Source organism: Vidua chalybeata, chromosome 12, assembly GCF_026979565.1.
Source record: "Vidua chalybeata isolate OUT-0048 chromosome 12, bVidCha1 merged haplotype, whole genome shotgun sequence".
Classification (NCBI taxonomy): Eukaryota; Metazoa; Chordata; class Aves; order Passeriformes; family Viduidae; genus Vidua; species Vidua chalybeata.
In genome coordinates, this window is record NC_071541.1 from 3,993,624 (window position 1) to 4,135,663 (window position 142,040).

Below are 142,040 nucleotides of genomic sequence, written 5' to 3' on the forward strand. Positions count from 1 at the left end.
AAACTTTAGGATGGGCTTTCTCTCCACTGGGCAATCTCTTGATTTCTGCCTACTCTATGAATGCCATGATGACTGCCTAAAATTAGCTGTGACTTCACAGCTTCCCTGTGCCCTTGCAAGACTAGCTTTGAACTTGAAAGCCTCCTACACAAAGTGCTTTGTGCTATCAACCTGGTCACAGCAGACGAGAAAAATGTGGCACTGAAGACCGTGGCCTTCCAATAAATAGATCCACAGTACAGCCATGCATGACTCGAGATCAAAGACAGAGTACAAGTGTTGAGGTCATTAAACATGAATAGAAATACAGAAATGCAACAGCTTGCATGAAAGGCTGAGCTTGACATTAAAGTGATGAAAGCTTGTGCAGTCAGCGATTGTTCACCCGTGATAATGCTCTTGCCATCAGTGGTTCTCTGCATTAGAAAGGTGAATAACTAATTATTCTTGGGATAAAGCATCGAGGTGTGGGGCAGTTAATGACTTATACCAAGTGAAAATAGGCTTGGAGATGTGTGGGAAAGTCAGAGTGTCACAGATGTCAAGCTGGAAAATCAGCTCCCAGTCACCAGTTTTACAACTGATGGATAAAGACTTGCCCCACACAAATCCTTCAGCAATGACCTGGCATCAGAGGTTACCAGCATGAAAGGAGGTTTGGGGTAAGATATCCTTAGGCACAGCCCCAACCCAGCACGACTCAGCACCAGCTTTTAGGAGACCATCTTCACGGATGGTCTTTCTCAGATGACTGCATTTTTTCAACATGTCATATATTTTTTAATATTCTGAAGCCTAAGAACATCATAGCATGGGAAATGCTTCCTGGTTCCTATCACAAGAGTTAATTATAGCCTGTGCAGTGTTTTGAGCAACTACAAAGGAAGCTGTGCAAAAAATGATGACTTTAGGAAACCTCTATTAGAAAACAGCCCCCCTGCCATGTTTCTAATAATTTTTTGATTAGCAGCATAACTCTCTAATAAGGTTTCTGGGGTATTCTGATACTGTGTGGAATGATCCAATCTGCAGCCTGAGCTAATGAAGTGATACTTAGCATTGCCTTCTGTCAATATGTGTCTGTTGCTCTCTCTGGAGCCACTTCCCTCAGGGCGGTTTTGTTGGCAATTCTGAGCAAGTGCAGGTGCCTCCAAAGAGCAAGGTGACTGTGCTTAACCATGTGGGTGAGTGGCAGAGGTCCAGCCACATCCTTTTCTGGGAAGAGAGGGAAAATGCCAGCTTTGGTCTCCTCTGAGCTCCGCACAGTGTGTCCCAGGGCAGTCCCACAGCATATGGTAGAGCAGCCTCCTGAAGATGTAGCTGCACCACATCCAGGTAGAGCCTCAGGAAAGAACTGTTGCTATCAGACTGAGCCAAATTCCTGCCCTTTTCCTCGAGGCTACTGGCTTCACACCATTTTGGGAGACAGTTTTGCCTCCTCTGTGCAGAGCTGGTATTGGAAAAGCAAATGATGACAGCTTGTGGGCTATGCACCCCCTGCTCATCCTCCACCTCTAGCAGGACCACTGGATGAGACCTTTACCCAACAACAAAATTTGGCTGAGGCCAAATGTTTCAGCTCCTTTCCTAGCAAACTCTTTCTAAATCTAACAGCAGGGCTACAAGCACCCCAGAGTACTGCAGGCACTGCGTGCTGTAAATCAGAGATCATCTTAGCTGCTAACTGCGATTTCAGACCAGTGCCATTTTTGAAGCTGGCCTGACATTTACATCTATTCTAAAAACCTCTGCTGACTTCAAGATTTTGACTGGAAACGCTTGTAAGGAATGTGTTAAATACCTGGGGAGTGAGTGAAGATGCCAGCAGCAATCAAGATTTTTCTGGAGCAGCTCTCAGCACAACTGCAATCCCTCACCACAGATATGCAGAAGCAGCATGCTGTGACCTCTGAGCCACACTGTGAAGAATCTCTGGGGGAGATGATATTGGTATTTCCTGTAGTACTCAGCACTTGTGGTGCCCAGAATATGGGAAACTATCATGCAGCTGCCTGGAGGGGTGGAGAGAAGACTGAATGTACATTCTGGTGAAGCACAGGTCGATGGAAGAGCTGGGAGAGCCCCGCTGCTGTGCAGCCCACCAAAGCTCCCCAGTACTTTGTGTTTTGCTCAGTGGGGATGGGGAGAGGGGTTCAAACCATCTGAGTTTTTGCAAGAGAGCCCAGGGTTTGTACAAGCAGCAATAGCTTCTCATGTGGGAGTCATTATTAACGCCCAGTTCTCACTGAGCCTCAGACCTTGGCACTTCTGAGTGAGACTGAAAGTGATCTGGTTATTGCAGGATGGAGGATTTACAGCCACACCTCACAGTCCATACAGCAGCAACCATCTCTCCCTGTGCTCATTCCATTCTCCCCACCATTATTTCTCTCTTTTTGTTTTTTTAATCCAGAGCAGGTTTTTATCCTCCCCGACACCCCTTCTCTGATCTTGGTCAAAGCATTTAATCTCTGTGACCCACTTTCCCCATACACAGACTAAAGGCTGCTATGTGAATGCTGTGCTTTGGAAGTGCTTTTTGGTTTTTTTTTTTTTTTTTTTTTTTTTTTTTTTTTTTTTTTTTTTTCTTTTGCAACTTTCTTATATTTTCTCAGATTTTAGAAGGAATATTTATCCTCTGGTGCTTCTCCAGCCCTTTCTGGTTTTCCATACTTTCTTGGTGCACTCTCAGCCAGCAAAGTAGCGTTTTTTGGTGTGCTGGCACTGAATACTCCTTAATTTTCTGCCATGTCCTTGATACTTAGTTTCAGTTCTTTTGGAATTAAGCCATATTGTACGACACCCATCTAAACCCTGAATTAAAGCAACTGGAGTTCTTTCTCTTTTGTACTACCACAGCCTGAATCATAATCTGACTGACATCACAAGTACCTAAAATATAAAATTAACTTCAAACAGCAGTGATTTTGCCCTCAGAGTATATCAGGAGTCCTGAGACAGCCCTGGAAGCTGTGTGCAAGCAAAAGGCATGGTATACAGATAATTTTTTTTTTTTTTTTTATATGCCTGTGCTGTAGCAAGGCTGGGTCTGGCTGCCACTGATGGGTGATAGCATAGCACCTGTTATCTTCACCAGACAAGAACCAACTCACCCATCTTGTGAGGCCATCACTGAGCCAGGGGATGCCTCTGCACAGAGGCTGGCATTCAATACAGCAGCACTGCTTGACAAGCCAAGCCTAAATAAAACCATCAGGTCACCCAAAGGTGAGTTTTCATCCCCCACATACACTACTGACTCTACAACTTGTGTTCGTTTTTTTTCTAGAAGTGAAAAGCTGGTTCTTGCAGCTTTTAAGGAGGTTTTAAAATAACTATTTTCCCATCTCTGTGGTTTAAATAGAATCATAACCGTACTACTTATAGCCTGGAAGAGAGAGAGGATGCCAAAATATCAGACATTTTTAATAGAGTAAAGAGAAAGAAAAGATTGGCTTGGTTACCAGCAGGGTTAGGAAAAAGATGGCAAGATCTGAGTTACAGATCACAGTCCTAGGCCTCTACTATCCAGGCAGCTTCTGAGAGAAATACGAGAAAAGTTCCAAAAGTTGGAACTCTGCAGAAAAGACCTAAAAGTAAATCAGGGGTATAAAGTATACTTGGAACACAATTCCCAGCAACAGCACCCATGCCTTGCCCCACAGCCTTTGTGAAAGAGCTCTACTCTATTACTCTCCAAGACTCACTAAGCTCTCATCTTATATTCCAGCCTGAAAATATAATTAGCACTGATAGCCAGCTGCTGCTGAGATCTGAAGTATGATAGCTTTCCTTCTGTACCCAGGTGCATTTCCAAAATGCTTTAGAAGCTTTAGAAATGGTCATTAAGTCTCTCTTTGTTTTGAAGACACCCCATCCATGGTCATATTTCTGAGCCCAGTTCTGGCAGCGTTGGTACTGCAACTGTACCAAAAAAACTCAAATTGCAACCTTCTCCTTATGCACTGCAGGAAATGCTGCCTTTCTGGTGTCCAAATCCCAGCTGGGGGTGGAAAACAAGACTTAAACCAAACCAGGAGCCCCACCTCATTTCATCCCTGCCTCAAGGTGAAGCTGCCACCTTTGCCCTCCTCTTCTGACCTGCCATGTCTCTTTTGTGCTCCCTTCACAGTCACAGGACAGCTATGTCTCAGTTGATGTCAACCAGTTTTGGACTACTCTCTACAGAACTACTCAGCAGATGCAGATTTCTTCATGTAAACTGAGCTTGTATCCCTGCCTTCTTGTGTGAGACCTGCTCCAGCACGTTCGTTAAATGTTACATGATCCATCAGAGAGGGGAAGCACCTCAGGGACAGCTCCTATGAGATAGCTGAGAAGTTGGGCCAGGATCCTGCCATCAGGTTACTGGTTGAAATACTTTCAGAGACGTTTTTGTAGAACAACAGAGCAGGTTAAAATGCCATGCTTAATAAATGTAAGCTTCCCGTTAAGAATATAGTTTATAAATGAGTATGGTATTGACCAAGCCACAGCGTTTAAGAACTGCTTTGCCAACTAAAATTAGCCATCCACAATTACACACTCTTTTCTATCATGAACAGAGGAGCAATTAGCTACGACATAAATTTGGTTTCAGCAGACACAAAGAATTGTGCTATTTAAACCTGTTGCCCATCATGAATTTAAGTCTTCTTAAAAATAGCTTTAGTCACTTTTATTGGTATAAACACCTAAATTGAGATCTAACAGCAAATAAGGATTGTGCTTGTCCATAATAACCTTAGCTGTGAAATCTACTCAGACACAAGACATACAACCTTCCACATACACAAGTTATTTGTCAGCAAAGCAGAATGCTGCCATTCTGAAACAATTACATACAGTAAAGGTTTTCAATATTTTATTAAAGAAAACAGTCAAAATGTACAAGTATTACCCAGGTTTGTAGATAACTTCCTATAAAGGCAGTAAAATATGAATTTCAATCTAGGTTTTAAAAACTGCTATAGTTGCTTATTTTTAAAGTTGGTATTTTAAAATCACATTTCACAAATAGTTCTGAAATATTACCAAATTAATAGTGCAACAAGAAAATTTGAAATTAGTTCTACACTGTTTGCATGTCAAGCAAAAGTTATAACTAACGGCTTCAAATACTCAAACCATTTGAGAATGAATGAACCCAACAGCTCCCACCAAAACTGACTTCTGACCACATTAGGAATGTCCTCTTCATGTTCTTCACTTAAAATCAAATAATAATAAAACAACACCTCTTGAGGTCATCAAAAATAACTTTAGTATAAAATTGTCTTGGCCCTTATCAAATATTACATGAGTAAAATTGTTAAGCCTTTATCAAAACAGACAGGAATAGGGAAACAAAAAAAAATGTCATGGCCTTAATCCATATCTGTTGGAATCATGTTTAGAAACGTTAGAAGCAAGACCAGAAACTCGGAGCCCTGTTTTGTTTTTAAAAACCACACAATCACAAAGAAAAAAACAGCTTCTTACTGCCTAAGGTTTGGGGGTGTTCTGCTCAAGTACCTGTTCCCATAGACAGCAACCTGTTATGTTCTGAAGAGAGCATACGCAAAATATAGAAAAATAAATAAAATAGCTTCTTACAGCCTAAGGTTTGGGTGCTGGGTGGTGGCTTAGTTTGTCCCCCACAGGTCACACTCTCTTGAGCTCATATGCAGAAACATGGAAATTTATATCCATCTTTCTTTTTTTAGAAAAAGCCCCCCTACATCCCAAAGCTCTTGAGATCGCAAAGGATGGTGCCCTGGGTGCTCTGGATGCTTTGGCAGCATGGGAAGTGGGCTCGGAGACAGACCCTGAGCTCCTTGTTGAAGATGAAGCAGAGGATCGGGTTGACCCCTGCCTGGGCAAACGTCATCCAGACGGAGGTGGTCAGGTACACCTGGGGGATGGAGCTGGCCTTAATGAAGACCCGCAGGTAGCAGGCCACAATGTAGGGGGACCAGAGCAGCAGGAAGAGCAAGGTGATCATGTAGAACATCTTGCAGAGCCTTTTCTCCATCTTAAACTCCTCCAGCACCAGCAGCCTCTTGATCTGGCTGTGCGTGGCCTGCCTTATGCCCACGAGGGTGGGCGGCGTGGGCCCCCTGCCAAAGCCAGCCGTCCAGTTCGCAGCCGCTTGGCCGGTGGCTCCCGGCCCGTGGAAGGTCCAGTTCTGGCTGATGGCCGGCACCAGCTGGGCCGGCTTCATCTTGCGGTGGCCGTGGATGAAGAAGAGCAGCTTGATGTAGACCAGGTGGGTGGCGGCGATGACGGCCGCCAGCATGAGCATGAAGCCCAGCGTGTCATTGGCCTTGACGTAGCGGTGCTCGAAGATGCACTGTTCCTCCTCCCGGATGAACTTGTAGGTGCCCACGTCAAAGACGGGGGGAAAGGCCATGGCCATGGAGAGGGTCCACACCATGCACACCACAGCCAGGCAGGTCCAGCCCGTCATGCGCTTGGCGTAGAAGCGGTGGTGGGCGATGGCCATGTAGCGTGTGACCCCCACGCAGAAGAGCAGGAAGGCGGCGTGGAAGCAGAAGAGCACGGCCAGGAAGGCCAGCACCTTGCAGCTGAGGGGCCCGTGGGGCCAGGCGGCCCCGCTGCGCACCGACAGCATGACGAAGGGGAAGCAGGCGAGCGAGCGGAGCCCGTCGGCCAGGCAGAGGTCCAGCAGCAGGTAGTAGGGCGCGCGGTGCAGGTGCCGGTCCTTGAGGATGAGCCAGGCGAAGAGCACGTTACCGGCCAGGCTGACGCAGAGGATCAGCCCCAGCGTGGCGAGCTTCAGCCCGGAGGCGCTCAGCAGGCCGCCGGCGCTGGGCAGGTGCGGGCTGCTGCTGCTCCCCAGCTCGCTGCTGTTCGCCATCGGGTCCTTCCTCCTCCTCCTCCTCCTCCTCCTCCTCCTCCTCCTCCGCGCGGGCAGGGCCGGGGGCTCAGGGCCGGGGGCTCAGCGCCGCGGCAGCGCGCCGGGGCCGAGGGCCGCGCCGCCCGGCGCCCCCATGCCCGCAGCCGCCGCCGCGCTGCCGCCGCCGCCCCGGCCGCCCCGGCGAGGCGGGGCGCTGCCGCCGCGCTCCCCGCGGGCCATGCGGCTCCCGCGCCCGCGCTAGCTCCGCGCCCGCCGCCGCCGCCGCCCCGGGGGCATCGGGGATGCGCTGGGGAGGGAGGGGGGGGGGCGCGGAGCGCAGCGGAGCCTCCCCTTACCGCCGGCAGCTGCTCCTCCGCGCCGGGCGAGGGGCCGGACGAGCCTGCGCACAGCGGCGGCGGCGGCTCTGCCCAGCTCCCGCCGAGGACAATGGGGTAAATCCCCCTCCCTCTCTCCCTCCTTTTTCCCTTCTCTCCTCCTCCTGCTGCTCCTCCGTCCCTCCGCCCACGCCTCCGCCCCCCGCGCAGCCCGGCCCCTGCGGAGCGCGGGGCTGGGCCAGGCGCGCAGCGGCGCGGAGCGGCGCGGAGGTCCCGCTGCCGCAGCGGGGATGGGAGCGGGGCTGGGCTGGGCTGGGCGGAGCCGCCCGCAGCCGGACCCCAGCCCCTGTCCTTCTCCCGGCGGGGGAGAGTGCTGGGATGGAGCTCAGGGGCAGCCGCGGGGTGCGGTGGGGTGCGGTGAGGCGTCCAGCTCCAGCGGCCGTGGCGGGGATCCCCTGCATCCCCTTCCGGAGGAGCAGGGGAGCGTGATGCCGTTCCCAGCTGATGGAGACAGTGTATCTGGGTGTAAGACAGGTGTGCACGTGTGTGTAATCCCATAGACATGCATACCGGCACCTACGGCATGTGCGTTGGTTCGGTATAGCCACACATTAGTGATACACCCGTGTCACCGTCACCAGTGTGCTTCTGCTAGATTTGGCCATACTAAATGGCCTTTTAACTTCCTGCTCGCAAGCAAGGCAAGTCCAGCAGCACCTGTTGCAGTGCAGCATCTGGGTGTGCTGTCCCTTGCTTGGCAGGGGGATTTGGAGGGGAAGGAGGCTTGCAGCAAGCTTACAGGGCAAATGTTTCTGTGTGAACATCAAGGAAAATGTGCCTCTGCAAGTCAGGAGCGTGACATTTGGGTTCCTAGTGGAACCTGTCATTTGAGGTCTGACTAGGGTTCTTAAGAAGATCAAACAGGATGCTCTCCATGTTTGTGTGTTGTTCAGAGACTTACCAACTCCCAGGCTTAGTTACACAGGACCCACGGAGGGCTGGGCAGGTTTTGTGAGCTGGATAAACCACATTTGACCCGACTGGCACAGAGCATCTGCTGATGCACCTGTGCTGCTGGTGCAGGTTTATAATGGGCAGTTTAATATAGGCCAGTGAGACGCAGATCCTTGTCCTCTCTCTCCCACTTTTCCATCCTTGTGTATGTAGGGCAAGGCCTCTCTGCGTGCCTTGTAAGGCACGCACCAACGCACGGCCCTGGGCTCACTGGAGATACTAATGCAATTATCGTACTATTACTGAGTTTCCTTCATGGCCTCTTGTGAAGGACACGTCTGAAATCCTTTTTGAGCATTCTATTAAAAGCCATCAGTAAATTCAGTGTTATTCCAGAAACTGTAGCAATTAAATCATCTGCATCAGCCCCAAAATCGAAGGTTGGTGGAGCGTCTTTCGAGCGGATCTTTCTGGCTGGTTTCAGAAAGTCTTTCTGCATTTAGCAGAGACCAGGCTCTGACCCTGATCATGCCACCAGATGTCCAGAGCAGCTCTGCTGAACTCCTGGCATTTTAACAGTGGTGAACCAAAGCCAGACTTTGGCACGAGGATGTGTCGAGGGCAATCTGTATCACACAGGACTTAATTTGCCCCTGGATCTGGTTTATGTCCGTTATTTATTGCAGTGTTAGGAGACCAAAGAAATCCTTAGAGGGGGAAAAAAATAGGTGGTAGAAAAGTGAGGCTGCTTTTTGCTTCCTACCAGTGCATCTGAGCTGTTTTCAGTTGTTAGGTTTCTCATTTGCACCGAAGTTTTACTGTGACAGAGAATTGCCCACGGGTTGTTCAGTGCTTTGTGCAATTTTCCAGGCGTTTCTCACATTCATGCAGTGACTCGAGCGCCGGGTTCGCGGTGTCCCCTCGGCAGCCCTGGCACCTCTGTCAGGAGCGGTGTCTTTGTGGAGGAGCCGGGGCACCGCTTGTGTCGCTGGCCCCCGGTGCAGCCCAGGAACACTCCGCCACGGCAGGCTGCCAGGAGCCAATGTGCTTTGCCAAGCATGAGGACGAGGATCGATTGTCCTCGGGGGCGTGTGGCTTTTCAGAGGAGCCGAGGAGCCCTTATGGCCCGTGGTAGCTCTGTGATCTCTGCCATCAAGTGAACAAAAGGGAATAACACACCTGCTTCCCTCCTCCGCTCCTGCGGGAAGGGTTTCTCCTCTCCCTGAACGCTCGCCAGCGCAGCTGAGCTGGCTCAGGAGCTGCCGTAATTCACTGCTATCTTGCCAGGCCAGCAGCAAATTGCTAGCTCATCTTTCTTCCACCTGTAGCGAGAAGAGAGCCGGCAGGGAATGGTGTTTCATCCATTTTCCCAGGACTGCTTCCCTGATGAGGCTGTTATATAGTGCTATAGGAGGTGCGAGCCTAGAATTTGGCTGGCTGAGAGATGTGACACTAAAGGGACAGCCAAAAGGAATGAAGAAAATAAAGGGCAGGCGGGGGGTTGACAGTCTTTATATGAGCAGGCTCCTCGCCTCCCAAAGGGGCTGACCTGGCATTAGACCCGCCAGGATAACTCTGCCTGTTAGTTACACCCTGCCAGGAGAAGAGCCCGCCCTGCCCCACCTGGGTCGCCCCATACAGGCAAGCCAACGCCAATTCAGGCTGCTTCATGTCTTGTTGCATCAGACCTATCAACTTCAAACAAGTTCCTCATCTAGACTCAGCCTCAGCTTGGACATTAGTGCCAGACTTACAGCATTTGACTAAAAAATAGAAATAGGGTATTTTGTAACCCCTTTGCAGTTGCAGAGGTACTCAAGGAGCTCTTTCCACGCGCAGGGACTGCAGTGCCTGTGGAAGTGTCAACCACTGAGAGTCAAAAGGAGCAGCAGGGACTGCCCCTGTATCCACAGGACAAAGCCTTCATCTTCGGTGCTGCTTGGCTCTGCCAGGTGTCCAGCCCCCTGCCCAGCAGGGACACCTCTGTGCATGGGTGTACCCCTGGACACTGAAACACAGAGCTCCTTCCTCCAGTGCCCTGGTGGGGGCTGGAAACACTGTGTGTCTATTGATTTGGGCATAGCCAGACAAAAGCCAGACCCATCACAGCAGTCGTGGGGAGCAGGTAATTCCCAGAGATTGTAATGAGAGTGTTAAGCTATTTTCCTTTCTCCCTTCAATCACTTTCACAAATCGACTTTAATGAAGAGCTATTCTCTGCTTACAAAATGGTGCTGCACAAGCTAGATGGATTCCCCTGACCTTTCAGTGCGCCTTACTTGAATTGGCTGCCTCTTCATGTTCTCCTCTCACTGCCTTGAATGGGAAAGACAGCTGAAATAGGGACTCTTACAGCAAATACTGTGGCATATTGCCTTCTTTCTATCAGTCACTGGTGTGCTTCCTGAATCCTTGCCTATTTATTATTAGTGGTTTTATTTGTGTTCCCGTGGCTGGGAGCTCTGCATAACATTTCTGGAAAGAGAAGTGTCCTGTACCTCTGTAACAGTGTAGTAGAAATCAGTGTTGTCCCTGGTGTGATGTAAAGGAAGAAGCAGGAAATGTCTGGACATGCCTGAAGGACAATCCCTGAGCTCCACCATGGCTGACACACCACAGAGAAGCAGGACAGGTGAGAGCAGTCAGCCAGAGCAATTTTGCTGTCACAGATAATTCAGGCAAGGGAAAGTTTTCAGGCTTTGCAATCAAGGAGATGGAAAGGTCAGTCTGGAGCAAAAAGGGATAACAGAGGCTTGAGCTGGATCTGGCAGAAAAAGATTAAAGGTCCTCCTTCCCATCTTCCTGTAATTCCCAGAAAGTTCTCTGGATGACACTCATTGTTTGTGTTATCTTTGCACCTAGTGGAGTGAGTCAGGGACCAGGGTGCTACACAAGCAAAACAAAAAGCTGTTCTTTTGCCAAGGAAACTTAAAATCGAACAGTGCAATGGGAGAGAGGGCTGATATGAGCCCTAGAGAAGGGGGAGAATGAGCAAACCACGAGGTTGCAGCCTAGGGAATGGCATTGGCATAAGGGTGGCTATCAGTCATCCCTGGAAGGGGAGGAGGGAGTGTCAGGAGCTAATGAGGCAGGTTTGTGGGTGTTTACAAGGATCATGATAATACTTTGTGGCAATGACAGAACAGAAGATGACACATTAAGGTAATGTTTGGGCACTGGGTAATGTGAAAGCAGCGTGAGAAGATTAAAATCTGCAACATTTACAGTACTACCCAAAATAACTGCTCTGCACAGGAGCCATGCTTGCCCTCTGTAACCAGGGCACAGGTATGGTACTTGCCAGTGACATGAAGACATTTAAACCAATGCTGGACAATTTCCACCCTGCCTCTTGCTTACAGAGGATCCAGATGTCAGGTTGGGGATGGGGCACTGGGCACTGCCATCAGGCTGGGAAGGGCAAGGGCCAGCAGAGCCCAGATCTGTGCTCAGCGAAACACTAATGAAGAATTTTGGATGTGGTTTTGTTCCCATAATTATTAGCACAGTAGTGCAAAATGTACAGATGACACCAGAGTGGATGGGACTGTTAATGTCACTGTTGAATCCTGATTTCCTGGATGGCAGTGGAGGATGTGCAGGCAAACAGTCACAGAGCTGCATCTGTGACAGAGGGGTATCTGACAGCTAGCGATCACATTTTTCAAGGGCTTATTCCTGGCTGTTTAATACTTCATATGCTCTCTTGGGGAGGGAGGAGGGAAGAACGGAGGAGTATATTTGGCACAGCAGGGAAGTGGACTCGGGTCTTTTCCATCCCTTAGTCCTGTGCTGTTGCAGGGGGAGAGAAAGCCTCCTTCCACAGCAGTACTAATCCTCCTCCACAGCAAGATGAACGTTTTGAACTTGAACAACTCCTCTCATTTTTCCCCCATGTGATTGTGAGTCAGGCTGAGCTTCTCTATTCTTCTCCATAATTGAGTAGGAGATTATTTTGACTGGAAATAACCAGACACAGGTATCATGGCTGTGAAAGCCTCCATGCATGCCACTTGCTAAAATTTCTGTAGCCTTCTGCAAAGTGACCTGGTCTTTAAAGGCTTTGCTCAATGGAGAGGGAAGAAAAGCAGAGAGGAAGAATAGCTCCTTCCTGCTCACTTCTATCACTGTCTCTGCTAAACTTAACCTGCTGAATTGTTGGTGACACACTATTCTTCAGAAGCAGCTCCTTTGTGGAAGACCTCCCCTGTGACACAGGGAATAGCTGCTGTGAGACAGGAAATATCCCTGACATGATGGCTTTCTACAGGAGCTCATAGCTGCTATCCAGTCCCATGGACATGCCGAGATAGTTACGAAAAGCCATTCCTTTAAAATCTCCCCAGGCACAGATTTGCCTGTCCTTCTCTTCCTCTATCCATAATTGTCTTCCATGAGATGCAGGCCAGCTGCTTGGATTGCATTCCCACCCCTCTGTCCCAGAGGCAGTGAGTGATGGAGAAGTGCAGGGTGAGCGAGAAGCAGATGCAATGTGAGGCTGTGTCAGGGCACGTGGCAGGGGACGCTGCCAGAAGCCAGCTCTGGCTCTTGGTGAGTACCAGGGAGGTGGGTGCAGCCTCATGGCAGGGCTGAGTTTTAGCTACACACACTCTACCAGCAAAGCCAGACACTAAGGAGCATTTCACAAGATCAGGCTTTCTCCAGTTTATACATAAGTGGGATTGCTCCAGGCTATTGAACCAGCCTGCTGCAGACTAGCCAAGCCCAGAAGTTTTATCTGTGCTGTAGCAAACTCAAGCCACTGCTGTTCTGCTTGTGCATCCAATGTCTCAGCTGCTTGCTGAAGAGCTAATGAGCTTTTGGGGATACATGGGTGCTATAAACTCCTTAGGCCAGAGATAAGCAGCTTATTGCCTTTAGGAGCACTGCCAGCCCTTGGCTCTGCTGCTGAAGTGCTTCTCAGGCCCAAGTTCTTCGTTAGCAGCAAGGGCTGTGAAGTCCTGAAATAAATGTGTTCCTGCTTCCATGTGTACATGTGCATGCTGCAGCCTCTCCACAGGGTGAGGTAAAACCAGGCAGTGGGACAAGCAGGCAACACCAGGCTTTACACACTGTTGTCACATCTCCCTGTGTGTGACAACAACCCTCACAAAGCACATTCCCTGCACTGAGGCTGTGCTGTCTCATCTGTACAGGATGAATCCACCACCCCCATCACAGTGAAATGGCCTTTGGCACCCAGCTGGAAATTAATCATGGACAGTGTGGGCAGCTTCAGAACAAAAGGTGGCTATGTTGGTCATGAGCCAAATTATTTCCATTGCTCTCCTCTCTTTGCTTTTGAATGGACCTACTGTGAATGTCTGTCTAGAAAATTCACTGGGTTAAAAAAAATGGAGGTAATACACAACTGAAAGTTTGCTTGCAAAGCCACTGTGAAGGCAGGTTTTTATTTTCTTCATATGAATTCAGCCCTTGCTGTTCTCCACTCATTGTGTGCGGTGTCTACCATCAAAAGCAATCCCATTGCAACTGGCCAACAGGCTGAGGTTGCTACTCCTACAAAATGCTAGAGAGAGCCTTCAAATCTGCTTGGCTAACCAAAGCATCTCCATCCGTATTGTGTATTTAACTTTTTTCCTCCCCTTTTACCCAGGTATAAAGTAGCCAAACAGCTCTCTTTCAAGGCATAACTAGGAGCAGAATTTGGTATACAACTCTCAAATTTTTATTTAGTTTCTCTCATTGGAGCAGTTTTGGAATTAATCCAGTCATCAGGCAGAGTTATATCAGGTGCTGGAAATACTTTCTGATACCATCTTTTAATTTGAGTAGATAAAATCTGAAATTGGATTTCTTTGCTGCTCCATTGTCCTTATTTGTTACCTTTCCTGTTGGTTTACACTGTGCACAGCTTAGATGGAGCCAGAAGTACTCCCTTATTTTGGCACTCTCTGCAAATGGATATCCTCTCCTTGCCTATGGCCCCTTCCCCCCACAGCTGGTGGAAACGAAAGGATGAGCAAAGTAAAACCTTTGGTGTGACTAAAACTGTGAGATTTAACTGTACCAGAGAGTCCATGAACACTGCTTGAATGCTAAATTCAGAGTTAAATGGGTGTTGTCTGTTGAGATAACACCCTTGCTGGGGTGTTGGAGTGGAGTGATGATCCGGCAGTGTTCCCGTGACACCGCGAGGTCAGCTCAAAGCTCTCCACACCGCTGCTGGAGCAGCACAGACAGTTCAGTGCCATGCCTGGAATTCAAATCCAGCCATCACCAGATTCATGCTCACAGGCTGAAAGTCACTAGCTGACCCTTCTGTATTTAAATCACTTTTTCAACAAAGGCGCTCTCTTGTCATTTCACCTTGAACTGGAGGAATAGCACATTAAAAGGTTTTGCAGTTTTAAGGTGTCGGTGGGTCTCAACCAACTTTTTGGGCTAAATAAAGCATGAAAAATATTTTTTTCACCAGACTATCCTATCAACTGGACTTTTAAGGCAGAATGATGAAAAGAAAAATATTCTTTTAATAGTGCTTTCTCTCTGGTAAAAGGTGTTGCTAACTTGTTGAAGCAGAGCTTGGAGTAACAGATGAAAACTGTCAGAAAAGCTGTGATGTACTTTGGATCTAAGTGAAAATTGTGACCAAAATCTGAGTCTGCCTAAACCCTGAGTTATATGCCAAAATGCCCAGGATTCCTTGGATCACCATTCAAGTTGATAAGGGTAAGAGCTTATTTCTTTGGGATTGAGTATATTCTTAGGTGTTCCGTTTGTGCAAAGGGCTTTTCTTTGGAAGGGCTGGGTCCTTTCATTTTTTATTTATTTGGCCTTTTGCCTTTGCATTTTATCTAACAAAATTCACTTCAGTGATGCAGAACTGATGAGAAAAAACCTCCCAGAGCTGTGTTAAACCTGAAATCTTCATACCTGAGAGAAGCAGGGCCTGGGCTTTTGGGAAGATCCAGCAGGATTCTACATTTTTTGAGATCTTGAAGAAGTTTTTTGGGGTTAAACAAAAACAAAGTTTAGGGAGAAAAAAGGACACTGGTTATATGCATAGCACAGAAGGCTTGTAGAAAGCTTCTGGGTGCCACTGGTATGCCAATTGATTTACCTTTGCAATAAGGACATGATGACTGGGAGGATCACGGAGAGCTGTACGAATTCTACCCGTGCAGTGTGTGAGCTCAGCCTGGAAAAAAACCTCATCTGCCAAGTTCTGTAGGGCCATTTCCAGCTTTTCTCCTCGAAGGAGAGGCTCTGCTACCAATGAATAAAGTGGGAATTTTGACACTGATTTCAAAGGAAGCTAAATTGAGCTCCATGAAAAGGGAGCGCTAGCACGCAATGCTGCTCTTAGTTTTTTCTTATTAATGTGACTAATTAAATGTTTGTATTTTTTAAGCACTAACAGTTTTTTTGATGGTCGTTTAGAGACTTTGAGAAAGTCAATAATTTTGATGAAATAGGACTGTAGACTCCAGAACAAAGTCCACATGGAATCCGTGATGTTGCTAGGATACAGCTATTAGTATTTTCAGTGGCTGGGTTATTTTTTGGTGTTGTTTTTTTCTTTTTTTTTTTTTTTTTTTTAATAGAATTGGCCTAACCTCTCTTACAAACAGTAGAAGAGCACGTGACGGCCTGATCCCATTTACATGATGCTCCCTCAATGTACCTTGATGAAGCCAAACTTGACCCTTTAATTTCAGCCACTTTTATGTGTGAAGAAGAAACACAAAGAGCAGTTTTGACCCAAATCTTGTTGGTTTTTTAAATGGATGTGCAGGATTCTCTCCCTGTGGGTGTTCCATTGCTGAAGTCAGTCTCCCTCTAGTGGTTTATTTCCAGAGGGGGCCTTCGCTTTGCTGGTTTGGACAGGTACCAAATGCTCTGGCGTGATGCAGGAAATGGAATGACCCTGCATAGGTCAGCGAGCTCGTATAAAAATACTATGTCTTGTAATTTTTATCTATTAGAATGTACTTATTTTTTATAATATCCATAGCAGTGGGGGGTTTCCATCCCAGACTCATTCTGCAGTCCAGGCTAACATGATTTGTGCAGTGTGTAGGATGTGACTCTTGCACATTGTTTCCTTCAGCTGTACACTGGGGAGCCTGTAAAAAAAAGATCAGTATTTAAGCTCATGTTCCACATCAAAGCCAGTGCCAGATGTGGTGCCAATAACATTATGACACAGAATAGCATTGAGGATGGTGCTGTTTTGGAATCCTCATGTTTGGGGAAGCAATATCTAAGTGAAACACTGCAGATATTTTACTGGAAAATCGGGGAAAGCAAGATGTTTGGAGTTTGTTTCCAACATGTAACTTTGAGACCTGTCAGGTTTCTTGCATTTATGCTCCTGACCTCACCTTTGATGGGCATCTCTTTAGCACCTCAGAGAGCCCCAGTGCTTTCCAAGTGTGGGGAACAGGGAAGGACAAAAGCAGAAGCCCAGTATCCAAAGCTAAGTAAGAAATTCCAGTCTCTTAATACCTGTTGCATGGATTGAATGCTGGGTTAAGCCAGTTCAGCTCCCCAAAGATGGCTAGGTAAAGAAATAAAGATGTAATCTAAAGCATGGTGAAGTCAATCTATGCCCTTATTTAACTGTAAAAGGTTTTGGATGAGGCTCAGCCTTCCTTCACAAGTGGTGGTAACCAGAGAGAGCTGTGATTCTGGAATGCATCAAGGATCCTGAAAAGACGGGTGTCTTTCCAACTTGTACACTACCTTGAGGTAGGTACTGCCTTCTTCATGCTTATATCTGGCAGAACTTCATCCTGTGATTTGCTTTTAATGTACCAAAAGAACTATTGGACCCATTTTTTCCTTTATTAACTGTAATTAGAAAGCCTGGAGAAATCTAGGATCACCTTCCCCAGAAGTTAGGAAGTTCCTGTTCCATTTTCACAGGAGGTGCCATCTCCTTCCCATGAAGCATTTTACAGAATGTTCAGTTATGTAACAACTTCAAGGGTAAGGTTTTACTTTTGTTTACCTTTTTGTTAATGCTCAGCTTCTGTTGGGCAATCAGGAATCTTGGTCCCTTGGGAGATGTTAAACCACCTTCCTTTGGATGCTACTCTATAAAGTCTGCACAGTGGTTTCCATGAGAGTGATTTTGGAGCCAATTCTGTATTTAATTTTTGTTTTCACTCCTCAGGATAAAGTTTCTACACAGTGTCCTGGCCAAAGCTGACTTGATTTTAGTTCATAACTTGAGCAAGAACGATTCCATTTAATTTTGGATATATTAAAAAAATGCATTTACTCCTAGGATGTGGACAAAGTTCCTGTACTTTTTAATGGCTTCACAGCTAAAAAAGCAGAGGTACAAATTTAGTGTGCACATGTCCTTTCTGAGATTTGCTCTGTCATCAGTCACCAAGAGTAAGTTAATAGGATTCCTGTGTTTACAAGGACACTTATGAGATGCCCACCACCACATGAACTGGCTTTACTTTTATAGATTTTAGATTTTCAAAATGCATCTGAAGGAACTTTTTTATTAAGGGAGGAAAGGATCTGGTTGAACTGCACTTCTTTTTGGACTAGTAATGTCCAAATGGTCATGTCAGTTATAGAAGCTGAGGAAAGGTTGCTCTGCTTGTTTGACTTGGGCAGGTTCGTGTATTTGAAGGAAGACTTCTCTGGGAGCTTGCAGGGACCAGCTGCTTGAGGAGCCTCCTCTGTGGAGCAGGTACTGTGTGGAAAACCTTCTGTCCCCAGCAGGACTGGACACAAGCCTGTCAGAAAACCAGGGGCAGTGAGCCAGGTTGTTGTTAAGAAAACAAAGTTATGCAATATCATTTAGTTCTGACATGTTCCCAATATGCAGCAAATGAAGAACTCACTAAATACAGTATATCTCTGGCCATATCATTTGAATAAAACTTGTTTCCATGACAACCTCTGCTTAACAGCTTGGCTGATATGAAATCATTCCTAGATGAGGGAGCTTTTGCCAAAAGCATTGGGATTCAACACTTTAATATTGTGTTTTAGGGTTTAAAAAACATTTATTTAAGCCTCTGGAAGCAAATATCAACTAAAATCCCTTCATCCTCACCTCTGCTTCGGCTTTCAGATGATCAGTTTATCTTCCTGGGAACCTCTCAGGAGCAGCTCCTGTGTTACTTAATATGCTTCTGAAGTCCCAGGCAGTGTTTCAAGAGCAAGTGATCGTGACACCAGCATTTGGTAGAGAAATTACATTTCATGGCTGTTGGTTCAGGCTGTGAGGCAGCAGCAGCAGCAGCTGGGCACAGCAGCCAAGGCTTGTGCTCCAGCCATCCTTCAAGTCCAGGATGGTTTATGTTCCAACCAGCTCTGTCCCAGAGTGAAAAAGAGGATCTTCAGCTGGACAGAGGTCTAGCTAAGGTTGCACACCATTCTTTTTCTTTTGTCAGCAGCACTGAACAAACCCAGGTGATCTCTTAGATGTTTTTTGAGGTGCAGTACCTGTCGCTTCAGACAGCTGTGGAAAACTTCCAGGGTGGAAATGCTCTGTGACTGCTCATATGGTGCTTGTTCCCTTCCTCCCTTCCAGGTGCTACACTATTAGAATATAGCTAAAATAAGCCTAATGCTTGCCTAATATTTCTTATGTATGCAGGCATTGCAGTTGCCACAGTGATGGTGCACAACTGTCAGCAGGGGAAAGGAAGGTCCTGATGGTTTTAAGAGGCATTCTGCCCCCTCAAAACACCATTGTATTGTAGCAGGGGGATTTCCTGCCCCAGCTGGGAGCAGGGACTACAGCAAAATCTACTGGAACAGGCAAATAATGTTTCAAGCACATGTAATGTACCCATTGCTGTCAAGATTTTGGGATCAGCAAGGATTATAAGGGTAGGGATTTAAATCTTAAATAAAACCACGGAAAGGGGTATGAAGTATTTATTGTTTCTTCTGGCTATAATGTGCCTTCTTCAGCTCTAATTTGCCCCCATGGGACAGTTTGGGCCTTTGTATGGCAAGAATGTGTCTGAAACTGGGTGCAGACAAGCAGTGCTAGGAGCACATACTAGGAGGCAGAGCAGTATTCCCCACTCCAGTTTGTTAGGGTTTTTTTCTCCCCAGTTGTTACCTGGGAAAATTTCAGCTGTTAGCCATTGGAAATGAGCTGAGCTAATCGACCAGCCGACTCCTGCTCTGCCCCACAGTCCTGCTTTGTAAGGCCTTAGCAGAACATTAGCAACTTACCTGGTGAGCCCTGCAAGGGGAAGGAAGATGTGGCTGGGAGGAGGTGTGAGGAATGGAGCCGTGAATCTCTTCTGTGGTGGTGAGCTTTAAGCAGCTCATCTCTGCACCATAACACGGTCTGCTTCTGGTAAAGCTGCTTGAGAAGGTACAAGAGCAGAGGAGGCATCACCAGGGTTTCCTTGAAAAGAAACCTTCCAAATATGTAGCAAACACCGATAAAATACATTTTTAATTCAAGTCCTATAAATACCTCTCTGAAAGCAGTAATAACTTCCTGGGATTTTTAATCTCTGAAATGATTTCGCTCAAGGTGTGCTGGCAGCATGAGGTAGCTGAGCAGAATCAGGATGCTGTGCTTGTGATCATTTTTCCTTCTGAGATTCATCTCAGGAGACTCTTTTTTTCCTCTATGTCACGACTTCTTAGAAGTCTCTATAGGCAAAGGATGCATTAATTTGGTGCATCCTGTGATTGCCCTTCCTCCACAACTAAATTAATTTACTGTTAGTTGAGATTCCCACAACGTTCCTTGTGCCACTGTGAAACCTGGTATTTACCGACGTAAATAAGGAATAAATGGAGGCTTTGCATGTCGCATTTGGAATAATGATACAGGCTGTGTCTCCTGGCTCTCACTCTGTCTCAGAGGTGCAGGGGGTTTATTTCTATAGTGTTCCTTGCAGCCCAGGTTGTTTATAACAGAATGATTTGTTTTCAGCATCAGCTGTAATGTTTTAATTGATGAGCAGCTCCCTCTTAATGGAATCTGGAGCTTTTCACTGAAGTGTGGGGTTCTATCAGAGGCAGGTGCTGGATTCAAAGTTAGTTTTTGTAATACAGTCTGGTGGGGTTGGCTGTATTTCCACAGTGATGCTACTGCATATCCAAAATTTATACTGTGTTGGCAACCTCAGCAGAGGACACCAAAAATGTGTTAGGGGTGGAGAGTGACACTGGCAGTCACAGAGGCAAGATGTGGCCCTTTTGGGTCATAAGAAATTAGCACTCTCCTCCTCTCCTCCTGTCTTCTCCAGCTCTTCTAAGAAAATCTGTGCCTAGATACAGCCATTTATTTGTAGGGCTTTTTTCAGGATTAACATTTTTGGTGGGCTCATCATTAAAATAGAGAAAAAACACTCAGAGTGGGCAAACCAATGAACTTTTAGATTCCAAGCTCTCCCAAATGGTCATTAGCTTGCCTTCTATTTAGAGATGAATAAATTAAATTGCAAGAGATGGTGCAACTGGTTTTGCAGATCTTATTTAATTTGGACTGGCAGTTTGCATTTTCCATCTGTACACATAATCATTAACTTTTTGTGTTTCTTCATTGTCACTGTGCAGACTGCTTTTTATGGGTAAACTCTGCCCTTTCTTACTGTTAGATTTTTATTTCTTTAAAGGAGTGTGTCTTTATTGATTTTTCTTTTAGGATGAAGTATATATAAAATTATTCATCCTACTAAATGTGCCTGCAAAGAAATCTATGTGATTCATGGTCTTTGATCCTGTTATCGTTTATGTGGGTGTTTAACTTTACTACTGTGCACAGTCCCAATGGGGAGAATCTTAATTTAAAAAGTACTATTCTAAAAATAATGTGAGGGGTTTTGCACATGCCCATGTTCGATTGTGAGGAACATCTCCCTGTAAAGCCAAAGGGCTGTAGAGAAGATGGGAAAGCAGAGAAATTATTATCCCCCAAGTCTGGAAAGGTTAATTGTTGCACTGCCTCCATCCGTGGTCAGTCTGCACAGTAGCCATCCCTTCATTGTGTGAATGGAGAAAATGTTTTGTCTTAAAACCTGGGTTTTTAGAAAGATTTAGTGTTTTGGTCAGCATTGCCAAGCCAAACTGAGCACAAGGGTTATTTTGTGCAGTAAGGCAGCCCCAGAGACACGCCGGGTCTGTGGTGTGACCTGTGGATGTGCAGAGAAGGGGCTGCCAGCAGCGTGTGTGAACGTGCAAGGGTTTTGTGTCCTAAAAGTGGGAGCTCTAGAGAGATTTAGTGTTTTGGTCAGCATTGCCAAGCCAAACTGAGTACGAAGGTTATTTTGCTCAAAGAGGCAGCCCCAGAGACTTGTCAGGTCTGCGGTGTGACCTGCGTACGTGCAGAGAAGGGGCTGCCAGCAGCGCCGCCGTGCAGGGGGGAGGCACCGGGTACCCCGTGTGCCCCTCGTGGCCGTGGGTTGTTGTAAAGGTCTCAGGAAGAAGATCAGCGATTCCCTCCAGCTGTGCCCCGCAGGAGAGGCAGTAACGGGATGGAGCGAGCGCCTGTGCCCCTTTGTGGAGCCACCCGTGCTCTCCAATGGTCCCTTGGCCCATCTCTGTCATCACCCTGCCCTTTCCCTGTCTGTCTGTCCTTCGCATCGCACCTCGTCCCCGTCTCTCTGTCCCTCCCCTGTGTCTCGTCCAAGCCCGAGTCCCGCTGCCCCCCTCCTCGCAGCGTCCCTTGTCCCCTCCCCGCGCCCCGTCCCGCCCCTCGCCCCCCCGCCCGCCCGCGGAGATGGCGCTCAGCCCCCCCGGGCGGGACGCGCCGGGGCTGCCGCTGCACTCGCCGTGGACCTTCTGGCTGGACAAGTGAGTGGAGCTGGGGAAGCCCCCCAAATCCGTCTAGGAAGGGATGCGCACCTCTGGGATTATCCAAAGACTGGATGCGGGAAGTTAATGCTGGGCTGCGAATGGGAAACGTGCTGGTGCGAGGGATTGTCCCGGTGCCTGTCCCCATCGAGGGGGTCGGGAGCGGTTCCGCGTGGTGAAACTGGTCTGGAAACGCTTTCGGTTCTGTAGTTCAGCGGACACACATTGGTCCAGGCACCGTCGGTGCAGGTTTGAGCTCTAAATTTTAGAGATGACGCTCGCCAGCCCCGGGAATAGAAGAGTAAAGGTCGCACTGTGCTGCTGTGTTTGTGCCCTGCTGCCCCAGATGGAGCCGGTCCCACCCACCGTGACATGCCGAATCTTACAACTCTTTTAATATCAGGTTTGTCTCCCGCAGGTGATCAGTTCTTAAAATCCGAAGAGATACGTTTTGAAGGATTAGCTAAATTTATTAATTACCTGCAGGTTCTTATTACATCTCATTTGCTTGAAGTTTGAGCAGCTAATGCCGTGGAAAGAGGCTTCCAAGGGAGCTCATCCCTGTGGTGCACACAGCGAGGCATAGGGAAGAAGTGCCAAAGTCAAAACTGAAAGTTTCTTACCAGCATTTGATGTTGTTTTCCTAGCATGTATTTTCTAGCATCTCGTTATTTAATCTACAGCTTCCTTTTCTCAATTTTTTGGGTGTATTTCTCCTCTCCCTCCACTCCAGAAGGCAAGTTTATCAGCTTTTCTGCCACTGAATATACTGCCCCATGCTATTGGTAAAATTCTCCTCTTTAGTTATTTTTCTGGTAACTTTCCAACTTGTGACAGAGAAATAACAAGGAACTGTTGAAAACAAGTCCAGTAAATCAAATCTAATAAATAAACCCAGCAATTATTTCTGATTATTCCTTTTGCAGTTGTGACGCAGTTATGGTCAGGTTCGGGATCTAAGTTGAATTTCTGCTTCTTTGTTTTTAAAAAGCATCATTTGAACTGATGTTTAATCAAATCACCAACCAGGTCTGTTTGTTTACATAAGCCATGTGGAGATAAGCAGGTCTATTTTTTATAATCAGGGTCAGCAGTTAAAATCCATTTTGAGTTCCTGAGTATTTTCATTTTTTTTTCTTAAGTCTTCCACAATGCTTTACACTCTTAAAATTAATTTATTCAATAGATTTTTTTCTTTTACTTTTTAGATCACAGGTAAATAAATTTAATTAGTACTGTTGTTTCTTAACTTAAAAATCCAAGAGTGTATATATAAGAAAAAAAAGTGGGACCATAAATACATAAAATTGTGTTTTGTTTACCAGTAACAGGGATAGAATAATGACAGGAAACAAGAATGACAGCAAACAAGACGTGTTTTCTACACTCAAAAATCATTTAAGGCATTAAAAAGCACACAAGAAATGGAACTGTGATCCTGATTTACTGTCTGTGGAAGTTCACATCTCTCTGCAGAGCCCCACAGAAGAGGCTGGGACATTTATTTGTACATCCACAGGGATTTGATGGAGTCTTGGGCTTGTATCAGCTGGACTTTCTGTAGAATATATCTGTGGGCACTTTTAAAACTGACTTCAGTAGTACCTAGCGTGGAGCAGTGCTGTTTCCTCAGGAGCTGGTATTGATTTTTGACTGCTGCTACATTTTACCCCGTACTTGCAGAAAAAAGCAGGAAGAAGTGATGCTTAAGGATAAATAGATGTTGAGATGAATACATAGTTATCTCTTTATATTAAATTACTGTGAGAGAGATCCATGACATACAATTTTAAGATCTCTAAAACATATCTTTTCATTAAGTCATGCTGTTAAAATAAATATCCATCAGCTAAGTGGTACTTTCTGTAGCAACTAGTGATGTGCTACCCTTGGGGTTCATGGCCTTGCTTTTATCGTAGCAGCACTGGATCCATCCCCTGCTTTAGAAGTAAATGCTTTTGTTTTATCTACATCAGCACTTGTTTCTGTGAATGCCTTGGCACAGGCTGAACATCTGGAGGCTGGCATCCTGTGGCCAGGTCCTGGTTCGTTGCCATCATCCCACGCATGTCACAGGGCATCTGCATTTCCCGTTAGTGCTAAGCCTTTCTTGGTATCCGTGTCTGAAATAGCAACCATCTGATAGTGCTCTCTGCTATCTCACCCTGTAAATGCCTTAGGAAAATGAGCATAATGAAAGCTTTGGGGGAATATTATTCACCAGTTTGACAAAAAGGATCCTGTCTGTGATCTTGAAATGCTTGCAGGTCAGCAGTTCCAAAAAATGGTGCAGAGAAGCTGGCAGGTGTTTTACTCTTAAGACAAATGAGATTTCCTTTTTAAAATATTCCTATGTCAAGTGCTAGAAGTTTGGAAAACATGAGTTTACATTTGCCCTTTATTTTGTCCATTCTACAGATTTCCAAGCTCGTACCCACATGTCTCATTGGTAGGATTCTTGCCTGCAGTGATGTGAGGGAGCAGGGGGAATTTCAGCAAGGCTTGCAGGGGCTTTTGGTGCCACCTTGGGAAGCTGATTCATGCTGGTAGCTCTTTACACTTGTGCTTATCTCAGGAAGACTCTGGTTCTACTTATAGTGGCTTCTGGCTCTGAAAGGAAAAGTTGCCTTCTTAGGTTTTCTACATTGTATAGTCTTTCAGTTATTTTTCAGAATGAAGTGTCAATATGCATCATTGATTATAACAAAATATGAACACTACCAATCTGGTCACTATATTGTGTAGCACATTCAACACCAGAATTGCACAAAAGGAACAGTCAAGTGACCTGACCATCAAAGACTGGGCTGTCGTGGATAACAAGCCACCTTATGCATCCCTTGAAACCATCCCTTAATGGGATTTGGGGCTGTTGATCTGGGTGTGATATTTGTATAAATACAAAGCTGGGAAGGTGGTTATACTTTTTGATGTACATGTGGACATGATGCAAATATCCTACTTAATAAACTTTGCAAATCCCAACTGTCACTGAGCCTGGGTATCACATAGTGTGGTTTAACCCCAGACAAAACCCAAGCACCACACAGATGCTCCCTCACTCCCCCACCAGCGGGATCGGGGAGAGAACTGGAAGGGTAGAAGCTGGAAAAGTCATAGGCTGAGATAATGACAGTTTAATAGGGAAAGCAAAAGCTGCACACGCAGGCAAAGCAGAACAAGGAATTAATGCACTGCTTCTCATGGGCAGGCAGGTGTTCAGCCACCTCCAGGAGAGCAGGGCTCCATCCCATGTGACTTGGGAAGACAAACACCATCACTCCAAACATCCCTCCTTCCTCCTCCTTCCCCCATTTTAACTGAGCACAATGTCAGAGGGTCTGGAATATCCCTTGGCTCAGCTGGGGTCAGCTGTCCTGGCTGTGTCTCCTCCCAGTTTCCCATCATTTTGCAGGATCATGGCCTGCTTGCCCTGTTTTCTCGCCTGACTTTGAACAATGCCCTTTAGATAATCTTAATTCTCTTGCAAGGATAGCTTAACTCTTCTGTATCTTTGTGAGGGGAAGTATGTGCCTATAAACATTGTCAAATAAGCAGTGTTATTTGTCTGCTCCAGGAAAGACAAAATATTCTTACATAAGGTATTGTCCTTATGTGCTGATTTTTCTCTCTGTATGTTGTAGATGAATTCTATATAAAGCTGAGTAGATACATTTTGATAACTGAACCATTTTAATAATGTGTTAATCTTCCTAACTGAACACAGCAGATACTTGAAACGAAACTTAATAATTTCCCTTCTTTCCGATAGCAAAATTTATTTATCTAGGATCATCTATTTCATCTATTACAGCTTATGAGTAGGTGGCTTACAATAAAAAATGATGGTTAATATTATAAGAATGTTCAATCCAGTAAGTGCATTTTGACAGGCTTTGATGGCTTGAAATCAGTCTTTGTATTCATAATGGATTACCAGATTTATTTAGTTGCCACAGCATGTTTTTGACTTTATGCTTTGTGAGTAAATATTTTGCTTATTTATACCAAAAGCAGTTGTGGCTAAGCACTTACAAGGGTATTTTCAAAACTGCTTGGCAGCTTTTAAAGCTTCCACTAAAGCTGTGATGAAATTCCCACTGGGAAACAAAGGCCAGTGTGAGCACATATGAAACAACTTCTATACTTAATTCTTTGCAGAATAACAGAAAAGCTACAGTTCAGCATCAGAAATTAACATAAGTGCAACCACCTGCAGGTTTATTCATGGATAAAACAATGGAATTTATCTTTGTATCCTTTGTTCTTTATTTGTGCTGGAATAATGAAGGAGTAGCAAAGAAAGCTGGCATTAGGATTCATTCTGTGGAGATTATTCCTCTTTCCACGTTCTTGTGTGATTCACCACGAGATGCTGTACAGTGGGTCTGGCCTGATTAGGCAACTCAGTCAGTCTTGATACTGCACTAAATTTTCTCCTATAAAGGTTCTGAAGATGCAATGGCATCACAGGGCTACTGAAACAGGCAGAAACAGGCAGACCAGGAGAACCACAGAAATGTTTTATGTGCAGACTCTCCATGGGAAACCCAGATGCATAATTGTAGGTGAAGTGGTGACAGAACTATTTCCACCCCCAGAGGATCTGTCAGTGCCAGGCTGGTGCCTGCTCCTTCCTGTTCCTGTGCTCATGGGGATTGGCAGGGCCTGTTGAGTTCTTGGAAATGAGTTGTTCACCATGGCAATAACTGACAGGTCAGTAGGGCATATTGGATTGATTGTGTTGTTGATGGCAGTATTATCTGAATGAGAAGAATCCTGTAATGGCTTCATTTCGAGGGTCAATATTTGCAGGGTCTTGTTTTGTAGTACATGTACTGAGGTTTTTAGTAAAGTACACAACTCACTACTCCTACCTTAAAGTGCAAGTTTTTGCTGGAGAATTACAGAAATAGGAATTTCTACAGATTCTTTCACTTGAAAATAATCTGTCATTTCTGCTAACTTAATTTAAACTTAACTTAAAATGCGTACTCAACTAAAAAGAAAATAAATCACAATTTCATGGGTTTCAAGGCACAGAACTCCTGAGTGGTAATCTGTGTGGATCTGCTGAGTTTCTGGGTGAAACAGAAACAATACAGCTCAGATTTGTCAGCAGTCTGGAATTTTGCAGGAAATTCAAGGCTTTTTACTTCTGTCTGTTTAAAATACTGTCCCTGCCTTATACTCATGCATTAAACCAAATTAGTGCAGGTGTAAATTCTGGAGCAAACGATCCTGAACTTTTAAATTGATGCATCATCATTTTCTCAATTATAGGATTTTAGTAGGATTTTGGTTTTGCTTGATTGTTTGTTTTTCAGATAAAAACATTTGGGTGTTCATGCTCATATCCATAAGTGACTTACACTTTCCAGAGTTGAATGAAAGGCTGAAATTACACTGTCATCTGGTGGGTCTGGAGCACTTACCAGGCAGGTTACTAGGAATAAATGGTCACTCACCATAACTTTTTAAATAGGTAATTTTCTGGTTGGTTGGTGCTTTCTGCCAGCTCATCACAGTTTCTCTGGAAAACATTATTTGCAACTATCAAAATGAACCATTTTATAACCTTGGAGTGGTATATTCTGTCTACCTGTCTTAGCTGCTCTTTTAAATGGCATTAAATTTGCTAAATGGCCACCTTGATGATCTAGGTAACCTTTGAAGGCTTTAGCTAGAGAATAGTTTTAATCTTTTATTTGAGTAGACCTTACTATTGAAGCAACTCAGTGGCAGTATCAGCACAAGACTATCAAGTGATGATAGTATCTGTTGTACAGCATATGTAATGCCAGATGCCTTGGTGACTGCTAAGCCTCCAGTGGCAGAAATAGTCCAGAAGAGAAGTAATTTCTTGGGCAGTGGGGTGAGGCAAAAAGAGGCAAAATTTATCTCAGGTTTTGCCTGTTTCTGTTCCATTCTACTTGGAACAAAGCATTAGTAGGGAGGTGCTAGTATGGTTAGCAAGAAAAGAACAAGGGGTAATTGATTGTGAATCCACTGCTCTCTACTGACAAATAAACCACTTGATAAGTTTTAAAGTCTGCTTGAACTTACTACCTTTTTTTTGTGTGGTTTCAAAAGCAATCTAACTGGCTCTGTTTCTGTAAAATACTCTGAATTTCTCTTTTTGCTCTTTAATGCTGAGTGTATAAAATGCCAAAACATACATGCGAAAAACCCCAGACCTCCAAACTTTACTATGATAATTCCTTTTATCACGTTGATGACAGATTTTTTTTTTGTTGCTGGTTTTAAGTTATCAGTTTTTTCATGGGAGCTCTCGTAGTTCATGAGCCACTGGACTTCAAGCTGTGCCATGGTGATTTCTTGTTGATTTTTTTGTTTGTTTCCTGCCAGTTCCACCATGGAAATGTGTTCTTAGTTTCGGTAATTAACAGGCAAGTAGTAAAGCAGATGTTAATTTGCCTGCTTTATACTGAAAAAGTTGGGAGGTATTTTTCTGCTGGTTTTGTATGTATTTTTAAAGCAGCTTATTTTAATAGAAGCCTTGAAAAAACCTTAGAGCTATTATTAGACTTTTGAAGATGTGATGCTGTTTCAGTAGTTTTGCATATTAAATTTCTTCCTTTACATGAATATCTAGGGTTTGCCCAGAGCTTCAATTATATCTGTAACAACTGAGAGCAGCTTCAGTGTTTCCCTGGACATATTTCATGCTGATCAGATGTATCAGGGAGGATGCTGAGATCTGGTTTGCTTTTATCCTTTCTTCAGCTGGTACCTGAGCAACAGCTGCGTTTTCTTCTGTTTCCTTAAACCCTTCTGTTTCCAGATTTAGTAATTTTACACATTTTTGTTTCCTCTTCTGAGACACAATGGGAGGTTGCTTTTGTCTTTGATCTTCATTTTTCTTTAGAAATCCTATTTCAGCTTCTGAAGGGAAAGAAAAATGTTTCTAGTTCTAAGAAATTGAATGTGCCTTAGCAATTTTGACCTCATTCCCCCAAAATTGTGCCTGGGAATTGTAAGGTGGGTGTTAGGATGTTAGTGTAGTGACAGGAACACAGGGATTTCTGGGGGAGTGGATGCACCAACCCATGTGTCATGCACTGAAGAGTCATGGAAAAGGTTATAAATAGAACCATTTAGGTTGGAAAAGACCTTTCAGATGATGGGATGCAGCTGGTGCTGTGTGTGCCTAAAGAATCAGAGAATATCCTGAGTTGGAAGGGACCCATGAGGATCATTGAGTCCAACTCCTGGCCCTGCACAGGACCATCCCCAAGGGGCTGTGCTTGAGAACATTGTCCAAGTGCTCCTGGAACTCTGGCAGCCACAGGACTGTGACCATTCCCTGGAGAGCCTGTCCAGTGCCTCACCACCCTCTGGAGGAAGAACCTTTTTCTGATATTCACCCTAAACCTCCCCTGGCACAGCTCCAGCCATTCCCCTGCGTCCTGTCAGTGGTCACCACAGAGGTCAGTGCCTGCCCCTTTGCTTCCCCTCCTGAGGAACTGCAACAAAATCTCCCTTCAGTCTCCTCCAGGCCGAACACACCAAGTGACCTCAACCACTCCTCTTATGGCTTCCCCTGAAGGCCCTTGAGGGAGGGAAGCAGCTCCAGGTGGGGGCTGGTGATGGCCAGCGTGAGGGTGAGCTACAGAAGCTGAACCACGCCTGGTGTACCAGGGTGTCTGGCAGCGAGACCAGCCCCAGGATGTCTTGGCTTACAGGGCGCGCTGGTGGGAAATGCGGCTTGAAGGCATCAGTCTCGGCAGTGGAAGTCACGGAGGTTCCCTGGGTGCGTTGGGCGCCACAGCCTGACCTGTGGGACTCGTGTTTCTCCTCAGCCCCGTGCGTGTCCCACCCTGCGGGGGTAGCGAGGCGCTGTGACCGCGGCTGAGGGCGGCGCGGGGCTGAGGGAAGGGGCGGCCGGGCCGGGCCCGCCTGCCCGCCGGCTGTGCGCCTGCGCCACCTAGCGGCGCGCTCTGAGGGCCCCGCGGCGCAAGGTGCGCGGGTGAGCTGCTTTTCGGAGCGCGAAGCACCGGCAGCGCCTTCAAATGCTAAAAACGGCGGCTGGGGTGTACTTTTCAATTCAAATGCATTCTTTTCAAATGCGTTTGAAAATAATTCCGGGGTGCGATCATGCGGTCCACTTCTGGTAGCCTGTGAACAGCAGGGCTTTGATGGTGTGAGGGCAGCACTGTGCTGCTTGGCTAAAACTCCTGATACTTCTGTTTAGTTTTACGAATTACCTGGCAAATATTAATTTATTCGCAAGTATAAAAGAACTTTAACTCCTATCTTGAAATGATTCGTGATAATTTGGAGTTGCATGCAAACGTTTCAACTTCACACTCATGAGATTTGCATTCCCTCTCCATCTCCCTTCTCTCCCTCCTTGATAAAATAAATATTTTAATTAATCAGTGCTTTGTCTTCAAGGTCACGTCCTGGTACAACAGCAGCTGAATGTGCATTAAATTTGAAGAAGATATATACAGTACAAACAGTGCAGGTAAGGCGCCTGGCTCTGCTACAGGAGCTGCCACATGTTATTAATGTCACTTCACACCTCAAGTTTCATTTTTCCTCCTAGGATGAGTCACACCTGTGGCTTTGCTTACCTGAGCTGTGAAACGTGAGTGTTATTGGTGTTGTGTGTTTGTGTTACTGAGTCAATGTTTGAATTTCATTTGTCTTTCTGGATGGGGAAAGGAGGAGGCAGATTGGATTGGGCATGTGGATTCTTAACCCTTCCTGAGTTCCTAGTACATTGAATATTTGATGTACTTTAAATATCTTTCCAGCCTTTTCTCCTTTTTCTAATGCAGAAATTAATTGCACAAAGACTAAAAATTGCAGCATGTGGAATTCTTTTTGGGTGGAGTTTCTCTCCTTGAGTATGTATGTAAAAACAAATTCTAGCAAAGTGAATTAAAGGACTCTTAAACTGTGTAATACTTGCAGCAGTGAGAAATTCTGCATGCCTTTGTCATCTGCCATTGCCTAGCAGTGGGTATCTCTTGCAAGTAAAATTGTATTTTTGTTAGCATGGAGTGTGTAGCACAGTGGTATTTGTCTCACCTTAATGCTAAGCTGACTATTTAACTAAATCGCTGAAATTTTAGGGTAATGCCAGACCCTTCTCTTTGAGAAGCACACCTGTAGCAATCTACTGAAGTTTTAAATAAGGCTTTCTCATGAAGGTCTGCACAACTTCGTACATGGCATGAGATTTCCAAACACAAAACCTTCCAAACCACATCCCTAGTTCAGGACAAAAAGAGCTCTCAAATGTTTACACAGCCAGTGTACCTCTGCTACTTCTGCAAGTAGCTTTAGGGTTTGGGCACACAAGCATTTAAGAGTAAGATCATAGTCAAAATGGGTATTTCATACCAGGTTTTTATATTTTAGTAGTCTTCAATTTCTTCTTGTGGCTGGGTAGAGGTAATGGCTGTTAGGCAGAGTTGCCAAGGGCCACAAAATTTTATCACATAATGTTGCAATCCTTGTTTCTAAAGTTGTACTAGTGATTAAGTATTAGATATTACTTAATGTATTAGATAATACTTACATATTATATCTAGATAATACTTAATGAGTTGCACTAATGATTAATATTGCATCACCACATGCTGGTGCAATTTAAGTCTCTAAAAATCCTTTCTATTCCCAGCTGTTGGATAAAGAGAGAAGAGATTGGAGTATTTTCAATCATCCCTCCCTGTTGCTCACTACTGCTTTTGGGTGCCTTTTTATCCACCCTAAACCTCCCTGACAGCTTCTGCTTTTACCAGCAGAAACATTGGGAAGTAATCCAATGGTTCCTGGTAACGAGAATCTTTGAATTTCTCCCCCACTCCTGTATTAACATCTGCATCTCAGGTTCTTTGCATCTGGTTGAAACCTTTCACTCAGGCAAACTAATTGGTTGCTGGTTAGACATTTAGTTCACCAGCATTATTGTTTGTGGTGTTTTTGTAACTCAGGATAAGCAAAATGACACTTAGGCTAGTCATAAGTGAAGCAAGGTGGATATTTAATATAAATATATCTTTTTAATATGCTATGGAAGATTTATGTACTGATTTGTTCTGACATAGCCAGTTTAACTCTGGTTTTGATGATTTTTTTTCCCCTCTGTATTCAAAAGGATAATCCACATTTGGACTGCTTCCCTTTTTTCCACCTTCATGTATGCAGGATTGGAATCTAAAAAAAAATAAAAGTAGAAATGATTCTGTAAGAAATTCCTTTCAGAGCATTTTATTATAACATAGAAGGTGCTCGTTCTCCAGGAGAAGGATGTGTGTAATTGGTTCAGAGGAAATTAGCAAGGAAATAAATCTGCATTAAACACTCTCTTGTGTTAATGCAACTATTATTTTTCCTTTTCAAGGATTTCTGGAGTGTCTACAACAACATTCCTCCCGTGACAAACTTGCCTCTGAGATGTAGCTACCATTTAATGAGGGGAGAAAGGCGCCCACTTTGGTACGTGTGCTGTCACCAGACATTTCTGGGAATAGGCAGTGGAATAACGTGAAGGAGTGAAAGGTGTGGGACAGGAGGGTCTTGTTTCTGTTGGCTGCAAACACCTGAACTCAAGAGACCAATGAAAGAAATACCCCGATGTTCTTGTTCAGTTTAAAAGTGACTTGTACCAAAGAGTCTTTATTAAAAACACAGACTGTAATTTCATTGTCCACCTCTGAATGTGAGTGTACAAAACTAGATTATGAAATAGAAGCTGAGAAATTAGAATATGACTGAATTTCAGTTTAGGAGTACACCGAATAAGTTACTTCTATTTGAAATTGTTTTAGCTTGCACATTATTTTCTTTCAACTGAAGCTGGTGAAATAATGATGCAAACAACTGATGGTCCTTCACTCCTTTTTCACGTGTGCAAAAGTGCAGGTGAAGTCCACACTTCATATGCCTGTACATGGCTGTGCACCTTGGATCAAAAGTAATTTAAGACTTTATGAGTTGATTAATTGCAGCAAATTCCTACTTGATTGTAGGATAGTAATGGAATAAAGTATAAATAATTGGTGTTTTCCTTTCAGAAGTCAAACTTTGCATCCCTTCTTCCTGCTGCAGTTCTGTTGCATCTCAGAGAACCTCAGCATTTTCTGAAGAGTTTTGATCTTTTTGGCATCATTTACGTAGATTGTGATTGCATTAGTGTTCTTTAACTTAATCATAGTTGTCTAACTTTGTGGTGACTTACTACAGAAGATTTCTGTCCTAATCTACTGGAAATGTAAATTTTCTAAAGTGAAATGCATCTGAAAGTCTGTCTTACTTTTCTGAAAATACTGTGACTCATCAGGATAGCTAAAGTGGGTATGAAAAAACATTGTTATCTGTATAAATCAACTGGGCCATCGTGTCCAGGCCTTCCTATCTTTGTAAGGATGAATGAGAGCATTTAGGGGTTTGATTTTTTAAAAATATTTTTAGTTTTCATTTGTTAAGCGACTACTAGAGGTGTAAAATGCAAAGATAATTTTTGAAAATTAAACACTTTTTTTTTAGCCTATCAAAGTAATTTTGCATTTTAGGAAAGGGATTGCAAGAGATTGATCTCATAATCAGTAATTTGCTAACTTTTCAATAATTACTGCCAAGAAGCTTTTCTCAGATTACCATTACAGTGTATTGGCCAATTTCAGCATTTTATATTTTTTTCTTTTAGAAAGAAAGAGAAATCCTGAAGTAAGAATTGAGGATGCAAATTTTTGAAGAAGTCCTCCCAAAGTTTCCCCCTCTTTTCCCCAGCATCTGTCAGGATTGGTGGGAGACCATTGATCCTGAGGAATCTCTATAGGTATCACACTGGGTACAGATATTCCAACAATGAATTTTTAGGTCATTCCTTTAATTTGGCCTTTACAGAGTTTTATCAGAAAACTAGAAGCCCTAATTTAAAGTCCTAGAAAAAGAATTGTGACAGAATAAACTTGAGAAGCTCACAGGTTAGTGCACTGTGCCTTTGTCATTACAAGGCAGTTTAATGCTTACATCTGCCCTGACCCGTGGCAGCTCCAGTCTTTTTTTAATAAGGGCAATTAATTTCTAGCTGTCACAAAACTGAAATGAAGTGTGCTCGTGTCCTTTTATTAAACGGAATAAACGGAAGAGTAAAAAGCTGCTTCTGTGAAAATATGCCAGAGGTTTTCCAAAATTAAAGGTTACCATAGTAAAATGTAAAATTGTTTTGTGGCTTGTTCCCATACAGTGTGCAGCCACTTCAAAGATGGTCTGTAGTCAGGGAAAATACAACACACAAAACTTAGGAAAAGGATTAGGTGTTGAGAGATACACTTCATATGAACAATGAAAGAATTATCTCTGATGTCAGAAGTCAGAGTCATGCTGCCTCTGGAGTTAGTAATTGCATTTCAGATGGGATTTTTCTGGGAAAATTAAACCACAAACATAGAGTTATCTAGATGTGGATTTGAATGTGTATTTTCACTGATCTATTTCCCATAACAGGGAAGAAGGAAGCAATGCCAAAGGAGGTATATGGAAAATGAAGGTCCCTAAAGAAAGTACGGTATGTAACACTGACTCTTTACTCAGACCTTGTTTAGTAAGGGAGTTTCTTTAAACTCTGTTTGATAAAGCTGTTGTAAAGGTTTTTACTTCTTACATCACCCAACACAACAACCAAATACTACTTTAACTTCCATAACCTTTTAAAGTCAAAGAGCAGAAGTTTATTTTTCAATAATTACATATCTCTTGCTTTAGATTACATTTGGCAATGAATTATAAAAAAAATGAAAGCTACAGTGTTTCAATTTAGAAACTTGGTAATTTATAATCACCTTTGTTCTTAAGACTGTTTGCTTATGGGCAAAGAAAAATAGAAAGGCCTTTTCCTGATAATCTATGTTAAATTATATTTTTTTTTTCATTTAAAATTGTGAAAGATGAAGTCTATTCTGGCATATTGAGCTCGAATGAAATAACTGTGTTTCTCTTTGCCTCTCTAATCAAATGCATGTGAATAACTTCTGTGAACTGTCACAGAAAGGAGATTTGACCTCTTCACACATGGTGTTTATGTGTGTAAGTGTGCTCTGGATCAGACCTTTAAACAGAAAAAGTGAAGTGTCAGAAAAATGTGACAGCCTTGCAGAAGGCATTAAATGCTGAAAGATGGTACTCAGAATTTCAGCCAAAAGTTAATTGATTTTTGCCTGTGGGCTTTTTCCTTGTATGTGAGCTGCAGCTTTCCTTCCCCACAGTCCCAAGTGGTCACAAAAGACTGAAATTGAAATTGTCTTTTTCCTCCTATAATCCAAGGTGTGAAGATTGTCAGAAGTGACAAGTGGTTTGGAGAGCCTGAATTACTGGGCAGTGAATTTAGGGACCCCAGAGGCCTTGTTTTTCAGAGGCTGAATGACAGCCCCTTTTTGACATGAAGATACTTTTGATCTCTCAAACTGTGCACCACATGGCCTCAGTCACTTCTGAAAGGTTTGCTTGAAGGTGAACTTCAGCCAGCTTTCAGTGCCTTGTAAATAGCATTTTCTGTTTCTTATTTTTTTTTTTTGGCTTCATTCTTCATCAAACGTGGGCACAGCATCTCCTTGGCTCAGATGAAACATCTTGTACAGACCCAACAATTAATTATGTAACACAGCATGCACTTACAAAAAATACTTATTTTTTTCTAGACAACCTCAGAAAGAGAAGACACGCAAAACTGAGCTAGCAAGCCTAACTTTCAATTTAAGAAATAATAATGTGAATGTAATATTTTTCTGCCTCCTTAGGCTGCAGTTTGGAAAGAGCTACTGCTAGCAACTATTGGAGAGCAGTTTACAGATTGTTGTGCAGCAGGTAATGATTGAGACATTTCTCCATCATTCTTTTCACCATATTTGCTTCTCTTCTAAGCGTGAGTGTTTTGATAAAAGTGGCTGTTACAGTGACAGTGAATATCCTGTTAAGAATTGTCTTTCACTGGCTATCATTCCATTAACAAGAATGGCCTTTCTCAGGTTTACAGAGCAGTTCAGAAATAACCTTTTAAATGGTCTCTCACACCCTTTATATACTGCTAGGGTTGTCTTGGGGTCACTTTAAGCAAATATATGATATTCTGCTGTCCACAGAGGTGGCTCTTGCCCTTGGCCTTGTGCTTCTGACACCACCTTTGTGTGTATTGTTAATGACCCTTTCCTTGGGATGCACAGAGCAGCTGTGCCATGGAGTTCACAGCTGGAGCAGCCACTGCTCCCAGCTGTGGCATGGCTCTCCACAAAGCTGCATCCTGAGAACTTCACACCAGAAAGGGCTTCTTCAGTGTAGCACTGAGTTACCAGCACTGGCAGCAGCAGCAGCCTGGCTGGGGCTTTATTAATTCATTAATTTTATTTTCTCTTTTTTCCTGTTGCTGCCTTGACAAAATGTAAAGGAAAAAGAGAGCAAAGTCTGGGAAAGTTGGTGTCTGATCTCCACCAGGTACTTTTCCTGGGGTTTTAGTTGTTTCACTCTCATCCTCCCATTTCTGCTTGTAGACATCACTGTGGGTAAGTTGTCTTTAGTAGTTCATATTGCTGACCTTTCTGGAGGGAGTCTTGTGATTCCATTCTAATCAAGTCTAAGAGTGCTAATAGCAAAGTTGAATAATCCTATGGCACTTCATAAAAAAAAAACATGAGGTAATATTTCCAATAACTTCTTTCTGGTAACTAGTTTGTCTGGTTTCAACATTGGTATTTTCCTCACTGGAGATTGCTCCTTTTTTCACATCTTTATTTTTTTTCCAGCTTTTGGGCACTGTTTCATAATACATAAGTAGCAAATTAGACATGTCTCACTTTTAAAGTATTCCTTGATGGTTCTTCCCCTTCTGTGCAGATGATGAAGTAATAGGGGTTAGTGTCAGTGTTCGTGACCGTGAAGATGTTGTGCAAGTCTGGAACATGAATTCCTCTTCAGCAAGTGAAGCAAAAGTTTTAGAAAAGATTCATAAACTTCTTCCACACACATCTTTTAAAGTGATCTTTTATAAATGTAAGTATTTTGTACTGTTCATTTCTATCTTCATTAGAAAAACAAGATTGTGATAGGGTATGTCTATGGAAATATCCTACCTCATTCATCATTAATCACTTAAGAACGTAGCATCTGACATTGCATTAAATTATGTCCCTTCAATGTAGAAGTTAGCTATCATTCAAAAGATATTTAAAATTTCATTGTACAGTCTGTTTTGTTTTGTGTTTAATGTGCCGATTCACAAAACAAATTAAACAAATCTCTTTGTAACTCTCAAGGCTACATACTGTCCAATTTAAGTATTAATTGAGAGGAACAATTTGCAATCAGGATTTTAAGGGATGTCATATTTTAGGCTCCCTATAAATATATTATCAAACAGTTTATTCTGAAAGATCCCTCGTTGGCACATTGTGTTCTCCCTTGACTGATTTATACATTTTTATCTTCTCTTTTTTTAATCTTTTCAACTCCTTGACAGAGTTTACATGTTCTTCTATTCCTTTTTTCCCCCTTCTTTCTTTCCTAGCCCACAGAGAGCATCGTGCTTTTGAAGGCTGATGTGGAAAGCATTGAATGCATTGTATGCCAAGATCATTTGTTGTTATTTGGTGTTTTGAGCTGGTCTGGACAAAGAGGAGGATGGTGGAAGCCCTGCAGAAGTGCTACATGGGGTTGGCCCTTTTGAGTTGCTGATATTTAACACTGGCCTATTGCTACTGAAAATGAAAAAAAAACCTGAACAGTTGCCTTGACCACTAAATACGTGATTAATTGCTTCATGTTGAGCTGGTGTTTTTAGTTCTTAGTTGTCTCTCTAAAAATATATTTTGGCTACTTGTTTGCTCACCCTGATTATATTTGTTTCCATTTCTTTGAGATAGTTGGCTTTTTCTTCTGTGCTGTACTTAGTGAAAAGCAAACATGCAGAGATGCTATTCTGCTTTTCCAAGATGTGCTGCACATACAGGAATCCTGGCTTGGGGAAATGTGTTTTCAATTGTCACTTTGAAACATTCCTATCGCGTTAAAATTTACTTACTGGTTTTGTCCCAAGAGAGAAAGGAATTGCACTGCATTTATTCTGATGTTCAGTGTAATCTAGTCTTGCACTGACAACAACACATACTGTAAATGTAAATAGAAAAAGGTACCTTAAATGAGCAATTAAAGAGAACACATTTATATTGGGACTAATCTTGTGTAGGATGATGTTAATGTCTTTTAATTGTATTGATTTCAGAAAAGCCCTTGTTCAGGTTAGAATCAGAAATTTCTCAGTAGGAAACCCTGAAAACTCAACACCTCTTATTTAAGGGTGATGGAGTATTTGTGGTTTTATATTGTATGCTCTCATATGCTATCTTTCTGTACATCCATGAAGAAGTGTCATGAGTAATTTCTAATGAATTGTACAAACTGGATCCATTCCTCCCACTTCCTTAAGTACATCAGGCCCATGTCTACACCCACTAGGACAGTGTCAGAATTGCTGCTGACTTCAGTGCAAAGGAAGAGATCCCATTGTCTGTAGTTCCAAGCCCTCAAAACTTCCTAAGTGTCCTTTTTAAAATAAACAAAAAATACAGAAAAAAAATTTGTGTTGCAGCTTGAATAGGAATATAAACAGTGCTAACCTTTAAATGTCTGTCTCTATTAACTCTTTGAGGTGTTTTAATACATTACCAAAGATTGATGTGGTTCCTCTTACAAGAAGGTGCAAGGTAGAGATGAACATACCCTCTGCTGAGCACTCCTTCATCCTTTAGAGGTTTTTGTCTGGTTGCTCTTTAAGTTGCACTGATTTCCACATCTTTAGTATATTAAGAGGCAGCCATAAAAATCAAATAAATTTAAAAATAAGTATCACACATTTGAGATTTTTTCTTTACAACTTTATCTTGTACTTACAACTTTAACCTGTATTTATGGATTAAAACTGTGTAGTTAATGAGCATTATTAATTAAACACATTTTCTAAAATCCAAGTGTCTTGCTTCTGTAATTGCTTTCTGGGATGAAATGTTACTGGTCCTGCTTCTTCAAACCTGTGTATTTTATATTAAAACTTACTCTTTTAAAAGCTGTTTTTTTCTTAGATTAATTTTTTTTTTCAGTGAAGAAGTGTAAAGTACCAGTGGATACTTGCAGGGATGTACCTGGACAGCCTCCAGGCCTGTGTGATGGAGGGGAAAAGTGACTTCAGAGAAGTGAGGGCTAGAACACAGTGAGGAGAAATGTTTTCAACTGCTTGATGAGCAAGATTTTTCACTTGAAATATTTCCCTGTCTTTGGAGGAAATGTAAGTGGAATACTAATGGAGAATTAATCATGCACCTCTCCCTCTGCTTCCTTTTACTTTTGGAAACAAGCCACAGCCTCTTCTTTCTTCCCCAGGTTTGTTTTCAGGATGGATGTTGATTCCGGTAGAGCTGGAGCTGCTGGCAGAAGGGGCTGATCTGGTGATGTCACTGGAGCTTTCCAGTTTAAGGTATTACTTTATTCATCCAACTGCAGGCAGATATTTTTATGTTGTTGCCTTGTATGCCTCTTTAAAATTAAAAACCTCTCTGCTTCAACATTGGGTAAAGACTTAGAGACATCATTCTAGCTGTAGGGTGGGGTAGCTACAGGCTGACTATCAAGGTCCATATTTAAAATTGTTGTAAATTTTTCATTCTTCTAAGTTACTAGTCTATAAAATCAGGGGTTCTATTTTTTTTTTTCCATATGCCTTAATTCTGATAGTTGTTGTTAGTATTACTTAGAATAAGGGTTGATGGATATCTTCTCAACTAAAATTCAGAGTCTCTTATGCCACAATCCAGGACTGGGCTTGATCAAACTGGGTAGTGCAAGTTCATAGGAACACGACAAATTGCATATTGGAATTTTGCAACCATTGATTTTAAGACTAAGTAGAATTTTTGAACTGTCCTTTCATTCCTACATCTGTAGGGATGTATTTATACCAAATCATGTTCAACAGTTAATTTTTATACTCTTTTAAATATTAATTATTTTCACCTGGAGATTTGTTTTATTGAATTTGATTAAATGAGCCCTCTAGTACTTCAAAATCTTCTAAATTGTTTAAATGGGTATCAGAGAAGTGCCTACAACTTCCTATCAAAATTAATTTCTGCTGGCATTTCAATGTAAAATTAAAACATTTTACTTTCATAGTGACAGACTGCAAAGAAACTCCAGACTGAATGAAATGAAAGAATGAAATGAAAGAAACCTCCTTGTCTCTTGGGGTGGGAACAAGCCCTGGCTGATCCCTTCCACACTGGAATGATGCCTTCGGGCACTATCCAGAAAGGCTGAACCTTCTTCTGTAACTGGAGCACTTGTCACTTTTATCCAGGCTGTTTTGTGGCTTTTGTGGAAACTTCATATCCTTGATACACCTGAGAAGGCAGGTGAGATGAGAGCTAAGAGGAGAGTTCTGGCTGTGTTTGTAGCACCTTGTAAAAGTGCTCACTGCATCCTGCTGGGGAAAGCTTGGGTGCTGCAGGGTGGTAGGTGGAGGGTGCTGTGGAGCTGAAGGGGCACTGCCAGCCTCTTGCATGGGCACAGGCGTGGAGGAAGGAAGGGGATGCAGCACAAGGGAGCACAGGGGAAGAGGAGATGCTGACCAGGCTGTGGTTGAAGCCACCTGAGCAACTGGAGCCAGGCAGGAGAGCCATGGATTGGTAGGAGGAATGAACAGTTTTTTACTTTTGAGTGTTAGACTTGTTCTGGTCTGCACCTTCCCAGGGCTGAAGACGGCCACTGGCAGCAGGTGGGGACCGAGCTCTGCTGCTCCCCTCACCTTTGTGGCCATCACTAACTGCTCTCCAGGCTGCAACACAATGGCTGCTGGAGGGATTAGTTGGGAATTTCACTTAACAGGGATGAAGGGATGTCTTCTGGGGCTGGCTAATTAACAGGATTTTACTCTAGTAATTAAATAGCAGTTTGTTGAACACAACTTATTTGATAATATCTTTGGAAAACATAACAATTAGCAGGCAAGGAACGGCAGCTTTGCCTCAAAAGCCTGTCCCCAACCAGTTGCTGACATGGTTTTAACCTTTCCTTCCCCAGCAGAGACAGTGTTGACTATTAATTTATTTGGATTTGCTGCTGTTGTTGGACAGCTTGTTCACCCTCTGCTGTCACAGCAGCTGGTTCCTCTAAGGCTTTATCTCAGCTGAAGGGGCTTGAGATGTGCCACATGTTGCTCTCTCTAGCACTTCCTTCGTAATGCCAGTGCTGGAAGACAGGAGTGTTTGCCGCCAGACAAAAGAATATTTTTATTTTTATATTCTTTCCATGGCAGATTAACCAGAAGGGATGAAAGCTAAGAGTTGTCTTAAAACATAAACCTGACAGAGGGAAATTATTGATCCCACACAGCTTACATAAACCCTCTCATCTGCACACACACATGGAAGGGGGAGGTGCCTTCAGCTGGAAATTTTTCCTGTCTTCATCTCTCTGTCTTGTAATGATTCTCTTAGGACAACGAGGATGAGGAAATTAGATTAGACAAACAGTGGGAGATTCCACGGTTTGCTATAAAAGCCACCTCCAATCTTTGCTACACTTTGACAGCTTTCAATTTCTTAATTTGACAAGGTAATGAACACTGGATTGTTTCTGAAACCGTATGTACCATGGCGCAGGGGAATGGGGGCTGTGCTCTGCACGGGGCCTACCCACCCCAGCAGCTTCCTCCCACCCAGGTTACAGAACCTCATCCCTGGGAGGGAGGTGGTGTGTGCAGAGCCAGGGCTGGGAGCTGTGGTGTTAGTGCAGGGCTCTGCAGGATGCTCCCGTGCCAGGAGACAAGTGGACCTGCCTCAGGAGCATGTGTCATCTCCAAGAAGCTGTGCAGCAGCTTTTGACCTCCCCGTGTTTTGCTTGGCTGGGCAGTACATCGTTTCCTTCCACTCTCCCCGAGGCTGTGCAGACAATGGAATGGGCTGGCTGAGCCAGCCAAGCTAAATACAGCAGGAGACATCCCGTGGGTACCTCCCAGGCACAGCATTCCTGGAGTGGGCGGGTGGGCATCCATGCACCTGCATGGCTCTTGAGTCCAGCCTGGTGCTCTGCTCCTAGTCAAGGGGCAGGAAAAAGGGCTTTAAATGTGGTGGAGAAACTACCAGCTGTAGGGAACAATGTCAGTGGGAAGTGCAGCTGTTTTGGAGCAGTCCTGGGGTGTTGCTGCACAGTGGTGAGGCCGGGAGCAGAGTTTCAGCTTTGGCTGCTCCCTCTCCAAACTGCCCATTGCAAGCCCAGTGCCTGTGATGTGCTCTGTCTCATGGAGGAACTGGGAGCGTATCCATCAGCACTGAGGCCCCCATAAATAAATAAGCACATGGGAGCAGGCTGGAAGTGAAGTAGGTATCATTCATCATATGAGGGGGCCTGGAGTATGTTCAGCTCATAATGTGTAACAGAGTTATGAACAGGCATGGGATGGATCCCCTTCTTTTTGGATCATGATTCTGTGTAATAAACATGCAAGACAATTTGTATAAAATAGTGAGGATTCTTTCCTAGAGAAGTCATTTAAAGCTATATTTGCACATAAGTGAACAGCTCAGAAGAATGTTTTGTAGTTACATTTCCATACAAGTGTGCAAAGAGAAAACAACCCAGTCAGCAAGTGATGGATGGTACATGTAATCCTGTGCCATGATGTGCCTTCCCTGGGTAAACATATTCCATGGCCTCCCACCAGGGAAGCACCCATTCTGACACCTCTGTCTCCCTACTGGAGCTATCACAGCCGTGGGGTGGATCATATTGTAAATCCCATCAAAGGTAGAAGGGATTTTTCCTGCATGTCTTTGCAGAGGGGTTTGGAGTAGGAAAATCCTTACCCAATTGCATTAGCGTTGCTGGCTCTTAGCAACCTTGCAAAATAATATTTGCCTGTGAAAGGACAGGGTGGCCTGCCAGGTTAACTGGGAAATGATCCTGCATTGTGGCACAAGCACAGTCTGGTCTGTGTAGAAAGCTTGATGGCTTTTTGTTTTTTTTTTTTTTTTTCACTTTGCAATAATTTCGGAGAGACTTTTTTGGCTTTTTTGTGTTCAGTATTTCCTAGGCAGCTTTTTAGTCACTCCCTACATCTACACCCTGCAGTAGCAGCAGCAGTGCCACTCTCCTGGCTTTGTGTCTCGGATCCCCCACGCTCTTGCTGTGACTATGTGGTGGGGGTCAGTGGGTGACTTTCCTGGAGTTTCTCCCAGCAGGATGCCTGACCACGAGAGCAGAGGTGGCCTCTCTACATGTTTTCAGAAGCAATCAGGGTAAAGTTTCTCCCTCTGGAGTCAAGCTAACTACAAAAGTGATGGGAGCATCTTCATTGCCCTCATCTCCATCCTTCCTGCTTCTTAAAAAAGAAGTTATCTCTGCTGATTGTTCTCTGTTCTTGTGCTTCCTTGGAAGGCTCTTTAGAAACTTAAGTTTTTAAGTAATTACCAGAAACTGTCATTTAATCTTTTCTGGTTTTTGGTTTTTTTTTTTGGTTTTGTTTTTTCTTTTTACGAGTTTATAAATTTAAGGCCTCAACAGCTCAACAAGAAGACACCTGCAAAGAGCTGAAAGCAAGTGGGTCTCCTTTGAGAGGCTGGCACTGGAGCTGCCATGAGATGGCACTGCGACATCAGGCATGGAACTGAGCAGCTCCATCCTGCCGGGGTGTGTGGGGAAGTACCTTCCTGCAGGGAGAAAAAATGCCAAAGAAGAGAAAGGACTTATGTAAGGATAATTCTGTTATTAGTCAGGAGGAGCTGTCATGGAGCCGTGTCTGGACTGGACTTTTCCTGCTTATACAAAGCACATAATGCTGTAGGAATTCATGTATAAACAGTGCAAATAAGAGGGGAGGGTGGTTAAATTATGAACAGAAGTAAGGAAATAGATTTTCTTTAACTGTTGCTGGCAAATTCAGAAAGTCTTTGATTTCTGGGGAACTTCTGAACACAATGGCATGCTAAAAATAGTCATGGTATGACTTTTTTCTGGACTTGTGTGTTTCTCCCTTTCTTTGAGCATACAAAAAGTTTAAAACAAGCTGTAGGAACAGGGAGAAGCTGTCATGGCTGGGCAGGTTTGCAGCTGGAGTGGGACTGGTTGTGCTGCTCTGGCGTTTCTCCTTAGGGATGGGATCTCTTCCCAGGGCTCTGAACTCCTGGTAGGACATAGGAAAAGCACTTCATGTTCATAGTGGGGCAAAGCAGCATGCTCCTTATGAAGGGCCAGGCAACACTGGTGGTGTCAGGTGACATCTCTGGCACCATAAATTAAACACTCTTGAAAAAATGTTTGCCAAACCTTTTTCTCAAAGCCGGGCTGAAAGCATGGGATGGAGCATGCTACAATTTCTAATTAGTTGTAATTAGAAATACTACACAATAGAGGGAGCCTCTATATGCTGTGAATGGCTTCTTCCCTCTCTTGAGCTAAATTGAATATCCACCTTTCCCTCTCTTCTCCTCACCTAGGAATGAGCTCTTTTGGTGCTCAGACAGGCCCTTGTCCAGGTCTGGCTCTTGGAAAGTGAACACAGCTCATCAAATGCATTTCTGCACTCAGAAAGTAAGAGTGGGCTGCATCTCCATGACTTCCCTCCAGTGCTGCCCAGGTCAGAAGCAATTCTGAAGAAAAGGGCAAAGCCCATCCAGGAGAGCGGGCTGGGGGTGGTGTTTCCTGTTTCCTGCTCCACGGCACAAGGAGGGATTGGCAACTGGAACCAGCAGTGGGATTTTTTCCTTGCTCTTGTGTTAAACCACCCCGGGGACCTGCATTTCCCTGCGATTCTGAGAGGAAAAGAGCTTTGGTAAGGAGTAGTCTGGCGTTTGGGCTAGCTTGTCAGCAAAGAAGCTCCTTCAGGGCTGTAACAGGTTGCAGAATTCCACCTGAGCTCAGAGATTTCACTGCTGCCACTGCTGATTGAGGTCTGCTTTTCCCAAGCACCATGATCTGTGTTAACCCTGCCCATTACATTAAAAAAAAAAAAAAAAAAAAAAAAAAAAAGCAGCCTTTTGTACTTGACCCACATTTCTCCAAGGTCCCTTTTTTCTTCCCTATTTTTATCCTCAATATCTGTATCTCAGTCCAGACAAGGAGCAGAGACAGGACATGTCTCCTTCCCGTGCCGCTATGAGCCCAGCAGGCAGCCACTCCTCCCGGCACTGCCGTACTTGGGGTTGGGCTTTTTTTCTCCAAAGGCACAAAACTTCGTTTTTAAGGGTGTTTTTTAAATGGGACTTTGGGAAATAATTACCCTTTATGCTACTTCAAAGAAGTCCCCAGCATGATTAGCTGTCCCCTCACAGGACTGTGCCTGTTAGGAAAATACTCTGGCTTAAGCATCCTGTGAGTAATACAGACTTTGAGTGATGGTACTTAGTACAAATGGGCCAACGATCACATGCCTGAGTCTCCTAAAACCATTCAGGAGATTTTTGCACCAATTGCAGACTATTCATCAAAATAAGATGCCAATAAGTAAGGCATTACAATGCTTTCAGAGGGGAGTGTGCAGAGTAAAGTAGGGGAATTCTGCCCCCAGATGGATATTCAATCTTATGACAAGGATTGTGTATTAAAAAAAGAGGGGAATGCCTTGGCTTCTGGCCATACTGTGATCCTAGGGATAATGCTTTATCTCCATTATCTTTCAGCTGCTTTCCTGCCTCTGCCACATGTGGACATTGAAACGACATTAACAGCCGACCCCAATAGTAAACCATTTCTGAGAGCATGTGTTTTGCTGCTTATATCCTGAGCTCTTGAGTTCAAGTTTCCCGGCTTTTTCTCCATGATTCCAAGGATGCAGCAGGTACCCCTCCTATTTTTACTACGTCTCCAAGTATTTTTAAGGGAAAGCTAAGCATCTTGGCTATGTGACCCTAGGACATGGTGTTTTAAGGAGCCAGTTCCCTGCAGTGAAGCCTGCAGGAGCTGGCAGCACCATGGTGACGAATCATGGGGTTGGGAGTCACCTGTGGGGAGCAATTACTGCAGGCAAGAGACCTCTGACTTCACAGTCAAGCTGTCTGCATGTACCTGGAAGCACTGATCCAGAAGTTGGCAAGGGGGTTTTTGGCTGCTGTGGTTATTCCATGGAGGAGCTTGTACTGCTGTGCAAAGGACAGGTGTTGAAGGGCCACCAAAAGGACAGGTCTGACATGGTGAGAGGGCCAGGCTGCCTTAGGTGGCAATGGCAGGGAGGTGTCATGCAGTCCATGGTCGCAGGGATGCCTGAGGGACACCAAAATCAAAGCCCACTAGGCTTTTGAATGGGAGGGCAGGACTGCAGGGAAGCTCTTCCCTGCCCCAGACCATTTCCATCCCTATCCGCCCTGTCCCTGCTGCCTCACCCATACCGGTGTGTATGGGTTTGTATTTAAATCATTATAAATGCAAATGATTCTTCTCAATTACAAAAGCCTGTTCGAACTGGCATCTTTGAAGGAAACTCTGAAAGAGCTCCTGGCACAGCTCTTCAAATATTTGGAAGCTTTGCTAAGTCTCCTGTAACAAAGACAGGCACAACCTCCTGCTCTTCTTCTCCATCCTTCCTGTGAAGCTGAGTGCTCTGCCAGCATGAATGTCACTGCTTGAATGGTGACTGTGTGACATGAGGGGCAGCAATGGATGGAGATGCCACCTGGGACAACAGCAAGACTGTGGTGGCTGCACTGCAGCCCATCTCCAGGTGCCCTGCTTACATGTTGCTGCTACAGACCAGCAACTTGGGGAACACCTTCCTTGCTTCAGTATCCAAGTCTCCCTCCTTATTTTCCTGCTTTGCCCTACTGCACTGGCCTGAGCTTTGTTTCCCTATTCTCTGCCACAGGCTCTCTCTGCACTGAAAATGCCCTGGGGCAGTGAGCTGTAGTCCAGCTGTCCCCCTTGTTGACACTGGCCAGGCACTCCTGATGAAAGGATGGGCATGAGCCATTTGGAGAGCCTGTCCCCTGGCCAACTGGAGCAGGTGGGAGTGAAATGAATGATTAAATAAACATGGTGGCCACTGCACACCCTCCAACAGTACTTCCAAAGTGCTGAAATGTCCTATTTCAGATTTGATATCTGCTATCAATTGAGATTGAAGGTATTGATCCAGGCTGATTGCTGGGGACAATCAGTAAGTGGAGGGGTAATTGACTGTCATGTCTCTCATTGATTGGGCACCACAGTTCACAGCAGCCAACATTATTTTCAAGTACATTGCAGCATCTCCTTTCATAAAGAAATACAGACTTTATGTAACAGTGATTTATATGTGCTGCCATTTAGAGGGAGGGTGAGGACCTTCTTAGCCAACATGTCCTTGCCTTAAACAAACTGAAGGGTGTCACCAGGAGAGTGCTGGAGCAGGAAAGCATGGATTTTGGTTTGCACATGTGTCACTGTGAGACAACACCCTGCTGTGGGACCATCCCACTCCTTGCAGCTTGGCTGCAGCAGATATTAACAGAGGGCATCTGAGACAGCAAAGGCACTGCACACGAGCCAGGAGAGTGTGACCTCCTCTCTAGGTTGTTTGAAATGTTAAAGCAACAAATATTTTATACCGTGTATTCTACCAGCGCTCATTAGCAACTGATATAGAAAAACTGTCCTGGGAGAAGAACAAATTGGGAAACATCCCAAGTTGCTGCAATCAAATCAACAAAAGGCTTGCATAAAATTTTTACATATAATCAGAAGGATGGAAAAATTACCTTATTCCCTGCTATGCACTTCAGATTAATATAGACAAACATTATTCAATCCTAATACTTATGATGACCATGAAACCTCTTTTTGTACTTACCAGGAGCAGGCAGATAAAATTGCTTTTCTCCTGGAGGAGAGACTGGGTTAGTAGTCTGCAAACAGTGTCTGCTGTTGGTTTTTAACAATCTGTACTACCTGACTTTACTGCCTCTCATCTTCAAGGCTCTTTTGGGTAGGAGCTGCTCCCTGTGAACAGAGGTCCAGTGAAATGAATGGGATCGAGTTGTTCAATGAATTCTTGTACCTAAATACCTTAATGAACTTGGCTTTGGAGTGGCTTCAGGGATGAAGGTCCCAGTTTTGACTCCACAAAACCCAGAACTGGTTACATTCCAGTTACAGCTAAAGCAAAGCAGGCTCCAGAGTTATTGTACATGCTGGTTTCCCACCTGAACATTGTTTACAGGCAGATTTGGAAGCTTTTTTTGTGTTTGTCTCAGATTTCCCAATGTCTGGCAGCCTGTTGGGAGCTGCCAGATGTCCAGAGACGCTGACCTCGCCTGCTAAGCATGCACAAGCTCTTTCACTGCAGGCTCAAAGCAAGCCCAGTGCCTCCAGCACCACGGGTTGGCCACGCATGTGGTGTCTGGCCCTTTGAAGAGTGTGGAGGAGGTCCAGGAGATGCCACGGATTCTGTCTACAGCCCATCCCAGCAGCACAGCCAGCTTCAGTCACTGTGATGCTTCCTGAAGTCCTTGTCCTAGTGGGCAGCACTATTTGTTCAAGTCATTTGAGATTCAGAAGCAATACAGTGGTGGGAAAACATGCAGGAAGAAGCCCGTGGACTTTGTGAATGTACATAAAGCATGAAGACAACTCTGACAGATCTGTGGCAGTGTGTAGCCGCTGTTCCTTCAGCACATGCTCTAAGCCCCAAAGTTGGCTTTTTCCTTACAAATGGGACTGAATGAGCTACCCTTGACTTTACCCAGACTTCTCATTAATTTTCTTCCCAGCTTTCAGGTGATCAAACCCCATTTCAGTGAGTTTTGGGCGCTTCTCACCCACCACAGTTGCTGACTCGAGCTGTTCCTCACCTTGGGTTTTGGTCTGTTAAACAGCTCCGCCCAACCTGCTTTTGGTTTACTTTGTCTTGACTTTTTGGTGCTGCTGGTGAACCGAAGCACCCATCTCTCGTGTCGAGGGCAGGGCTGACTGGGGAAGTCACTGAAGCCACTGAAATTTCACAGTGACAGGTGGCAGCCCTGCGGGCATCGCTCATGAGTCAGCCACACCGCAGGGCAGCGAGGGCGCCTGAAGAGGTTTCTCATCCCACCCAAGTTTCCTTTCCTGGGAAGCAGGGTGGCTGTGCTGGGGTGCGTGGGTTGTGTGAGCTCCCAGAAAGTCAAACCCAAACTGAGCTGACGGAATAGCTGTAGCCTCAAGCACCCCAGCAAAAACCTCCTGTGCTGGAGGCTTAAACTGCTGATTACACAGAGCTGGCTAGCCCTGGGTCACAGTCGAGGTGCTGGCTCAGACCATGGTTAAATGTGCAAGAGAAACAGAAAAAATGCTGTGCTAGATGGGGTCAATGCATCAGTCACTTCAGGGAGAGGTAAAACCTACAAACAGCAGCCATGTGTTGCTTACTCCCCCTCATTTTTTTCTGTTAATCCCAACATTCCTATACTGGTGGGTTTATGGAAGTGTAAGACTGGGATCCCCTCCGACCCCTCTTAAAATAACTTGTGTGAGAGCTCCACACATGCTTTTAGTGAGCAACTGCACTCTTTCCATTGCATCTGCTGAAGAGGGGATGATGGGAAGGAGGAGGAGGAAGGTTGTGTGAACCAGCAGTTAGTACTGAAGGACAAAAAAATGTACAAGTGTAGTGCCACAGCATTAATTTACGCAAAACAAGAAGCATTTCTCTTTATGGATATAAAGAGACTATAAGATATATATATATAGGATGTATTGCAGGAATATACAACAGGACAAGCAGGGCAAATGCATGCCACAGTGAAACAAGAGTTAAACAACATCAAATCATCCCTGTGATGGATCATTAAGGATGTGAAGTCTAAATGTGTGGTAAAATTACAGCATCGTGCAGATGCTCCTACACCAGCAACTTATTTTACATATTTCAAGGAACAGAGGTAATTCCTAGTAGCAATTGCACACAAAGACCAACCTATCCCACAGTGAATGCACATTTGGATTGTTGGACAAGGTGAATTTTGAGGGGTGGGGAGGGACTGAGTTGAGTAGATGCTGCCTTCAGCTGCAAATGGGACTTGTCTTCCTGCAACCTCCCCACTTCACACCAGCCATGGGTACAGCAGGGATGGATCAACAAGGAGTGAGAAGGGTTAAATAAACAACAGAGCCAGGACTAAATAGGTAAATGCTGAGGAATTCTCTTTTTTAACATGTATATATAGTGTAAAAAAATTTAAGGCAACATTCCTCCTGCTAATTAGTGTTTTCTCGGCACTGCGAAAACTACAGCTGTAGGAAGAATTCAGGAAAAGTAATCAGCAGCACAATTAAGCAATCTGCCATAATGACAGAACACAACTTTAGGGATAGAATAATCAGAAACATATATATTTCTCCTTCTTGATTTTCATTTCCCACCCAATGATTTGCCTTTGCAGGGTGTATATAAAGCAACGCTGATAGAAATGCCCATATTTCTCTGCTACAGCTTGTAGACCTTGCTGCAGCGAGGATGCCCATGTTAATTCCTGCCAATCACTTACAAGTAATGTTGTTCTTACTGTAATTTTTGAAAACCTTATGTTTGATCTGCTTTAATCCTAATTTTGCAACCCTGTCTCATATAAATGCCTTTTACTCCTTTAAGTTAGAGGGTCCAGCTCCTTTAAGTGGAATGTATCCAGACAAGAAATCCTGGAGCTGAGGTCCCTTTTTTCCCTGCCAGCCATCCCACCCAAGGAAGCAGAGCAGGGAGATGCTTCACACTGTGTTTGTGCAACCTCCAGCTCCTGCTCAGGAGAGGAAAAACGCCTACACCTGTGAGCAGACAGTGAGGGGAATGGGCCTGACCTGCTCCATCTGCACAAGCTGTTTTCCCAGAGCTGCCTCAGGCTATAGGAGCCCACAAGGAAGGTAAGCTCCCCTCCAAGGAGGTGGTTTGGAAGGGAGAAGGGAAATATGGCCCTTGAGAAGGGGGTCCCATGCGTTTCAGCTCTCTGCCAGTCATGGACCAAGGCTGGTTGGAATGAAGCCACAGGAGAGAGGGAAGCTCTTGTGTTGCTGTGGGGAGGTAGGTGTTCTCCTTGGGCTCTGCTCAGGGGGTTTACTGGCTGTGGGAGGGGGCTCTCATGAAAAACTGAGAGGGAAGCAGTTTTGGTGGAGTCAGGAGTGATCTGTGTGCTGTGGTAGGCCACAGTCATTACCGGTGGGACTCGGTGAGTTTTGTGGTGGTGTTTCCATTTGTTACTGGAGAAGGCCACCAGCCTTTCCCTGGGAGGTGGCAGTACTGCATGGTGTTGCAGGATCCTTCCAGGATGGTGGAGCAGGTGGGGTTGCTGCTGAAGATGTCTGGATGGAGCTCTCAACATGTGCTCTGTTCAGCTGGGGTGTATTGGTGCCCTGTTGTCCTCCCACAATCATGGATTTCCTCCTGCTCATTCCCAGATGGAGCTTTTGCTTATTATTCCCCTGTATGGAAAGAGTTGGCTGGTCCTGGAGATTCTTAGAAGTGGCTCAAGTTTGTAACCTCTGGTATGAGGGAAGGCCTCATATGTTTTAAATTTACAGGTGGCTGCTAAAAACTTAGCTTCCATCAGAAATAAAATAGGAACTGTAGATGTTACATTGAGGAATCTTTATAAATGCAATTCTCTGGTTTGCATCCTACCTAACCTAATGAAATGACAACTATGAAGTTATATATTTCAAGAATTAAATTTTCATAATGGGATAAGTGCAGCTGTAAGCCCAGCACTTTTATAACCTGAAAACCTTTTATTTTTGCCTTAAGGGATAAGCTTGAAATAAAAACTTAAAGAAACACATAACACTGAGAAGTCCAACACTGCCTTTTGAGCAGAAAGATGTGAGTTCCACCTGCTTCAGCACTAATGAAAAATCTTAATGCCACTTAAATCAGTTTCTGGTATTTGTCTTAGTATGGCAAAAGATAGGGTATCTTGGTGGCCAGATTCTTCTGTCACTAAAGCTGGTGAAAAGTCACATTTCCATGACCCCTTTCAGAGCTCTCAGATCAGAGCTGATACTCTTCTGCAAGTTCCCCTTTCATCTGGGACACTGGCTTGCAAGTAAGCAAACATACATACACACACACAGAGCTGTTCCTCCTTTTCCTGAGTGCCCATGTTGGTGGAAGTCATTGGGATCACCAGGTCCAGGGAGCAGAGATGTCTGTAAAACTCATTCACAAAATCCTAAACCATGGAGAAATGCTGGGTTAATTTTTCATCTGAGTATCAGCTGAAAGTAATGTAAACCCCAAATTAATGCAGACAATGCTTAGTCTGGTCTGCAGGCCTTCTACATTTTTGAATTCTTTTCTACTAAAACTCAATAAAAACATGGGGGTGGAAGGTGCTGCTGGGAATTTGCTTTTTGTTCTGCTTAAGTGCTGTATTTCTCAGTAGTCTTCAAGTTGCTCAGCATGAAGATATTGTTACATTAGAACTACTGTGGGTTTAACACAATTCGGAATTTGCAGGCAAATGGATGTATTGTGTTGGGGCTTATCCACAAAGGACTGTGAAACTACAAATTACAACCCAGCTGCATTCTCTTATCTGGATTTTTTCCCCCCATGTGCCTGTGAGTCCTCCCCTGTTCACAAGTAGAAGGTGTAAAGAGAAATCCAAGTGAGAAAAAGAGACATAGACCTGAAGTCAAAGGGACCCTCACACTGGAGATCCTGCCCATGTCTGTGGAAGCTTTCCATTAGCAAAGGATGTGATGCCTCTGGATTTAGTGGTTTTGTGATTGCCTGAGAATTTTATTTCTGAAATTTTCCCTAGAAAATTGGCAGATGGGGTAATAGTCAACACATCCACCGAAGGCTTCTCTGACAAGGAGGAAGAAGGAGGCTACTGATTCTCTTGGATTGCTAAATGTGGAAATAAAACAGAGGATCCACTTGTGTTCTCAGCTGTTCTTGGTTCTTTTTCTTCCTCTTTGTAGGGAATGAAAAATCCCCAGTAGGTCCCTATGGGAGACATAGGAGGCACTTAAACTCTGCAGTAGTTTGAGACAAGGCTTTAGCAGCTCTTTTTAGTCCTGGGCAGGTTTTGCTGACCTTGTCCCAGTCACAGAGCCAGGGCCAGGTTATGTACCAGAGCCCTGTGTCCCAAGCATGGGCACCTGGCTTGGGGACAGCACTGGAACAACCAGGTCTGTCTGGGCAGAGGTGCTGCACCACAGAGAGACAAGACAAGTTCTTGGCTTTCATTTTTCTAAGCAAAGGGCTATATCAGCTGATTTGAGTGATACTCTGCACACCTGCTAGCCAGTAATAGGCTGAAAACTCGATGACCCCAACATAATGTTGTTATGTTTATTTGCTTCCTTTCAAATGGCTGTTCCTATGAAGGATGCTGACAAATGGGACCTGAACTCATGCATTTAGTGGGCCAGGAAATAAACATATCAGAGAGACAGTAGTTCTTTGGACTCTTCTGAGACTTGGGAGTTGCTGGCCATTCTGTTTGCTGGCTCAGTTTAAGCAGCAGAAATGTCCATGTGTTCTGTCAAAGCACTTTACTTGTGACAGGCAAAGTGCTGCCCTGACCTGGAAAACCATTCAGAGCAAATAAATGCATTAATTCAATGTGGAGTATCTTATATTTGATACACACCACTTCCTAATCACTTTACTGAACATCTGGATTGCCTTGAAATGAAACCAGTGATGGCGTCATCTGCAATTTGGACATGGGATCTTTTTTCAGCCTTTTTTCAGGAGAGCACCTCTTGGATCTTGGTATGATTTAGGTTGGGTCCTACAGGTCTAATCCCGAGTAAATACAATTAAGGGTTGCTTCACTGCTGAAGGAGGACAGAAAGTAGCACACAGATGGGCCAGATGGGCCCTTTGATACTTGTAGTCTAAATTGTAGAAGCATATTAAACAGCGCAGGTGTTACCAAGGAACAGGGGGTTTTCATATGTCTGAAACAGGGTCTGTGCCCCTTTCTCTTAGGGCAGTACGGGGATGTTCTTGTAGAAGAAATGAGAATAATTCATTCTGACTGTTAACATGGCACAAGAGGCTGAAGTTAACCCTGTTGTGCTGGTAAAAGTTGCTAAAGAACACCAAGGGAGCAAAGACACTGCACTGGCTGCTGTGTGTGAGCAAGAGTGATGACTTAATGAACGAGAGATGCACTTGCATTGCAACTCAGGCTCAGCTGAGCAACAGCAAGAACTATTTACAACATCTTTTTGTCAACATCTGTTTGTCTCTGAGTTCATGAAAGTGGAAAAAATCTCATTGATTTTTGTTTTTTCCTTGCATTGAAATTTTGCACAATTGTTTCTGTTATTTTGGCAGCCAAAATGATACTGGAATGTTTCACCTTCTTTTTCCAAGTTTTCAAGCTGAGTTGTTCAGTTGAGGTTTGTCACATAAACCATGAAGTTTTACTTCTGTTGCTAGCCAAATTATAATCTTTATATCATAAGCCTTTTGTTGTTTATTTCTTTTTCTTTAAAACTCCAGCTTCTGGAATCATAAGAATGCATGAAGATCTCTACTCCTGCTTTCTGTCATGTGTTTGTTTTCCCTTGAGTTTTAGCCCTGAGAACTCTGGAGAAACTTCTGGGTGTCATCTGAGAGATGAAAAATGGAATTAATTAAATTTTTGTTTGCTTGTTTTTTGGTTGTTTTTTTGTTTTGTTTTGTTTTTTAAATACCACTGGGATAATTTTTGGAAACTATGACTCATGATTTTCAATATTTAGATTTGGCAACGCTGTAGTTCTCCACGCTGCTTCCCCAGGACCAGGAATGTTGGAAGAAGCCATGTGGAGCTCGTCTCCACAGACAAGTTCCAGCACAGAAAGCCAGGGTGTGAAATCACAGTGCCCTAGTTAGGTTGCACAGATTCCCCATGAGGATGCAGAGTGTGCAGTACCTGCCCTTTGGAAGCATTCTCAGGGCATGTCTCTGTAACATCCAGCCCTAGAGCTCACGCCAGCTCTGCACTGAAGGGAGCAGGGCCATTCTGTGCTTCAAACTGCACTTACTGGCACGGACACAGCTCGAGGTGATGCTGCTGTGGGGGTACTGAGCACCTCCCAGCTGGGCTGTGTGGTTGTAGTGGCTGGGATACCTTTGGGTGCTCCAGGTGATGCTGAGCCTCCTCAGGTGCCCCGGGCTGGCTTCTCCTCCTCCTCCTCCTCCTGGCACCCATCCCCTGTATCTGAAGAGGAGAATGAACTGGTCTGTTTTCTGAACCTGCTGGTGAGGACTTGAGGCTCTGGAGCCGACCTTTCCACACAGTAAAAATAAATGTGCTCAGCTGCAGCAAGGGCCCTGTAGGGAAAGCAGTGACCCCTGTGTGAGCTCTGGGGGACTTGGTGAGGCTTGTGTGACTTGGTTTAACACTGGAACTTGCCTATGAGTTCCCAACATTCAGATTGCTTTGAGTGTGGCTTGACTCCTTGGAGTCACAGGGATGGGAAAATTCCTTGGCACCCAGTGGGGAACACACTGGATGAGGATGGGATGACCTTGAGGGAGCAGTCTGAAGTTCCTTTTGGTTGTCCCCATCAACTGTAGAGAAAAAAAAGAAAATGAGCCAGTGGGGTATACCTGGTAAAGGGGGACAAAGGGGAGAAGCAGCCACTTGGGAATTATTCAGCCCCTGGTGACAGAAAAGCTGTGGTAGCTGTGGGATACCTGCTGTACCCAACTCCAAGTTAAAGCAGCTGCTGGGATAAAACCCAGGAGACAGAGATGTTGCTGCTAGAGCAGCTCCTCTGGCCAGGCCAGGTGGGAGGGGAGAAGCTGCTGTGGCTGGAGCCCTCCAGGAAGGGTGCTCTGCCATGGGAAAACCAGGATGCTGCAGGGTGCGCCAGGGCGGAGGAGGGCTGGGAGCAGGCTGAGGTCTCTGCCCCTCAGGAAGCTGTGAGGGACTTGTGTGTTTTCCAGGGCAGCAGAGACAGGATGCTGAGGGGTGGGAGAGAGACAGATTTCCTTCTGCAGTGAATAGACTGGGGTGGGGGATGGTGGCTCCAATTTAACCCTTGCCTGTTCCTTCATCTCCAAAATGAAATGGTGGCTTAGGAAACCATTCCAAGAAACTGCATAAATGAGAGGCACAAAAAGTACTGGGATGTTGGCACCAGGGTGATGCTGTGAGTTTATTATCCCAGTTCTCTCACCCCCAGGCATGTCTCCCTGGCTCTAGCATTCCTTTTTGCTTTGAAGTTTGTTTTTTCAGTGGCACTGGCATTGCTATGACCCACATGAACACCAGTGATGCCAAGGGAGAGGCTTATGGGACATTACCTTGCGTCAGGTAGAAGCGGCTCGTGGGAGACAGCTGCAGATTTGGGTGCTGTAACAATTTTTCAGCAGAAGACTGAAAAGATGGGATTTCATTTGTCTTTTACATCAAGTGTGGGGAAAAAAATCTTAGAACTTCTAAAATGGTTTCTTTTCTTGATCAACAGTGAAGGCTCTTCTGTATCTCTTGTAAAATCATTAATAGGACAATCTAGAGGAGAAGTGGAAGAAAACCCAACTACCATCACTTCCCACCCCCACCAAACCCTTGGAAATGTTGTGGAAACAGGACCTGCATGAAGACCTATAGGGCATAAGTACATGAAGGTTTTGGGAGAGGTACCTGGAACATGGGAATCCAGAGAAAAGTACTTTGTTTACTGCACCAGAGTCTCCCAGAGCTGTGGAGAGTCCACATGGCTGAAAGCTGGCAGCCAGGCTGCAGGTGTGGTGAAAGAGACGTGTTTTCTAAACACACCAAATACTTATTGCTCCGGCCTTTTGTAGATAAAGATCAGCTGTGACTTTAAAAGAAATTGCAGCAGAAGTACTTGTATCTGGGAGGATGAATACCTGCTTCCAGGTTGGGCTTTGTAGAATTGAACTTCATAAACAAATTACTTGATGTGATTAACCAAGTCAGAGGGTTGAAGGAAATGTGCCTCTGCCTCTGACAGTATCGGGGTGGAAGCTGTAATGTGTTGGCCAGACAATTATCGTGGGTAGGAACAAACAGCCACAAGGTTCTTGGGTGTGAGGTTTCCCATTAAAACAATATCTTTTCTCTGAAAAAAAAACCCTACAGCAGAAAAAAATTAACCCTTCCTGAAAGCCTGATTTTTTTCTGAGATTCAAAACACTGTCTTGATTCTGCAGGTGTTTGATGTGAAAGGACAGAGAACAATTGTGAACCAAAAAGAGCTAAGAATTTGTAGGAAAACATCTAGTATCTAGACAGACCAGATAAAGAGTTTTCAGTAGCTCTGAAAACATTTCTGCCCTATGACTGTGCTAATTTCAGTAGGAGAAACAGTCCCTGCACTGACCTCATTCAGTTCTACAAGTTTGAAGGTTGGATTACACAGATATTGGCCTACTTGTCTCTAAGGTAAAGGTGACTTTAAAAAAAAAAACAACTAAACAAATAAAAAGCAAGCAAAAATTTTAATGTTTTGATGGTGACATAGGCAAAAAATATTGCCAAAACAAATAAAAAAAGTGCCTGAAATGGAGTTGCAGGCAAGACAAGCTGACCTTCTCAGAGCCTGCTTCAAGAAACAAAAACACTTCCTCATGCCAAGCATGCTCTGCATGAGCTGAGCTTGCTTGGTCTCAAGCTGATGACAGTAGCTTTTCCTGCTTTTGACGAAACAAATAATGCAGTGGGCGAAGATGGTTCTCTGTTAGGACAATTTTTTTTCTTTCTTCCAACAGGGATATCAGCTGCCTGCCTGGTACCTGGGCCCATTCACAAACTGGGCAAGGCTGGACAAGCCATTTCACCCAGGATGAAAATCCTACCACAGCTGGGATGTGCAAGGCTTGGACGAAATACTGCTTTGTGCTGTTTGGAAATTATTCACTTGGGATAAAAATATATGTTTAAGAGGAGATTTCCACCCTTTCTCAGGTGGGATTAGCTATGCTTTGGAGCTCACAGCAGTTGACAAGGAGGCGACAATGGGAGAACAGGGTGTGTTGTGCTCTTGTCTAAAAGCAGAAGGGTAGGTGGGAACCTTCAGGCAGGTTTCTGCCTGCAGTGCTTCTGGTTTGGTACACCTGGCCTGTGGCAGGCAAACCTGGACTGCCCCGTGTGTCCTCATGAAGCTGGGCAGCACAGGGCTGAGGTCTCAGCAGCCACCAGTGTCACCGCGTGTCCCCCGTGAGTTGACAGCATGGGCAGAGGCAGAGCTGTGTGCAGAAATGCTCTGGAGGTGGTTGTGGGGGAGAGGGAGGGTGGGGAGATGTGCTGGGACACGTGGGCTGTGCAGAGAGTGCAGTGTGTGAGTGGGACCACGAGTGCAGGTGACATCCCCCCCTCCCTCCAATGAGCACTGTCCTTCCCATCCGGTCCAGCCTCCGCCCCCAATCTCTGGCCAAAGTTCCCACCCCATCCAATTGCTCCAATTAGTGCTGTGGGTTTTTTTGGTTTTTTTTTTTTTTCTTTTTCTTTATTAAGACGGTGGCTGGAGACCTGCCTGTGTTTGAGTCCAGCTCCCTTTAATCTGTCCCAACTCTGATTGAGGTTAACAGAGTTTCCTGCCCAGCAGCTTCTTTGACAAATTAGGAGAGAACCAGTGAGGCACTGTCAATAAACTTCCCACTGTATAGATTTTGTCCAGCAGAGCCTGAATAAATTGGGTCATGCTGCCATATGTAATCCATGCACTTGAGGTTTGACCTAGCTCCTGTGCAAACCAGTGTGCAGGGATGTGTCTGGGAGCTGGACTGCAGCTCTGGCTGAGACAGCTGAATTTTGAAAGAGCTGGGGTGGAGCCGTGCCGTTCATTTTTGTGGACCAGTTTCATTTGTACGGGAAGATGATTGATGTCTTCCCGCGGGAGCTTTTGTCTGTGCTGGAGTGTGTCTGGAACAACATTGCCAAGATACCTTGGGGCTGGGTTAGGTAATTATTTTGTGATTAGATACTGAAATCAAATAAATAAGTTAATCATTTTACAAGTTCAGAAGAAAATACATTTATTTAATCTGAAACTTCTTCACAATAGCAATGCATTACTCTGTCTTTTTCTGCATGGTGTTGGCCTCGGGTCAGATGATTTCCCACCAAATGATTCACTAGCATTCCATGGCCCTGGTAATGCAAAGTCACCTGTTTAGAAGGAGGTAGGATTCTTGTCTTTCCCTCCTTTGGGCACCTGATGAGAACCCTGCAAATGTGGTGATGGGCCTTCAGTTTTCACAGTTCATATTGGCAACACAGAAAAGATTAGTGCATTAACAGGGGAGACTCCTCTTTCAAAAAGAGGCTTTAAATGATGTCAAGAACCACCACAACTATATGGTTTTTACATAAATAATAATTAATTACATGTAAATCAGACTTTTCCCCACCCCTTCCATTAGTATCGTCTTTGCTAAGCTCTCTGTCTTGTTTCTGTCCACTCACTCTGAGTAGCTGAATGGCAACAGACATCATTTGCAATGCTAACGTCAGATACGGGTCAAAATGGACAAGGAAAACACAACCCGGGGTTTTATCAATGCAATAACAACTAGTTCTGTCTAGAGATGGCAGCGTACTGGGGTTTAACCTCTTCACTGCCACAGAGTCAGAAACAGCAGGAATTTACTTTTCTGGTTTCCTGTTTTGATATTTCTAACTTATTTTCAGCCCTTTCCTTCTCTTGGCCACTCTCTTTTTTCCCCCTTCTCTCCCTTTTCTGGTGTTTACTAGAGCATCTGGTAGTGTTTATCTCCCAAGACACAGGAGACTGTTGTTTTCATAGATATGTAACTAGCCTAAAAGCTTTAATCTTTGTTGATGTTGGACTTCTGGATTAAAAAATAGTCATAATAGTGGAAAAAGTTAAGATGAAATAATACTTCAGCATAGAACACTTTGGAGACAGCATCAACAGAAAACCCTTCAGAGGGACAGCTGCAATTACTGCATCTCCTTCACAGGCAATGCTGAACTTGTGGGGAAAGCAGGGCAGGGAGTGAGGAGACCAATTCCCTGAGATGAGACTGCTTGTTCCCCTGGAAGCTGAAAGTGTGGCATGTCCTCATGGAGATTTCTGCATGTGCTCCTGCAGCAGGAGTTTAAGCAGACCCAGAAATGCCAACAAGATGTTAGAAATCTGTTTCCATCTCTGCTGCCTTCCAATGCTGCCTTCAAGGAAGGCACGGAAGGAGCTGATCTGGCTTTTAGAAGAGTCACACTGCACATGACCAGGAGTTTGAATTCCCTGTGGAGTAAAGGCTGTGCTGGAGGTCAGAGGAGGAGATGGTGTTTTGGATTTGGTCTCTTGCTCTAGAGAAGCGTGCTGGTTTTCTCTGAAAGCTTCAGAGATGCTGAGATTGGGTTAATTAGAAGTTGTCAAGATACAGCAAGAAGTGTTGCTGTCATCAGAGAGATGTAGAAAGTGTTACAGAAATTGGGTAGCAAAAGGCAGGTAGGTGTCTGCTATCTGCAGAAGATCTTATTTGCTGCCTTCCCAGGGGACTAGGCACTGTCCCAAACCTGCAGCAAAGTCAGCTAGGCTGGAAGCAGACCTGCAAAATCCGGGTGGCTGCTGCTTTCCTAGCAAGAATATATTCAGTTGCTAATATTGTAAATGCTTGCCGGTACATTTTTATAGCAATAGCATTTATGTAACTTAAGATTTTTATGTAATTTAGGATTTTAAATTAAATGTCTTAATTCAGGTGCTACATACCTCACTTTCCACCCCTGCTCTCCTGCCACATAAGGTGTAAACCTGACTGTAACCTCTCCCAACTTTTTGGGATAAAACAGTTTTGGAAAACCCTCACTTTGGGAAGGCAGTGAGCCGATGAAAGGGAGCTTAGCAGTAATGAACCAAGCTAATAAATTACCTAATGTCACCTTAGGATAGGTCTGTGGCCGCCTGTCACACAGCAGCACATCAAGCTGGAGATGCACAGTCGGTCTCTCCTAACCTTTGGACCTTCTCCTGCTAACCAGGGAGCTGGTTCTGGAAAAGACCTGGCCTGTGGAGTCCTGCAAACTGAAGGGTAAAATATTAATAAGCCAAAGAGGAGCTGGAGGTGTCAGTGAGGCTCCTGCACAGTGCAGCCATGGGGGAGAGTGCTGCTGGTCTCCACACAAAGGGAATGGCAAACGGTTTCTCCACAGAAAATTTCACCCGACCAATTTTTTTTTGCATGCAGAAATGCAGATTCAGCAGCACCAAAACGGTCTGTGCACACATGCCAAACTTGTCATTTATAAAAACTCAAAAAAGCTCTGACAAATGCTGAAGCTGTTAGTTTTGACACTTCTGACATGAAACACTTTGATTTTTCATTTTGAAACTACTTTGTGTTCAAAATGTCCTTTAATTTTATTTTCAAGCAAGGGGGTGTGTGTCTTTTTTCTTATTCCCCCAAAAAATCAAAATTGAAATGAAATCTTCAGATTGAGTCAACATGAAATTGTTCTTGGATTTTTGATTTCACAAGGCTTTTTTTTCTTAGATGTGTTTGGCTTCAAGTCACTTCTTTTTCACCCCCAAAATTTGCCAGTTGGTTTATCAAGAACCACAGTGAACATCAGCCCCTTTGAAGGGGCGCAGCTGCCACAATAGAATATTTTTTCATGGCTGTCAGTTGCAGAAAGAAGGAAAAAAAAAAAAAAAAAGGAGCCTTGCTTTTGCTTTCCAGGAGATTGAGTTCATTTTCTATCTGACAGGGATAAATAATAAACAGTATTTTTTTTTTCTGCTGTGAGGGATTGTGTTACGTTATCTGTTTAAACATTCCGTTACATTTTAGTAATGTGAATAATGATTATTCCTGTGCTTCTGAGCTCTCTCTCTTGGCTCGGGCGCCGGAGGTTCAGGAGACACCTGGCATTGTTGACAGAGCGCTGAACTTGAACGCCTCTCACTGTGACAGGGCAAGCCCAAATATTTTGGGAAGAGTCCTTGTTATGTTACGACAGGGGTTGGTAGCACTGATGCTGGGGACAGGTTTTGCTTTAATACAGAGCTGATTATGCTTCATTATTCAGGGAACAGCGTGAACTTGGGCAGGCGGGCTGCTGGGAGAAGGAGGATTGCACTTGGGCACTTCTTATTTGTAGGATGTGCTGAAGGTCTTCCAAGAGATGCTGTCTCTCAGAAGAGGTCAGGATAGGAGGCCCTGAAAGATGTTTTTCTGTGGGTGAGAAAGTGGAACAAAAAAAGCTTTTTTTCAAAATAATATAAATGTTTAATGTAGTCTCTACATGTAGACAAATACCTGGGGAAGAACTTGTATTAAAATACCTTTTTAATCATATTTTCTATCCCTCAAGGTGGTGTTTGCATCCTACAGTGTACATGTTCCCTCTTTGATTGGTTTCCTCTCCTGAAGTCAAGCTGCATCTTGGCAGTGCTTTGTGCATCTCCAGTGCTGCACGAGTGTCCAGCACACGGTGTTTCATCGGTCATGGACTTTCAGCAAGATTGGATGTGTCGTGGAGTTTGCCAATTCACGTACGGCACGTAATTATATTCAGGAAGCAATAGGAATTAAATGACATTAATTCCCATGAATATTCATTTAAGAATCTCGACCAAATTCAGGCAGATTAATAGTCTAACGAAAATACAATGGCTATTCATTGCCCCCACAGGAAAAGGAAATATGTATTGGCTGGCAGCTCAGGCCAAATGGAAATGTGCTATAGAAAAGTTATCTCTGGGTGGCTTCTGGTACAGTGGCGGCTGGAGGGACACCTCGAGGAGCAGAGAGGATTAGTGTGGGTACGGACATGGGGAGCTTTTCCCAACCACTAGGAACCCAGAGGAGTCTGGGGTGAATCCAAGACTCATGTCTCTGCACTGCCCATGCAAATCCAAACCAACTCCGACTGCAGTGGAGCTTCTCTGGACTCACAGCAGAGCAAAATGTCATTTATTCTGTGCCTGACTCCCGCTGCCCTGTGCGTGGAGCCAGGCTGCAGCCTGCTCTGCCTGGATCGTGGTGCTGCGGGGCAGCACAGCCATTTCTTTCCCTTACAAGCAGCACCAAGCTGGCTGTGCTGCTGGCTGCCTGCTCTGCCACAGCTCAGCACCAGCACCAGCCCTCGGGGTGGCTGTGGGGCAGCCCTGTCCTGCCAGGCACCTCCTGGCACATGGAAGCTCAGTTCTGTTCCAGCTTGTCCTCCCGGCACAGGCCAGGGCATGGCTTCTACTGTGGCCAGGGAAACTGGGAAAGTATAATAGTAAAAGCAGATGAAGGATGCAAATGCATTTGCAACTGAGGGATCAGAATTTGGTATGCTGGAAACCCCCCTCCCCAACAACAGTATTTCATTTAATTTCATTTCATTAAAAAAAAAAAAAAAATCCAGGTTTGGTTATAGCTCTCATTTGGGAGAATTTTTCATTTAGTAAGACAAGCCAACTTGAGACCTTAGCTGTGTCCCATTATCTCTTTGTGGGACTTCCCCATTTGGAGAACAGATCCAGCTTCCACAAAAGCTGGTGCAAGTGCTGCCAGAGCATAGGATTTAGTGTCTAAGCTGAGGTTTGCACCTTTTAAAATTCCCCCTCGTAGGCAAATTGACCTTTCCTGCCCTTGAAGTTCTCTGAGCAAAAGAAAAGTCCAGTTATTTTACCTTGCACGTGTGTACCATGTGATGAGTGGAGCTGCATTTTCTACTTTTTTGAAGGTTATTTGTTGCCAGACTGATCTGACTTGCCCTGACTACACTGAAAACAAGGAAATGTGGAAAGCAGCAACCACCATCTTGCCAAGAAGGGGTTTTGCCTCAAGTTGCAGTATGAGCATACTCACAGGGCTGCTTCTGCTTGTGCTTATTTGAAACAAAAGTCAGATAATCATAAAACTAGGCTGTAAATCCAATGTACATTTCTCTTTATGTCCACCAACTTTTTGGGGCAGTACATGGTGTGTATCTCATCTTTTCATGTCTGATGTAAAAGGTAAAATAACAGCTGAGTACCCACATGGGCTTTGCACCTACGCAGGAGTGCCAAGTGGGCCAGGAACCCGCTGTGCAGCCTGGTGAGGTGCTCTGCAAAGCCTCATAAACCAGTGACTAAGGCGGAAAGGACTCCAAGGCTTGGCTCCTGGGACATTGGAGGTGTGGCATTACAGTAGCTTGGAAAACATTCTGACTTTATAACAAGTAACACCTATAATTACAGAGGCGTCATCACCTTCATATTTTTATTTTTTTTTTAGCTAACAAGCTGTACTTGTAGCCTGTGTACATCCCTGCCAAAATCTGCGAAGCATTTGCTCTTGGGATGGTTCTGCCGGTGGTGGGAATATCAAGCATCTTTCTCCAGGCACTTGTAAAACAATACAGCAGTAAACAATTCAAGCACAATTAGCAGCTACATAGGGAGAGGGGGAGGGAGAAGTCCCACCGCTGGTACTGTCTGTGGAATTAATCATGTTTTACAGAGTTGATATACTGGCTTGGATGTGTGAAGTTAAAAACAGGAGATGAAGAAGTAGCCAGTAAGTGTTTATTCGAGGATGAAATGTAAAATAAGTATTGTTTTGTAGCTGTAGAGAGGAAAGTGTTTAAAAAATGCTTTTTTTACAGGTTTAGCTCTGTTTTCTTCCTACTGAAGAAACAGATGAACTAAAAAATATAACAAGATTATGTTCACTTTTAAAGCTGGTGGTCCTGCCAGGTCACACAAACCCCGGTGTATCCTGCGGTACCGGGGCTGCAGAAGCGGGATGCTGAACGCTCCGCTCCCGGCTCTCGCCCGTCCCCGGTCCCGAGCGCTCCCCGCCGGTCTGAGCGCACCGCTCCGGCAGCGGCGCGAGGAGCATCACCTCCGCAAATATTTATTTGCAGCGATTTTCCGCTCTTAATTATTTAAAATATAATGAATTACGCATAAGTACCTCGCTATTAGGGTAATTCCAGGTCTTAATTGCTGCCAGAGCGGCTCCCGCCGTTCCGCCGGGAGGTGGCGCCGCGGGCCCGGCGCTGCTGCCGGAGCCGCCGGGGCCGGGCGGGGGACGGGGACCGGGCTCCGGGACTAGGGGAGAGGCTGGGCGCAGCGCGGAGCTCCCGCGGGCGCGGTTCGCCCCGCGGTAGCGCTCCTGACAGTGTGTGAAACCATCGCCCCCGGCCCCGGGTCCGTCCCGCGGGCAGCCACACGCGATCGCCCAAAAAACAGGGAGGGAAGAAAGCCGGGCGGGTCAAGGAAAAGAGTTTTTTCCCCGAACGAGTCGGTCGCTCGGTAACTTCGCGGCCGCCCGCTGGCTCCCGCCCGCAGCGCCGGGCAGGTCGCGCTCCATCCCCGCGGGGCGCCCGACGACCGACCCCCGTCCCGCCGGCGCCGCGGTGCTGCCGGCAGCGGGCCGGGGTCCCGGGCAGGGCAGGGCAGGGCAAGGGGCTGCCCGGCGGGGCCGCTCCCCTCGCCTGCTCCGGCCGCCGTCAAGGGAGCCCCCGCGCCGCCGGAGGTTCCAAATCCGCGAAGGCCGTCGGTGCTGCTAAAATTCGCGGTGCACGAGTGCCGGAGCCGCAGGGCTGGGGCAGCCGGGTGGTCCCGGCTCTGCCCCCTCTCGCGCTCTCCCCTCTCCTGGGTAACCCCGACGGCGCGGCCGGAGCGCTGCCGCTCCGCGCACCCACCGAGATGCGGACCCACTCCCGCGGAGCGGCTCCGGGCGGGCACCCAGCCCGGTCCCCGGGACGGTCAGTCCCGCTCAGCGGCCGGTGCGCGCCGCTGCGCACCCGCGCAGTGTGTCTAAGCGGTGTTTGCGCCCACAGCGGCGGGCGCTGCGGGGGGAACGCAGGCAGCGCCCGCTTCGCCGCTCCGCGCAGGTAAGGCGGCTCCGCGGGTACCTGCGGAGGGCACTCCGGGGTCCCCCGCATGCCTCAACTCCGCTGGCCTGATGCCCCGCTGCCTCCCGCGCGGCTGCGGAAAAGTTGGTAGGGGTGCGCAGCGCTGCGCCCCCGCCGACGGGGCGGCCCCGGCCCGGGCGCTGAGCTGTCCCTCGGGGTGCTGAGGGGTGCGCAGGGATGCGCAGCGCTGCGCGCCGCGCTCCACCGCCACTTTCTCTTCCCCGTGGGGCCGCCCCGCCTCCCCCGGCCCGGCCCCCCCCGCCCCCCCGGCCGTCCTCCGCGGAGCTCCGCGCCTGCGGGGCTCTCGCCCTTCACCCCCTGCGCGCTTCACCCCCCGCTTGTATTATTTTATTTTTTTTTTTTTATTATTATTTTTCCCTTGCGCCGAGCCTTGTTTACCCAGCAGGTGGATGTGACGTCAGAGACTGACAACAGCAAAAAATAACAACATCTCCCTCCGCGGGGGTGTCGTGGGCCGTCCCCGGCCCGCCCGCGCGGGGCTGCGCGGGGCGGGGAGGGGGCGCGGGGCGGCGCGGGGCGGGGGCGCGGCGGGGCGGCGTGCGGGGCCCGCGGGCGCGGCGCCGGGCGGAGGGCTCTATTGTTATTTACCGAGCGGCGGAGCACGCCGCCGCGCCGCCCGGGCTCGGCGTGCCGGAGGGACGGGAGGGAGGGACGGGACGGAGGCAGCCCCGCGCCGCTCCGCGCCGCCGCCCGCCCGCGCCGCGGCCGCGCCGTGCTGGGCAGCGGCAGGGCCGAGTCCTGCGGGTGAGTCCGGCGCCCCCCGACACTTTCCCCGCTCCTCCGGGGCTGTTGCACTTTTCCCCCCGCCGGCCCCACGTGCCCGGCCGCCCCTCCCCGACCGCCGCCGCGGTACCGGGGGGGGGGGGTGGAGGGATGTGGGGCGGCGTTGCGCGGATGCGGAGCCCCCTCCCCGGGCTGCGGGGCCGCCCGCACCCCCTCCCCGCCCACTTTGGAAACTTCCCCCCCGCCCCGCGCTGCGCGCACTCCCCGCCGTGGTGGGATGCGGCGCGTCCCGCCCCCCTCCCATCCCTATTCGTGCTTTCCGCGTGTTTTCCGCCGGGTCCTTCCGCGCCGCCGCGCAAGGGGCGCGTACGCCCCAACTTCGGCACTCGGAGCAAGAAGTTGCGGTGGGGCCGCGCCCCCCCCAGCCCCCCCGCGCTGTGCCCGGCTGCCCGTTCCCCCCTTCCCGGGCACCTGTTGCGGCTTTACGCCCGCGCAGCCCCTTCCGCAGACGCGGAGCCCCGCGCCGCGCATCCGCCCCCACCGCGGGTCCCTGGGACGCGTTGCGCCCATCCCCCCCCCCCCATTTCTTGTTCTTCTTTTTTTTTTTTTTTTTTTTTTTTTTTAAACGAAGTGTTTGAATAAACACCCGCGCCTCCTCAGCTCAGCCCGGCGCAACTTCTCACTGCGCGGGTGCGGACCGCGCATCCTTCACGCGCGTGTGTGTGCGCACGTCCCCCTCCCGCGCAGCCCCGCGGTGCGGAGCCTCGGGACGGAGCCGCGGCTCGCTGCGCGCCGCGGAGCCGCCGCCGGTGCCCGGTAAGTAGGGCCGCCCCGCGCACCTGCCGGCCCGCGCTGCGCGGCCGCGTCCCCGGGCAGCGGAGGGGTGCGCGCTGCAGGCGGCCGAGCGGCGTGTCCGCGCCTCCCTCCTCCCCACCCCCGCCCCGCCGGTTTGTGGGTTTCTTTCTTTCCTGGAAAAAAAAAAAAAAAAAAAAAAGCAAAAAAAAAAAAAAAAAAAAAAAAACCAAAACAACAGAACCCCAAACCAACCCAACGAGCGGGGCGCGGGCAGCTGCGCGGGCAGGGCTCCGCGGGGCGCAGCGCAGCCCCCTCCGCACAGCCCGGCAGCTATTAATGACCGGGCGGCCGCGGCGCGGAGAGCATCGCCGGGCGGGCTGCGGAGCGCCGCGCTTTCAGCGACTCTTCTGCTGCCGCTTCGCTGTAATGATTTTAATTGCGTGTTTTTGCTTTGAGTGAACCAAGCCGAGCGAGATTACTTTTTTTTTTGTTTTTCCTTTTTTCCCCCGTCCTTTTCCCCCCTGGTTCCCTCTGAGCCTGGCAGCGGCGGCAGCGCGCAGCCCTCCCGTCCCTACCCGAGGCATCTGCCGCCTGCGAGCGCTCTCTGAGCCGCTTCTGTAGAGAAGCTGGAGCCCAACTTCTGTGCTCAGAAGTTCAAGGTTTCATTTTTAGTAACTGTTCTCGGAGTGAGTAATGGATGTGTACTGCTCGTAGCATGTCGTCTACACCATATAGCCTGCTGATTTCTGGGGTGCTGGATGGTTCTTAATATTAAAACAGTTCTCTAAACTGTGTTTCCTTTCCATACAGTTTTTCTAAACTTGGATTTTACCTGATTTGACCAAATGTTGGTCGCTAGTGACAGATGCTTAATCAGACAAAGTTACAAGCATGTCATTGAAGAAACTTTTTTACCTGTGCTGTTGATCCACGGCTTACTTTAATATTTTGGAAAACAGGCATTTTGCTTGGTTTAGTATTATTTTTACAGTTTTTGTCACTGCTGAGAAGCTCTTACGTTTTGTAAGTTTGAGAGAGCCTGAAATAACGCAAGTTCCCAGAGAAGCGAGTGTGGGCAAGGAGGTACCGTGCATCTCGGCAGCTAGATTTGGGGGAAGACAGGGAAATCGGGGCTACTCGTTTCAGCTTCTCTCCTCTAAAGCTTTTCCCCTGCACATTTTGTTTGAGCTATCTCCCAACCATATTGAATGGACCAGGGCACTGGGGGAGGAAGCTCTCCACTAGTTACCATTCAAAAGGTGTCGGCTAAAATCTCATTGCAAAAAGGTATTGTAGCTTTAACATCTTGCATTGGCAGCATTCTTCCCCCTTAGTCTTTGGATTAGTCATTGTATGAGAGACAGGAAAAAAAAAATCACTTTTTTTTTTTTTTCTGGAAAAAGTAAAGTAAACAGCCTCCAACAAGTGAACCTTGACAACCCAGATTAAGGAAGGCAGGAGAGATCAAACAAAGCTGCTGCTGGGCTGTTGTCAGGAGCTGCCTCACTGAAAGCTCTGGACTATTCGATCAGGCAGCAAGGCTATATGTTCACTTATGCAGAAATGGACCATTACAAATGCTGATCTTTGTTGTGAAACCAAAGGATAACTCTGAGAAAAATAACTGTTATTTCAAACAAGGCTTTCTGTTGCTTACGGTTCTGATTGCAAACTTAGTTTTCTGTGCATGGGCTGGGGTTTGGGGTTTGTTTGTTTTTTTTTTAAAGTGATGATGGTTTGAAGTGCATTTTTATACTTTCAGAGTGACTTAGGATTTGATTATGTTTATGCTGTCTAGAGCTGCAGAAAAGAAGACATTAAAGTAGTGCAATGCAGAAAAAACAGAGTTCTCTGGAATTCAGCTTTTATTTCTGGATCGCTGAATTGTAAGGAAACGTGGATTTGTTTTTTTTCTCTCTGTGTGTAAGTTCTGTGTTGGTGTATAATAGAGGAGTTTGGTTCTGATTAAGCACTGTATATTGGATGACTGCATTCCTAGAGTTTGGAAAACTTGTAATACCTTTCCTTCAAACGTTTTGCCAAGAAGTCAGGATGGACCTTGGTTTTGATACGCCGGGATTTTTATAAGATTATGTGTAATGTGTCTTCATGGCTGTATCACAGAGATTGTTACTGTGTAGTTTTTTAGTGGAAATACCAGTAAAGAGTATTAATAGACACTTGATTTTACTTCAGTAAGCAGTTAGCATTTAGGTACCAATTGAAATGAACCAGGGGAGTGAGGTTAGTTTTGTTGTGTGACAGTTTCACGTTTGTATTCAAACACTTGAACTCAAACTTTAAATATGTGTCCCTTTCATTCCTTTAAAGTATTCTAAAACAATGGAAATATCTATTAAAAAAAAATCCAAGTAAGAGGCTGTTACCTTAATGTATATTAATCAGGAGGCAGACCAAGTGCACATCTGCTGAAGAATTAAGAAATCCTAAATCTTTTTGCATAAGCATTTTTTTAATTAGCAGTGCAGATCTCACAATAAGGACTTTATACTTTCTGTAAGGTAAGGTTTCATAACTGTCCTGCATAACTTACTCTAAAGCCTGTAGATTTTTTTATGGTATATATTTTAAATAGACAATAAAAAGTATGTGCATTAAACATGCACATGTATGCTATTAAGCCATTTTGCGTAATGTGTAATGTGTTTTAACATCTATAAACATTTTCTGCTTAAATCAGTTCCACCAGTAACCGTAACACAGCTGGGTTTTGCCCTGGTAGGAGAAGGAGCAGGGAAGTTGAGCAGGGAATTGTGCATTGGACATTAGCGTGCAGCATACGCCGCAGTATGCGTTTCTCTTGGAGTGGATCACCTTTTTCCAGAGCTAAAATTCGCATTATCATCCTTGATGTGATATACTGTTAATATTTGTAGCTCCTGAATTACTCCTGTTTCATAGCACTGTAAAAATTATGAAAAGGCTGGTAGTAAAAGGGCAAGTACATGGAATGTATCTAGTGTTTAGTATTCGTACCTCTTGTGGTCATTTATATCGAGAGTTTGAACTGGATAACACAATTCCCTTTGTGAAATATCTGATGAGCATGTATTTGTGTATCAAATGAAATAACATAATGCGCACACATATGTAGGATATGTATGTAAAATACAGTTGTTTCGGCAAGGCTGTCCGGTTATTTATGGGCATAATGATACTTCTGTCATCTTAAATTTTCTCCAAGAAGCTTTAATAAATTTAAATAGATTATACGCTGTCAGAAAATAGTATAAATTTTGTTTACGATTCACTTGCTTTAAGGTACTTATACTAAAGAAGCTCATTTAACCCCAAGACTGAGGAGCATTAAGTGGTGAGAGGAGTCTGCTGAAGAGCTGCTGCTGCCCTTTGCTCTTGTGATAATCTTAAATTACTACAATTTAATTGCAACTTCAAGGCACTGAGCTGAAATATTTTTATGCAGCTGAGCCAGGGCTGAAGAAGGCTCGGTGGGGTTTTTGCAGGTAGCTGGGTGTCTTTTGGAAGTGCAGCGTTTGTTCAGGCCTCTCCCGCCCTTCCCAGCACATCCAGCATCGTGTGTGCAGGGACAGGGCGCCTGGGAGGGAGCTTTCCTGGGGGTTCCCACTGCCGAGGGAGCGGGATCAGGCCCTGCAGGGCTCGGGTGCACGAGGGTTTTGTTTGCTGTCTGTACTTAAGCTGAATTAAATAGCGCATTTTAATTATCCCTCAGATGAGCCTTGCTCTCAGGTTGCTTCCCAGAGCTTCTCCCTGCGAGCCTCTGCTGGGGAAGCAGGTGGGAAGGGGCTGCTGGCTGGAGGGGAAGCCCGGGGGTGGTCAGCAGTGTGGGGACACGGTGGCACCCTGCTCTGAACATGGCCCGTGGCCATGGTGTGGTCCCCGTGTCCCCAGGGGTGAGCTCAGGGTGCAGTTGGCTGCGCTGGGCCTGATCCAGAGTGTGCTGGCATCAGCTGGGGCTTCTCCTGATGTCGCTGCCTTTGGCTTTTGGTCTGTGCCACTAACTCCTATCACTGAAACTTTTTCTCCCCCTCCCTCCACGTCTAGTAGCGTGTTTTCACACCCGGCGAGCGCTTCGGCAGAGATGTGATACGCAGGAGAAGCCAGAAAGCACTTGCTAGGTGTAATTTAGAGACGCTGTGCACTAGGGATCAGCAGCATCTTCGAGACCGTTCTTAGAGGTCCTGGCAAGCAAACTTTATTCCAGTGCTTCGAAAGGTATGGCCAGACTGGGAGCCCTTAACGTTGTGCCACCGAGGACGCGCGTCAGCGCCGGCCGTGCTGAGGCACAGCGGTGTTCAAATCGTGAGTCTGATTGTTTTCCTGTTGGCCAGATCCTTGTGAAGCGTCTCGTTGCAAGAAGAGACGGAGAAGATCTTGTGGTTGCTAGAAGTGGTTGGTTTTGTGCTGACAGAAGTGCTGCTCGCAGCCTGCTCGCTGCGCGGTTCGATTCCCACAGCTCGCTGTGCTGGGAATTGCAGCTCCTGCAGGTAACAAGGTGATGCCAGTGTAGAGAGAGGGGGGAAAAAAGCCAGCATGGAATAAACCATGCAGTCATTAGAGGAGAAACTTAATTGTGAGATAGCTGTAGTCTTTTACTTTAAAAATATATATTTTGTGCTGTAGAGGAATCGGTTGTACTGTTTTGCGGAGATCAGTTATTTGTTGGTTGGGATTTCTGGAGTGGTTTAACATGTGCTCTTTTTCCTTACTCCAGCACTGGAGCTCCCAAGTCAGAAAAGCTGCTGGCTCTGCTCGTGTGCAGCCTTCTCTGCAAATGTGCTCTAGGGTTTTGTCTTTCTGTACTGCTGGCACGGGTCTCTTCCATGCATGCAAGTGAGCAGGCTTATGTCTAATGGCTGTTTGGATGTGGCAAGTATCCAGAATAATCTTGATGACTTTTTGTTCCGCGTCATTCTGCAAACGAAGACGGGATTCTATGGAAAATGGGCAAGGAGAAGAGCATGGGCAAAATCAGTTTCTCTCTAAGAGGCACCTGAGGAGGACTAAATAATTTTTCTCCTCTCATTGACCCTCCTGGTGCATCTCCATTTTAGTGCCTTGAAATTGCAATTAAGTTGTAGTAATTTAAGATTATTGCAAGAGTGCAAAGGGCAGTAGAAGCTCTTTAGAAGTCTCATCTCAACACTTAATGCTCCTCAGTCAGGGGGTTAAATGAGTTTCCTCAATGTGAGTACTTAAAGTAACTAAATCGTAAACAAAATTTATACTATATTCTGACAACTAATAATCTATTTAAATTACATTAAAGTATGTGTGTGAAAATTTAATTAAAGGCAGAAATACTGTCAAGCCCTGTAAATATCTTGACAGATCTACTGAAATGGAACCCATATCGAAAAATATTTACATAGATCTGATAGGCTACAGTGTTTTTGGGAGTGCTATTCTGAAACGAATTGTGGGCTTTTTTTCCCTTCCAGTTTTCCATTCAGTTGCAATGGTCTCGGGAAGCAAGACAAATAAATACCCAGAATGTTTTATTCGGATGATTCTCCCGTGTATCGTTTACTGCTAATGGTGCTGTCTGGACAATGCTTGTCGCTGGAGTGTTTTTATTAGGAGAACCTGTTCCTCAATAATTAATTTAATTCAGAGGCACTGAATTAAAAAAATGGGCACTGAAATGAAAAAAACTGGCACTGAAAACTGGGGCTCCGCAGCATCCGCAGTGTGTCTGCGCTGGACATGCCGTCTGTGAATCAACTTTCTCCTGGGTGCGTGTCCCAGAGCATGGTGCTGCAGCATCTCCTGCACTGCTGTGACTCTAAGTTGAATTGATTTTTCAGGTAGAAAGAGCTTACAACCTTTTTTCCAAGGGTTTGAACTCTATATGGACGTGTTCCCCAAAGTGCACATGGGGCACAGCACCCTCTTGCTGGTGCATTTGCAGGCATATCTGCTGTGGTATGTGGTCCAGGCTGTTTCTGAGATGAAGAATGTTTTGCCCCAGGTAAAACTAGGTCTGTCTGAAGCTTCAGCCAGACTTTGGCCCTTCTTAAAACCCACTGGCTGGAATTCTGCAGGTGGTTTTGCTGGGAAGGTGCAGCGTGAGCCACGCTTTCTCATCACCCCATCATGGGTTGGAGCAAACTCCAGTTTATCCTGGCTGGAGTGTACACCCTGGAGCTGCAGGGTCGCAGGAGGAGGATTTGGGCATGGAGAGAGGGATGTGATGGGAGTGTGGTGCTGAGGAGCCCAGGCCAGGTGCTGGGCACTGAGCGCTGACAGCCCGACAGAAGGTGGCACAGTGTGGCAGGTTGGCTGCAGCCTCCAATGGCATCGTTAGTTTTCCCCTCTTCGCCAGACATTTCCTTTCATGTTGGATCTGAGTTTTAGCTGTACTTCCCGATCAGTCTTGTCATCTTGTTGCTAACAATTAGGGTCAAGTGTCTTTCCTTGGGCTCTCCGCAGTCTTCGTGTTGGTGTCCCTCCCCCAGCTCCCTGGCTAAGCTGTTTGTTCATTAATTAGTGGATGGGGCATATTAACACATCAGTAAACCGGAGTAGTCAGAGTTCCCGAGGCATCTTGGGAAGCCCTCTCCGGTTTTATGTGACCGGACATGCACTATTGCTGATTTAGATAGCGGAGCCGATGATGCCAAAGTGTTGTTAAGAGAGAGATAAATAGAGAGAGCCCAGCAGTAAGCAGAATGTCATGTCTCTATTAAAAAGCTTGTGATAAAGGAAGATAAAACGGTGAGGGGGGATTGCTGGAGTGTTCAGAGCAGCCACTAAACATCTGATCACAAAAATCGATGCTGAATTCCCTTTCCTGTACAACACTTGCCTGAAGAATTCTGTCTGAGCCCGGGTCTGGTTGCAGCGAGCAGTGGAGCCCTGAAAGGACTTTTGTTCTTGCCAGAACGACGGCTGGGGGTTCTCAGGGATTCAGGAGCTGTCTGAGCTGAGATTCAAACATCCCTCCCCGGTTCCTTTTGAAGTGGTGTTCCTGGGATGCTGATGAAGTTGTTCCAGGCTCACGCTGGGGCTTGTTGCTCTGTGCTGCCTCGTACCTGGATTTCCTGGGTGCCCAGGCCACCTGCCTTTCTGTCACTCTGGACGTCAGGCCTTGGCAGAATAACACAGAGGCAGATTTTTGTCTATTGGTTTTTTCCCTTGCCTGGGTGCAGGGGCTGCTCTGCGGAAGTGAATAAATGGAACTGATTCTAAAGAAACCAGCGGTCGCAGCAGACGGGAGAGGAGCGGGGTTAATTCTCCCAGTGCAGTAAAACGTTAAATCATCACAGCCTTGTTTGCTGAAAGGATGTTGATCATTCCATTAAGGAGGATTAAGTAATTAACTGATATTTCTTTAGGAACCCATGTCAGTTTTAAAAAGCATCTTCCTGGTGTCGCACAGTGAATGTGAAGTGTATGTTTTTCTGCTGCTGGAAAGCTGGGAGATGAGCATGAGTGAGACACCTCTTCCTAAGGATCTTCTGGGAATTCCAAGGGAGCAGAAATAGGGAGAGGGGTTTTCAACTAAAATGTGCTGTTCCAATAGATTTTTGATAGCAAGGTTGTCTTTTATGGATTTTGTCCGGTGGGCCTGCTGTGAACTCATTTCAAGGGTATTCTGTTTGGGATTAAGAAGTTAAAATCTTCTTGAAGTGTTCCTTTTGGAGCTTGCATTTTTATTTTTAATAATAGTTTTTATGTTGTAATAGTGAGCTCACTGACAGTGAGTCATGAACTCTGTCTTCCATGAACCTCATGACAAATCTCTGTTAGCCGCTCGGGCAGCTCGTCCAGCCCAGTTCCCACGTTTTATACTTGGGCTGGAAAGAAAAATTCCATTAAAGTCAGTCTTGTAGATCCTCCTTTTCCTCCTGTGGAAGAAATCCCCTTAAAAGCAGTGCAGTGCAGGGGGCTGTGGGGCATCATGGAGTGTCCCCAGACACTGGGCTTGGAGCACATTGAAGCTGGGTCTGGCTGGGAAAGGCTGGCAGTGCAGTGGAGCATGTGCCTGGCCAGGGTTTTGATGTTGGCTGGTGCTCAGTCAGGTCAGAATTGTGTTTCGGGGACGATGCACAGGCATGTAGAGCAGCAGGCGGGCAGAGGAGGACAGTGACAGTATTTTTTCACTGTTTCATTTTTGAAGGATCAGATTGAAGCCCCTGGATGAGAGGAGCAGGGGGCTGTGTGAGCACTCCTGCATCCTGTGCTCCCAAGCTCACTGCCAGGGTTCGATCCATTTTTTGCCTCAGCAAATCACAGAATTTGGGATTAACCTCATCACATCGCTGCTGTTTCTTGTATAATGGTCCCAACCTCTAATACTGCAGTTAGTGATACTGAAACTACACCCAAACTGAAATTTTCTGTGCAAGAGATGGATTCTGGCTGGCAAATAGCATAACCCAGTGGCACCAATTGTGTTAGTATTGATGCTTTCTGCTTTCATAGCAGCTCTCCTTCTCAAGCAGGGCTCCTTCAGACAGTACCATGCAAACTGTTGATCAGTCCACTGTAAATTATTCCTCCCCCTCGGGTCAATTTCATAAATAGTTGTATTTCCATAACACAGGCAGATTCAGTTTCAGTTATGTGGCCTGGGCTCTAAATACCCCTGTTGAAAGCATGGGAGCTCCCTTGGATGGACTTAGTTAAAACAAACAAACAAACAAACAAACAAAACCCAAAATTGAAATAAAATCAGTTTGGTATATAATAAAGTCTTAGAATGTTCATGTGTGTAACACATAAGAAACTCTCTGGATGTTTGTGCAGAACATCATGGCCTGTACCTGCATTAGCAGATTTAGAAGAGAGATTTTTCTCAGTAAGTTTTGCAATAGTAATAATGTCTTAACAGCTTTAGTAATTAATTTTAATCAGAGAGTTGTCAGGGGCCCTATCCTGCTGTCATTGAATTAAATGAGTACTGGGAGAAGGTGGCTCTGAAATCGCTCGTAATAAATTGGTTTTGTTAGTTTTTAATGATATGCCTGTGCATGTGTGTTCAGATAATATATATTAAAGTTTGTAAAGCTCCTGAGTTGTAGGTTTGGAAAAGAGAAAATGTATTTTTCAGTGAAAAATTATGTGATACCTAAAAGGCTTTCAAAGAGGAATGTCAGAAATATGCAGCAAAATTATTGTTTGTACAAGTATTTTAAAGTTTTTCTCCGGAGTTTTCTGAAGTCCAGCAGTGTGAGGAATGATGGTCTTGCTCAGGAAACCTTTCTAATCCATCATTTTATTTACAGGATTTAACTGAGAATGGGAGAAACCCATCTTGGTATATTTCAGCTGATTTTTACCATGTTATCTGTTCTGATTTTTTTTTTCTTCACTTCTATAAAACTGGTATCTGCAGCATTCAAAAATACTATTTCATATAAGTTAAAATGGAGCATTGCCTGTCAATTAAACTAAAATATCTTAAGCCTATCCAGTGTATTCCTGGCATTAAGCAGTCAGAGAGGCTAAATATTTCCTATTTATTTTTCAGATTGGCTGGAGTATAGTCTTTCAGGAAAAGGGTCCTCAGCCAGTTGAAGGGGAAATCTGATTTTTCAGCAAGTGCTTTATATTTACTGAGGGATTCTGAGTGTGCAGAAGCATGCTGCATGGAAATGGAAATTTACTGTCTAGGATTTTTAGGGATTTTAATCGATGCCATTAGATAGAGGCACGCTCATAGAGAGGTAAACTAGTAAATCTGAACAAACTGAAAAATGGTAGCTATAGGTGTCTGGCTCTGTTATCAAACTTGCTGCCTAAGCCAGAGTTTATGCACTGTGATAATGCTAATGACCAGCAGGGCCAATGATGCATGACTGGAGGAAATCAGTGGTATAATCAGAAAAAGTTATCAGGTTTTTGTCATTAAATATTACTGATAAATAATACACTTCATTTTGAGTAGATAGGATGTGTTTAATTCTGATGTGGAGAGTTTCAATTTAATAAGGAGCATTGCTGAGTAAAATGATAATCTTTTCTAATTTAAAGGGAAAAATAAAAATGCATTTGTTTCAGCATAACCTCCTGGCAGCCACCATCCACTGCTGCTGTCTTCACTGGGGTCTGATAGTGAGGAATATTCACAGCACTTTGAGGTGGCTGCTTATAGCAAGATGTTTTATCTAAGTTACTACTTTGTGCAGAATTAATTACATGAGGCCAGAACCAAAGGGGTTCTGTTTAGTATAAACTAGGTAAAATCTTTCATTTTCTGCTTAAAAATGTGAGTGTTGCAGCAAATATAAACTCTATGCTCCATGCAGTGATTCCCTACAGAGCAGTCTGCCTGTCCAGGCAGTAACAGGAGGGAAGGGATGAGGACAAAAGATAGAGATAAATTAGATCTCGTTTTGCAACTTATCTTTTAAGTCAGTGGGAGAACAAGGAAGAGAAGTAGAGCTTAAACTGAAGGAAGAGGGATATTAATAGTCTCTATAAAGGACAGTTTGCACCAGGAAAAAAGAAAAAAAATCTGCTTAGCTTTTTTTAGCAAAACAGGCTAACACCCAGAGTAAATCTGTGTCATTAACTGAAGCAGTGCGTGATTTTTAGAGCATCTCTGCTCCTCGTGTGCGCCAGTGCCTGCGGAGGCTCGTCCCTGGGCTGGAGGCAGATGTGGTGCAGCCTCTGCCCTGAGGAGGCTTCTCTTGCCAGCTGCAGAACCTCTGTCTGGGTCAGCCCATGGCCCTGTTTGAGCAGATACCACCAGTTTAGCCCAACGAGTGGCTTTGTAACAGGGCCAGGATCTTCCCACCGCCCCTTGGAGTCGTGCTCGAGCGCTGAATCTCAGCTCGAGTTTCCAGAATTAGATGGCACAGTGAGTAAACACAGCGTACTTGCCAGTTCTCACATCCTCTTTTGCAGCAAGTATTGCAGCAAATCCTGCAGGTTTGACTCATCTCTGAAGTTCTTCACTGATATGAAACAGATCTCGTCTGCCTCTCTCAAAAGAGCTGGGAATGTGGCCTCAGCTCCTGAGCTCACAGTCCTTCTGGACATGAACAGTTTGCTTGAGTTGGCCTCTCAGAAACTTGGGCAGCTCTGAGTAACTTTAGCTGGAGTTACGAGCCTGTATCTACTGGTAAAATTTGGCCTGCAGTTAATCCTTTATTGAAAGCTTCATGGAAATATTTCATTCTTGCTATGCACAAATATTTACATTCTGGTAGGAAGATTTCTTTTTCCCCTTCCATTTCTTTGTGGTGTTTTTTTTTTTTTTTTTGTCCTGGTTGATGCCATAAGCACAAGGAATGTATAATGCTTTGTTAGGTGACAAGTAATATTCAAGTTTCCATCTTACATTTATCATAGGTCTGAAAGAAAAAAAAAAAGTCTGCCCGTATTGGAAGTATTTGTTGGATTTGTTGGATTGTAGGCTGGGATGGAGATTCTGCTTAACACGTGGGTAAATTGGCAGGGGAAGGTCATACAGGGCAGAAAACTTTCCTGGGTAAATAGAAGTGGTGTCAGGTACAGCCCCTGTGTTAAGAACAGCACGTCTCAGTGTTTCTGTTCATCGGCGTTGAATCACCTCCGCATGTTTCAACCTCTGCCTGGTGGCTGCTCTCGGCAGATTGAGGAGGAGGACACATCGCTCACAATGGTCCACACGTGTGCCGTGACTCAGGCGCGCTCACAACTTCATGACACGCGTCAAATGAGAATTGTTTCCTTGCAGAGCCTTTGCCTCCTTTGTTTTTTCTCAGATGAAAGCTACTTTCAGTTTGACTGTTTGACAGCGCGCTTGGTGCCACAGAGAGCGAGGGCTTGGTTCGCTTTGCAGTTGAGTAGATTCAGACATCTCAGCTTCTCCCTGGGTGTGCTTCCCGTTGCATCCCCTGTGCTTCAGCTGACCAGAGGTGAGGCTGCACAGGAAGCTGGACCAGTGGAAAACTAGCTTAAGTGGGAAAGAAATGTTTTCTGCCAGTTGAACATCCTCATTGGATCCTGGAGATCAGAGGAGGGTCTGAAGGGGTCAGGACCACCCCCTTGGCCACTTGATTGTGTTTGCTGTAACGTGAGACCTCTGCCAGAGGCTTTGTGTCTGGATGTGCTCTTCTCAGTCTGGGCAGAGGATCTGCTGGTGGGACCACCCTGCCAAAGCTGTCAAGTGTGGGTTTCCTCTAACTGTTAATGTGATGCTGCTCCCTTAGTGCCAGGTACTGGAGTTGTCACTATTCATGTCCTGGCATCATGTATTCTTTGGGTTTCCTTCTTCCCTGTGAGCTGTGGATGATGAGCTGGTCCAGAGGGTGGGAATTTGTGATGAGGGCACTGAGATACCCTGGTTACTGGCTGCTGTTGTTTCTTCTTGTTTTTATAATAACTTATCTGTGTGATAAGCAAACGCAACTGCACATAAAACTCAGATAAAGCTGTGCCCAGCCTGCCGTGCGCCTGTGGAGTCAGAGCCAGGCTGATAAGGAAAGAGGTGGCCAGAGCTCAGGAACAAGTTGACTCCAGAAAGGGTCTGTCCCATGCCCTGTGCTCACTGGGTGCTGTGCAGGATGGGTGTGCGGGGTGTGTGTGGCATGGGGGTGTCTGGGGAGCGCGGGTGGCCGTGGTGGCTCTGGTGCAGGGACAGCCACAGGCAGTGTCACTGGCCGGGCTGCTGGTGAGCCCAGGTGTTGGTGTGCACTGGCATCCACTCAGGCTTCCAGTGGGGCTTTGAGTAAAGCTTTGAATACAGTTTATGTTTTTCCTGCTTTTGATATGGGTGCAGGTGCACATTAATAGGAAGTGGAAGTGGAGGAGCCCTGAGGGAGCCTTGCTCGAGCCATGCCGAGCAGGTACAGCCCACGAGTCTTATCACCTTGTGATAACCTGGCATGGTGGTGGCATGCCCGTGTCACGGGATTATGGGGCTGAGGTATGCTGCAGTTTGGCAGGGGCCTGGTCCCTCTGCCCTGCTGTGTGCTCAGGGTTGGTCTCCCTCCCCCTGTGGAGGCACCTTCTTGTCCCTGAGAGCTTCTCTTCCCTTGCTGTCCCTATGCTCCGATGCAGGTGGATCAGAAGAGTGTTTTGGGAGGGGTTGGCACCACAGAGCAGCACTGCAGGGTGTCCCTGACTGCCCCCAAGCCTTGCTGTGTGACCAGTGTCTGCTGATGAGGTGAGGTGGGCATTCTCCATGCCCCATCAGAGCCAATGGATAATTTTGGGGGAGGCTGGAGCGAGGAGAGTCCTCAGTGGTGCGAGGAGAGGCCGGGTGCCCACTGGCCAGGGCTGAGCCTGGGGCTTTCATTGTCAGTGGGGTCCTTGGGCACTGGTGGAGACTGGCTGTGCTGTGTCCAGGGAAGTGAGACCCAGCCCAGCCCGCAGCTGCCTGCCCTGGGGCCTCCCTGGTGTTGCACAAAGTCATTTGCCTTCTCCAGCTGACTTCAGCCTGTTCACTGCCTGTTTTGGCATTGCCTTGTTGAGGAATTGGAATGTGCAGTCTGTGAAGTGAGGCAGCAAAGTGTTAACCCTCACTTTTAATTATTATCTTTGTTTTTGGAAAGGAGTAGCAGCCAGAATAAAATATTTAGTAGGAATAAAATTATTTTGTTCCTGCTTGGCTTGTGCCCGACCTGAGGTGTGGATATCCCGGGGAGTGGCTCATGTGCAGGTGAGCAGAGCTGTGGTCCTGAACCCCTCCTGTCCTCACCCCCTCTTTTCACCATGTGCTGAGGTTCCATATTCTTCATGGGCAATTATTGTGTGCTCCTAAATTACCCTCACCTTGCATTGGGGTTATTCACTGTTCATTCTTACGTGTCAACACCTCATCTGATTGGAACCTTAATTGCTCTGTGTGCTCCTGTATCTTCCCCTCACCTCCTGGACCAGAGGGAGGGTTTGTTGCAGGGAGAGTCCAAGCCAGTGTTAATCAGGGTATGGGCTCTGCCACTTCCCAGGCTGCACGTGCAGTGAGTGCCTGGAAAAATGCCCCTCCAAGTCATGACAAATTAAGCATTGCAGACAGATGCAGGGATGAAGCTCTGTGAGGAGATGTGCGACTTGGATCCAAGAGTTGTGAGATGTGCAAAGATGGAAAGGAAAGCAAACTACTCATCCAACACATGGAGGCTGTGGTGCTTGTGCCCCAGGGTGCTCCAGTGCAGCCATCCAAAGGCTGCTGAGATCTCTCTTGTCCCACCCATGTCCCTGTCACCATAGTGCTGCAGGAGCTGGGCGTGCCATTTTTGTTATTATCAAGGTAAGTAAGGTAAACCCCATTTTTCTCTAGCGTGGCAGAACTCTGTTTAATTCAATTTTTCAAAGCAATGAGAGTTAATTCGTAGATTTAGGATCACTAAAGCTGGAAAAGACCTCTAAGATCGTTGAGTCCAACCATTCATGGTACCCCATCAATAAATAAAGGGCTGCTTGAAAGCCCTGAGCATCCTGTGTGTGCCCCACTGTCCCTGTCAGGGCCTCCACGTGTGCTGCGTGCACTGAATCACATCTGCTGCGTGAGCGGGAGTGTGCAGGAGGAGACCAAGACTTCTGAATGGCAGAAATTAGTCTGAGGAGGAGAAATTAATAGAAGGCAAATGAAGAATTCCTGCATTCACACAGCTCGTTATGCAGAGCCATCATCATGGCAAAGAAATGGGAGGACCCTCTGTGGCCAATTGGGGTGTCCAACAGCAATAGTGTAGGATATGTCTTCCAGCCTGAATTGAAAAAAAGAAAAAAAATTAGGTAGTGGTTGATTGCCTCTTGGTTTTAGATAAGTGTAGTATTGAGTGCAAATTAAAAACAACCTTGAAACTGCACAGATTCATAAAACTGTACATTGGGATTTTAAAAATTACCTCCATTGGAAACCTGGAAGCATCTGTTACATAATTAATGCACTTAAAAATATATTCTATTTATGATTAATCCAGCACTGTAGTGTGTGCTAGTTAAATGCCTGGATCCCAGCGTGCAGTGCGAGGAAAGAAATGCAGTTGTAATCTATTTGATGGTTATGGGAAAGGACATTTGCTACAAATAAATACATTTTCCTTAGTCTTTTTATTTGTCAGGGCCAAGCTTATGTCTGTTGTGCTGAGTTGGTTGACTGGTAAATGTTTTTGAGATTTATGCTGATAATTTTGTAGATCTACTGGAAAAAATAACTCAAGAATAATTAGAGAGATTGACCATACAGTAATGTACTACATGGGTGACAACGTTGATGATCTTGGGTATGGTCTATACAATTAACAGTGCTAAGGCTTAGTACTGCAGAGCTCTTCAAACACTCTCGGAGTTACACAAATGCTGTAGGGGATGCACGTCTCTCCTTGCCAAAGTTACTGGATGCCTTGGGTCTCCTCTCCAGAGAAGTACTCCAAGCTGAGACCTCTGGGTGAGAGTGATGGAGCAGGCACAGCAAGCACAAGTATGACCTGACAAACCTCAGCCTGCACAGATTTTTTAATCAGAAAGGTTTTAGGGGCTCTGTAGCCTTATTTTTTTTTGGAGACTTTGAGTTGGCATCCAGCCATGGGGTCCTGGAGCAGTTTCTGGCATCTCACTTCCTCTGACAGATTTTTCTCTCTACCCTCAGTTTCTGTTCCCTTTTTTACTCTCACCCTTCATTGGACACTGTCTTGTCAGGTTGGTGCCAACTAAAATCCTTTTCTTCCATCTTACTTTCATTCCTGTCTGTAAAGCCTGCAAGCTGTTACAATGGCCCTTAGGTCTGCTGTATTCCAGAGTGGTGGTCCCACCTTGTGGAGTGCTGTGGGTGGCCATGGGTCCTGTGTTTCCCTGCCTGCCTCGGGCTGGCTGAGCATCCCAGGTGGAGCAGCAAGAGCTGCACGGTGCTGTGGAAGTCTGTTAAAAGCTGCTTTTACAAATTTTTTTTTTTTTTTTTTTTTAAAGTGAACAATTGTGTGTGTTAGCTCAGGAAGGATTTTGAGATTGAGTGCTGAAGGTCCTGTGCTGTATGGCTGCTGGATTGTGAAGAGGGTCACCTGTGTTGAATCCACACGTGCCCTTGGGCGTCCCTGCCATCAGCAGCGTGGCACGGTGTGGATGGACATTGGCACCTCTACCTGTTGGGCTCTGCCCTCGTGCCCCAGACCTGCGTGGAGACGAGGTAGTAGTGATGGGGAGGGGAGGACAGCTGTCTCCCATCTGCCTTTGGTGTCCCCGTGCCCAGCTGTGTGGTGTTTCTGTGCCATACTCAGTGTGGGTGCTGGAGGCTGCAGGGATGTGAGGGGTGTGCAGCTGCCTGGCTCTGCTCCGCCGCCCTCTTCTCCATCGCTGACACTGGCAGCCGGTTCCTAATGAACTCAGCTTTCCACTTACTGTTGGTTGTCTTGTTTCTGCACTTCAGAGTCCCTGATGCCCCTTCAAAATGTAACGAGGGAGGAGCGAGCCTGGTTTTGTGGGAGGCGGAGATGCTGAGAAGCCTTTACCTGTGGTCTGTGCCCTGGGCTCGTCCTCGCCATTAATCCCGATGGAAACGTTTCTTCTGACTTTTCCCACTGTATAATGCAAAGCCTTGTTATCTCTGCAGTACAAAAATGCACTCAGCATGGGCTTTTCCTTTAGTCCTGAGGAGAGATGGATGTTGAGATACGTGTGCATAGGCCGTATTTCAAGCAAATTAGGGCAAAAAAAAAAAATTGATTACTATTGGTAACTTAATTTTCTGCAAACCAAAGAGCCCCAAAGAGAAACCCACTTCAAAAGCTCTTTGTTTCCTCCTTTTTTGTTGTTTTAACAAAGGCTACGTTCTAGCTGTATTTCAGTGGTCTCTGGTTTCAGCCACTTTCTTTGATACCAATTTGTGTGAAAGCAGTTGTCAGACAGAAGGAAATGATAAAATCTACGAATTAAGGCAAAGGATGAGAAGGGCAGTGGGTAGCATGAAATTGATAAGTGTTGGGATCTAACGAGCATTCCTGCAAGCAAACCTCAGTTCCTGTGCTTGTAATGGGCCAGGTTGGTGATGTTTGGCAAATTTAATGGATTGGGGTGGGTGGCTGATAAAGACAAAGAAGATTTTAGGGAAAAGAATCTGGTGACTACAATAGTGCATATTTATTTTTAGAGCTTGATTGCTTTTGAGTTGCTAGCATTAGAAAAACTTCTTAGCTCGCATTATACTGCAAATTTCTTTAATTTATTTTTAAAGTGGAAATTTTGCAAGCTGACGTTTTGCAGCATGCGTAGTACGCTTTTGGCTGACAGCATTGTCTGGCAAAAGAAATAACCAAATTATTATTCAGTCATGGGTTTTTAACAGCCGCAAAGCAAGTGGATGTTAACTAAATGATGCAATTTATTCCCTTCCTGCTTATTGCCAGCTTGCCTATTACAGAGAGACTGCCAGCTTTAAATAAGTGGTACCCAGATGGTAGTCGCATGACGCCCACTTGGTTACGGAGCCTAAGCAGGGAATAACTCGGCAGCCACTACAAGCTGTGGGTCAATTGAGGGGGAATGCCTGTTGCTTCACAGTTTTGCATATGTAAATCTGTTAATGTTATGTCAGTATTGTGCGGTCTAAACACAAGCATTGCCTTTCTCTGGGGCCCAGATGAACTTGGATCGCCGCCCAGTTAATGAGGAGCGGGCGTGCGGAGCGGCGCTCGGAGGCAGCGGCTGCCGCTCCCCGCTCGCCGTGAACCCGGCGCGGCCGGGATGCTCCGCTCCAGCAGCGCTGCCCGGCCCGGAGCAAACAAACACCTCCTCTATTTTTAGCCCCGGCACGGAAGAGGGCTGGCTCGGCTTGGCTTGGCTTGGCCCGGCCTCCGCTGCTCGCTCTGTCTGCCGCGCTCCTGCGCTCGCCCTGCTCGGCTGCAGATGTGGCGCAGCCGCCTCCGAGGAGTCGTGAACTGTGTCGTCTGCGCCCTTTAACAGCCAACATCTGCTGCGGCTGCCTGCTGCAAGCGGCGTGGAAACAATTCTGGGGAGAGCGCTCAAGTTTGGCCGCGCAGACGATTGCTTTATATTAATTGCAGCGAGATAGTTACTGTACGAGTCAGGTTTGAAGCCAATCCCGCCCCCCCCCGTCCCAACCCCGCCTTTTTTATTATTGTTTTAAAAGCAGTAGTTAAAATTGTTTGACATGGGAATGCTTTTTATTGTTGATCATTTCTGGTTCTGAAAAGTTTATTACAATGGGTGAAAACAACAACCAAAAAAACCCATAAAAAGCTGGGGCTGTAATATGCTTATAGGCTGAAAAAGTACCAATAGTGTTGATTTAACCAAAGAAAATGTTCCTGGAGGTATTGTAAATTTTATGTGCCAGATGAAAAGCATTAAGTGTGTTATTTTTCACGAAGGAAAAACATTCTGATTTTTAACCATTTTGTAAATTGTATTAATGCTGTAATATGGGCCTGTTCCAGGAGTGCTCGCCCCATGAGCAGGTCTCGTGGGGCATGGGTTGGGGGCCCTGCTTGGAGCAGGGCTGGCTACAGGGACTGGCCAGGCAGAAATCTTGTGTTTTCAGGCAAAACACTCTGTCTTTGTTTGCTTTTTGGGTTTTTTCCCCCCTCTCTTCATTTTTTTGGAAGTTGCAGACGAGACTTTTAAATGCAGCAAGAGTAAAATTTAGGGAGAAAATAAGCCGCTTTGGAATGTAGCGGAAAGCTGAGATGCTTCAGTATTTTATCTTTATTTTGCTAATTATTTGTCATGGAGATCGGAGTTGATTCCCTGAGATTTCTTTTAAGCCTCTTAAGATTAATTTTTTTTTTGGCTAATGGTAATTTTCCTCCGCTTGATGCTCCCCAGCTAGAGCGTTACTGCTTAGCAGCACGGCTGGGGGAATAAGCTCAAGGTTCAGAACATGGACTAGCAAAGGGAAAAAGTGATGAGGAAAACCAGAGGGTCTGGAAGTGCTGTAGGGATTGCGTGCAGGGTTTATAATTTGGGGCGAGTCCGTCATCCCCATCGCTTGGGCTGGAATGGGAATTTGTACAGCAATTGTGCTTTTTGATGGAAAATTAGTTAGCAGTTGTTGAAGAGCCCGTAGCAAATCCTTACACAATAAAGGTAAATCAAGCTCAGCATTGGTTTATATGCGATTTTTTTCAGTTCCCTATATTAATGTGAGAGCTATAGCTTCCCCTACTGAAAACTTAATTAGGCAAACAGAATGCTATGTTAGCAGACACTTACAAACCCAATGTGCTCACAACTAGATTCAGATAAGTTAATAAGAGTTATATTAGGTGTTTCTAATGGTACTCTCCATTTTTTAAAATAAATGCTGGCTTTGGTAATAAGCCACCCACACCTTTTTGGGTAATAGTTTAATTGAAAGGCTTGATTGCGTCCATTGAGTCGCAGAGGATCCCTTCTGCTGTGTGCTGTGGTAATGCAGGTCTCTTTGAACCCTTTTTATTTGGGTGCCTGATATAAAGCCCCCTTAGGAAAAAAACTGGGATGAGGGAAGGAAACAATCTGTTGTGGAGTACACGCAGAAGAGCCAGCAGACAGGAGCAGAACAAATCTGCAGAGTTAGTGTGGGTGTAGGGGTGCGTGCGTGTTTGTGTGTAATGTATTTAAAATGCCAATAGCTTATGCCTTTTGAAGGCTCCAAATCATAGCTGTCATATTAGCTATACCATTTCCAAAATTAATGCCAGGAACAGACTGATACTGATGGTTCAAAAAAAGCATCATTATTCTGTGACACTTTTTTTTGGGCTTTTGACATCCTCAGTTAAAACAGGTGTGGTTTCCATGCAATGTTCCTCAAAAATTGTTTGCTGAAAGGATTTTGATTCCAAATTGAAGGTATTTTCTTAATTTTTTTTCCCTCCAAGAAGACAGACTAGCAAGGGGAGAGGGAGGGAGCCTTCTTACTTTCCTACTGATTTCAGCAAAAAGATTTTTTGACAAAGATTATTAATGTGAAGCCTGCAAATTTAAATTTGCTATCAGAAATTTGAGACTTTGTTATTTCATAACTATTGCTACACCATGCCCTCCATGTCTTTGTGCTTCTGTCTACAGAGTGGGAATGGGAAAAGGTTGCCATGCTAAGAGACTGCTGGAGGATTTAAATATAATGCTTGTGAAATGCTGAGGTCATCTAATGTAGGGCGTTTTGCTAATAAAAAGGATCAATGTCTTCAGTCTGCTTCAACTTGACCTCTCAGTTGGTGTGATGCAGTGGGACTGAGGTGTTTCTTAGCAATGTTTTTTTTCCATTGTAGCAGAAGATGCCTGGTTTTGAGCCACCTAGCAGAATTGCCCATGGTTGCTGACTTAAAAACATTTATTGAGCATCAGTAAAGCAGCTTTTTTTTTTTGTCACTGTGTTCCTACAGATCACGTCCACCTTAAAATTAATTTATGCTGATATTAACATGTGGCCAGTAAAAGTGTGTGTCTGTGTGGAGTATGTCAGCCTTTAAGAGATCAGAGCCTGGTTGCCTGGTAAGGATAATCTTGCCAGAACAAAAAAAAATAACCTACAAAAAAAGGCGACAGTGAACGAAAGTGCTGTTAGTTTGTCAGCATTTTACACAAACCTTCCCTGCTAAGAAGTGCTCAGAGCACAGCTTGAGAGGTCCTTTCTGAAGCCGAGATGGTTTGGGGGATTCCCTCAGAGAAGATCAGATAAGATAGTAAGTGGAGGATTTGGGCAGAAAAGTGGTTTGGAATTGCAAATCAGTGGTTTGCCCATAAGTGCTTTGGGTTGGCTGTGGTGTCTTCTGATCATATATATATATATTTTTTTTTTTTCCCCTCCAAAGATCTTGAGTATTTTTTCACCCGTCTTTAAACTCTCTCAAAAGGGTCCCGATTTTCAAAGGCTGAAGATGGCTGCTCACTCCAGAGCTCTGCGGGCTGATGTGAAATCACTGCTTGTTCTCTCGAGGCTCCTGATCTCGGTCTCTGATAGAGCTCTTCACTTTCAACTGCTTCAGCACAATTCAGTGCTTTCTTGAACATTGTAGGAGGTTGAATAAATATGATTTCTACAGTATGTATGTATACATAGCTCTATGTATGTATATATAAAGCGATGAAACTTGGACATGCTGGGTGTTAAGCAACACGCCAAAAGCAACAGGAGGAAGCAATGTCAGAACAGGACTGAAATTTATCTGTTGCTCACTGGTGATCCCACAGCTGGGCTGGATCCAGCTGAGCAAACTGTGATGTGGTGACTCTTCTCTCTCATCCCACACAATATACTTATATTGTAAAATATATATTCAAATATTTAGGAAGTTGGACCTTCTTCCTGTAAGGACTGGAGGATGGTAGCTCTTGGCTCAAGCTCTCTAGACCATGGCTATTTCTTTACTGATATGAATATAAAGCCTTCATCTAGGAGGAAAAAAAAAAGATTTTACAAGTTTAGCAACTCTACTAACACCTGGCTGCACAGAGAGGTAAGTGGGGATGAGAGTTTTGTTGTTCTTACCTTTTTGCTCATCTTGGAAGAAGCAGGAGCAGAGGGGCTGGGTGGCACCGGGCTGTGTCCATCCCCCACTGATGGCACAGACAGGTCCCAGCTGCCTGGCACCTGCCTGGGCTCCGAGGGACTGGCTGTCCTGGGGGACACAGCAGGTCCCCACAGCAAAGGTGTTGAAGCTGCATAAAATGCTTTGTTTTGCTCAGGTCTATGAGAGCCTGGTCTGATCACACTGTCATCTTCATCTTGTCTTGGACTTGTGGCCCCTGGTGTGGTCTGCTGTGTCCTTCACCTTCACTGCTCTGCCTTCATGGAAGGCATTGTTTGAGCAGAGTTTGGGCTATGCTTTCTGCCTCAGGTAGCAGCAGGGTGGTTTTGCACCAGCATCCAGCTGCTCTGCTTGTCCTGCATCCCCAAAACACCTTCCACACCTACTGTCCTTTTTCTAGTGGCTTAAAACCCATGGCTTTGTTTCATCCGTGAGGCAGTCAAGTTATCTCCAATCTCAAGACTGAAGATACTGTTGGCATAACACAAGTATAATTACTGTGAGTATAATCAACAAGGATTACTGGATTGATTTCTCTCTCTTCTTTTTTTCTTCAGGTGTTTAAAAAACCCCAAACTTGCATAAGAGTGTGTAACTTGGTAGAGTTCCCCATTGCTGGAGGCACTTTCTGAGCTGGATCTCAGCTTCCCCTGGAAGATGTAGGAGCTTGCATGCCATCAGTCTGGATTGTGGGCACGGTGTTGCCAGACCCTTCTAGTCAACTAGAAGGGAAATTTGGCATGGATCAGGGTGTCTTGTCCACCAAGATGCTGCCCCAGCTGTGTGTGGTGTGCTGGTTGGGAGCTGCTGCTTCCCTTGGCACAGGGAGCAGAGGGAGCATTGACAGCTGGGAGGACACTGGGGAGCAGTGATAGTGATCTGGGGCTTGGGAGAGGGTTCTCTTCAATCCTCCCTCAGTTCTGACTTCAGTGCAGTTAAAAGCTGAAGAAGGTTTGGTCTCCTTGGTGATTTGGGTGAGGCTGGAAATGGCTTTAATCTTTTTGGCTGGAGTCTCAAATGAAGGTACAACCTTCTCAGTGCACCTGGCAAAGAAACTTGTTTCTTACAGGTGTAGCTTTGGTTTCTGTCCTGCCTTCTCTTGCAAATGAGCATCCCTTTTTTCTTTTCTTTTACCATTCATAAGCCTCCTTTTGGAAATCCTCGTTGCCATCCAGGCACCTGCATTTCAAGTCTCTATCATGCAGATTCATTTTTCTCTTTAGCCATGTGCCATGCTGACAGGCCTCAGGCTAGAACATGCTTTTTATCTGTGAATACTTTCTCTTGTGCTTTCACTTGGAGTAGGTGATACTTTGAGGTGAAGGTGGGGGGCTGTGTCGTGCTGTTGGGAGCCAAGACCTGGGCTGCTGCCCCCCTTTGGAAGTCAGATTGTTCCAGACTTGTGACTTGGATTCAGGAGTACTAGAAGGTTCACATGCAGTGAGTGAAAGGAGTAGAGGTGTGGAGTCGGAAAAGGCCTGCTTGAAGAGTTCTGAGCTTAATTCCTATGTTTGCGTTCATTTATTGAAATGTCCAAATCTCAAGAGAAAGATTGAATTTTGGGGGTGGCGTCCTCATAAATCTGACTTTTTTTTTTTTTTTTTATGCTGGACAGAGGACCTGAACATCACAGGAATCCAGATGAGGAGCCTAAAAATCACAAGTTATGCACGCAGGGAGGTTGTATTAGAAGGATTTTTTTGGAAATGCAGTCTTTTTGTTGAATCGTTTTGGCACAGGCTGTAATTCTTGCCATCTCCTGGACTGCCCCAGGAGCATGTTCATTAACTCCCACCATCTTCTACATTAGCATTGGCTTCTGTGCTTCATTTAGGTTTTCTTTAGAGCATTACATAAACAACTATCATGTAAATACAGGCGTTTGTAATGGTGGTTTTAAATTAAAAAGACTTTTGGATTCATGCAAGTAGACACATGCTTGCACAAAATAACTTTTGGCTTTCCCCTAACACTTTTCAGAATAATTTAAAGGAAGAAAAGATTTGCAAACAGTTGTAAAAGAGCCATAAAAAACTGTCAAATACCAGACCTTCAGCTAATTGTAAACTGTTTTACTCTTGGAAGTCATACAACATTGATCTCATAGTTGCTTCATTAAGAAGGTGCTTCTCTGTAGCACAGGAGCTGCTTGCCTAGGTAGCCATGAGCAAAAATAGCAAGAGATGTTGGGCTTCTGCTATGAATGCCCAGTATAAACTAGAATAGCTCCAGGCAACTGAAGGATTCTGTACCAAAAAGGAAGGCAAGTGTTGCAGGGAGCTGAACAGGAAAAAAGCTGCAGAGCTGAAAGCTGCTTTTCTCTGCTCCCAACTGCTTCACCCTAGAAAAGGCACAGCATCTGCAGCCCTTTGCGGGCAGGATGGCAGTGAGGAGGGGTGTGTTTTGGAAGGATCCACTGGCACAAGAGGATGCAGCTCTGGGTGATGAGTGTGGTAGAACTTGCAGGCTTCCTCTCTCACTGACTGTCCTTATGGAGTATGGTTTAATTTTCAAAGGAAGATGTGAAAAAAAAAATCTTTTCCTGGACAGAGAATTGGCTGACATCCCCAGCCAGCTGGTTAGTTGTATATATATTTTTTTTTTTTTCAGTATACCAAGGAAGACAAGCATTCATGGTCACCCTTTTCTGTTTGGGATTAAAAAAAAAAAGAAGAAGTCAATAGTCCATTTGACTAGATTGGTGAAAAAACTTTTTTCTGAACTCAGCTCTAATTCTGCAGCTGGGCAGTGTTTTGCTTGAAGAACGTGCCTAGCTGTTGGAACTGTGTCCTTCCAGTGCTGCAAACTGGAGTGTCTGCTTCAGGGAAATATTAATAGCAACCCACTGGGTCTCATCCCCAGTGTGTTCACTCTCAGTCTCTCGCCTTTAACCAGTTTCTAAAGCTCTATCATTAAATCTCTTTAAGAAGGGAAATTCTTGCCTTTGTGTGTTGGCTGAGCTGATGAATGGTCGCCTGTTATCTGCTTGGTCCATGACTGAGTCAGGCTGTCAGAGACACAGAGCTGAAGTCAAAGGGACTTTATTTCAGGCTCCTCTAACTCCTCTGGCTTAGCCATGGAGTGGATTCTCTTCCCATCTGTTCCTGAAGCAGAAACCTCCTGTTTGACAAGGGGGAGGACTGGGGATTTTATCTGGCCCAGCCATTTCCTTCTTGATTTCCTTCCCCTGCAGCAATCCTGTGCTGATCCTTCACCTCCAGCCATGGGTTCAGGACATGGCCTCTTTTGCAATGATTTTTCCAGTTGCTAAACAAGTGGAGGGAACAAATGTGTCATTGCTCACCCCTAGTGGATTTGGGCATCACCCATTTGTTACCCCTATTGTGCCCGGTTGCTGGAGTTCCAGGCCTGCACTGGCAGGTGAATGTCTTGGTTTGCAGTTGTTGATCTGCTACTTGGAGGTTAAAATCATGTGGGTTCTTCTACAGAAGTGTCAACTTCCTCTGAAAAACTCACATGTGGGTTACCTGATAGAAAGGGCTGTGCTTACAGCGTCCAGCTTGGGTGCAGTCCTTAGCACAGGGTGTGTGGACTGTTCAGACCAGTTTCAGTACATGATATTTATTGGGCAGTGCAGCTGAAGCATGCAGGCAGGGTGGTGTTCTCCCCTACCCCAGAAGTAACTCCACGTAGGGAGTGGGTTTCCAAACTTTAATCAGGGTTGTTCTGCTGATTGTTTCATTTTCACTAGGTGCTGAATTCCTGGCCAAGAGATGGTGCAGGGGGGAGGGTGGGGTGGACAGGAGGCAGCCTACAGCATGCAGAAAAAGATCAGGGAATAACCCAGTACTTAATAATTCAAGAAGAAATCCCTGGACATACAAACGAAACAACAGCAAAGAGAGAAAAAAAAATTGAACCCTGAAAATCATCTTTGTGTCCAGATCCATACCCCGTACCAGCCCCTGTGCGATGGTCTGGAGCTCTGAGGCACCGCTGTCCTTGCGTGCTTAGGTGTGACTTCTCCAATTCATTCGTCCTCCTCCTCAGAAGCACGTCAGAGAGTCATTGAACCACCCCACAGATTTTGGCCTGGCTGACTGCAATAACTCTCAGCTTTGTGTTTTATGTATGGTATGCTTAAGTGGTTTGGAGAGCATTAGGAAGTAGGAAGGCACTACACACTGCACAGCACGGCCAAGGAAGCTCTGGGGAGTGATTCCCCCATGACTCCGAGGTGGTGAGACCAGTTGGTGTTCCCTGCTTAATGTCTCACAATCCTGCCCTTCTCTGACTCAGCTGCTGCTCACCCTGAGTTCTCTTGTATCTTCTTGCCTCATCTTTTTTTTTTTTTTTTTTCAAATGTGTATCTTTATTTCCAAAGCTTTCTCCATCATGAGAATCACTGCATTTGTGGCTGCGAAGCACCACTCTGACTTTAGTCTGCTTTTGCATCCCTTCATGGCTTTGTTCTGCCTTGCAGAGACCAAGTTTTTCCCAGCTCTCCTCAGGTTTGCTCCATTTTAACCACCTTCCTGTATCCCAGAGTCATTATTACCTCTTCAGTGCATCAGTGCCACAAAGCTCAAATACTCCCTGTCTGCTCGCAGCACTTTTGTTTCCCAGTTACAGCCCTGTCGGGTATGAAGGGGCCTGACTTGGAGAATACGTCTTATTTTTGGAATCTCATTTGCAATGTGCTTTTATAGCACCCAGCAGCACTGTCTGCCAGTGGAACAGGGCACTGGGGTCTGTCACACATTGTCCCCAGTGGGGTAGGAGGAGAATATGAGATCCTTGTCCTAGAGCCAGCAAGCAGAGGTGCAGGGGATGTGCAACTGGGCAGAAAGTTCATGGAAAGTAGGAAAACCAAGCGTGGACCTCCTGATGGAGTCTCCAGCTGGTGGCTGAACCCCAGGGCTGTTTTTTCCCCACAGTGACCGCTTCAGTTCGTCTCCAGAAACTGCCACAATATGAATATTCAATGCCAATGAAATATGTACAGTATGGTAAACCAGGGTGAGGGATTTGAGGGTTTGATGAAATTTGTGACAGCATTACTCTGTTGTAGGGCCACGACTGATGCAGGAATTGATTTCTCAGCTCAGGCTTCACCATTTGAGCAGAGTTCATCCCTGTTTGCTTTTCATAATAGCATTATTACACCTCGCTGGCAGCAGGACAAGGGAGAAGCAGCCACGCAGCTTTTCATTCCTCGTGTGCTCCTGTGCAATAATCAACGGTGGTGAACACCAGCCTGACAGGCTTGGATTTTGTGTATCTGAAATGTTATCAGCTGACTATCACGGTATTAACACTAATGTTAAAGACTCCTGGTTTAACTCTGAATTTTCCAACAGCTACAGGATGAAGACCCAAAGAGTTTCAATATTAAAGAAAAGGGGGCATAGAGAGCAAAGCCATGCTGCAGTAGCAAGAATACAAAAAGATGCATCTTTAAACTTTTCTTTTTCTCCTGATCTACTTTCTGCATGACTCATGAGCTGGGCTCTAAAATGGCCTCCAAACATGCATGCATAATTTTGCACATCCGAGTGTCTGCATATGCAGTGCTCTTAAATATCCCGAGGTGTTGGCTTTGCTGCTGGGGCGGAGCAGGGAAGGGGCAAAGGAGCTCATCCCCAGAAGGGCCCAAATTTGTGTTAGTATCCCTTCCCTGATGGCCTTACCCAGCCTTCTACATGCTCTGGTCAACCACCAGCATCTGTGCAACCTGTTCCTCTCCACAGCTTTGTGCTGGGCTTGTTAGCTTGGAAAATGTGTCTTATTTTTAGTGGTTTTTTTTTTTTTTTTTTTTTTTTTTTTTTTTTCCTTTTTTTTTTTTTTTTTCTCTTTTGGGGTTTTTTGGTCCTCTTCTCCTATGAAAGGCATAGCCATAGCAAAAAGACAGGGGATTTATGAGTACATTCTGAGTATATTCCAAGAATTAGCTGGACAAGGGAGGACTGAGGGAGAGCCAAGCTTTGAAAAAAGTCACATATGAAGCTTCAGAAATGAGGCTGTGAGCACCTTTGGGTGATGGCATTGCTTTTCTTTTGCTTTTTACCAATATGGCAGTGGGTCCTGCCACCTCTGCTCATGATATCCGTAAATAAATAGGTTAAAAATGAAATCCACTTACGTTTTTTTCTTTCAATGATTCCTGATGGAAACCCTTTTAAAGCAGCTGTCTTATCTGTGCTGCTCATTTTTGTAAAATAATTAGGAGCTCTTAAATGGCTCTAGGTGTAGGAACAGGGTTTTCACCCTCAGGAGGGGATGTACAAACTGTTTACAGCTGAGGCAATAGAGGCCAGTTACCAGTCAGTCAAGGGTGTCTCTTTCAACAGTTCATGGTAATAAGCCCCAATTTTAGGGGCTGTGTGCAGGTGACATCCCCATTTCTGAAGGTGGCCTGTGTGTGCAGTGATTCTCGACATGTGTTTCGGTGCTACTGTTGGCTGGGGTAGGGTGAGCATACCTGACATAGCAGAAAGGTGTTGATTTGATTAAAATCTGCCTCTATTGTCTGGCAGAAGCCCTGAAGACCCCTTTTACCCTTTCTTCTTGCAGAAAGAAGTGCAATTTTCATTCAGCATAGATGTTTCCCTTTCATCCCTGAAGCTAATTTTTTTTTTTCCTGCAGCAGTTTTGGTGAAATTATGTATCACTTGTGATAATTCATTTTAAAAATTCCTGAGCTGTGTGGCGTACTTTCATGAAAATTCATTTAGATAAAATTAGATATTATTGTTTAATGAGGTGGCATTTCAATTTAGACCTTGCATCATGCATATACCAAGAGTTTTTTATGGAATAGTTAGGTTCATTTGAGTAATAAAGGCTGAATCATGGGGGCTTTAATTCTTAATCGCTGTGAGGATTGTTATCTGTGGGATGTGAGCTGTCTTAGTGGTATTCAATCAAGTGTCCACTTAGCCGTGACCAGAAGTAATTGCTCCCAAGTGGGTTGCACAATGACCTGTTAATACTTGCTTTGACCCTCTGACCTTGTCTGCCCCATTGTTTAGGATTTTATAGCAAGCGAGTCTGCATTTCTGTGGGGTCAAGTAGATATCTGAGGTCAAACATTTTCTGATTACTCCATAGTGTACACTGTAAGTCTGTGGAGTTGTTGCATAGCAATAGTCACCACTCCAGAGCAGGACGCGCAGGGTTGGGAAATTGCCTTCCTGAATGCATGTAAACAGTTTAATATTTTACTGAAAGAAGTTCATCTTGTAAATTAGGTATGAATAATACATTTGTAATTACTACTCATGTCTTTAAACACTTGTGTCTTAATTGGCTTGGGTATTTTTTTTAATGTATTTGCGTTTTGTCTGGGAAGTTAATTGTAACTTGCAGAGATGGCAGGCGAGTTGCGTAGACGGGGAATGGCTTCGTCCTGCATCCCTTTGGCACCTGGGCTTGTGTCAGTGCTTTTGGATGAGTTCAAGTGGGGATTGCTTCATCCTTGCCTCGAACTGCTGCCACAGACTATTTTATGTGCCTCTCACAGCCTTCCAGAATTAGTTTGACCTACTTGTTGATGACTGCGACCCGTGGCCAGTTGGGATGTCCTGCATTAATTTATTGCCATATTTAAATGTTGCTGGAAGTGTGGTGATATTGTGCAGTCATTTGCAGGGGGACTGGCCGTGTTGTGTAGCTGAAATGTGGTATTTTCTTAGCAGTGTATCTGACACAAACAAAGCCTTGGTATTGTTTGTAGCACTACTCCCTCTTTTCATGTCGTGTTTCCTGAACTCAGTAGCCAAAACACTTCTGCACACCCTTCAGCCTTGTGGGTCAGCTTTGCTCTGAAATAGCTTACATGCCCATCTCTCTGCATTGCATGCTAGTGCAAATATTTTGATCATCGCTCCCTGAGCAGGGCTGGTGGGATGACACAAAGCAGTTGGATCAGGATACAGTTTGGGGACAAACACAGCTAGCGTTCCTCTGAGAGAGGCAGACTATAGGCAACTGAGTAAGCAAGAAGCGAGTGCTAGAGACAAAATTATATAGCATATGTGGGGGAGAAAAACAAAACAGTGACTCTGTTTCCACTGCCAGAATATTTCAAAACAAACAAACAAGAGCGCACAGCAAAGCATGCCTTGCAGCGATGGGAACCTGTGGGTTTTCCTCACTGTGCCTGAAGCTGTGAGTGGATCTGCTCCTGCCAGAACGCTCCAGAGAGTTTGGACTGTCCCTGCTCCAATTCTCACTTAATGTTGCTTCACTGGATGGAGCCATCTCTTGTCGTGGGGCCTGCAAAGATCCCTGGTAAGCAGGACCAGGAGTGGGGAGCTTTGGGCTCCTTGCCTCCGAGCCAGGAGGGTGGGGAGGCTGTGGGGTCAGTGCTGGAAAGGCAGCAGTTCTTACAAGGTGCATGTTTTAGGGTGGATAGTTATAAGAAAAATGTATCAGGACAAGAGCAAATGGCACCAGGTTGTGCCAGGGAAGCAAAGTTTGGATATTACAAAAAGTTTCTTCCCTGAAAGGATGGTCAGGCACTGAACAGTCTGCCTGGAGAGGTGGTAGAATCACCATCCCTGGAAGTTTTCAGAAAATGTGTGGATGTAGTGCTAAGGGACATGGTTTAGTGGTGAATGTGGCAGAGCTGGGTTAATTGTTGGATGCTGGATCCCACACTGGGAGAGAGATCCAGTGCCCAATCCAGAATAAACAGAATATTTCTTAACTTTCAAAAGGAATGCAAGCAGATGCTGTGGAAATGAAAGATAGCATTTAACACCGATACTGCAACCTTGATCTTGCTTTTTTTTTTTTTTTTTTTTTTTTTTTTTTTTTAAATGTGGGAAAACATCTGAGATGTTACAGAGGGTTTTGGGCAAGCCTGCATTTCCCACACGCTTGGGTCTGTGCAATGCCTTTGTAGGTGGTGTGTGGTTTGTGTCAATCGTCAGTCAGGTGCTAATGGTGATAGAGCTGCATTCAGCCTCTGAACCCAACGCTGAGCACACTGATCTCTGCAAGCACATTTACACAAGCTGGGGGAGCTGCAGGATTGTAGCCACAGTTTTCAGCCATCTCTAGAGTTCCTTCTGTAGCTCAGGCGAAGGCAGAATTCCAGTTCAGCCTCAGACATTGCTGTGATGAGCCCTTCCTTTGCCGTGATATCAATTTAGCTATTTCATCTTTTCTCCTGCAGACTAAGCAGCAGCACAGATTGGCCGTTATAATTAATTTTGTGCAGGAAGCAAGAGCTGAATGTTCCAGCATCTCTGATTTTCATTTCAGTTGAAGAGGGCATTCCTCATACCTGCTACTCTTCCAGTTACAATCCTTTCAAGAAAAATATGACACTTCTGATGGGACTGGGTCCGGGTTTGGAGATGAAGGTTTAGGGGATTAGTGTAGCATCCTTGTTGGATGCAGATTGGAGCACCTGAGCTCCAAGTGAGCAAAAGGATTAAAAAACCCTATGACAGTTGTTGGGGCATTTTGTGGTACTTTTAGCTTTTCCTGTTACAACTGATTGCATCTTGTTGTTTTTCTGAATCCACTATCAAGACTGGATCACAAGAAAGTGAAACTCCTGTGTCAGCCCAGCCATGTCCTCACGTGATAACAGTGCCGTGTGTCTCCTTCCCTTAGTCTGTGTTTTGAAAAGGTTTTTTTATTAATGCTATGTACCTGTTAGCATGGTCCTAGGATGCCATGCAGAGCTGCTCCTAACAGCACTGAACAGCCCTAAGAGTTGTCAAAACTTTAAATGAGAAGCAGCGGCACTCGGCACCTTCCAGGATAGAGCAGTTTAAAAAAGAAAAAAAAAAAGAAAAACCACAACAACCCCGCACAACAAAAAACATGAGATGTAATTATGCAAATTGTGACCTTTAAATGCATTTTATATTTGGATTGAAGTTGCTAATGCATTCTTTCCAAGTTCTGTCTTTTCAGTGCAATTCTGTTTCAGGTGCTTCTCCTTTGTATTGGTGGAGCCAGTGCTGCGGAGGGAGCGCGGGACACGATGACTGGGGAAAGCAGCCACCGTGCTCTGGGATGGGTAGTGCTCAGTGAGAGAGGAGCCTGAATAGGTGGATTTTAATTTCTCTGGAGGGTCTGAGCATGTTAACTAGATGGCAGATTCCTCATTAGCTAGATGGATTAAAATTGGTATCATGGCTGATGCCTATCCTGACTAATACATGTAAGTAACAGCTCGCTCTACTAGAGCTATTGGATGTGGCTTGGGTGGAGGAGAGGAATTGGCTTCTGCGGAGGATATTTGCAAAAAGTCACATTTCCACCATATGTTAGCAGGAGTCTCTTTGGATGCAGGTTTTGGATGGAGTCCTCTGTTGCTGTAATCTGGTTTGTCCTTTTTCTACCACTAGTTCTGAATCATACCAACTACTTGGACTCTTCTCTGTTTCCTGAAGACAGTGGGAACATTTCTGCTGGCTCAGCTGCCTTTCACCTCTTACTTCATCTTGATGAAGAAGTAAGGTCTGGAGCACTGAAGGAGAAATTTTGTGTCAGTAAGGAGTGAGAAGGGCTGCAAAAAAAATAAAAAAAAATCAGGAAATTCTGCCAAATTAAAAAAAAAAAAGAAGAAGGAAGGCACCATGAACCTCATCAATCCTGATTTAGGTCTGGCTTGTGACAAATCATTATGTAGGAAGGGAGATATCCTTTTAATTTTTAATAGCTTTGCCGTGAAGTTTTATTAGGCAATAATCTGGATCCTGAGTGGATAAAAGATAAGTGTGAGGGCCAAGTAATTCTTTCCCCTCCTGTGCAGCTGGGAGAGGGAGAGAGGGGTCATGGCGAGCCGGCTGCCTCCTGAAGCTCAGAGCAGCATCCTTTTGTGTGCCACAGGCTCACCGAGGCTTCCAAATGGATGTTTACAACATAAATATGTTCAGGATGTGGGTAGCGAGAGAAGTGTGGGAATAGACGCGAAGGTGCATGGGAGTGGGGATGCGAAGGGGGAGGTGTGAAGAGAGCCAGGAGAGTGTGATGCACATTTTGCAGATAACTTCTCTTCGGGTACCTCCTTCCAGAGCCTGGGTGTGGACTTGCTGCTCCTACCAGCGTGTCCTGGGGCTTTCTGTTCGCTGCAGAGAGGTTCTCTCCCCATCTTCCCCCGTCTCTGCTCACGTCACCGGCCCCTTGCTTCCAGAGCGGTTTATTTCCAGGGACCAGCGGCTGATAACGAGCGCACATTGGTCAAGTAGCTTAATTTGTAGTTTGGTGGTTGGTGGTTGACGTTTCTCACCGTATTTCCCAGGCACTGAATGCAATAGACACTTCACTGGCACTTAATAAAGCAGCGCAGGGCACTCCTCGATAATACAATCCTTATGCCAGCCCGGCTGCTAAACCCAGGAGTCCCTCAGGCAGTAGCAGACAACTCCACTTGGCGTTGCTGCTTGTTTTACTCCTGTCTCAGATGACTAGGCAGCCTTTCAGAGATTTTTAAGGCAGTGTGTTATTGCAGTATCTGGGATGAAATTACCACTTACAGATGTAGAGGTGACAATCTGACTCCCTTTGGCTGTTGAGCTCTGGTGTCTTGGCCAGGCTGGTGGTGTGGGGTACCTTCATTGCACTCTGATAACCAGCAGAAAAGAGCATCTGGCCCTCTCTTGCCATTTTCCCCCCTTCTTTTTTTGAACATCTGCTCGCCTGATTGTTTTCTGGTTTTGTTATTTTTTCTTCTTCTTTTTTTTTTTTTCCTTTTCTGCGGCTCTTTTAATTTGTGGTGAATGTGTATTTAATGTAAGTAAGATGTTAGCTTCTGTCTAGTTTTTCAGCGAGCATTCCAGTAATTACTGAAGTACCTTTGAATGCTACAGCTGCTATTTCTAAGTTAGGGAATCACATTTTTCTGAGCGTTTATAACTGTACTCACATGGGTAAAACTTGGCATTCAGATTGCCGTCCCACATATCTTATTTGGTCTTGATCCTTTAAGTTAGTGTATCAGCTTTGTATTTGATTGAAATGGTAAAAATGGCTTCTTGCTGCTTTGGGTGGGCTTGTAGTAGTTTGTTTTATGAAATTGTTTTATTTTTTAAAAAATTCCATTGGTTTGGGCCCTGAAATTATTTTTTTTTGACCACTGCTGTAGGCTGGTGGGCCTTTGTTTTTTTTCTTTCCCCCCCCCCCATCTTTCTGAGCCCTTATTAGTGTGAATCAGTCACTATTATTTTAATATTACTTAGGTTTTTTATACTGTGTCTCTAAGAAACTTCTCAGAGCGTGGTTTGATCCTTTCTGCTGATGTCAGGCAATCTCTTAATGCCAAAGGATGTTGGCTAAGGCCAGGCTTCCCCCCGTGCCCTCAGTGCTGTGAACTCAATTTTTCCAAGTGCTGCTGGAGAGCTGCGCGCCAAGTTCCTGTTGATTTTAGAAGATTTTAAAAACAACCACCACGGTTTTAAATTCAGCTTTTCTCTTCATCACAAATAGATGCATTCTGTCCATAGGGGTGGGATGCCCCTGGGTTGGCTGCACTGGTGGCAGAGCTTTGCTGTGCATTATTGGAATGCTGGGTGGATTTGAGGATGTCCCAGCGCTGTCGTCACAGCGGCTGCTCTGCAGCATGAACTGGCTCGCTCTCTTTTTCTCTTCCTTTCTCCCTTTTCAAGCTGCGATGTCTGGTCCAGAGGAAATATGATTTTTGCAATTTTTTTCCTGCTCAGAAAGTGTTGGTTTTGTGTTGGTTTTGTTTTTTTTTTTTTCCCATTTTTGAAACCGTTTTCTGGCGCTTAAAAGTTGAAATGTAACAAGGGGGGAAAAAAACAGCCCAGAGGAAGAGATCTGAAGTTTGACCTCTAAACATATTTAGTAGATGTGCTGGAAATTACAGAGCTTTTCTATGGAGGAAATAAGGTACAATATGTGGTTTGTTTCTGTGGGCAGGTGTGCCAAATGTGGGGCAGATGAGTTAACAATAAAATCTAAAGTGATTGATCTGGTAGAGCTAAGGACTTAAATTATATTATTTAGTAATACAAATGTAGTGAAAAAGTCTCAGTCTTAGAACAAAAGTCTGAGACTACAGCTGGACTTAATAAACTGCTAGTATTAATTTATACCATTGATACCAGCAATAGTTTTATTCCCATTTTAATATTTGAGCTGCTTAACTCTTATTTGTGATAAATGTCCCTTTTATTGGACAAGTAAAATGATGTTGCATGTGTAGTTATGCTTTGATGACATGCATTCAGGAGAGAAACATAAACTTGGAGGATAGATGGTGGAGTTTGACTTGAACTCGGGTTTTATTTGCATGTTACTGGAAGTTGGTATTTATAGGCCCTGCAGTACTTGGTGCTCCCTGCTTCTGCCATGGGAGGTAGATTCAGATGCATCAGCCTGGAGGAACACCCATTTCTTTCCCAGGATCAATGAGGTCAGGAAAAGTTGTGCAAACTGTTTTTAAGTGGCTGTTCTAAATGAGAATAAATCTCTGTTCCACCAATTAAGCTTTGAATGCACAGCTGATACTGCTCACTATTTTAAACATGCAGCATAATAAACACAAAAAAATCAGATATTTCAGAGAAAATACTTGGAGGGTTGAGACGTTAAATTAGACATTAATTTTGCCATATACAATCTGTTTCACAGGGATTTAAAAAGCATTATTGCCACCCTGGGTACACTGGAATAAAGATGAAACAGCACAAGGGAATGACTGTCCTGTGAGCTGTCTGCAGGATGCTCACGGGCAGAAAATGACCCAAAATGCTCAGCCCATGGGGCCTGTGGGTGCGTGGTGGGGTGGCTTCCCCTGCCCCAGGACCTGTGTGGAGAGCATCCCGACAGGACTGTGGATTTTGGCTCAGGGGCGTTTTCAGAATCGCTTAAATCGGGGAATTCATAACTTTGGAATTCAGCAGATTTGCACAACCCCGTGCATCTGTGCCTCCGCCAGCGCACGCCGGCTTCCTGCCTTCCTCACCCTGAGCATCCCGGGCTAAAAACCTCGTGATTACCAGACCCTCTCGTGGGTTTGAGCTCCCGAGCATCTTATCAGCAGCCCTGGGAAGGTGAAGTCGGTCACTGGAGGGAATGGCAGCGCTGGGGGAGCCCAGGCTGGGCTGGGGCGGCTGCTCTGTGGTTTGTTGTGTCTGGTTTGGTTCCTACTTTTCAAGTTGCAGTTGCATTTGGTCATTCAAAGCTTATTTTCCTAGTCTGGCCAAGCCAGCAGGATCCCCATGCGCTGCAGGGGAACATAAAACATCAGCCTTTAAGCTGGAGTGCTCAGTAGATAAGGATTTTAAGACTCTTGCATCATGCGCTGTGTCTTATGGGCTTACTTAGTATACTCCATTTGATTTAATTTAGATATTGAATAAGGAGAAACACTTTAAAAGCCAGAAAAAGTACTGCACGTTGTAGCGCCTCTTCTTTCCCCATTGCCTTAAAGACAGATGGCCGGGAGGGCCAGCTTAGGCTGTGATTACATTTATTTAATTGTAGGCAGTAACAGGGTGTTTTCAAACTGCTTAAAAATGATGTTACGCCTTATCTGTGGAGTGTTTCAAAAAGCCAGCAAGAATTCCTTGGGTTTTTGTTTTCTTTCTTCCTTTCCGTGACTAAAGGTAAAGAGTAAGTTTTCAACCTTTTCAAGGATTAGGAAATGTGCAAAATTAGTGGATTATTTCAATCGTGTGCATGGGGGAGGGCATGAAAGTCAGTGTGTGGCTCTGCCAGTGGTCTTCCCCTTCGTTTCCCATCCCATAAATAGAAATACAAACTGTAACCGAGTTGCTGTAAATGTAGCTTGAGCACTGCTGGGTAGCCATTTGTCCTGCTAGAAGGTTTGGTTTGCTCTGTGTTTGTGTTGGCAGGATTGGGGAAGGCTGGGGAGCACGAGGTGCTGTTGGATGGCGTTCCCAGGAAATTGGGTGCCCCTCTGGATGGGGTTTGCTTGGTGTGGGGTGGCAGTGCTGCCTGAGGGGTTGGACGTGGTGGCCGTGCTGGTGTCACCACCCTGCAGGAAGCTGTGACAAGGGGCTGCTGTCTGTGCACAATATATTGGTAGAACAGCAAACCTGCCACAGAACATTTTAGTGCAGCAGTGAGCGGGGAGCTGGCAAGAGAAGTGAAATACTTGCAAGTCGTAAAGGAAGCGGGTTCGGGAGTTCTGAGGTGGGACTGGGATTGTTTGCAAAGATCCCCTTGGCTGGCCAAGATGCTTGTGCTGGATTTCATCACTGTAACAGGCTTGCGTGCCTTTCACTAAACACCACAAAAAGTGCCTTTGGATTATAACAGATTTGCATTTATTATTTTATGTAGCATATATTTATATAATGAGTTCTTAAATTCATTTATATATATGGATAACTTTGCATTTGAGACTATTAGTTGTTGCATGAATCTGCAGCACCCTGCAGTAATCACGGCTGCACGTTCTCTCTCAGTCAGCGAGAGCCTGGAGGATCTTCAGAGTGGGTGAAAATTATCCCAGACATAGGTTTAAAAAAAGAAAGGGGGAAGGGAAAAAAGGGCAAAAGAAAAGCAGGCCTCCCAAAAGCTGTGGTGGAACCTGGTATTAGCAAATGCTTCTAGGAAGTTTGACTGAGAGCCATATGGCAATGTGGGGAGTATTATCCATCGCTCCAGAAGTTGGTCTCTGAATCAGCCTATTGACTTCAACAGCACTTAATCATGTGTTTTAGTTCTTCTTTGAAAAGGCTTGCATTCCTGAATCATGTCCTCCGATTTAACCACTAGACGGTACTTTGTTGTGTGGTAGCAGACAAGTTCAGTCATATTTCTGTGACTAAGTTTGCAAGTTGTGACTGCATCACTTGTGAAGTATGCTGATGAATATTCCCCTTCTTATCAGAATCCAAACATTTGCTGCTGTTCCTGAATTTTAGGGTGAGACTCAGTCACTTCTGGGAAGGAGTTGGTGGGATGCTGTGGGATACTCTAAATGTTCTGTGTTCATCTGTAACGTTGTGGATGCTGTGGTGGAAACAAACAGAGGCAAAACCAGTGATCTCAAATTACTGCCTTGAATTCTGATTTAAAAAATCCCTGAGTGTTGGTGGTGATCAAGCCCATAAAATAAGCCGAGGACTAGTCATGTGGGTCCAAATTTGGATTGTATTTGGATGCTGGAGGGACTGCGGAGCCTCAGATGCGGCTCTGCTGTGTCAGGGGTGATTTGGATTCTGGTGGAAGAAAAGGTGGGTTTGTATGTCTTTTTGGGATGTACTAATTTGTGTCCATGGCATCCACAAGTGCCCCCTGCCCTGGTGTTGCTGCACAGGTGGAGTTGCCAGGTGCCACCCGTGGGCTGCAGGGAGCCAGGTCTGGGTGCCAGGAGGTCCCGTGCAGAGCTGCAGGGGAAGTTTGTTCCCCTTTCTGCTGCAGGAGTACCCGGGGATTCCTGCTCTACTCTGTCCATTATTAAAAGGAAACTCAGGGCAAACCCCTGTGCCACTACCTGGCACTACTTGGCACAAAGTGCAAAAATCCCTGTCCCAGCCCTCTCCTGGTGAGGGGGTGCGTGGGCTTCGCTTTCATCCCTAAGATTCATTATATTTCAGCAGAATTTTTTGTCTCACCTTTCTGTGTTTTTACAGCTAAAGCAGTTTTTACTTCCCAACTTTCAACATCTGGAATTCGGTTTCAGTTTATTAAAAAAAAAAAAAAAAATTCATAATCCGCAGTCTGGATGAAACACCAATGCCTTTGTATTTGTCCGCAATTTTTAGTTTCAATTTTGTATCCTTGGTAAATGCCAGTAGTCCCAAGTTGTTGCATGTTCAGTAGCTGCCGTTCCTTAGGCTTAAACAATTTTTTTTTAAATTGATTTTTTTCCTGTTAGACACTTTTCTAATTGGGGATAATACCAAAATGATTAATCAAATTAAGCATGAGAGCGAAGTGGCTGGTGCACAAAGCTGTGTATTGCTGCTGGGTTCAGCGAGGTTCTCTCCCTGTAGCTGTAGTTCCTTAATGGGCCTCTTAGGCTCTGTTGGTTTTTTTTTTTTTTAATAAGGTTCTGTGTAGATCCCATTGACTTCAGTTGTTGATTGGGATGCCTGACAGCCGGGAAATTAAGCCCCTTCTTTGTGACCGAGTTGAAGGCCAGATTTTCAAGGATTTTCGAATGCTTAGCACCCATAATTGGTGTTAGATTTTTTTTTCTTTTTTTTTTTTTTTTGGAAAAAGTTCACTTCTCATTTGGACATATAAATAAGGGTGAGAGATTATGCTACTTGTAGCGACTGGTGCTGCTGGGATATAATGAAGTGTCTTAAGCACACCCTGACTAATGAGCTGGTTACTTTACTGTCCCAGTAAGTTTTGTTCTTCTGCATTTCTGCCTTGTTTGCGGATGCTGATCATTCCTGTATATTCCGCTCCTGGAGGAAAAACTTCCTCGCTTCAGCTGCATTTTTCTCTGTTTTCTATAGTGATTGTGAGGGGCAAGGAGGGGGCAGAATGAGTTGAGTAAATTAGACGACTGTTGGGAAAAAAAGGGGGACATGCAAAATCAAGTGTTCTACTTGCGTAATCTGTTTAACACCGGCGAGCCTCGGAGCCTTGTGGGACACGGGAATAAAAGGAACATCTGTGCAGACCACATGGCATGCTCCAGAGGAGCCCTCCATCCCAGGCAGCTCTGCTCTATTTGCAAATAAAAGCTCCAACCAACATCAAAAAGTTGAGGTGGATCCCAGCTGAAAGGGGAGGACAAATGTTACCACTCGGTGCAATGAGGTTCCCCTTGCAAGCAGACTTTGTGGTCTTTTTAGGGATGCTTTGGACATGTGTTTCTAATGCGGTTTATTTAAAGGGGGGGGGGGGGGAAGAGGAAAAAAAGGGGGGAAAGGAAAAAGGTTAATTATTTTTGAGAAAAAATTGTCTGTATTGAAACATTTTAGCTGATCATCTCAAGCTGCAGTCAAAATATATTAGGTAGAAATAAGAATAAGGATGTTAGGAGGTTTTTTTTGGGGGGATATATTTTGTTTGATTGGTTTTTGGTAGTTGCTTTTTTTTTTGTTTCTTTTATCTTTTTTTTTTTCTTTTTTTTTTCCCACCTGGATGTAGACATCAAGGTTTTCCTGTCTCTTACTCCCTTTATTTTGCTGCTGGTTCTGGTGGCTGGTAAACAGGCAGAGCCCTGGGGAGCTCCTCTGGCCTCCCTCCCCCAGGACACTCGCCAGAGGGGAGGATAAACAAGCCAGCAGTACATTTTATTTCCATTTGGAACCTGTTAGAGTGCAAGGACACTTCTAGTTTGGGGTTTTGGGTTTTTTAGACAGGCTGTGTTGTTTTTAACAGAGTCATGTATCAGCAAGCCTGGTAATCTGTATCAAGAAGGCACGTATTTTTTAATATGTAAATAGGAAAGGATGGTGTTTCATCTTTATTCCAATGTACCCAGGGTGGCAATAAAGCTTTTTAAATCCCTGTGAAACAGATTGTATATGGCAAAATTAATGTCTCAACTCTCCAAGTATTTTCTCTAAAATATTTGAATTTTTGCGTTTATTATGCCGCTTGTTTAAAATAGCGAGCGATATCAGCCGTGCATTCAAAGCTTAATTGGTGGAACACAGATTTATTCTAATTTAAAACAGTCACTTAAAAACAGTTTTGTATATATGTATACATGGGCACAACTTTTCATACAGTTGTCTGTTTTGGAGCAGTCTCTTAGGCACTGATGTACAAGTTGAACCTGTTTTCTTTTGTGCAACATGGCTTTGAGAAATCATTAGCTAAAACAGGGTTCTGTGGTTCCAGTGCAGTCAGTAAACAGCCTGACATGAGTCGTGTGTGAGATGATTGAAATTCTGCCTTTGATCAGGCCTGGATTGTGCCAGATACAGTCCCGAGGTGTGTGTCGATGCATGTGTGGATGTATTCATGTGTTGGTGAAAGCTGCTTCAATGAAAATTTGGCCAAGTAGCAAAACAACCTGTTCATCAGTGATTGCCACAGCAGGATGGTGATGGAAGAGCAGCAAAAGGAACTGCAGCTATGTGCTCATCCATGTCACCCTCCTCAGGCAGGGCATGGCTATCTGGAGATGCTCGGGGTGGTTCTCCTCCTTTTCCAGTCACATTTGTCGTTCCTCTTTATTTCCTCAGCCCCTTTCTGACTTGTCCCGCTCCTTGCCATCATTTTGTAAGGGCCTTTCCTCTGCCACCTGTTTCCTCCTTCAAGCTGGGCTGTGTTCTGATGGCCCGTGTGGTGCTGGGGGGATGTTTTGCAGCTTTGCTGGGGTTGGTTCAGGTCACCTGGCCAGATCTGTGTAGCAGTCCCTGACTCGCTCCGGTGGAGCACGGGAATTTCAGATACTCTCTTGTTTTGCAGCCGCTTGCTCTTTTCTCCCACTGCACCTCTTCCCACTCCCCTGTGCACGCAGGGATGCCTCTGCTGCCTCTCAGGTGTGTCCTGCCCTTTGCAGAGCTCCCTCACACCCAGGCAGCCCTTGGCGTGGGTGGCACTTCCAGCCTGTGCCACCCAGGCACTGCTGGCTGTGCTGCTGTTCCTTTATAACATAAACTCTTGACAGCTCTTCAGTGCATCAGGAACTTCAGTGCAGCCAGTTTTGCAGTTTAATGTAGGAATGATGCTCTGGGTTCCTTCAAAAGCCCCAGGAGCAACTGGACCCCAGGGTGGAGGTGCACAGAGGGGGAAAGGTGAGTGGCCTCATGCTGATGAGATGAAGTCCACAGTGATCTGCCTGACTGTCTGAGCTGTGTGCCTCCACCTTTGAGATTTAAATAGTGAAATATTAAAACTTGTCTTTCAAATCTGCTCAATATTACAAAGATTAATTTTTGTTGGGGGCAGATTAATAGGTTTCCTATTCTGATTAATACAGTGATAATAAAAACGTTGTGATTGCTGGAATTAATGAAGCCCAGATTCCTGTTTCAAGGTTTGATTGACTTTGTACTTCAGTTATGCTAAAGCTGCTGCATCTCATTGCCCCTTATCGAGCTGGTGCCTTCGAAGAATCCGTATGGGAGCAGGGCAGTGCAGAAGGTTTGTGTTAGAGGGCTGTATTGGAGGCCCCGTCAAAAAATCTTTTGGGGAATGTTTGCCAAAAATTGATCAAGGGTTTTGCTCATGTTGCAGCAGTATTAGAGTTTCTGTGTGTTTAACCCAGCATGCTATTTTTGTGAAAGTTGTGGAAGAGGAGTGGCCAACTCAAATGTGTGGGCACATCATTAAAAGCTTCAATTTGTCAATGCCAGATCGAACTCGAGTGTGTGGGTAGATCATTAAAGGCTTGAGTTTATCAGAACCGATCTATAATCTGTTCCTCTCGCTCCTCCACCCTTCCCCCCAGCAGTACGGGATGTTTCTCCAGGTTCTCCAGCACTGAGGTCCGTGGAAGTGCCTGAGCTGGCTGCGTGCCCCTGGGCTGTGCTGGGCTCCCTCCTGGCAGGCAGCTGCTGTGCTGGGCTCAGCCTGGAGCTGTGCCTGGAGCCAGCTGACCCAGTGGGTTTGGAGGCCACCAGTGGGGCAAGCCCTGGAGTTAATGCCGTGAGAGCTTGTGTCTTTGGGAGCTCTCTGCTCCCATTAATCCAAGGGATTCAAAAGATGCAGGTGGGGCTGGGTGCAGAAAGTACATGGTGATCATGTAGGCTTTGTTCCCTTGGGAAACCTGGCTGAAGAAATGTTTTGTGGAGTGAGGTCAGTTTTTGATGGCATAAGAAGCATCAGTTTTTCCAGGTGCACTGTCAGTTCAGAGCAAGCCGGATGGAATGTCTTTGCCTCCTCCCAGTACTGCTTCTTATTCCTCAGGTAGGAGCTCTCTCAGCTTCCAAATCTGCTTGTTGGCACAAGGGTGCCAAGATATTCCTTATGTTGAGAAGGGATGTGAGGAGTCATCTGCAGGTGAGGACAGTGCTTCTGTACACTGTAGCCCTCATCCTCTGCACACCACATATATTATTTAGACAATAATTTTGCTTCAAAAGTCTGGAACATTAATTTTTTTTGAGCAAGCATTAGCTAAAATGAGCCTCAATTCCTCATCTTCTAAAGAGGGCTAATGATACTTTCCTGCCCTACAGATGTATCATGGATAAAGATCAGTTGGATTCTGTGGTGCAGCAGGTCAGCTGAACAAATCTTGTCCCAGCATATGTAGATGCAGCTCTCTGCTCAGCTACAAAGCCATCTGCATATCTGTCATCAGGCACAGCAATAAAGCAAGGCTCGGATGTGTGCTTCTGACACGACTCTGTTGCTTCTCTCAAGTGCTCTGCCCCTCATGAATAAAATACAACCAGTGCAAGATGCAGGTCACTTTTGGTTTGCAGGTATTTCAGAGTCTCCGAGAAAGAAGTCATTTTTAGCATAAATGCTGTTTAAAAACCCCTTTTGGATCTATTTTTATTGTGTAGCACAGTTTTGTAATAGGGTCACATAGGCCCTATATTTAGATTTCTGAACCCTTGTGATCTTTGAGCCGTTGCGCATTCAGCAAAGAACGGGAGAAAGCCCCAGGGCCAGAGAAGTACCTGGGTTTTGTCTTACAAAATTTCATGCAGTTGTTGCTAAGACAGAAGCTTCCAAATGTTCCTCAGGAAGGCTGCAGTGGACTGCCAAAACAATTAACTCCATGAGATTCATTTGGGGACGGCAGTACTTGCCCCTGTCGGAGCGCTGGTGGATGTGCTTAGGCTGGGAGCAGCCACTGCCTTGGGGACACTGTTGAGGATGAGGATTGGGCAATGAAGGGCTCAGAAGCACCACAGGTGATTTTTGCTTTCCTACGTTTTCTTCTTCGAGTTTTTCAGGATGTTTTTCTCCATTGCAAGGTTTGCTTTGTCCCCTGGGGTTTATGCTGCAGGTCCCTGTCGTGCAGAGGTCCTGGGAGCAGAGGCTCTCCCAGGTGTTGGTGCATTCATTAGGGCAGAGTGTGCCCTTCCCCAGTCTGGGCAGGCACCAGAGCTGCTGTTTAAATCCCTTGTGGTTTCATAGGTGTGATGCAGAACAGCCCTGGCAACACCTCTGGTTGTATTTCTGAGTATTCTGAGTTGTTACTCAGTGCAGATACTGTATCAGTGAAGATGTTATGCATCTTATTTTAAAATATCCTTATTGGTAAAATGGGTGTTTCATTTGTACAGGGAGCAGCTTCCTCTGAGCTAAGCTTAAGCTCAATCTGTGTTACTAATAGCTGGGAAAAAAAAAACATACTAATTGGTATTTCTTAACTGATGTTTGCAAATTTTGCCTTTCCACCCTGAACATCAAATAGTTTTTATATGTGTTTTTCCTTATCTCAGAGGAAAGATTAATGCTAACAAGAGTAACAAGAGGTTCTACATTTTATTAAGGTTTAATCAGGATGCAGTGAGTGAAGACAGAGAGTAAATAGTTCAGAAATTCAGAGAGTGTTATATTTTGATAATGCAAAGTAGGTTAAAGTATCTGGATTTTGTGCTCAGTACAATGTTTTCAGGCAGAATGTGGATTTGGATGGTGACACATTTTGGTATTTAGAAGGAACATAAGCTCTCCTGTCAGAGGAGCACGTTGCAAATGTGAAATAAGCATTTGTCTCTAAAAACCTTTCTTAATATTGTAAGTTTTTGTTTTATTTAAAGCCAAATAGAGTCTGCTGTGTGATAGTTTGATACATAGACATGCTTCTGTAATGCTCCCCCCAGCTCCAGCATTTATAAACACCTTTTACTTTCAAAGGAAAATGATAAGGTTTGATATGATTCTAACTGAGTGAAGTTTTAAAACATGTTTTTGTCTTTCAGTCTCCTGAGAACATTTTTTCTGAGTGACTCCGGCTTCCAGACACATTTGCCATGAGAAGGGTTCCAATCCTTTCCTGTATTTGCCCTGAGTCATGAATGGATATGTGTGATGCCTGCAAGTAAAACTGGTGAGTTGTCAAGCCTGAGTTTACAATAACTCTCACTTATGCTTTCTTAGCAATTATCTTTCCCTCATTTTTTTTCTCCCCCTTTTAATATGGTGGGAGGGAGTTGTACTGTCTGTGTTTACAGGCAAGTCACCACTATTCTTAAAAAAACCCAAAGCAACCTTCATTGTCATGGAATAGAAATATCAAATATTACCTATATAGAAAAAATACTCCTTTCCTTTCTTTCTTCTCTTCATCCCCCCAAATTCTATGAACTGTAAGGGCTTTGGTGGTGAAACTGGAGTTCAGTCATGCAGGCAAAGCTACTGCCCAAAACTGAAGCCTTGCAGACAGACAGGATCTAAACCAAGCTTACGTGGGCAACTCGTGCCGTGATGAAATGTGGATATGGAGAGGTGTCTTTGCCATCATGTGTCACATGGTAGATTCTCAAAGGAGCCATTGCCAACAGATAATTAGCTCCAGCATTTGCTGCACGTGCATCCCAGTGACAAAATGGTGTCACTGGTACATAGGAGAGCTGTCCTGTGGCGTGTGCTTCACCTTGGTGCTGCTGCCCAGCCTGGGGGACACGGGGACAAAGCCTTCAATAGCCTGTTTGGATCAAGCTCAAGAGGATGCTGGAGTGAGACCCCTTCTCTGTTAAGGGCCAGTTGCCTTTCCTGGTGGGGTTACCCCCCGAGAAGCCCCCGTGTCCCTATTGTGCCACGCAAGGGGTGGTCGTGCCTTTTCCAGCTGTCCCCATCCCCCAGGAACCTGGCATGGGGAGCTTTCCATGCCCACTCCTCTGACCTGCCTCCTCCTGATTGCCTCTCTTCATAACTGGGGGGAGAGGAGGGGCAATATTAGTTTGGGAAAACAAGAATCATCTCATTCTGCAGCAAAACTGTGAAGTCTGTGTAAGAAATCTTTCAAACGCAGGAAATCTGCATAATTAAATTGTGTAGGAATTGGGAGCACAAATTGTTTTTTTAAATAAATTCAGGTTTCTATTATATATTTAATATCCCTCTGTGTGTTGGAAAGTGCATTTCAATTCAAAGATTATAAAACCCGAGAAATTCGTACATCAGTGAATTGTGATTTTTTTTTTTCAAGTTTCCTTTTTTTTTTTTTTCCAGAGGTAGCATAATTACCATGTCATTTAGCAAAGATTATAATAGCTGTTCAGTTTTTACCGACTGGTATAGTAAACAGTTGAATAAACCCATATGGCAGCTCGAAGTGTGCATAGAGGAGAGGGATTCTTACCATTTCCTTCATGTCTGAATTACCAGCCTCACTGAGATCCCCAAACGGGGACCAATTCCAGACTTCTCCAGTCATGCAAAAATTTCTCACTGCTCTGTCGCACAGGAATCAATTGATTTTAATCACAGTGGTTAGGTAATTAATTATTTCTTTGTGCCTATAAAGTATGCATGGGAAACGTGGGGTTATATGCAAGGTACCTGCCTCGATTTAAAGCACTCTGTGCATTTGCTTAATGCCTCTTTAGTAAATGTAAATAATGCCTGGGGTCAGAATCTCAATATCCAGGTATTGTTAAAGATAGAGGCCCTTCTAAGGCTGGCATGGGTGAAGTGTGCCATCTCTGGGTGCAGTGACAGCCCCGTGGCACTGCTTGTAATGGCACTTTGTGTCTGGTCTCAGGGTGGCAAACGGAAGGACCTGAGTGTTTCAAAGCATCCACTTGAACTACCAGGTTGAATTATGGAGGTGTGGAGCTGTGGCCAGCCAGCATCTGGAGTAAAGACAAAGTGTTGAAGTATCGTGCCCTCTGGATACCTTCACTATTAAAAAATAAAAGCACTGAGAAGAAGGATTGTTAACTCCCTCCAAATGCTGGCTTGAACAAAGAAAAAGATTCGCGCTACTCCTCCTAAAATTCACTTACTTCCAGTTATCTTAAAATTTTCATGTCACATAATAGCTTTAAAATACCTTCTGAATGCATTAGACTCTCTAGGTGCCTAGGAAATATTGCAGAATAATAATAGGAAATGACCAAGCATTGAGCATTCCCACTGGAAAGGAGCAGTTGGCCCAAACTGGTGCTTGTGTTCATCTTAACCCTGATGTACGACCAGCCCTCCACCATAATTCTATCAAGAGATGGTAAGTTGCCTAGCAATGTGCTGACTGCAGAGGGTACGTGTCGAGCTAATTCAGTTTTTGTTCTCGTTTTCCTTGAGAGTTCAGCTTAAAGGAGTGATCCGTTCTCCAGCTGCAGCAAGAGCCACTTCTCGGCCGTCTCTCTTGTTCCCCTCTCGAGTGTCCCTGGTGATGTCAGGAATTCATTCACCGCCGTACGCGCCTTGAAGGTTTCCAGCCTATTGAGTAGCCAAATGTGGTTTCTGCTGATTGTGTTGACTGAATACGTAGGGCCTTTCGAAGAGGCAAGGGTTTTATTTAAAGCAGGGAGTTTAGTTGTATACCATTTTATGGCAGGCAAAGGTCATCTGGGGTAAGCAGCCAGAACAGCGAATTGCCTCATTGCCAGCACCTCGGAAAATGAGAAAGATACAGTAAAAGGTTTTAACAAATTGCTCGTAGTTATGAATTTTTAAAGTCGAGGAGCTGGTGCTGTGTACGTTTTTAAATTGGAGATAACCATGCTTGTAGGATAAATTGAGTTAAGAACGGAACAAATCAAAATAATGGGGTGGTACTAAAAGCCTGGTGGTGCTGCCGGCGGCGCTGAACACCGAGCAGACGGCGCGTCAGGGACCTGCTGTGTCCCTGCCCTTCCCACGTGGATTGTGGGGACCTTTCCTAACGGTGCCCCTCTCCTCCCTCAGTCCTCCCTTCTGCCTCCTGGTTACAAAAAAGGGCTGGATTTGCCCTGTGGTGCTTCTTGCGATACCCGGGGAGCAGGAGCCGGAGGGGTTTGTCCGTGGAGCAGGAATGGGTTCCCCCAGGTTGTGCTAACCCAGATGGGTGTCAGTGGGGTGGGGGGAGCTCCAGGAGCCCAGCCTGGCATCCCCTGGCAGAGTTGCTCAGAGGGAGAGGTGGCAGCAGCCTGGAGGTGTCCCCTGTGTCCTTGCAGGATCTCCCTTGCTCCTTGTGGCATCGGTGGCTCCAGAAAGATTTTGTTTTTCTGAAACTTTTCTGTCTGTGGAACTTTCTCTGTGGCAGGGGGAGGAGAGAAGAAGTAATTTTAACAATTTAATAAAGTACATAATGTAAGTTTTATAAGCTGGTGTGAATGCTCCTAAGTATTTTGGTCTTTTTTCATAACACAATGAACCTAATATTGGTAAAAATACAGATCTTAGCTGCCACCATAAAGAGAGGCTAGATTTAATAAACAGTTATGAATGTTGGCAGCTGCCTATCAGATTGTATAACATCGGCTATAGCACATGAAGACAGTGTCAACTTACATTTTATCTCAGAAGTATTTTCAAAGCATTTATTTTGCTTTCTCTTGAGTCCTTAACCTAATTCAAGTTATATAATTGGCGGAATATTTTTCCACACCGCTAATTGGCTGGGTGCCAGCGTGGAAACCATTGTATGACTTGATGATGATCAGGAATTAACATGACATTTGCGTGGTGGTAATGGAATACATTAGTAATGTAATTCATGACTGTAAGAAAGAGACCATCATCTCCCACCTCTGATCAGCAGGAGGGGCTGGGAGGATGATGAAATGCTCCCAGCAGGCACCTCACAGCAGTGGCTGGCCAATCTCGATGTCAAATTTAGTTTTAAATTCTTCAGACAAAGCTGTAATGCTTACCAATTAATTACTACAAATGTCAATTAAAAATCTACCAAATAATGCAGTAAGATTAAATTTCAATTAAAAAAATTACATTTAACAAGGAAGATACAACATTATTTTAATGAATTCTGCTGAAGGTGACAGTTTATCTAGATATATTTATACCGTGTAGGTGGATCTAAATTCATTGGATGATGTTAACCATGTTACTCAGTGTACATATTAGTTTTGAAAATTATTTCGACTTTGGCTATGTCCTGGAGGAGCTGGGGCATCGGGGCATTTCTCATCACCAGGAGAAGGGGGAATTTCACGCCTTCTCACTAAAAAAATCTCACACCTAAAATGAGGGCTTTAGTGCAGAATTCTATCCTGACCAAATTTGTGGTATTTTTAATTGCTTTATATTTAGAAAAACAAATAGAGGATTTTTGTTGTGGCAATAGAGCAAGCCCTGACTTTTCTACATCTATAATGATTTCTTGGGACAGTTTTTCAAGTAATCTGTTTTATCATACAAACAATACCTATTATTCCAATAAATCACATAACTGGAAAAGATTTTGCTTTGGGAAGGTGGTGAACTTAAAGTCCTGAGCAGAGTTTTTTATCTGCAAGGCTTCGCCCTGGCTCGACAGAGGTTGTGAATGCATGATTAAAATCACCTTGTTGATACTTGAGATGCTTGAAGGGATATTTTGAACCAGGAATGGCACAGCAGAGATGTTGTGGGGCGTGTGAAGTTGTGAGTTTGCAGGTGTGTGTACCACAAACTCTTGAAAAGCACCTGTACCTCTCTGGATGCAGAGTGCTGCCAGAGCAAGGGGCTTGTAGCTGGAGTTTTGTGTGGCAGCAGCTTTGTTTTTATTGCTCAGGGCAGTTTTTAGGCTGTTGGGAGATTGAGGTGCTTTGGGAAGGCGTGAGTGCCTGCAGTCACCAACATGGCACGGGGGCAGAGCTGGACTGTGCAAGTGGCTATCGTGGTATTAAAGTATTTATGAGGTCTGAAAAATACTTTATCAGCTTCCTTGAACTTCTTTTCTGAGAGCTTTTATTATGCTTTCACACCGTCACGTCTAGGTAAGAGGGAAGACATAATTGAAGAAGCAGATTTTATGTGTCAAGCCAGCATGGAAAGAAGTCCCTCTCAGGGACCAGAGGCTCCTTTTCCTTGGCACTGTTGTGTCTGGAGCTATCAAATTTCAGCAGGTTTTAACTTAAAATAAAATACAGAAAAATACAATGTGCATGCAGAAAATCAGAGAAGCCAAACAACTGCTCATGGCAGGTTGAAGTAGTGATATTCTCTTTAGTAGATAGGTCCCTTAGATGCTGCTCAGGCTTTGCCCATTGGTGGGTGGATGCAGCGGGCATGATCTGTCTCTCTGCTGCAATTCAGATACCTCTGGGTATTGGTAACAGCTTCACAGGATCATAACTGCTTTGTGCTATTATCTGATAAAACTATCACCAGCAGGAGATGGGAGACAGCCTTTTTTTTTTTCCTACAAGGGCCTCAGAAATGGATGATGTGGAAGTGTAAGAGCAGTGGAAACATTCTCTCACCAGTCCTCACAGACAGAAAGGTGATGGAGAGGAAGTTAGAGCAAGGCAGAATCATTTCCTCGCCAGCAGCCAGAAAGCCTTAAACAAGGAGGCAGAGAGGGAAGAGTGGGGGCACGTAACACCTTTCTGCCAGGAGATAATGGTGTGAGGAGCTTGTGGGTTTGGGGCACCCACTGGTCAGACAATTAGGTGGCAGCTGGAGCTCCTGCTCTTAAAAGCCCATCTTTCCAGGGGCTTTCAGCTCTGCACAGGACCAGTCATTTTCTGATTTGAGTCCCTGGAGGAAGCTCTTGCTCTGGCTGTTGTTTGAGAAGAGGTGTATGTGTACAGCAGGAAGTGAGCACCTTCTGTATCCCAGGTTCTGCTGCTCCCATGAGGAGCTTGTGCCCATCCCAAGCACTCTTGGTACCTGGGCTCCTCCTTGGGCTGTCCCACAATGAACCCTGTGTCCATCCTGAGCACGTGAGGTGGTGTCTGATCTCCTCTGGATTTCCTCCAGGTGAAAATTTTGCCTTTGGTAGGGAAATACTTCTCTATTTCTGTAAGGAAGGAAGATCTTGAAGGAAGAGTCTTTGACTTCGGAGAAAATATTTATATCTCTTCGGGTTTTTCCTTTTTTTCCCTTAGTGTAGGGTTATGTCAGCTATATTGCATTGAGGGAACACTGAGCTGGGGGAGGAAACTTAAATGAGCTGCCCTCATATTGCCAGTTTATTCCCAGCTTTCATCCACTGATTTACATGCCATCTGAAATAAAAATACCCAGACTTCAGTCGTTTGTTTACCTTTGCTGGTTTCACTGTGGGGCGACCCGAGGAGATGTAGAAACTGTTCTGGCTCTGACATTTGCATGAGCTGTGAGATTGGGTGAGAGGAGACAGACACTGTGCAAAGGGAAAAGGCAACAGGGTTTATTAAGTCTTCATCTTACCCTGGTTTATAATATTTAGACAAAAGCAAATATCTCCAGGGAGGCCTTGTGAAATGAGAGAGCAGAGGAAGCTCTACGAGCTGATGGCAGATTCTGTCCTCGTCAGGTGGGGTTGGGTGGTGGGATGCTGAGGAGGGGGCTGCGAGGGTCAGGCACACAGGGGGGTCCTGCATTGCTGCGTGGGGAGGAGGATGTGGACTTAAAAGTACTGGTGTAGGACAAAGTCTTCATACTGTCATCATGATAATGCTCCAGTGGGGAACAGCCTGAAATGCTCTTTGTCTTCATTAATACTTCTTCCCAGCAGAGCCTTAAGAGATCATTCTCACGTTCAGATATACAAGGAAACCGAATATAGAGTTGTTTGTCATGAAAATCCCATTTATACACAGCGGCTGTAAAATCCCAGATGCTGAGCGTAGAGGGAGGCTGCTCTGTCATCAGCCAGTCGAGGGGAGAGTTGACTATAAAACTGAGCTGTAATTCCCTCTTGACAGGGGCGTGGTGGTTGTGTCTTCAAACAACTTCAAGAGCCTGCCCTGCCAAGCCTTTATGGATTTTGTTCTCACAAGCCAGGTAATAGATAAGTCTGAGCAAGGAGATAGATACAGATATAGATATATATGAAAGGAAGACCTTTGCTCTTGGAAAATATCCATCATTGCTTTTCAAAGTCTGGTTCAGGGTTTCAGTGCAGAGCATCTGAAGTGTTTGGGGTCCTTTTGTTGCAAAGGAGGTGCCGTGGGCCTGGGGCTGCTCTTGACAGCTCCCAAGCATTCAATATCCCCTTGATTCCAGGGCAGCAGGATGTGACCCTCACAGAAAGACAGATGGCACTGGGGAGCTTGATGCTTATTGTTTTCAGCAGAGCTCTACTGGAACCAATAAAGTCGCCGCCACCACTGCTCGGAGCAAAAGTGGCTACAGCTGAACAAGAGACACAAAATTATCAATTAAAAAAGACATCGCCAAGCCCATTATTTTACTGTTGAAAAAACATCCTCCTTCCCAGACTTGTTTTTTCCCCACATGGAGTGAATCTTTGGGATATTAATGATCCACTGTCATGTTTGTTTAACATATTTTTTTGGCAATGCCTTTTTAGGGTCGAAGCCTGAAGTTTTTCTCCATGTGTTTCAGCTAGGGAAAACTCCCAGTGTCTCAATGGGGCCTCTTCTGAAACAAATGAAGACTAATTTTTCTCAACTTAATTGGGAATTTCATCTGAATAAACAGAGAAAGGCCCAGGCTTTGTTTATATAAAATATCATGAAATGCTGTTCTGCTGAGCAGCTGAATTACTGCTGGCAGGCTGGTTCTCACCCATGAGATTTCTCATGAAATTGGTGGCCAGAGCCCTCCACAATTCTCACATGGACCATCACAACCCCAGGATCTCCTGCCTTCCTGCCTCGTCCCTTGCTTTTCCTGGATCACTGCAGGCACTTGGGCACAGCTTGGGAGCTAAAGACAGTGTAATTTTGGGAGATTTGGCCATAACCTGAAATTTCCATGTTTTGTGGGTTTAAGTCAAACCTTAATACTACTTCAGCATAATGTTTTTGTGGTTTAATGTTCTTACAGTTTTTTACAGTGTTTCTTTTAAATTCTGTCACTGAAGTGTATGAGAGTTGACAAGTGTAAATATGTAGTTAGACAATTTCAAAAGTGTATTATTTACTGATCGACCATAATGGCTCCAAAGGAACCATTATACTCAATCATATCATGTCACTCTGTGGCACTTATTATGATGGTAATATGGATATGCATATTATTTTTTTTTTAAAGCATGAGAAGCGTTATTGTGCATGTGTAAAAGCTGTTTTTAATTGTCAGTAATGCTCTGAGCTTTTTTTAATACCAAGAATTTAAACCACCTATGGCTACCAGCTTGCAAATTGTGGAAGCAAAAATCCATGTCTTTAGGAGGATGGAAAAAGCCACGCTTGATATTTACAGCAATGCAACTGTGCATCTCCTTAATATGGCTCTTTTATAGCTTTGTTAGATCCGAGGGCAACCTAGAACCCTAACCCGAGAGCTTGGCAGGTAAAAGCTTTCCATTTTATCTCTGCAGCTTTCATCTGCTCCTGTAAGCTCTTTCCCTGACTTCCTAATTGTGTTTGCAACATTAGCAAATGGGCGGTCTGAAAATACCACGCAGTGCAAGTCACGTTAATTCAGGGACCTTTTTTCTTTAAGGTGTCACAGAAGATGTCTTTTTGTAGCACCGGAGCAAAGAAAGAAGGAGAGAAGGCAGAATGAGAGCAGAATGTGAACACTGAACCATGTAAAATAAAAGAAAGAGACAAGCAGAGAGCTGGGAGGGCTAAATATGCTCCAGCCTTTCTGAAGAGCTGGTTTCAGGAGAGAGAGAGAGAGAGGGAGAGGGAGGGAGGCAAGAGAGCGTAAGCAGGAGCTTGCTTGCTAGAAAATGTCTTTTGTGGAGAAGATGGGAGGAGAGTTTGAGTTTTACTGACTAGAGGTGAGGAGCTAAGGTGCGAATTTGGCATGGCGCACGGCAAATCGATCGCGGAGCAATAATTAGAGAGAGGAGGAGGAATCAGAAGTGTTTCTTAACTTAGAAACAAGGATGTGACTGGCTGCTGGCTGTTGCTACTTGGAAGCAGGTAAAAAAGAAAGGAATCTGTTGGGCAAAGTCCTCAGAAGACACAATGAGGGTGAAATCCAGCTTGTGGTTGTTGAAGAGAGACGTGGGAAAGGAAAACCCAATGATGTCCAAGAGGTCTGCATTGTCCAGCAGGGCAGTGACCCCTCTGCAGGAGCTGTTCTGGTGCTGAGTCCTCCCTGGGTGTGTCCGTGGGAAAACCTCCTACTGGAAATGCATTTTGCTGCAAATATGGAAGATTAACCATAAGACGCTAGAATGAGCCAAATTTGAGTAGTTCAGGACAAGAAGGACATACAGTCTTGAACTGCAAACAGCCAAATTCCCTTGCAATAGTTTTAAAATGAATAAAAGTAACAATTTTTTTTTTTTTTGTGATTGGGTTTTTGTTGGGATGTTATTTTTTGGGGATTTTTTATTTGTTTTGTTTGGGTTTTTGTTGTTGGGTTTTTTGCTAATTTTGAAGTAATTCTAACCTTGACTCTCTTTCTGAAATTGTATTAAAGTTGTTCTCTTTTGAACTACTGAGCAAGAAACATAAAAACAAATAAGTGTACTCTTAGTATTTCTGTCCTTGACCTACATAAACAGCTGTATACTCAGACTCAATCTTGTATTTGTGAAAAGTCTGGGGCAACATAATTTTTGAGTTGATTCTTGGTTAGAAAAGTTACTTGATGAAGTTTCCTCACTCAAAACATGAAATATTGGTGTTTCTGCTGGGATAATTACTTTAATATTCTGAATAAATTGTATAACTAGCGATTTGTATAAGAGGGTGGAATTTATGAAGCTACAGTGCATTTGTACACACACATGCACTAGCACACAACACTTGTTGATGATTCAGAGAAGGAGTAGAGTAATTCAGCTCTTGGACTGCCTCACGTGTGATTGGCTTCCTTTCTAGGGGACTTATTTTAGGGAAAAATCAATGTCAACTGAAAAACATTCCATTCTGAAAAGACAAAAATTCCCCTACTTGTGAAAATGTGTCTTGGCAGCTGATTTAACTTATGATACAAGATTTAACACTTTTCACTAAACATGAATTTTTTACCATGGCAACAGCTACGTTACGGGCCACATGTTGGAGACTTGCATGTTGTTGCAGAAACTTGTAGCCCTCCACATTTAGCTGAGTCCTCGTTTCCACCAGCAGAAGGAGCCCACTCCTGCAGCTGTTTTTGGCACAGATCTCCTGGTGGGGCCTGTGGGCATCCCCCTAACCCCAGCGAGGTGATGTGTACTCTGGGTGATGTGTAGGCAAAGCACTTGATGACAGAATAACCCAGTAAAACTCATGTTTTTGCCTCCAATTTGTCTTTCCAGTGGCAGGGTGGGAAGAGCTTTCTAAGAATCTCACTTCTCCAGATTCTCTCTCTCTTCCCTGTACCCCTCCCCATCACCCCTCGGACACAGGCAGCTCAACCCCACGTGCAGTAGCAGTTCTGCCGTGTCCCCTGGCCCAGCTGCTCCTCACTGTGTCCCCCTGCTCCTCTCTCAGCTCCTTGTCACCTCTCATTTGTGGTGGAGTGGCTTCTCGGGCGACGTTAATTGAATCATGCTCATCAGGGACTTCATAAAAGCGTGACGGGCGGGACGGAGCCCAGGCAGATGGCAGCCCTTGACGAGAGGGATGTGTGGCTGGGCTGTGCTGCTGATGGGCTGGAGCTTCTGCAGGAGCACTGAGTTCCTTCTTCTGGAGCTGTGGAAAGAGCAGGCCAACACGAGCAAAGGGATAGATGGCTTCAGGTGGTTGAGGCTAGGTTTTGTGCCTCAAACAGTTGATCGTTCAGGAAAACTGTAAACCCTAGCTACGAAGGACTAGGTGCGAAACAGTAAGAGAATTTAAGTTTATAGGTAATTGCAAACATCTGCAGGTACCTTGAGTAGGAGCAGTTTTTTTTAATCTTACAAGTTAGGAAGAGTATAAATTCTCTTGGTTTAGGACAAAGCTAACAAAGGGTTAGGCAGAAAGTCCTGTTTCCAGAGGTGAAAACTCTCAGTTCAGGTGTTTCTTGTACCTTTCTCTGAAGTGTCTGGTCTTGGCCATTGCTAAGCAATGACAAAGCATGTTAATGTGCCTTTCTGGGCACTGCTGGGACCTTTGCCCTTTTCCTTCCATGCAAAACAGCCCAATTTAAATGAAACCAGCTATGCAAAGCAGAAGCTTGACATGGTGGGGATGCTCGTCCCCATCAGTTCTGGGCTGTGGTGGCACAGTGAAGGGTGTCCTCTTCACACCCAGTTCTGCTGGTCCAATGTCCCCAGAACAGCTCCTTCTCTTGGCTGTAAGACTGGTTTAAATCTGGCCTTTACTTGGTGTGAATTCTCCAAGCTGTGCTGGTCCAAAACTTAAATAATTTGTTCTCTTTTTAGCATCGTGTCTTTTAAAGGTGTTATATTTGTTTCCATTTAGCGTTAAATTAAAATTAAATGCCTCTGCTTTGTAGATGTAATAGTGTACAAATATATCTATTTTTAAATCCTTTTAGCCCATGTCTATGTGACTAAGAAAAAAGCAGCAGAGTAGGGGCTTCTGATTTTTGTTTTACTTGAATCAAACATCCTATTGGGATTTCAATTATAAGTGAATGTTACACTTGTTTGTTACTAAGGTGACTACAGTGTCAAGGTTATGTGGATGTTGTAGTATTATAAATGCAGAAATAATGCAAAAAAGAAAAACAGTTGTGTTGGCTAAAATCATCTTATTCCTATAGCATAAAGTTGCACACTGTCCTACATTTCAATTCTTGTTCTATTAAATTACCTGTTTAATAATTTGAATCCAGTGTTATTTTTATATTATATTGCAAATGTGTGACTGTGAGGTTATTTTTAAGATATATTTATTAAGGGAATGAATACAATAAGACAAGTCATTGCAGCCCACATACAGTTCCTTGACTTTTCATTTTATGATGTTTCAATTGCATATGATTACTGAATATAAGTTTTAACTTTTATGGGGGTTCATTAGAGATGCAGCTGTGTAGAGAGAAATTCAGTAGAATCTGATAATTTCTTTAAGCTCTGATAATTTTTTTAAGCTCTGAAAGTGTAGTGAGATGGAGCAACTCGATGGAGCATAACTCAAACTTCTGACATTGGGTGCACAAATTGTGAGGTCTTCAAGGGCTTAGCAGGGCTGCAGTGGAAATTTGCTGCTGATGGGGAGAGGTCTGTGTGTTTGGGCTGTGGTAGACCAGAGCATCTCAAATGAATGGCAATGGCCTTTTTTTCCTGGATAAGACAAAGAGAAGAGGTGATGTCCTTGCTTGGGGCCAGGACTAGCATGAGATGCTTTTTGCTCCTGTGGGAATCAACACGCTGGTGGAGAAATATGGTTTCAGTAAATCCATGGTGCTTTCTTCTTAACAGAGGATTTAAGTAAAATGAACTCCTCAAAAACTGATATTCACAGCTATCTTAGTGAGCAAGTGCTGAGAAAACTTTTGGGGCACATTTAAAGGAATAGATGTAGTAAATGAATAAATTTACCCTGTGGTTAAATGCTGCAATGCTTTGTGTGAATACTAAACAGGAACATGTCCCATCAAGTACAGTTTTTCCATAATTTATTAGCATAATATGTTTGTTTTAAATGGATAGGAATGTAAACATTTATAATGGAATGATGATGTCTTTTAGCAGGAGGAACCCCTGTTCAAAACTATTAGTGCCATTAGCTGTCTGGGGAAAAGTTATTTCATGATACAGATGATTTCTCTCCAAACATCAACTCTCATAAGGTTGCAAATCCAGATCCAGAGAAAGGCATGGGAGAAAGTATCACGGGTCACTTGAATGTAAGACTTCAAAAATCTCTTCTTTGTGATTAAAGCTGTGGCTGGGCCTCATGTCCTTGCTTTTAAGTATTTGCTGCTGATTGGCTTCTCCAAGTAGGGCCTTGCGGGGTGGAAAAGCTGGGTTTGCTTTACCTCAGAGCAGAAAATACCTCAGCTTTATTGGGAACCTGATTCTTGCCTGTGGGGAGAGAGAAGAGGGAAGGGCAGTGGCACTGGGGAGCACGGGTGCTATGGTTTCATTCTGCCTATAGAACATCATCCCCAGAAAAATGGTGTTCCTGGGCCATGCCTCCTCCCACGGCAAGGGAAAACAGATGAAAAGCAATGAAGCACACAATTACATAATGAAAAACAATAAAGTGCATTTTCTAATATGTACTACTCGTGACCAGATAACTTTATTAAAAAACTAAATGTGATTACATTTCCAAGTATTGTTCTGTGTGATAAACTCCAGGGAAAAACTGACTAACAGCTTAGAAGGAGAAGACTTCTTGTTTAATATAAACCTCGGACTTTGAAGTGACACATAGCAGGGAATAAATGTCCATCATCTATCAAATGAGGTTTGAACGGTTTAGGTCACACTAGACAAACACTTCTCACCCTAAAACCTTCTTTTCATCTTCATTCATCAACAACACCTTAAGCTCGTGCCCCTCTTTTTCTTTTCCACTCTCTCAAAAAACAATAATCTACTTGATGCCTACAAATCACTTCTGGCTGGCACTCGTTAGGCGAGTTATGAGCTGTGGCTGCTGCTGCTCCCTTCGGAGCTGCCTCCTGTGCAGGGAGGAGAGGGGGTTGGAGGTTTGGGGAGAGGCAGAGGAGGAGGGAGGAGAAGTGCTGCAGAAATGGTGGTTGTAGACAAGGGAGGCAGTGAGCAGAAAGAGCTGAGTGGGGTAAGAGACATAACTGGCACGGAGGATTCCTGTGTGGCAGGTCCCTTTCTTGAGCTGGAGATGGGAACCAGTGGCTCTGCTGATGTTTTTGCTACTCCAAAAGAGCCGGGTTTGGAGCCTTAAAACACAAAGGCAAAACCCCATGGGCAGGCTGGAGAGGTTTGTTCTCTTCTGAAGACTCCTCAAGCTGCCCTGGTGGGTGCTTAGACCCAGAAGCTCATCTTCTATTTGCTTTCTTGGTCTCAGACTAACTTACATCGCTGTGCATTGTAATTTGTTCCTGTTGTCTCCTCTGAAGTCCTTGGCTGGGCTGTGCATGAGGCACTCAAATCACATTTCCTAGTAGGAAACTGCCTCACACTAATCCTTGTCCAATAGCTCCCAATTTTGATTCTTTTCCAACTTATGGGACTCCTCTTGGGTTAGTTTCCCTATGGCACAGTTTCCCCCCTTGCACTGCTTGCTTGTTCCTTCCTCACTGGTTCTTTTTTATTTCCAACGTACTTTTCTGACTCCATCCCCAACTGGCTGGAAGTGATTTGTTGAGCAGCTCAGTCCTCTGGTTTTCAGAGGCCACAGAGTATTTTCTCTTGTTTTCTGCCTTCCTCCTTTTTTTTCTGTGGTTCTGGGAAACAGCTTGGCAGACACAGCTTCCTCACAGCCACTGGTTGACGTTACTCTGTGCGACTGCAGGGGATGTGAGCAGTACCAAAGATCTGCTGGAAGGCAGAATTTTGTGTGGAAATTTCAAGGAGAACTTGGGAAGGGCACAGTCTAGGGGAGAGAAGTCAACATTTTGATTGCAAGATACATTGATTTTTATCCCCCATCTCCATTTTAAACATTGCTTCATCTTATTCTAATGTGGGATTTGGAGGGTGCCACCATCCATGGTGTTGTGGCCCAGCATCAGGGACCATGGTGGGGAGGTCTGTCACCCACCCAGTGCATCTCTGGCATCTTGGAGTCGCTGTCCCATGCTCAGCACCCTCTGGCCTTATTCTCAGGGGAGTTTTGGGTATCACTGCTCTTTGAAATTTGTCACAGTGATGTAAAATCCTCAGGGTATGGCTGGTGGTGGGGTGGGGGAGCTCCAGGTGATAGGGGGGACTGGGAAATCTGCAGCCTCATTAATGAGGAAAGGAGGATTCACTCATTTGTGGGAACTGGTCACACATCGTGGAGTATCATGAGGTAAGCCAATTTCCTACCCTAATACCTTCTTTTCCACTTCTCTCCTTTGCAAAACCATAAATTGAAAACCATAAATCACCTATTTGAAATATATTTAAGGAGAAGAATATTTTCCCCTGCATTCCCACTTAATGCTTTGTAGCGAGTGCAGTTGGGATCATTCATGTGCTAAAGCAAGAGAAAAAATCTTCTTTGATACTGTGTCTTCATTTTAGACAGTTTCCTCTTTTACTCAGTTCTTAGATGATAATTCTGAGTCCTTAGATGCTGCTCATTCTGTCACAAAAAGAAAATGCAAAACAGGATATTTTAATATTAGTAATAATGAATGTTTACATGATTAGCTCAATTACATTGTTCAGTTTGACATTTTGTCATTGTGGACCTGTCTTCCTCTCTTTTTTAAAGTGCATTAGTAGTGATGGGAAGTGCAGGGGTGGGGCTGTGATCTGGGTCTTGCTGAGCATCTCCCTGGAAGGAGCAGGGATCCTTACCCCTTGCAGCACCTACCACCTCAGGCAGACTTGCCAACAAGCCTCCTTGCCCTGGACTGTTGGGGACACTTATTTTAACCTCATTAAAATACAAGTCTTTGAGAAGTTTTATCCTAAAATTATATATTTTGCCTAAAATGAAAAAAAAAAAGACATCTTCCATGTGGCCCTTTAAAGTGTGCATGAGACTGGGTCATTTGCTGGTCTGGAAATTCTCCTTTGTGAATCACCTCTGTGTTGTTAGGATGAGTTGTTCATCCAACCAGTAATTGCTGTTGTCTGACACATTTATTTTACAGATTTTGGGTGTACGTAGTTAGGAAAAATATTGTTCTGCAAAGATGGTTTCTGGCCAAAAAGAAAAAGAGAGTTGTGGAGGTTCTGGTGATATTGGAAGAAAAACACCTCAGTGGGTTTTGTTCTTGGTGTTTTTACTCAAAAGAAGCAGCAAGGATAACTGTGTTAGCAGCAGGGTGCCATTGAATGATCAAGAAGCTGAAGGAATGGCTCGTTTTCCTGTTATGTCACCGCTTTGGCTTTCTCATTCTTGTTCCTCTGTTTCTTCAGAAAGGCCCTGCAGCCTGCAGATAACAGAAATTAAATTAGTATTGATAAAACATTAGACACTCCTATTAATATTGACAGTCTGTCGATACTGTTGTGCTACTTTTGTAATACGGGATGTTAACGGATAATACTTTAAATAAAAACACACTAATCTCATAATCACTGAACATGTAGCGGGGTCTCAGCTCGGTTCACTGCTCCCCTGAACTCCCCCAGCCCTGCCTGCCAGCCCTGCCTGCCTCCAGCTCCCCTTGGAACCCCCGAGGGTCGGGAATGTTCTTCCCTCCGGGCTGGACCCCACAACTGGGGAGATGCGGTGGGGCAGAGGTGATGGTGTTCAGTTGTAAAGCAGGGGTAGGGGTGGGAATGGAGGTGGAACCCACCTCCCCATGGCTGTGAGGGGGCTGGGGTTGGTTTGAAGACCTGTGTGTCCTCTGCACTGAGCTCTGGGGGGCTGGGGGTGGGTGCAGCCCTGACTGTGGGGTCGGTCCCAGAACAATGGAGTTTTAGTGCTGTGGTTGCTCGTGGTGTTTGATGGGGCACTGCCCTCCCTGGTTGTGTGTGTCCACAAAGTTTGAGGCAGGAGGCAGCGCAAGGATGACTTCAGGTTCTGATGCAAGGCAGCAAACCACAATTCCCTGTTGGACTGTGCTGGCTGAGCGTGCAGGGGGTGAGAATACGTGAGGTCAAAGCAGTGCCCTTAATCTGTGGTTCTTGTCCTAATACTTAGCAGCTCCACGTTTCTTGTGAACTTTTTTTTTCCTTGTAAGTCTATCATGAAAATCACCATGTTCATCAGAGCTAAAGTTATTTGTTTAATGGCCCAAAAAATATGCATTAAACAATAATGATTACTTTGGTAAACACAGATGTCCTTGTGTTATGCAGTGGGTTTTGTACACGAATTTGTACATGTCTGTGAAACTGAATTTGCCATCTACCTTGAAAAATGGGAACCACAATCCACGTTAATTGCTCCTCCCTGAGCCCCCCGCTCCACCTGCTGTGCTGCTGCAATCTCCTGGTGCAGTGCTGAAATCCGTGGTGCGCGAGGACGGGCTCAGCCACGAGCAGGTTGGCACTTGCAGATGTGTGCCCATCGTGGGAGGCAGCAGGCAACAGTCTTAACTTCTGCCTCTTTGTTTTCCAACTCCGAGGATATTTTTAAAAGGGGGAGGGAAAACCCTTTATGCTGCTGAAAACCATCTAGTGATGATCAGTTATTCACCACATTATTAATGCTTATTTGGACGCTGCTTGGACTGCTGGGTTTAGCAGCTTCCCCGTTATGTACTGAATAAAATGAAATACATGTCACAACAGCGGTGCTATGATGCTGACAACCGTCCTTGGCTGTGCATCTCATTAGAGAGAAATACATTTTTCTTTGTTGTGTGTCTGTGAATGACAGAAGTTGACAAACATCTTTTAAGAAGTTGCTGTTGGGAGAAAGTTACATTTATGGTGGCAAAACCAAGAAGAAACTGCTTGATATGAAGGTAAATAATTATTTCCCCACACCTGTGTTTGATAAATCACCTTCCTCTGTCATAGTCAGGACTTTTTACTTTGTTACTGCATATATGTTGAAGGAGATCCTCCCCTGGATCACTTGCTCTTGGAAAGAAATCTTGGGGTGTTCAAAGCTCAGTTTGTATTGAAACTTGGACTTAAACCAGGATGAAAATCTTTGTATTTCACAGTTTTAAAGGCTGAATTGGTTCTCTTATTGTAACAATGTACATTAATTCCCAGGGGACAGTTGAATTTTTCGATAATGTTTTTGGGGACAAAGAGTATTAACTTGACAGAGGAAAGATATTCAGGAGAGCTACCAGGTAGGGACCTGGTTGCTGTCAGCTGAACAGTGAAGCTGTACTTTAAAGCACCATTTTCCAGATGCATGATATATTTGCATAATTTCATCTCAGCCTGCATTTCTGCAGGTTGTTGGCACTGTCCCCTTTCAGTGCCTGCCTGACTTCGTGGCAGGAGCAATGACTGCCTGCAGTGATGGTCTGCATGTGCTTAGGGATCTCTGGACCATCAGTGGGAGAGCTGAGGAGCAACAGGAAGTCAGGATGATTTTTTTTTTTTTTTTTAAAGAATACTTTCCAAAGTGAAGAATGGAGACGCTCACCATCCTGGTTAAAATGGCTCCTACCTATTATTAATGAATCAGAAGAGAAGGTGTTGCATATTCAGGTGTGTTTGCATGACTCCCTGGATTTCACAGGCGTTGTGTGAGTGCCAAGGCAGTGTCGTGTTGACCCACAGAAATCTGAGAACAGTTGAGAAACCAGTGGGAAGAGGCAAGTGTGGACTTGCAGAAGGGAGAAGAGGCAGGGAGGAAGCAGGCTGGAATCCCTTTTTCCTGCTGTCCCTCCACTTCCACAGTGTGATGGAGCAGTGGTCGTGCAGCCCTCTCCCAAAAACATCTGTGCTGCTGCAAGGAAGCTCTGCTGCTTCTGGGGTCAGTCGGTGATGCATTGTCTAGTTGGATTTTTTTTTTTTCTTTTTTCATCTAGACCCATTCACCTTTCAGCATCCTGAAGCTGAGAACACATTCATTCTCTGCAAGAAATTGTCATTTAGGGAAAAGTCTCTATTCGAGGAGTTCTCAGCTTACACTCGCCCTTGTGTCTGAAATTGTTTTACTTCTGTTCCAAGTAACACCTAAAATTGCCACTTAACCTTGCAGGCACTTTGTTAAGTCTGTATTTTTGATTGCAGCAGCTGGGGTGGAGTTTCCTTTGGGAATTAAGGAGTAGGAAGTGTTGTTTGTAGTTTTTTGTTGGGGTTTTTGCTGACTGGTGCTAATGTGTAGGTGTGGATGTGCTGCTGTTTTTGTAATACTTTTATTGTTTATGGAATTGTTAGTTAATTGATGGTAACAATGCCTGGAGCCTGGGAGAGGTATTCTTTTATGTTTGCTCAGATCAGAACAAGTAAATAATTTTATTAAAAAGAGATTCGAGATTATTCTCCTCAGTTTATTTACCTTGCAGGTTTGCATCAAGTATTTCCACAGCTTGTTATCAAATTTCCCCAAATTAATGAGTACTGTTTCTAACAAAATAACTGATGAGAAGAATGTCTTTTTTTTTTTTTTTTTAGGATTCATTAGGATGTAGGTGGGGCCCCCTAAGATGGACCCAGGAGCTCAGGAGCAGGTGCTGCACCTGAACTTGCTCTAACCTAGTTGGTGTGGACCTGATGAGGTCTCAAGTTGATTTGAAATAACTTCCATGTGAAAACTAGAAGGCAGTAGGGATTCTGATGGAAAATGCATTTTGGAACTCTGATAATTGCTTCACGGTTTACTCAGACTAAAACCTACTTGGTGACTTTGTCTTCCACATTTATCCAATGAAACAAAATTCAAACCAGCCCACAAGCCAGAGAATGTTTTTTATTTATGTGCAGTGTAGTTCCATCTGGTCCATGTTAAGGACCCCAAAAATATATGTGATTAGCTTTATAGTTCACTGCTAAAGGTAGCAAAGCTGGCTTTAAACATCTTTCCCATTTTCAGCTTGCATCTCAAAACATTTGTTGGCATTTCCTGACTATGATTACCAACCAAAGATTTTCCTGGTTGTCTTTTCACTTTTAAAAGTATGTTGCATAGTTTCCCTGCTTAAAATATCACTGAAGCCTCTGCTGTTCCCTTTATAACTCTTATGCTAAGTATCCATCTCTGTCAAGACTGGTCAGTCTCAAGCCCTGAAGCTCAGTGTTAGGAAATGTCAGATAACATATACTATTAAAATAGTAAAATTTATGACTATCACCAGCTCTGGGCTCGTGCTCAATAAAATGAAATTCCAGGTATTAGAAATAATACAAAAGGTGAGCTGTTCTGCTTCACAACAGTTAAGGAGAGGATTTCACATAATTGCCAAAAGCCACCTCAGAAATGCCCACAGAGTGCACAAAGAAGGCTTAACATCATCAGCTCACCCCACTTTACATTTTAGGTCTTGGCTAATCAAAGCCCTACTAATTCCCACTAAGTGGCTGAGACCTTGAAGAGAAAGAAGAAGAAATATCTTTATCTACTGCACTTAAGCCAAGTTGTCTTCTTTTGCACTGCTGCTGTAACCAATCCATGTTTGTATCTGGAGTTACTCCACACTGGAAAACATCACAGTTTTTGAGTGGCTTGATGCACCCCCAAAAAAGGTCAAGAACCCCAAATTTGGGCACTTCCAAGGTTTTTCTGCCTGTGCCATATTTTGGAATGCTTAGAGCTGAAATGGAGAGCTGCTGCTGGTTTTGCTGCAGCATGTCCCAAACACCGCTGTGGCACAAGGTTCTGTGGCAGCCCATTTCTGAAACACAATTTGAACAACAATTTGAGCAGCTGCAGGGCTCAGAGCTCATTCAGCAAACCCATGCTATCAGCTGGCTCTAAGGGCCCAGAAAACCACCCAGTTTTTTGCAGATACACAGCAGACCAGCAAGCTTAACCAGGTTTGCTTGACCTTGATGCTGCTAATGGAGACAAGACCTAAGCACGAGGTTGTGGACATTACTCTCCATCCCCCTAATTAACAGACAATACTCCAGTACCTACCACACAGCTTGTGTAGCAGCCTGCAGAATATGTTCCATCTGCATTTATCTCTCTGCATGGTGGTAATTTGGGGAATTTTCCCTAAAAGTTCAGTATTTAGACCTCGAGGAGACAGGCTCTTAACCTCAAGAATGTCCAGAAGTGCCTAGCAAGAAGTGCCAAGGATTTTCAGGAGTTGAGCTGGAGGTGTTGTTTGAAGTTAACCATATTTTATTTTCTCAAACCCTTTCTTGGGACTTAATTTATATAGCACTGTGATGGGCATGTATAAACATTGTGATCAGGTTACAGTATGAGTGAAATAGGTAGACTCATTTTCTTTTTCTTTTCTCACTATAAAAATGTAAGAAATTCAATTGCTTACCCCATAAAATGCACATTTCTGCTACAGATTAGTCATATTTTAATGAGGCTGTTACTTATACAGTAGTACATTAGCAAAGTGTCCTTTGATTTTTATGTAGCCAGTGTTTATGCACTGGTCCAGAGAGGCCTGACTGTTATTCCTCCCTAACTCCTAAGATGGGATATTTGTGCTGAAAAGCTGTCGATACTGGACTGGGACATTTCTGGGTTACACATTTCAGGTGCCAATAATTTGTGCTCGGGACCCCAAAATCTGTGTCTGAGCTGCTCCACAGCAGCAAGGTGGGGGCTGTCCCCAAGCTGCTGGGTGCCGGGGCCAAATCCTGCACGGAGCCAGGGTGTAAAGAGATTTTCCAAGTTTGTGGCTCCCTTTTGTTGCACCTTCTCTGGAAGGATCGGCGGTGAAGCGGAGCAGAAAGCCCGGCGGCGGGATGAAGACATCCTCTGTCCATCTCTGCCTGTGAAGCTGAACTGAAGCCTTCCTGCGCCGCTTAAAATTGTGATTTTGGATAAAAGGCTGTGTAATAACTTGAGAAATGTGTGAGAAGATCTCGTGTTAATACTGTATAAACCTTCTTTAACTTCAGGAAGCTTAAAATCAAATTTGGCAGAGCTTACAAGGGCAGTGAATATGGAGCCACTTGACTCTGGTAACCGAGAGAATTGGCTGACAAACCTGCAGTATTTTGATTTTTTTTTTTTTTTAAATAATGCTCTCTGCATTTTTGAAAGTGTTTACTTGTGTGTAAAAATACATATTTGACTTTACCCATATGTTAAAATTTAAGTCCAATGTCTGTGCAAAGATTTTCCCATTTCTTTGGGGAAATGGAATGAGGAGAGTATTACAGTGCAATTTAGGTTCCCTGGGTTTCAGGTTTTTTTTTTTTAAAGAGGTAATAAGGGAGGTTAATTGTGGAACTAGGAGGCTCCACTGACTCATCTTCTGAATAAAGAAATTCAGATGTGTTGTGACCTCAAGAAAGTGAATTTTTAGAGCAGTTGAAGTTAGAAATCTGGGATAAATTCGGGTATTTGAAAGTCATGGTAACAACCATTTGTAAGAGCGTATCATGCTCTATAGTAAGATTGCATAAGGGCACAGGAGGAAGCATCTGATTTTTTACATTTTTTTTCCCTTTTGGCATTCTGTTTGTGACAATTACATGACTCTCTATTAACTGTGTGTGGAAGAAAGCAGTGTTATGAAATGAGGAGAGATTTCCTTCATCTGTTACTCTCTAGGTAATTTTTGTGCTTTTTCCAGTATTTAAGTACCTCTTAACTGCTTGCTGTCCATCTGTATACCATTCATAGTACTGTAAACTAGTATATGTAGCATGACCTTGTAACTTGCTTTGTTTGTGCATCTGCCAGTACAATATGTTGTCTTTCCTTAAAATGCAAATATGCTCCACGCAGCACAGAGCTCCTTAGTCAATAAATAAATGGAGGTAAAAAACTGTACCTAATACCCATTTAATTTAAATTCATTTTATAAACATAAAGATGCCTTTTAAGAGAAGCTTTAATTCAGACTAGCACCTTGATTTGTGGTTGCCATGGAGAATCAAATCTGTCATTTGACAAGAAAAGTCACCCATTTATGACAGCACTTTATCTTGTCTCTCCAGGGGAAGAAAATGTCAAAAGTGAGAGCAGAAAAAAATAAAGCCTTGAAACACCAGAATTTCTTGATTTCATTTTTATTATTCAGCTATCATATCCTTTCTGATAATAGCAACTTGGTGAAAATAAATAATGTTCCTACAGTAAAATCAAATATTTCCTATTGGAATGGACAGGGCTCTTTGTGATTGTCAGTGCTGTGAAGTCTGGCAAGAAATAGTGTTATTAGATAAACCCACAGTGCCCAAATCCCATTTTCTTTTCATTACAGTGTCAAAATAATTATACCTGTGTAATTTGGGTAAGAAATTGTGGAATAAGGAAAATGGTCCATTGGAAAAGATTGCTTTAAGCTTGTGTTCACTATAGGGTGGGGTTTTTTGCATGCTGAAGGAAAAAAAAAAAAGATTAAAAAAAAATTTGTATAATTTCATTTGAATAAAAAAATGTCTGGTTACTCTTTCATGTTCTATGCAGCCAGAGGAGATGGCAAGTGCTGTGTTCTGTTGGGGTTTTTACATCCGTGCAGCTTTTGTAAAAGGGAGTTAAAAGAGCCAGGAGTTTTAACACTTTTTGATTCTCAGGTGAAAAATCTCTGTAGAGTTTCAAAGACAGTAGATAAAATTGATAATTATCTGAATTTTTTTTTGAAGTGTTTTTATTTTGTAGGATTAATAGATGGGCAGAATTGGGTACGTTCAGGAACATAATTAGCTATCGCAAGTGTTTACGCGTGTACATTTAATCCATATAGACACTCAGTTGCCCCCAGGGGAGAAACACTTACTGTAGCATTGCATTACTTTTTACATAAATCTAAAAAGTGCCGTTGAAATAACGAGACTAAAATAATCCACTCTGCGCCTCTTTCTTGAGACGGCGTTTGTGCCTTTCACAGTGTTACGGGGTTTGATGTGGTTCAGGAGTAATCTTGTATCAATGAGATAGCATTATAATAGAAAGTCCTTTAGTGGTTTAGTGTAAATATTGGGCTGGTAGGGGAGCTGCTTGCTGGAGCCGCTGTGCCTGCAAGAGATTACAAAAAGGGAGAGAAAGGAAAGGGTCGGAGGCTCTTTTTTTTATCCTTGAAATTGGCTGGCGGTGCTGGATCCATAGCCAAAGCTAGCTGGGATCTGCTGTGAGAAAACAGGCAGCACAATAGTTCCCTATTCCTGCCTTCATGCGGAGTCTGAAGCCAAATCCTGCTCTTAAATACTTATGTGTAACTCAGCGTGCCTTCACCAGGCACTGCCATGCCTGCCCGCTGGAAGTAAGTGATGTGTTGTATCCTGGGGGTCTTTAAAAAATGTACGTGGTTGCAAATGTCACCTTGGTGGGGAAATAGTTGCAATTTGGATTTTTAATTTTTTTTTTTTTTTTAATGTTGGTTTTTAACACGTATTAGCATCATGTCATAGGAAGTGTGTTAGCATGGGCTACCAGAATGTGATAACTTAGGGGTTTTTTTATGAGACCATCTGGAATAAAAGAGGGTGAATTAAAGATGCTCTCTGGGGTTATGGAATCTTAAAGATATTAAAAGGTCTGATTTCCATAATGTCTGCCTCTCCTTTTGCCCAACTGTTGATATAATCTGCTTTAAAATCGATTTGCTGTCATCGTGTAATCAAAGCCTTAATTGCATCATCATTGACTTCAGCATTTTTTGCTGATAAATTTGTGCGACTGATGGTGAAAATGTTGTGAAAAAAGAAACAACAAGTGTATGAAATAATTTTGCTGGATGTGCTGTCTCTTGCATATGGACACTAAATTTCACAGGTAGTCCAAGAGTCCTTGAATTTCAGTGAGAGATGAGAAAACGTTTTCTTGTGTTCAAAACCTTGAGGTTTTATACTACAAACGGTTTAACTTGTTGAAGTCAAAGTAGGAATGAAAGATCAGTATTTAGCATGGCCTTATCAAAACTGTCTTTTAAAATATAAAGTCAATTTCAAATTGTAACTTTATGCAAGTTGTTCTTAAAAAATAGTAATTTTAAAAAGGGATGGTGGGGGGGGTTAAATCTGCGTATTCGCTGCGAGGTTGTTCCCCAAAGCAGTGAATTAATCCCCCATAAGCTCTGTCCGGGCAAAGACCAAACTGAGTTTAAATAGTTTTATAAAACAAAAAATTGTGAGTAATGTGTCTCTCTGGCTTCCAACGGATGCCATCTGAAATGGCTGATATCCTGTCCTGAAAATCACAGATGGAAACTTCATCTCAGCACAGTGCTATGGCAAGAATGAAATGAAAGTAGCAGAGTCTCATTTACATTTCAGAAATAGTTCTCGGTAGTTTCCTGTTCAATCCACCAGATTTTCTTGTGTACCTGGTGCTGGTTGTTCCCCACACTGAAAGGGCAGTGCTTTAGCTGTGGCCCTTGGAGAATTGTGAGTGTGTAGGTGATGCTCTTGCCTTACCAAGGGATGCAGTTTGCTGCAGCGAGCCCCGGTGCAGCGATAACTGAAGCAGCAGCGACTGTTTGATGCTGTTCCCACAAAGGTTAACTCCTTCCTTTTGGCTTTTGCCATTCTCTTTAGTCAGAGCAACTGCAGTGCAAGCTTTTCTCAACTGGGTTTTTGCAGATTTATTTAAATTTCATTTTTGTTTTATTAACCTGTGTTTGGAAACGCCCTGGACTCTGAGAGTCTGTGATATAAAATGGCAACGCTCTCCTGTTGTTTCTGTGAGGGGGAAGTCAAAGTAAACACGTACTTTGAGAAGAGAACATACACCAGGTGCTAATAAGACTGTATTGACTCTAAATGGCTTTTATGGGAGTCTTTGAAAGAGAAGAAAGTGCAAATTACTGGGGAGGATGGAGAATGCCATAGATCAAGGGAAAAATGTGATACTTGGCAGTTTCTGTGTATTAGTGCAGCCCCTTCCCCAGCATATAATACCATGTAAGTATTGAACAAAACTGAGATTTGCCACTTCTGAACAACACCTGTGATTCCCTCGAACATATACAGGGCCAGAAATTAAGCTGCTGTGAGTGTGGCAAGTCTTCTGAAAGCACCCACCGACCTCACCAAGTCTCTTCAGCTGCCCAAGCAAACCCGAACGAGTGCATAATGGACAGGAATGACAGCACAGCTCATTGCCATATAAAGAATTGTTCTTTTTTAATGTATGGGTGCATGTGTATGTGTGTGTGTGTGTATTTTTAACAGAGCTGCAGTGTGTCTGTGCAGGAGCTGTCACTGGTGAGGGGAAGCCAGGCCAGCCACAGAGCACTTTTCTGAGCACGGAGGGTCCTGCCCAGGTGCCTTGGGGGAGGACAAGTCCCACAGTGCCTCAGCATCCTCCTCGTGTGGTGCCATGTAGGGATCCATGGCCTCAAGGTGTCAGGGGGAAGTGGGTACCCTGAGAAGCAGTGGGAGCTCCTGGTTTCTCACACTGCTTTGGAGTCACTGCAGTTGTCAAGGCAGTTCAAGTTGTTTGAGGATATTGGAGTGCTCCTTGTGGGGACCTCACACTTATGGCTGTTGGAGTGGTGCTCAGAAGGAGGGGTTGATGCCTGTACCCTGCCCTGCCACCAGCAGCTCCCAGTGCCACCAGCAGTGTCTGGTTATGCTGTTAGTTCTGGTGGTGGTGACTGGTGGTGTGCCTCTCGTTGGCCACTCTGGTTGTATCTGCTTCTTTCTTCTCTGTCAATTCTCACTTCTTAAAGACAGAGTAAAAAGTTCTAAAGAAATTATATACATTAAAAACAGGTGTGTGTGAAAACAACCTTCAAGATGGCATAGTCTGGCACCTGAGATTTGGGAAACAACAGAGTTAAGGTGGCACAGGCCATATCAAGCCTCTGGGCTGTTAGACCTGTGAAACTCTGACATGTTCATGTAGTTTTGATTTTGTTGTTGTTTTTTTTTTTTTTTTTTTTCTTCCCAGAAACCTTGCTTTGGTCTTTGGCATGTCATCCAAACCCAGTTGCTCCAAATTTGCCACATGGTTCCCTGTTCCTCATTTCTGCATGCCCACCAAGAGACACCTGGGGCAAATTTACAGAAGTGATCTGGGCTTGGCAACCACAAATGAGGCCAGTTGGGGTTGTCTGCAGCACATGGGGATGTTAGGATCCATAAAGACTGAGAGTCAGGGTGGGCTTAGATTGCTGCCTTGAGTTTGTTGAGTTTGGGTAACTCAAACCAGCAGCCACCAAGAGCTTCCCTTTTGCTCTGTCTTGGTTTCCCAGCCTTGAGGTGGTTGTGATGCCATCAAACATCTTTGCAAGTGAAGGTAAGAAGGTTTTTCTTAACATTCTGGTACCCTAATGAGAGAACTAGAGCCATGGTCGAGAGGAGTTTGGTAATTCTGTATTCATTTTGGATTTGCATAGGTGTGCTGAATAAGTAGTGTGTGCCACTGTGAGTAGAGGTTTTATAAGGAGAAAAGCAATGTTTAATAACTGTGCATTAGATGGGAGTCCCACAGAAAAAATAAAATAAGATTGTATAAGTGAAGACTTGATTGTAATACTCATTCCAAAGGTGTAAATCGGGATTGTATGTTGATGTTGCCAACTTTGTTGCTTAGTTTTTGCAACCTTAACGTTATTTTAATATAGCTTTGGAGGCAATTCTATAAAGGATGTACAGCAATATGTTAACATGCTGTGCCATCCTACATTTAGGGCTTGTAATAAGCCTTTTCTATTTTTTTGGTATTGTCTTTGCCAAAAAATAAAATAGTGACTGTTGAGCAGTGAAGTATGTGTTCCTATTGCTGCATTTTTATTTGATTCTGGGTCCTGTATCTTGTCCCAAGATCTCAAGGCTGTTACTCTGTTCTCTTTGTGTTTGGGAGAAGCAGTCGGGGCAGTCCATGTGCTGCACTGAGATCCCTGCTCAGGGCAGGATACCTGGTGGTGGTGGGAAAGGCTGGAGGCAGAAGGGCAAGCCCTAAAGAAGTTATAGCCACTTAAATCAGATGCTTGCAGCTGAAATAGCTAAAATATTTATATTTGCTGGGGGTGGGGAAGACATACCAGGATTAGTTATTTTTGCCTAGATGTTATAGGTCTGTTTTTTGAGGGGGAGCCTTGTGAAACTTATTTTTTTGTTGCCTAAGGGAAACAGCAATTTGCATGCTATGAGAGAAGTTTCTGATGATGGGGATTTTTCAGTAATTGGAATGATTATATGCATGGACTAGGATATTTTTTTCCCCCTGTTGTCCTTTCCCCCACTTATAACCATAGCTACACCAGTCTCATCCAGACAGAAATGAAGACGGGAAGAAGTGTGGAATTCATTCCTCCTATTTCAATGTCCAAATATAGTGGTTCAAGTGGACCCACAGATGACAAAATTGATCGTATTAGCAGTTTGTGTGCCTGGCTTTCAGGATGATGGGAGATTGGTGTCCTTATTACTGACATTCTTACCAGTGCTCTGCACATCTCAGAACAACGTGTTTCAACTCTCTCTGCCTAAATTTCACCATATATAAAATTAGATAGCCTTTACTGACTTCACAGGTTTTGCAACTATTATGTATGCATTCAGGTATTCCCAGAGTACCAGCACATGGCTCTGCTCTACTCCTTCCCCCTGTTCCAGCTCTGCCAGCTGGAAGTGAGCTGTTCCTTAGGACTGGCCAATCCTGATCTTGATTTTCTTACCAAATTGATCAGTGATCCTGATTGAACAAGGAGAAGCCCTCACTGTCAGTGTGTGGGGAGGTTGTTTCCAAGGGAGGCTCAGAGGAATGTTTGTTTTGAGAGCAGCTCACTGACCCCTTGGGATGGGGCAGTTTCCTCAAGCAGGAGCTGGTGTTTCCCACCCACCCAGGAATGTGCCCATGCTCCTGCTCTCACAACCCCAGGGCCTCCTCTGGGTTTCTTATGCTCCTCTGCTTGTGAGGCTGAATTTAATTACGAGGGATAAGGTCCTCCAGAGCAGACCTTTAAAAGTCCTATATAAAGATGCTGCTCTTAAGTAATTCAATATTTCAACTGCTCTGTGCTGGATTGATTGATTGATTAATGGAGGAGTTCATTTAATTAATCTGGGGCTTCACTAAGTCACATGTGTTACAGTAAATACTGCGGTGGTGATAAAGGAGGCGGTTGGGAGCCGCAGCTCCCGCTTTGCCTCTGGTCCCTTTGGATTGGCAGCGGAGCCACAGGTGCAGAGTCACCCGGGGCGCCTGCGCCGGATCCGTCTCCTTGGGTTGCTATCTATAGGCTGCTAAATATGCTTCGGGTGGCAGGCAGACGTGATGCTTTGTCACTTCCTACAAGCGTGCATGTGGAGCGAGACGGTTTTTCCGCTCCTTAGCCCCAGTGCACGCCCAAGTGGTTTGCCTCCAGTTTTGGATGCTGTAATGTTGATATGTCATCGCGTATCGACAGGGACCATATCTGCTGTTTCTGAGCGGGGTTCTTCTGCTGATGGTTTTTTCAGCACTTTGCTGGCCAAGTTTGGTCCCCGGGCCAGACAGGTACCCCTGTCCTGGGAGTGGTGGAGATGTGCTGTCATGGTACATGTGCAGCACCCGGGGGAGTTGTGACTCAGGCTATAGAACACCCCAAAACTGAAAGTTTCAGCCATGTGTGGAGCTGCAAAGTCTGATCTGCAGGCTGATGGAGGGCTTATTACTCCTTCCCTCACCCTCATTGCCCTCAGTAGCTTTTACAAAGGGAAGTGGTATTTCCTCTGAGGGTTTTCCGTGTTGGCCCCGAGTATGTGAGGCATGTGGGGACAGGGCTGCTGTGAGGAGCTGTGCAGGAATTCCCCCAGGGCTTTGGTGCTCCATAACCCAGTCCATCTCTACTGGAGAAGCTTTATTCTTGCACAGGAAGGTGCTGTTGGTGGTTTCAGATGGGAAGGAGATGACTGAAATGGCTGTGATCATAGCACTCTGAGATTTGGTACAAGTGTTCCCAAATCTGTCATTGTACCATAACTAGACGTGAAGGAAATGTGACTGCCTGGCCACAAAGCCTTGCCAGGGGTAGGATCTTGCAGCTGCATTGTGTGGGCTGTGTCCCAGTGCCTGAGCTGGGGGCTGTGCCTCTGTCCTGGAGTGTCACACTCGGTGGCTCCAGGATCGGTCACTGCTGTCACATTTCCAGATTTCCCTGTCCAGGCTTTGTACAAATAGATGTAGAAAGAGATTAACAGGCCCATGTGTGATGCACACACAGTCATCCACACTACTCTTGAATGAAGGCAATGAAAAGCCCAAAAGCTGGCCAGCCTCACAACTGGGTTTGGTTCTACATAACCACGTGAGCACTTGCACAGCAGCTGAGCGGGCTTTTTTTCCTCCTCTCTCTATTTTTTTTGAAAAAGAAATGAAGCCTTGATTCGTGGACGAGCAGTTTAGTGCTGCTGTCATAGGTTGGTGGTTTGTTGTGTGGTTAGCTTGGTTCTCAGACCTGTGTGCTGGAAGGTAATGGGGTTCATCTCAGAGAGAGCTTTTTCTCAGCAGGATGTCTAACGATGTGTTGCCTCTGTTTTCTCACTTGCTAGTCTTACAGAATTTAGTCACGGTACAATATTTGATGAATAGCCTTTGATAAAAAAGGCTTTTATTCTTTTTTTTCTTTTCTTTTCTTTTTTTTTTTTTTTTTTTTCTTTTGGTCACTGTTGTAATACCGTAAAATGCTGACGGAAAGCTGAGTAAAAATGATCACTAAATGTTAATGTGATGGGCCACAGGTTAACCTGTAGGAGTGTCAGTAGAATTCCCTGTGTGCCAAGAGGATGCTGCTGCTGGATGTGGGGGGGTTGTGCTGGTACCTGGCTGGGCAGCCTGTGGATGAACCCTTTTCCAGCAGCTCATGGCTGTTGCTGTTTCCCAGCCCTGGTTATAGCACAGGAGGCAGTCTCTTGACACTCTTTACCTCCAGCCCCCCAGCAAGTGTGGGGTGGAAATCCTGCCCAGTTTTGATGCTCTCTCTCCCTGCAGCCAGGCTATACAGGAGCTGGTGCTGCAGGAGTTTTTAAGCAGTTTGATCTGAAGTGGCTGCATTGTTCATCTGATTAAATAGTATTTAATTAGCTTTATTTCGTCCTTTTGCTTCAGTGTGAGGATTGGGGAGGGGGGAAAGGAAAAGATAAAAATTGTCTAAATGAAGCTTTGTAATTTAAAACACATATAAAACTCGGTGAGATGCCTTTTATTCCCCTGTCCTT

The 142,040-nt window shown here is 44.8% G+C and overlaps 2 protein-coding genes and 5 long non-coding RNA genes across 11 annotated transcripts; 4 read left to right on the forward strand and 3 right to left on the reverse strand.

The window, feature by feature from the left end:
- Positions 1 to 4,663: 4,663 nt before the first annotated feature.
- On the reverse strand, positions 4,664 to 6,859 carry GPR27 (G protein-coupled receptor 27). The gene has a single exon (XM_053953754.1). The coding sequence runs from the start codon at positions 6,857 to 6,859 to the stop codon at positions 5,717 to 5,719; it is 1,143 nt and encodes a 380-aa protein (XP_053809729.1). The 3' UTR covers positions 4,664 to 5,716.
- Positions 6,860 to 17,385: 10,526 nt separating this feature from the next.
- Positions 17,386 to 22,032, reverse strand: LOC128794320 (uncharacterized). Its single transcript, XR_008433051.1, has 3 exons — positions 21,943 to 22,032; positions 19,312 to 19,444; positions 17,386 to 17,852 (listed from the first exon to the last, which is right to left on the reverse strand). It is a non-coding gene; the product is annotated as an uncharacterized LOC128794320 (long non-coding RNA).
- Positions 21,809 to 38,874, forward strand: EIF4E3 (eukaryotic translation initiation factor 4E family member 3). 5 transcript variants are annotated; one of them, XM_053954080.1, is made up of 8 exons: positions 22,209 to 22,294; positions 30,310 to 30,382; positions 30,464 to 30,505; positions 32,270 to 32,364; positions 34,378 to 34,438; positions 35,667 to 35,733; positions 36,757 to 36,912; positions 37,427 to 38,874. In XM_053954080.1, the coding sequence occupies exons 4-8, from the start codon at positions 32,339 to 32,341 to the stop codon at positions 37,456 to 37,458; spliced, it is 342 nt and encodes a 113-aa protein (XP_053810055.1). In that variant the 5' UTR covers positions 22,209 to 22,294; positions 30,310 to 30,382; positions 30,464 to 30,505; positions 32,270 to 32,338; the 3' UTR covers positions 37,459 to 38,874. The 5 variants fall into 5 exon arrangements, with proteins under 5 accessions (XP_053810051.1, XP_053810055.1, XP_053810053.1 ...); XM_053954076.1 differs by lacking the exons at positions 22,209 to 22,294; positions 30,464 to 30,505 and adding an exon at positions 21,809 to 21,891; XM_053954078.1 differs by lacking the exon at positions 30,464 to 30,505.
- On the reverse strand, positions 26,086 to 29,795 carry LOC128794321 (uncharacterized). Its single transcript, XR_008433052.1, has 2 exons — positions 29,596 to 29,795; positions 26,086 to 28,797 (listed from the first exon to the last, which is right to left on the reverse strand). It is a non-coding gene; the product is annotated as an uncharacterized LOC128794321 (long non-coding RNA).
- A 7,108-nt stretch (positions 38,875 to 45,982) lies between the features above and the next one.
- Positions 45,983 to 46,959, forward strand: LOC128794383 (uncharacterized). The gene is made up of 2 exons (XR_008433072.1): positions 45,983 to 46,094; positions 46,763 to 46,959. It is a non-coding gene; the product is annotated as an uncharacterized LOC128794383 (long non-coding RNA).
- Positions 46,960 to 54,775: 7,816 nt separating this feature from the next.
- LOC128794382 (uncharacterized) lies at positions 54,776 to 58,988 on the forward strand. Its single transcript, XR_008433071.1, has 3 exons — positions 54,776 to 55,105; positions 56,358 to 56,597; positions 57,587 to 58,988. It is a non-coding gene; the product is annotated as an uncharacterized LOC128794382 (long non-coding RNA).
- Positions 58,989 to 65,625: 6,637 nt separating this feature from the next.
- Positions 65,626 to 112,455, forward strand: LOC128794184 (uncharacterized). The gene is made up of 3 exons (XR_008433021.1): positions 65,626 to 65,660; positions 111,349 to 111,476; positions 111,741 to 112,455. It is a non-coding gene; the product is annotated as an uncharacterized LOC128794184 (long non-coding RNA).
- The last annotated feature ends 29,585 nt before the right edge of the window (positions 112,456 to 142,040 follow it).

Excerpts from the sequence above, each read along its gene's own strand:
- GPR27 (XM_053953754.1), bottom strand. The coding sequence starts at position 6,859 with ATGGCGAACAGCAGCGAGCTGGGGAGCAGCAGCAGCCCGCACCTGCCC.
- EIF4E3 (XM_053954076.1), top strand. The coding sequence starts at position 21,818 with ATGGCGCTCAGCCCCCCCGGGCGGGACGCGCCGGGGCTGCCGCTGCAC. Across the intron at positions 21,892-30,309 it reads TGGACCTTCTGGCTGGACAA|GTCACGTCCTGGTACAACAG; the intron begins GTGAGTGGAGCT and ends TTTGTCTTCAAG. Across the intron at positions 36,913-37,426 it reads TAAAGTGATCTTTTATAAAT|CCCACAGAGAGCATCGTGCT; the intron begins GTAAGTATTTTG and ends TTTCTTTCCTAG.